Here is a 144179-nt window from a genome sequence, read left to right as displayed (position 1 = left end):
ATGACAACTAACCCCCATGGGAAGTGAATATCAGCCTGAGGATTATCCGCAATGTGGTATATCCGCCCTGTCATAGCTCTTGCTAGAGTGCAATCCAAATATTTACCAGTCGTGGAGGAAAAAAAGTGGCATCTACAGGTCGAGACCCTTAATAGAAGCCCTCTTCCCTTGACAATTTAGAGGGAGAAAATGATCAACAATCTCATAAGCAAACAAAATGTTGCATTTGGGCTAGTAAACCCATTATCCCATTTTCTATGAACATTTTGTCACGGTGACCTAAAACAGTGCTTATCTTTATACGGAAAACCAATCAAGCCTTCAGATATTTGAAATATGTTCTGATCTTCTGCACAAAATGCAACCTTTACGTAGACAATGTGGAGAGTACAGTACATATTTTGTGTGCAGTACTGTTCTTGTGTGTTGTGTTTGGTCAACATATTCATGTACTTCATGTACTCCACTGTAACATTATCTCTGTAACAAAATCAAGCTGGTTATATCATTAGAAAATAATAGTTACTGAAAAATTGAGCACAACAGTGTGTATCTGGTTCAAACAGAGTACAATTTTATGAACATGTGTGTGGCATTTGGTGACAGATTGTATAGTTTTGAACGAAGTGATTCATTTTGCAAAAGATTGGAGGTTTTTTGCTACCTGTGAGTCTGGTTGTGTGAATCATGTGTTGTGTTTTGACAAAGTGAGCCCTGTTTTCAAAATTGTGCTTAAGCAATCGGGAAAAACTGTACTAGCAATTTATAAACATAATGACCAATTTAAAAGTTATTGGCTGAATGTTATCTTTGTTATAAATAAAGTAATTGAGACCAAGTGTTCTCCATCACATAATATAATTTTTCAAAAAGAGTGATGCTGGGAAAATATGATGCCCTCACAAATGATTTAGGTTCTTCCAATTAAGGTGAGTAGTGTATACATGTGTATGAGACTTGCTCCAGTGCCTTTCTCTCACCATTTTCAGCTTTCATTCCTAAAATAGTTTATAACTTCAAATGAATGCCCTCAGGGACTCCCAGATATTGCCAGGATTCTGTAAATAGCATGCGAGTATATGAAAGACTTAATGTCTAAAAATAGTTTGCTTAATGAGGGGCCTGGAGCATTCGTCTTCATCATATTGTCATATTTCTTTCTTCTAATGCATGTTGCTGGACTCATGTCCCTTCATAAGAAAATTCATGTAATTTCTGCGTAAGGTGTCAAGCTAACACAATGTTGATGTATAAACCCACTTAAACGGGTAAGATTCAGGTAAACGAAATCAGTGAAGTAGCCCCAGAAATGCTCTTGGAAACTAGCCTGGTCCTAACCAGACCCTCGTACATTTCATTTGTACTAAGGGTCTGGGATCGCTCCATTGACAAACGTTAACTTCTTTGAAGGCGGGTCCTCTGTTGAAGTTTAAAACTATTGGATCTGCCCAGAGCCACTCTGATTTGCCATAACCAATCGCAAGCGTTCGCCTTAGCCAACTCCTTCACCACTACTGTAACGGAGCTAGCTGCCGTAGCTGGAAAATCAAACTTTTCCCGAACCCCGTGGGGAGGAGGACCACAACATCATGGCCACCAACTAAACTCAGCAAGATGTTTTTTCTCCGGCTTTAACCTATGGATATTCGGCAGCGTTGCCACAACCGCAGAATAGCTTTGCTCGCATCTTTCTCCGCCGCCATTAATGAACTACTTAAACTAGTGCACGACATTAACGTCATCATTCTCAGCCACTCCCTCTGTTCGCTGATTGGACCTACAAAAAATGTGTTTCTGAAAACCGACTTCAAAGTCAAACTCCCAGACCTAGTACAGAAGCAAAATCCAAATTGAGCGGAAGTACGTAGGAGGGCAGAGCCAGGCTACTTGGAAACACCCTTGTGATGTATATATTGTGTACACTTCCCACTAACTATGATAAGGAATGGTAACACTTAAGAGTACTTGGAAGTGGTATACATACAGTAGGCATGTACTATATAAAGGATGTCATAGATCATTCGCAACATCTGTAACTGAATGTTGTCAACATTCAATACAGCTTTTATGTGTTATCCATGTCTAATTAGAGTTCTTCCGGTAGGAGGGAACCTATTGTTTTTGCTAGTATTCTCATTATTAGGGTTCCTCCGGTAGGAGGAGGAATATTTAGGGTTCCTCCGTTAGGAGGAACCTATTGTGTTTGTTGGTATTATTATTATTATTATTATTATTCTAGTAATTTATCTCATGAACACATTGGTAAAAAGTTTTGATATTTGGCATATTGATACAACATGCCACAACTACGGCCCAAACACAGACTGGCCCACATCAGACCATAGGGGGCACCACAGGAAACGCCCAAAAGTCCGATTTTCAAAGTGATAGCATTTCCACCCCATTGCTCCAATTCTTCTGAAACCTGGTGTGCATGTCTTATTTCTCATGGCTACCAAAAAAGCCTCAAGGAACCATAAGGTCCGCCTGATCTATTTTCCTGTACAATGATAATTTGGGAGAACCTTCAAAATACCTCTTCTCTTGAACCAAAGGTCAAATTAACTTGAGATTTTGTACAGATATGTATCATTGACATATTTAAAAACACTACTTATAGCAATTGAATAAAATACAAAATGGCTGAAAGGGGTGTATTTATATAAATGTCCACATTGCCTCAATATGTTTGTGTCACTAAATCAAATGTCATTTTGAATGATGGGTTTTCAAACCTAATAGACTTTAAGGTGACATGCCTCTGAAGAACCATAACAATTTCACCTTGATATGTCAAAATATGACTGAATTACAGCTGTTTGAACTTGGACCAAATCTGACAATGCTCACCATTGGAGAAAAAGGTTTTTTTTTGTACAGTAACTGAACATGACATAGCTCAACGAGCTGGAACGGAGACCTGCAAAGTATAAGGTCGTAGGTTTAAATCCAGCCACACTGAGTCTGTCTTAAATTTGAATATATGTTTAGTTAAACAGGATGACATCGTTTTGAAATACCATGCGCAATTTCACCTTGATATGTCAAAAGATCATTGAATTTGAGCTGTTTAAGCTTTGGCCGAATCGAAACAAGCCATGCTACAGGATATACATCTTTTTTTTTTTTTTACAGAAACTGACCAGAATTTCTCAGCTTTGCGGGTAGCTCAATGGGTTGACATGTTGTACTGCAAAGCATAAGGTCACAGGTTCGAATCCAGGCACAGTCTTTTGGCCTGTCATGATTTTGATTACTTATTTAGTTAAACAGGCAGACATCATTCTGAAATACCATGCACAATTTCATGCAATTTAACCTTGAAATGTCAACCGTTTCTTAATTTTTGTCCCAAAGCTGACAAAAAACGAATACTCATATCACGCAGTCGGAGCACTGCTAGATAATCAGCGTCAGCACCCTTGGGTACCCAGCATGCAGTGCGGCATGTCCAATAACGCAAAGACTTGTGGAAAATAGTTTGGTTACAACAGCCTTGCGAGGGATTTCAGTTGTTGTGTTCGTTCAGTTAGATGTTTGTAATGTTATTGTTGGTTAGTTAATATAATCTTGTTGGTCACCCTGATTGTGCATGTTGTGTAGTTTAATCGGACCAGAGAGTCGGCTGCTAAACCTCACAGGCTTTTCTTGCAAGGAGCTGAATATGAACGCTGCACTAGCCCAGTTGCTCACATGACTTTAGTTTGTTGTGCATTGACTGAGAGTCTGGAATTGTTTTTGGCCAAATATGAAGTCGTTTTGCTCTCTTGTTGTCCAAGCCTCGATCTTCTGCAGTGTACATGTTTATGATATTATGCCGTTTTGCGGAGGAACCCGCATCGCTGCTTGCAGCTATATTGTTATTGTTGGTATTCTTCTTATTATTTTTCTTCTCCTTGCGCCCCAATATCTAAAAAAGTCCCCGGTCATAAATTTTCTTATTTGGCACATTGATACTACATCCAAGTGGGTACCCCCACACCAAATATGGGCCACATTGGACCATAGGGGGCCACGCCCAAAAGTCAAATTTTCAAAGTGATGGCATTTCCACCCCATTAATCCAATTCGTCTGAAACTTGGTGTGCATGCCTCATGTTTCATGAGGAACAAAAAAGCCTCAAGGACCCATAAAGTCCGCCATGATGGATTTTCCTGTACAGTGATAATTTTGGAAAACATTCAAAATTCCTCCTTTTTTGAACCAAAAGTCTAATTGACTTGAGGTTCGGTACAAATATGTATCATTGACGTATCATTTTTTTTTACTTAAGGCAATTAAATCAAATACAAAATGGCTGAAAGGGGTGTATTCAATATGTTTGTGTCACTAAATCAAATGTATTTTTGAAGGATGGTTCAAACCTAATAGGCTTTAAGGTGACATGCCTCTGAAGTACCATGCAAAGTTTCACCTTGATATGTCAAAATATGACTGAATTACAGCTGTTTGAACTTGGACCAAATCTTACAATGCTCGCCATTGGAGAAACAGCTTTTTTTATTATCCAGTTATTAAACTTTGTGTAATCCATCCCTGGGAATGGCTCAATTGGCTGAGATGTTGTGCTGGGAAGTAAAGGGTTGTAGGTTCAAAACCAGTCAGAGGCATAGTTTTTAATTTTTTATTCTGACAAAACGGTTTCTAGTCTTCCGATAAATCCTCCGGTTGTAAAACATAGCAATGCGCGTTTATTTGAGCCCATCACAACACTCTAATCATCTGTTTAGCGAGACTGTGTAAACCACTGCAAAACAAACCAGCTTCACCACAGTAGCTAGCTACTTGTAGTCTACGCATGGTAGAGATAACGCTAATGGTTATCTCTAATGAAGTAAATTGATTGTTCAGGTGGATCCCTTGTCTTTTGCACAAATTCATTTCAGTAACCTAAGCCAGGACACATCCCCACTGATGCTAGGCATGATTTCAAACTCCCTTCCATGACAAGTTATGGCACTCCAAACAACCTTTTAAAAAACTATAAGCAAGTTATTCTTTACAGCAGCAACCCAGTCATGCCGTTGTCCCATTTTCATAGGAAATGTACAAGCAGTTTAAACTTTGGCTGAATCTAACAACGCTAACCAAAGGAGAAACAGCTTACTTTTTAATACAGTTACTGAACATGACACTATTTAACACTGAGAATAGCTCAATGGATGGTGACCTGTAAAGTATAAGGTAGTATGTTGGTATCCAGCCATTATATTTTGGCCTGTCATCATTTTGAATATCTGTTTAGTTAAACAGTATGACATCATTCTGAAATACCATGCACAATTTCATGCAATTTCACCTTGAAATGTCAACCGTTTCTTAACCTTTGTCCCAAAGCTGACCAAAGCTAATACTCTGCCCTTTCTATTCATACAATCTCAACAGTTGGTGTGTAGCAGAGGGGATGGAGAGACTGACTTGTAACCTTATGCTCATGAGTTCAAATCCCCATTCAGCCTGTTGTTGGCCAAACATGAAGTAGTTTTGCTCTTTTGTTTTCCAACTCTCGATCTTCTACTGTGTACATGTTTATAATATTTTGCGGAGGAACCCGCATCGCTGCTTGCAGTTATATTTATTTTTCTTCTCCTTGCGCCCCAATATCTCAAAATATCCCCGGTCATAAATGTTCTAATTTGGCACATTGATACTACATCCAAATGGGTACCCCCACACCAAATATGGGCCACATAGGACCATAGGGGGCACCACAGGCCACGCCCAAAAGTCAAATTTTCAAAATGATGGCATTTCCACCCCATTGCTCCAATTCCTCTGAAACTTGGTGTGCATGCCTCATTTTTCATGAGGAACAAAAAAGCATCAAGGACCCAAAAGGTCCGCCGTGATGGATTTTCCTGTACAGTGATAATTTTGAAAAACCTTAAAAATTCATTTTCTCTTGACCCAAAGGTCTAATTGACTTGAAATTTTGTACAGATATGTATCATTGACGTATTTATGTAAATGTATACATTGCCCCAATGGGTTTGTGTCACTAAATCAAATGTATTTTTGAATGATGGTTTTTCAAACCTAATAGGCTTTAAGGTGACACCCCCCTGAAGTACCATGCACGGTTTCTAGTCTTCCGATCAATCCTCCGGTTGTAAAACAGCAATGCGAGTTTTTTTGAGCCCACACTTCAATCATCTGTTTAGCGAGACTGTGTAAACCACTGCAAAACAAGCCAGGTTCACCACAGTAGCTAGCTACTTGTAGTCTATGCATGGAAGTGTCAGATTCACAACCGAGTAATCTCTAATGAATTAAATGGATGGTTCAGGTGGATCCCTTGCCTGTTGCGCAAATTCATTTCAGTAACCTAACCCAGGACACATCGCCACTGATGCTAGGCATGATTTGAAATTCCCTTCCAAACAACCTTTTTAAAGCACTACGAGTAAGCTATTCTTTAGAGCATTAACCCAGTCATCCCGTTGTCCCGTTTATATAGGAAATGTACAAGACAATATGGTCATTCATAAACTCAACAGTTGATGTGTAGCAGAGGCTGACTTGCAACCTCATGCTCTTGAGTTTGAATCTCCATTCAGCCTGTTGTTGTTGGTCAAACATCAATTAATTTAGCTCTCGTTGTCCAACTCTTGATCTTCTACAATGTACATTTTTATAATATTTTCCCATCTTGCAGAAAAATGTTAATATTGGTTACTTACTGTGGAACAGTAAGTTCATTTGTCACTTTTCAATTGGTACGAAAAAGCTTTATGTACAGTATACTTATGTGCAGCATACCTCTTTCAAATAAAGTGTCACCAAAATAATTATATCTGTGCATGCTGACATGTCATGCCATAAAAGTATCTCACCTAAAATGGCCACCACCTCGTCATCTTGTATGACCTCCAAAGACCCAGAAACCACGAAGCAAAGGCTGTCTACACTTTCACCAGCATGGTAAATCAGGTCTCCTGGGGCGCTGTGGATCGTCTGGAACTCCATGGCCAGAGCCCTGAGGCACCCATCGCTGGCCAGCCGGAAGGCCGGGTGCTCTTTAAATACCTTTCTGTTGAGGTGGACGCAAATATCCGCTCGCATGTCCTTGGGACAGATTTGCAGCACCTGGAGAATCAAAGGTCACAACTGATGTACATAGTAAATCCCAGTCTAGTTAGATGCCATTGGTTTTGCCATTATCTTCTTTTTGTTAGACTGGTTTGCATTGTTATACATTAATACAATAAAACATGTTTGTTGCTTTTTTCTGATTTCTTTGGTGAACAAAGTAATGAAACTTGAAAAAGGTTAGTGCTCACTTAGGCCTTGTTGTATAAAAAAGTATGTAAAATTAAAAAATGACTGGCTGTTTCCATTGATGTTCTGAAGTCTTTGACCCATCAGCATCCCTCAACTCTTGGTATCTTATTAGCTGACACATAAATTGTTGACTTAAATGAGATGTGGTTACTTTTCGATGTGGCTAGTAAATACAGACTGTTCCTTGACTCTAACCACCAATATACTGTAGAACTATGCACTTCTGATGCTTGATCTGATGCTGCAATACATGTACATTGCTTTGGCTAAAAGTGTCTGTTACATAAATAAAATGTAAATGACTGGTATTCATCAAGGGTCTGAGGTTGCATCAAATCATCATGCCCCTGCTACTAAGATTGGCTATAAGTATAGATCAAACACAACGTACCTTATCAGTATCTATGCCTCTGGACATGGACCAAGTGGAGACTATGTAATCCATGACTCGTTCACTGAGGCCCTTGGGCACCTGGTAGAGTTTAAGGAAGTCACGGACACTGTTGAGCATCTCGTGATAGCGGTTGGTGTTGGCGTACATCTGCTGGAAGATGGTGGTGACGTTACCAAAAATAGTGGCATACAAGAGTGCTGGAAAAAGAGAGAGGACAATAAGTAGCCATGAGAACTCAGAAAGTGGCCCGACATTTCTTTTGAATGGTAATGAGACCTTCATTGAGATATAAAATAGGCCTGCAACACCCCTTCCAACAAAAGCCATTTTTGGTATGTCGCTTAGGATTAAAGCATCTGCTAAATAGATTAATATAAAATGTACTCTCTCAAGCAAGTTCAGTGTGCATCATATGTCATACTGGTTTCATCATACAATAATTGAACGTTTTGTTAGTCAGTCACAGACAAAGATGAGAACAGGATTTTACATGTGTCACTACTGAGGACTCCAGCCTCATTGTTAAAAATCTCAAAAGCCCTGATGCGTGGTCTTTCCTGTGGTTATCATGGACTTTGCTAGATGGTCTGTAAAAAAGTATCGCCGGTGCCCTTACACCCCATTGACTGCTGCTCAGCCATCAGCCATCGCTCACTCTCAAAATCACAGCCAGGCCAATCAATACCACAGCCTCTCGTAATTAATCTCAGAGTCAGCACTTTCCCTGAGAAAGTGTCACCCTTTTCCCCTCTAAGTGTACCAACAGGGGTCACAGAAATCAATAGAAGCCTTGTCAACCATTAGTTCCAATACTTTTTTTACAATTGTCTTTGATAAACCACAGCCCTTTTCTTGACAGAAATATAGTACTTGACTGGTTTAGGAGGGATAACCCATAATTCCCGTTGATTGTAACCATCATAATCACAACTAGCAACCGAGAGCAACCTTCCTAAAGGTTATTCAGGGAAGATGATGTGACAGTGTTGATGTAATGGATCTTCCATTGAGGCTGCAAACACAACAGGTAAACAGCCAGGGTAGAGGGCCTGTCACAAACACAATGAGAGGGGTGCGTTCATGACTAACAGCTGTGTCATTTTTCCAGCTCACTAGCGATGACAGCCATGTACCAGAGAGCACCATCTCATCCAAAGTAGCTGATCTATTCAAGGTGCATTCCATCTGCCCAGCTTGAGGATTGTTAAGTATGCAAAATTGTCCGCTTGATGTCCTGATGACCATTACCCTCAAGGTCTATTGTCATACCCAATTTGTCACATAGTTGGAAGAAGTTTTTCAAACGCCAAATAAACAATCATGTACACTAAGCAGAGGCCTAACCAAACAAGGTGTGCTGCTGCCAAACACAACCCCTTGGTTAAAAATTACTGTCAGATTAGGGGAAAAATTGATGTCGTTTTGGTTTTGAAGATTTCTTTTAGACACAACTGTATTTTTTGCACACATAATTTGTTTGTCACCTGATTTTTGTTTTTCAATGCCGGCAGATAACATATTGTAGGGTAAATGGAAATTGTTATCACTGTTCAATTATATTTAATATTTGATTGAACTATGCTCGCCATAAGCAGGTCAATTGCTTTGGGACTTGGATGATTGGTTCTGGGGTAAAATTGCTGTTGCCAGAAGAAATGTTTTGTGCAAATAAACAAATCCTCTGTGCAAATCCATATATAGCCAATTTGACTTTTGTGTTTGTCTTTCTTGGCATAATGGAAACTTTGTTTGGCCGAAACTGAATTGAGGCAGTGAAACTATGTTCCTATTTAGCAGACAAGGTGCTTTCCACAGGAAATGTTTCACAATTGAAGCATTCTTGACCTGGCACCTGACATGCTAAGTTTATGAATGCTGCATAGAATACATTAATAATACAACAAATATTTCCAAAATGTAGTTAATACATAATAAATAATAATTTCCCCGCGAGGCCTTGAAACCCAAGGACAGGAAAACAATGCTGAAAGTCTGAAGCGCATAATAAAACCTGTGTTAACTGACAAAACCACTTAGATCATGTCTAGGCTTTTCTCAGACTGGCTTGCACAGTCATCCCAAGAGTGTAATTATACGAGCCCTAGGGACTCAAACTCTCACTCTATCTCCAGTCTCAACAAGGCCTTAGGGGAAGCTATCAATATTGGCTCTTGCAATCAAGCCCAATGTCTCTTTGTGGTGACACTTTAATTCTGCAAGCTGGGCTTGCTGCAGGTAAGCTAGCTCTCAGCCTGTGTGTGTGGGTCAGCAGCTCTGTCTATCATTTTGTTTGTGTGTCCTGAACACTTTGTTCCAGCAGTTCATGACGCCAAAGTGTTGCTGGTTTGATTTTGTGACATGAGGTTCATAGTTTGTACCTTGTGTTCCACAGAACAATTTCTCTCTGTTCTTCATTTGAAGCATAACCGAGGTACACTAGCTAAACTGACCCAATAGTAGAATTGGTGTAATAGATGAGTAACGGGTTAGGAAGACAAGTAGAACAATTCTCAAACTACTCTGAAGTGACATTGGTCCACAAGACTGAGCTAAAATAACTTCAGCATGTCATTCTCCAAAATAATTAATATATGCCAATTGCGTACGCTTCTACTTAAATGTCAAAAGTATCTTATTTACAAGACTACCATGTCAAGAGGTTCTTTGAAGAGAAACTAATGGGTCACACCTGTTTCTCATGAATCCCACACAGTCACCTAGCGGTTCCATTTATCCTGACATTTTCACACCTGTAATATTCCGCTGATTAGACTTAAGAATTAGTTTTTACTTCACCTCCTCATCCCCCATCTGCTGCTAATTGAAGACCTCATTCGAACCCTGTCAAGCCTCACAATCAGGACTAAGGACTATATGGACTTTAGGAAATAGATGACAACAAACGTCTGCTTCAGGGAAAACATTAAGCCATTCAAAGGTTTGTCACATAATGAGTCAACCACTTTTCAGCACTCAAGTTCGATCTAGCCACTAGTTTGTTCTGAGTTGTGTTTTCTCCCTGTGGGGGTTACTGGGGACGAGAAGGCCCCAGCTGAATGTGCAATCAGTCATGAAAGGAGTATGCTATTAGATACTGTTGACTACTAAGCCCGAGATAACTTTCTAGACCATTCTGAGAAGACTTGCCTTGTCTGCTGTAGCCACCAAAAATCCTGACAGTTAATTGTAAGTTGTCATGCCTTTTTTTTTTTTTACCTTTATTTAGCTAGGTAAGCTAGTTGAGAACAAGTTCTCATTTGCAACTGCGACCTGGCCAAGATACAGCATAGCAATTACATTTTTATTTTTATTACAGCTCTACAAAACATTTTGGATAAAACATTGCAGCTGAACGAAATGTGTAATTTTGACACGGGTAGGTCAGTTGGGGGGAAAAAGCAATTTATCATTGCCATTGTAATATTGTACATAACTTTTTTTCCTTTGCTGTAAATGGGCTAGTTGCAAAATTCCTGCATTAGAAAAATAGCTTGGATCTCTTTGGCCTACTTCAAAAGCAAGAGTGGATTTAAAGAGCCACTGTTCCTATGGAAGTTAGAATTAACATGAATTATGTTTATGTCATTTACATTAAGGTGAGATTATATGCAAAGACCCCAGTTTAAGAATTTGGTAAAATGAAAAAATGAAAGAGCTCAGTAAACATATTTTAAAAGTTAGCTGCGACATAGCATCTTAATCTCCAATCCATCCGTTAGCATTGACTACTATCATGCAACAGTTAAACATGTAAAACCATGATGTTAATCACCATCCACCCACCTATGGAATTGAAAATGTCTCTCTCAATCAACTTTCTGCTGAATAAAACTATAATGAAGATGACCACCGTCTCTTAGCTGATGCAAAGAGACAAGATTTATTAATATATAAATGGTTAACAAGCTTCAGGGGAGTTTTTTCCCCCCATCTGGCTGCCATGGTCATGCTAAGACATACAAAGATGTGACATGGCTGACTGCACAGAGACAAGTCTACAACGACAGCCAAGAAAAACCTGGCCACAGCGTCAGAGAAAGTAGCATGTCATATCTCTGGCTCAAACCCAGTACACACCAGGGCACACTGACCTGACACTGACAAGTATGTTTGCCAGAGTTGTTTTGAGGATGATACGCAGAGACTCAGACTCAGTGTGGCATTGTCCCAATTGCACACATGAATACCTCTGTGCAAGTGATACCCTGACACACACACACACTCACAGAGAAGGAAGTAAACTGCTAGTACATTAAACATTTCTGACATACAGTTCAGTATATTAGAGAAAGCAACACAGGAGGACTGAAACTGAAGCACACAAGTGTTGTGCACATACACTCACACAAGGTAGGTGGGTGTCACTTCTGATAGCATATTGCATGACTAAGCTTTTGTCCAGCTTTCAGGCTGACATTGGCAGATTTTCTCATGGCTGTGGCAGCAGCCTGACTCCACCATCCCTCCCTCCAACCCATCACTCTCCCTTCCTCTGCCAACCCGCATCACCATCACCCCCTGGGCAGTGCCACTATCTTTCCCTGCGGAGTGGCACTGCCCTGAACGAGCTTTAACATGCCGTCTGTACTCTTCCTCGCTCCTGCAAGGCCAGCAAAGAACCGAGCCAGCATCTGTGATGTAATATGCGTTGGAGCACTTCCTCAAGAAGAGGTGCACCTGATGCAGCGTGACCGAGTATACCGGTACCTTGTTCTCTTTTTCATCAACGAAACGTCAGGTGAAATCGTCTGGCAACCATTTGCTTCATGTTTTAGAGGTTGCTGTCAGTTGTACAGTGTTTTCAGTGGTCTGGTGGTGTTACACCCATGACATACACTTCTGGTGTTGGCTAGCAAAGCATTCGGGAATCTGCTTCAGGGAAAACATTAAGCCATTCAAAGGTTTGTCACATAATGAGTCAACCACTTTTCAGCACTCAAGTTCGATCTAGCCACTAGTTTGTTCTGAGTTGTGTTTTCTCCCTGTGGGGGTTACTGGGGACGAGAAGGCCCCAGCTGAATGTGCAATCAGTCATGAAAGGAGTATGCTATTAGATACTGTTGACTACTAAGCCCGAGATAACTTTCTAGACCATTCTGAGAAGACTTGCCTTGTCTGCTGTAGCCACCAAAAATCCTGACAGTTAATTGTAAGTTGTCATGCCTTTTTTTTTTTTTACCTTTATTTAGCTAGGTAAGCTAGTTGAGAACAAGTTCTCATTTGCAACTGCGACCTGGCCAAGATACAGCATAGCAATTACATTTTTATTTTTATTACAGCTCTACAAAACATTTTGGATAAAACATTGCAGCTGAACGAAATGTGTAATTTTGACACGGGTAGGTCAGTTGGGGGGAAAAAGCAATTTATCATTGCCATTGTAATATTGTACATAACTTTTTTTCCTTTGCTGTAAATGGGCTAGTTGCAAAATTCCTGCATTAGAAAAATAGCTTGGATCTCTTTGGCCTACTTCAAAAGCAAGAGTGGATTTAAAGAGCCACTGTTCCTATGGAAGTTAGAATTAACATGAATTATGTTTATGTCATTTACATTAAGGTGAGATTATATGCAAAGACCCCAGTTTAAGAATTTGGTAAAATGAAAAAATGAAAGAGCTCAGTAAACATATTTTAAAAGTTAGCTGCGACATAGCATCTTAATCTCCAATCCATCCGTTAGCATTGACTACTATCATGCAACAGTTAAACATGTAAAACCATGATGTTAATCACCATCCACCCACCTATGGAATTGAAAATGTCTCTCTCAATCAACTTTCTGCTGAATAAAACTATAATGAAGATGACCACCGTCTCTTAGCTGATGCAAAGAGACAAGATTTATTAATATATAAATGGTTAACAAGCTTCAGGGGAGTTTTTTCCCCCCATCTGGCTGCCATGGTCATGCTAAGACATACAAAGATGTGACATGGCTGACTGCACAGAGACAAGTCTACAACGACAGCCAAGAAAAACCTGGCCACAGCGTCAGAGAAAGTAGCATGTCATATCTCTGGCTCAAACCCAGTACACACCAGGGCACACTGACCTGACACTGACAAGTATGTTTGCCAGAGTTGTTTTGAGGATGATACGCAGAGACTCAGACTCAGTGTGGCATTGTCCCAATTGCACACATGAATACCTCTGTGCAAGTGATACCCTGACACACACACACACTCACAGAGAAGGAAGTAAACTGCTAGTACATTAAACATTTCTGACATACAGTTCAGTATATTAGAGAAAGCAACACAGGAGGACTGAAACTGAAGCACACAAGTGTTGTGCACATACACTCACACAAGGTAGGTGGGTGTCACTTCTGATAGCATATTGCATGACTAAGCTTTTGTCCAGCTTTCAGGCTGACATTGGCAGATTTTCTCATGGCTGTGGCAGCAGCCTGACTCCACCATCCCTCCCTCCAACCCATCACTCTCCCTTCCTCTGCCAACCCGCATCACCATCACCCCCTGGGCAGTGCCACTATCTTTCCCTGCGGAGTGGCACTGCCCTGAACGAGCTTTAACATGCCGTCTGTACTCTTCCTCGCTCCTGCAAGGCCAGCAAAGAACCGAGCCAGCATCTGTGATGTAATATGCGTTGGAGCACTTCCTCAAGAAGAGGTGCACCTGATGCAGCGTGACCGAGTATACCGGTACCTTGTTCTCTTTTTCATCAACGAAACGTCAGGTGAAATCGTCTGGCAACCATTTGCTTCATGTTTTAGAGGTTGCTGTCAGTTGTACAGTGTTTTCAGTGGTCTGGTGGTGTTACACCCATGACATACACTTCTGGTGTTGGCTAGCAAAGCATTCGGGAATGTTAACCTTACTGAAAATATTCCCCACTGCTATGTCATGTCATTGTGACATGAGATGCTGAAAGAGTGTAGGTAGCTAAATCTGTGCTGTCATGCTCGCACTCACAAACTGTCAAAATGTCAGCCTCGCATTACAAACAGGTATTCTACATGCCCGGGCTAACTCTTGCTCTAGACTATGTAGACCATCTGAACAGCACATGACCTCTGTATTAAGTAATCCCAACTTTTCTAACTTTCAGGCTTGGTGGCAATTGATAATGCAATTTAGATTATAAATCCAAAATAGGATTCTAGAAAAAGTGTCGACCCAACTCCAGTAAACAGAGTAGTCCTTTCTAAATAAAAAATGTCAAGTAGCCAGCTCCAAAATAGATGAGTGCTTATACATAACAAGTCCTCAGCTGGCAGCAAAACACAATTATACTAAACTATAGTGATTGGCATATTCATAATTATATAATTATAATTCCAAACGTGTTTCATTTAACTTGCTCTGATTTGAGTGTGTAATTTATTTTCACACTTAACTATCAACATTTTGCTCATGGTGTTGGTCAGGCCAAGGCACAGCTGTAATATGAGACATTAGTAGTAACAAGTATTTGAAAAACTGTTTACAATATACTGCTGCAGTACAGAAAAAATAGTCCCTTGTTTCAAACCACTTATCAGTAAATACATATGTGCTTGGATTCAGTTCATTCTGGGTTTTGATGAAAAGGGGCTCATCAATCATACAGTGAAACACCAGTCAACTCACATCCAATCATCATCATCGCCACAGCGAAGATCTTCTCTCCATCTGTGGTAGGAGCGATGTTCCCAAAACCGATACTCGTCAAGCTGGTCATTGTGAAGTAAAGGGACGTTATGTACACCGAGTCCTTGCTGGGCCCGCCTTCCCACCTTCCCAAGCCGGTGGCGTTGAAGCGATACGGCGTCCCCGCAGACTCCCCCAACTGGTAGAGCCAGCTGTCCACCCGCACGCTGTTGGTGTCCTCGTCGATGACCTCGTAGTCTCCGATGCTGTACCAGATGCAGGCCAGCCAGTGGGCCGCCAGGCCGAACACGCAAACCAGCAGGACCAGGACAGCAGCCCCGTACTCAATGTAGTGGTCCAGCTTGCGAGCCACACGGCCCAGCCGCAGCAGTCGGACCACTTTGAGGGAGCTGAAGAGACTGCTGATACCCTGAGAGAGATGGAGAAAGAAGGTTCAGGGTAGGTCAGGGATAGCGGACTGAGATAAGAGGCTGTTGAGTTTGTACTTTCACACAAAGCCATTAGCCAACAGCCTACCTAACCTATTTAAATACTATTATGTACTACATACAATTATAACTCTGGTTTTCCACCAAATGAATAAGACTGATGTTTCCATTCATGTTTATTATTAGTTTTACACTGAATAATCAATAGAAAGCTACAGAACTAGGAAACAATATTGTGTAACTCCTCTTGCATTATAACTCGGTGAAACATGAAAGCTTTCAATCTGAATATGTTAGGAGAAGGCACCCTATCTTAATAGTGCCAGGAATCTCTGTCTGCTTTTTAGAATTTTTTGAATGGGATTTTAGGGCAGCAAGTTTCCCACGATTATCTCCAGAACCAGACACTCTGCAAAGTTCATATATTGTAGGTATCCTTTTTAGAATCCAATGGTGTGTAGTTCCATTGACGTTGTTTGGATAAGCATTTCGACATGCCACAAAAAAAATAATAACGCCAGTTTCGCAATGTATCTTTTTCAGCCATGATTAATCTTAGCCTTACACTAGGCTATATGATTCACAAAGGGCTTGGACTAATGTGCACCAGAAGTAAGAGGCTGTATGATAACTAAAATGAAATTTGTTTCTTTAATGGACTGATGTGATTAACAAAGGCTTTTGCTTTTGCAATTAAATGAAACTAAGTGCTTAATTCACCAGAGTTCGTAGTAAGGAAAACAGGGACATTTTGTTTTGATATTTACAATCAAGTTCACTTTTACAACCAATATGCCCAGGTTAGCAGTGCTGACTTCTAGCATAACATCAGTTGCTTTTTAAAGAGGCTTCTTTATGGATGAAATGCTGGCTAGCTAACAGGATGACAATATAAAGTGGATACTTTCAGTATAGATCAGTGCATTTTGTTACATAAATTCATGTGTTTATGTTAAAACTGCATTCACATTTCAAATGTGCACACCAAATCAACTATGACGTTATAATCACCAGCTGCATCATGGACATGGGCACTATTACTACCACTATAGCCTCCTTGGACAGTTTTGAGGCATGGATATAGGGATCCACAAACGGGGATTTGACAGAAACAATGTTTGTACGAATTTAGTATGCTCGGTCAGTTGTCGTGTCTTTATTTATGCAAATGCCATACAGAAAAGGTTATTTTGAAGAATTGCATAGCACAAAGTAAAAATACAAACGTGAATGTGAACATACATATAATACAGAACAGAAATATAGGTACAAAAGCCACTGAGACGAACTGTCATCACCAGCTGCCTCATGGGTACTACACTATCTATAATTCCAGGAATCTGTGTATGTATGTGCCATCACTGTTATCACAAGCACTGTGCACTATCTATAGTTCAAGTAATCTGTATTTGTGTGTTTCACTGACATCTTAATCACTGACTGCATCACAGGCACTGTGCACTAGTGGTTTAAATTTGGATAAGACCCCCCACCCCCACCCCCATGAGATTCAAAACTCCTTGTTAGCCTTCTACTGTCTGAAATGTCATTCTCTTCAAAGACACAATCACGGCCACACTACTAAACGTGTCCCTCCATTGCAGAATCAACCGCTAGACAAATAAAGGATCTATAAAACATTTACCATTGCGTGTGTGGAACATTCAGAGAGAAAGAGCTTCAATATTCATGTTGCTTCCCCAGAAAGCTAATTTACATTACGAGGTAGACACATGACAGAATGCTGTGTGAATTTAGTATTCTTGCTAGCATCTGTGTGGGATGACTCTTCTCTTTTTAAGTTCATACATCAACCACTGCATTTTTCTCACTTTGCTTTTTGAGTGTTCACTCCACTTGTGACACATCCATAATGGATGTGCATTTTTCTCACCAGTTGGCAAATACAAAGGGCCAAAAGAACTATGAGAACAAGTTCCCTATTTTGGCTCCATGGAATGATGTAATCTTAGACAAATTGTGTTGGAACCAGAGCTTTAAAAAAAAGGAAAAGAAGGAAGGGGAAAAAAAGAAGGAAAAAAGGGAATATACGACAATCTACAGTAAGCTTTCATTCATGGCACTGCCTTGATAGGGTAGTTAAATTGTGTTGACAAATTCGGCCAAGGCACAGCACCCACAGGCTTTGTGGGAGCTCCCTGTGGGGTTGCTATAATCTTTTTCTTGACACACCCTTTTCCTCAGGCCCGGGGACATCATCAGACAAACAACAACAGATCTGGAGAGTATGTATGGCTTCTGAGCTTGCTTTCGTTTTCTTTTGGAAATTACATGAGTTAAAAATACAGTTAACCTTCTACAGCTTTGATTATTCCTTACAATTTGCATTGACCTTAATTTGCTTACCTTACCAGTGCAAAAGCTTTCTTTATATGCTTACTGTGTTTGTGTGTGGGTCTTTGATAGTATCACTTACCATATCTATTGATTTACAGTCCAGTGAGGTTCCAAATAATCTGGACAATCTTCAAAAAGCCCCTTCCAGAATCACTTACAGCCGTACAATGTCACTAAGAGGCTTGCAAAAAGAACCTACAGTAGGATATTTTTTTTTACCTCAAATAATATCTGCATGCTATTATTATTCATATTCACTCCGAATATGTATATGTACTCTCACTGTGTATTTATCATGTAACAAACTATTTGAGGGGGTTTCCTTTAACCTACAAACCTTCACAGTATTTTACAATTTGGCAACCCCACTCTGTCATCCCACCTTTCCACAGTAATCCACTGTTAGGGGATTACTTTTTTCTCCACTCTAGAGAACATATTTGTACCAAGACTATTGTAGTAGCTTGTGATTTTAGTTTGAAGCACAATATGCAGATTCCAAATTCACAGTGTCTAGTTTATGCGTAATTTGGATAGAACACCACAGGCCCACAGCTTTTTATAATGCTTGGTGACCACATCGAGATTCTGATGAGTGCACAGTGGCCATTGTCTTCAAAATTCATGAGACACAATGACAAATAAGCACACACCTAATTTGTGTGCATTTTAATGCATAACAAAGATGCCACATTTACATAGCGAGACATACTGTAGAGTATGCTGCATGACGACCTCTGTAGTCGAGCAGAGCACTCAGTCTCATTATTCAAGTAGCCCAAAAGCATGTCACCCAGTCCCTTCCTCTGAGGAAGACTGAATCCCAGGCATGAGGAATCCCAACTTGCAGATTCAGACCAACTCTCTCGCTTTGCATTTCATAACCATCCCAGATGAAGTATTCCTTCTGCTAAACTGACAGACGAGGAGAGCTGAAAAATAGAGATTACCGCACAAGCTCACTAACTGCCGAACAGCGGCTTGCTTCAGCAGACAAACGCAAAGGAGACACATTTCCAATGACATGATGAGGGGTTGGTATAACGGCTGGCTGATCTTGAACTGAAGAGATTTTCTGCAGTAGCTAATGTTCCTTCTGCTGCATTTCATACGTGTTTGATACATAACAAATGCATTAACTGGTATACAAAGTACTGACATGCTATATACTATATATATAATGATATTGTAGATGACAAAATAATATAAAACCTATGGAATAATCTGTCCAATAATTTATCCAATGTACTGAATATTCATTCACATCTGTGATTGTCCAAGGTTGAATAACATATTACATCTTATAGTCTTCTATCCTACCTTATTGTAATGCACTGTGTAGACCAAAGACTTAAGTCAAGCACTTAGTTTGTGATGAAGAATCAGTGTCAAGTCCCTAGTGCTTTCATGTATCTAATTTGACTAGTGTCTTTGACTGCGGTAGACCCACTTGAGAAAACAAAGCAAGGAGATCTTACCTCATCAACATTCTCAAAGGCATTGATGACGTCATAAGGCAGGCAGGAGAGCAAGTCGATTACGAACCACGTTTTGACATAGTTCATACGAATCAGCTTTGGGTCAGAGATGACTTCTCCCGCCGGCCCCACGAACGTTGTATGGAAATTGAGCACGATATCAACGAGAAAGATGACGTCCACGATGCTGTCCACCACCAGCCACGTAACATTGTTCTGCTTGGTCTTGAAGGAGACGTTGTAGGGCACCATGATGGCGGTGTAGAAGGTGAGGATGAGGATTACCCAGTCCCATGTGGTCTTGAAGAGGCAGTAGTGGAGGATGATGTGGGGAGGGGTCTTTGGGGTTTCCTGCTTGTACTGAGGAAGGATGTCTGAGCCCAGCTGTAGTACCTGGAGGGGGGCAATTTATTGAGATGTCACAAACCAGTTAACCAGTGTGTTTACTCTTAGGTTAGAGCAAACAAAGTCTTCAACACTAATAACCGCTAGGCTGTTTGTTAGATAAATTGACGTTCACTGCTGTCAGTGTGAGAGAGTCATTTTCCATCTATTATGTGACAGTTTGTGTGAGAGGAGCAGCAGGTACATGTTCCCCCAGACATTGCACACAGATAGTCAACTTTATTTGAGCGAAAGGGCTTTGGCATGACGTGCCAATCTGGTTGGTTAACTCTAGAAAAAAAAATTATACTCCCCCCAGCCCACAACGACCAGATAGAGTATCTGGCTCAGAGCCAACACTCGTGTGAGATTTGTAAAGTGTCTGAGATCACTTTATCTCACATACGAATGTGATAACCTCTTTTCTCAAATTTGCCACAGGTCTGTAAATAGATTTTTTTCCCTACTAATTAGCAAATAAACAAAAGGTAGACATTTTGTGTCACATAATACAACAAACACAGCTACCGTTGCTTTGGTAAACAGAGAGCCGAGCTATCAGAGCATCTAAACCTACTGTCCAATTCTCTTTCAGGAAATAGGAAATAACACACTTTCCCTGTGCACACTCAATCAATCAAACATGCTTTATTTTCTGTCAAAAGGAATTTTCCACCACTTTTTAGATGAGACTACTCTTACCAGAAGCGTAGATAAGTAAGGATTTTAGTTTCACTGTACAACTTTTGCACATTTACAGGCGCATAGATATCTGAACCAATGTCTACAGTTGCAGTTACCCAGATGTATAAGGTTTCACTGATGCTTGGAGATAATGAAGAGATACATTACATTTTTGTTCAAGGCAAGAAATTAGTATAGTACTAGCTCGACAACACACACTTCATTCGACTGGAACAGATGTGTCCTGGTTTATGAGACTACCTCCTCCAGTGAGCGGGCTCGCAGACATACTTTATTCTAAGCAGAGTGCTCGTCATTCGATCGAGGGCCAACACCTTACCTCAGCCAGTCGAGAGTGCTTGTGGACATTCTCGCCCTTGTGGACCGTTGGCGCCAGCTGCTGCAGCACTCCTCTGCTGCTCGTCAGCGCTCGTGTCAGGCGAGCAAATTTACCCCACCCTGAATATGAAAAACACACCAAATAGGAAGCATCCTTATAAATGTCAACAAAATTTATGGTTTACTATAACCACAAAAAATTATTTAACGACTGCAATAGCACGTAAATACTTGTACAACGTCTTACACAGGGAGTTGTTTACTCTATTTCCAGAGCATTTCCTTTTTAGCTGCAACCTCATCTCAACAAACCTTTGGAGGAGTCATCCTCAATAGGCTGCTTAAACGCAGTGATGTCACTGAAGGTGCACAGGAACAAAACCACTTTGTCTTGCTCGTTCCTTATTGGAGCGATCTTGACAAAAAACCACACAGGCATACCTGTAACACACAAATACTTAATGCACACCCATTGTACTTCACATCAATATATGTAAATTGGTAATAACCAGCACAGAATATCAACCTTCATCCAGTTAGTGAATTCCAAAGAAATACTTACGATTCTTCTTATACATTAGAATTTCAAAGGAGTTCATCTCATAATTCTCGAAGGTCTGTCGCACCTTCTCACTGGTGTCTTTGTCTGTGAGCTCCCCATACATGAAACTGAATAGAGACAGGGTTACAAATACATTTAGTTTGAGGCTTTAAGATACATTTGTTCTTCTCCTCAACAACAAAAGCCTTCTTTCCAAAAAACACTGGACAGAATTACTGTATAAACAAATGTCACTTTAAATTTGCACTGTACAAAATTTTACGTTCCACATGGGCGCAGAAAGGCTTGGCTGAATTACTTCAGCTACAGAACTGTATGTGAAGATATTCTTGGACCCTTCTAAATTAGTTGACTTCTGAACATGAGCTAATGTGCATTTGAATGAGATGGCAAATATGTCACATTTCTTTGCATATTATTACAAATATATCACATTTATTTGTGATGAAATGAGTGAAATGTTTCCCAAATTTGTATTGAAAAATATATTTGAAGGTTTTTTGCACCCTTGAGAGGTTCATGTCCTTGACCCATAACAGTTGGTGAAAAGCAATGTTATGAATTTAGCTGAATATATTTAGAGTACAGCTCTGAGGTACCTGCAGGTGCAACTCTTCTGCATAACCTCGGCACGATGGTATCCAGACAGCTTACAGAAGCCATCGTTGCTGTACACAATGGGCCAGTCCACAATCTGGGCATTACCAAGAACAAAGTTTGTATCTGGCCAAGAGTGAAAGAAAGTTAATAGCTATTCAGAAATGAACAGACACAAAGTATATTCACACACATCATTAAAATATTGCTACAACTGTACTATGCACCATATAGTGTGTTTTACACGTAGGCTAGTATGAATTCTTCAAACCGAACATATGACATCTTGCTAAACAGGTGTTTAGGAGGACCAAACTGAGTGCTACCATCAGTCAAGGTAAATGTGAGTTTGAAATACAGCATGTATGCGCTATTACGAAAGTGTATCTAAAAAAGCACAATAGAGCTATTGAGTGGAGAAAGGATTAGCGTTTTTTACTTATCAAACATTGTTGAGAACATGGATATTTTGGTTACTTTTGGCTACTGCAGAACTGCACTCATTCATAAAGACACATTCTTAGACATTCTTTGAGTTTGTAAAGTGAAAAAACAAGAAATGCTGAATCATCACACGATATAAACATTGTTTAAGTTGTCCCAATTTAAAAGGAGGCTATTAACTCAGAATAATTCAATATTTAAATTATTTAAAGGCATTTTATTGTATTTATTAATAATCATAAATAATCTGGTTTACGTAACAAGTAGTAGGTTTCACTAGATCCCTCTGCAACTAAATTATATTATTAAATAAATTAGGCTGCTAGATGTGTTGTCCATATTTGGTTCACATACCTAAAAAGGATAAAGGCCACGGGGGTAATAGCCAATTAATTTTGTACCTTCAATATAGTTTAGGTATTAACCTAAAGTATAGTAGATTTTTTATTCCATAGCCCCCTTCCAATCTTCCTCAAAAAGCTTCTGCATTTTGCCTGGCCATCTTTGTAAATAAGAATTTTGTTCTTAATGATTCTGCCGGGTTAAATAAAGGTTAAATAAAATAGTTTAATATTATACAGTGCCCTCCAAAAGTATTGGAACAGTGAGGCCAATTCCTTTATTTTTGCTGTAGACTGAAAACATTTGGGCTTGACATCAAACGATGAATGTGAAACCAGAGATCAACGTTTCAGCTTTTATTTCCAGGTATTTACATCAGGATCTGATGCACAAATTAGAAAATATCACCTTTTTGTTCGAACCCACCCATTTGTCACGTGAGCAAAAGTATTGGAACATATGACTGACAGGTGTGTTTTGTTGCCCAGGTGTGTCCTATTACATACATTATTCAATCAATAAATACCACTGAATGTCTACACTCAGGTTCAGATTGGGTAAGATAGGTTTTGTCTATGCAGACTGTATTCAGAGGTGAAAACAACATGAAAACCGGAGCGCTGTCTTTGGGTGAAAAACAAGCAATTGTGAGTCTTAGAGAAGATGGAAAATCAATCAGAGCCATTGCAGAAACATTGGCCATAGCCAGTACAACCATTTGGAATGTCCTGAAGAAGAAGAAAACTACTGGTGTACTAAGTAACAGACGTCGAACAGGTAGACCAAGGAAAACATCAGCAGTTGATGACAGAAACATTGTGAGAGCTGTAAAGAAAGACCCTAAAACAACTGTTAGTGAGATCAGCAACAACCTCCAGATGGCAGGAGTGAAGGTATCACTATCTACTGTTCGCAGAAGACTTCATGAACAAAAGTACAAGGGCTACACCAGAAGATGCAAACCACTCATTAGCAAGAAGAATAGGAAGGCCAGGCTGGAATTTGCCAAAAAGTACAGAGATGAACCTCAAAAATTCTGGGACAAAGTTTTATGGACTGATGAGACAAAGATTAACTTTTACCAAAGTGATGGAAAGGCTAAAGTTTGGAGAAAGAAAGGAACTGCTCATGATCCCAAACACACAAGCTCATCTGTGAAACACGGTGGAGGTAATGTCATGGCTTGGGCTTGCATGGCTTCTTCTAGGACGGGCTCATTAATCTTCATTGAGGATGTAACACATGACGGCAGCAGCAAAATGAACTCGGAAGTCTACAGAAACATTTTGTCTGCCAATTTAAGGAAAGATGCAACCAAACTGATTGGCAGAGCCTTCATCATGCAGCAAGATAACGACCCAAAACACACTGCCAAAACAACAAAGGAGTTCATCAGGGGCAAGAAATGGAAGGTATTAGACTGGCCAAGTCAATCTCCAGACTTAAACCCTATAGAGCATGCATTTTACCTGCTTAAGAGGAGACTGAAGGGAGGAACCCCACAAAACAAACAACAACTGAAAGAGGCTGCAGTGAAAGCCTGGGAAAGCATCAAAAAGGAAGAATGCAAAAGTTTGGTGACGTCAATGGGTCACAGACTTGCTGCAGTTATTGAAAGCAAAGGATTTGCAACTAAATATTAAGTCTTATTCACTTAAATATGTTTTAAGTATATCTGTTCCAATACTTTTGCTCACATGACAAATGGGTGGATTCAAACAAAATGTGATATTTTCTTAGTTGTGCATCAGATCCTGATGTAAATACCTGGAAATAAAAGCTGAAACGTTGATCTCTGGTCTCACGTTCATTATTTGATGTCAAGCCCAAATGTTTTTAGTCTACAGCAAAAATAAAGGAATTCGCCTCACTGTTCCAATACTTTTGGAGGGCACTGTATCTTTCATCCACTGAGTCATACTCATCTCCTCCACCTGAGCTATTGTGTTAGACATTGAAAATACTAACTAACAGTATAAGCCCATTACGCTATTGTCACAGTTAAAATTGATATAAATGTCACATCTCACACAGTTATACTCAACTGGGATGGAGAGAGTAAACAACACAGACCAACATGGCACCACTGCAGTCAATGGGAATTTGGGTCAATACTGTACAGTGCATAATGCTTCACAAGACCAACATCATGACTTAATAATATGTAATACTGTTGTGGGGAAACTGGGTGTTTATCACTAACAAACACAACACAAGACGGGTTAATTCCTATACTTGGCAACAGATACTACAACAGATACAAAATTACAATGGCAAGCTACACAACACTACATTCATTTTTGATGGCTAGAATGGTTATTTTCTGTGACATTCAATATGTATAGAATATAGTGTAAAGGTTTGCATTGTTGATCTCAGCTTGTTTACAAATGGCATTATATATCAACAGAGTAATACATGAATGGAAAAGGCAGCTAATGGAGTTGAAGAATTTCAAAATGAAAGGCTCTTAACTACACTGTTTAGACTAAGATAAGAGAAGATAAATGTAATTCAGACACAGGGAATGGGAGTCAAACACAAACAAGTCCAGGGTGGTGGGTAAGGATCATGGAAGGGACACGACACCACTTTAAAATATTGTTTATACCTGTCTGTCTATGTGATAATGTCCAAACTGAAAAGTTGAAAAGAAATGTGGTTAAAGCCAAGGGAGCCAAAAGACAGCGTTGACAGATTTATCTATCCACCTAAAACCACATGTGTCCTAGTAGTCACTTTAATGTAGTCAACATCACAAAATACTGGGCAATGTTCAGTGTCTGACAAGCCCCCAAACGGTATTGTGCTGTATTTTAACTAATGTAGCCTATAATATGAAGTCATTATCATTTTAATATGGACCAAGCAGGAACTGCAGTGGTACATCTGTAGAGGGAGTTATATATTGTGGCATAGCTTACTATGACACATACAGCTAGGTTTACACGAGTTGTTTGATAAACATGTCCGTGAGGTGGGAAATAAACGTCACGAGTCATCAACTCAAGAAATGCACTCTCTCGAAAATATTGATTCCTCATTGTTTGGTATTATTCTGTAGTATATTTAAATAGGCGGTTTAGCATCTGTCGAGCAGGTGTCCCTGTTGGTCTGGTGACAATGTGTGTTCAAATTATCGGCATCTTCCACATTGTCTGACAAAAATTGGTTTATGTATATCCTTACCGTTAGACCGTCTAACAATATTTTCGAGAAAAGTGTTTTGAGGGGCCACAAGTCCTCGCCGTCCACCTGCCATCCCGACTCGTCATTCAACGCCGGCCAGACAACGTTTAGAGTATGAGAATGCCAGAAGTATCCACAGGACGATACCTCTTTTCAGATCTCTTGACTGCTGCTTTCATGGTCTTCTTTCGACTTGGATATGAGAGACGAATCTCTTACCTCGCGTCGCCCTAGGCTCATTTCGTGACGATGCTCCCCCTTTGAAGGTGGGAAGTATGCTTAGCCAGTATCACCTGAGTGTCTCGCATCCTTGGTCATCATGGGTACCTCGTACCCTCCCTTCCCTCGCTATTTTCCCACGGCTAGTTTCAGCATCCATCTGGTGGCGACTAAGGGAGGTACACTAATGAGATATGAGTAGGCTACTTAGCCTGTAACTATTGCCTTACTGTCCACTGTGATCGGTTTGCAAAAAATGCACACTTGAATCGCGATATTTCGTAGTTACTGTGCCTTAATATGATTTGGGGGTCAGAAGATTTTTTTACGTTGAACGTTGATGATCACTGTAAAAATAATATTTACTGCATGATTTCCAATATCAAGGGCATTTTATATTATCAGAAGGGCAAGCAATGCGCGCGCACATATTATGCGGGGAAAAAAAAGGCGTACACGTGGGTTTTGGATTTACGAACATGGCTATGAGGAATTCCACAAAGATTTCAACTCTCGTCTCTACTTCTAACAAATAACTCAGCTTTGCATTGACTATTAGAACAGTATTGAATCTGTAATTATCCTAAAAAATAAATTATGCTCGCATAATATTCAAACTATGAATGAACCCCATCAAACTATGTGACATACAGCATAAAAACCTTAATAGTTATTTATATTGGATAATTAGTTGATGTTGGACTTATAATATAGTTGCACTCAGTGTATATGTTGCCACAAATTTTACAACTATTTATTTGATTTGATACTATGCTGCAGCAGATCGTAGCCCATCTGATTGTGGGCTACGTGTGCGTGCTGTGGAAGTCACATCATAAACAATACAAATTATTTGTCACAACTTTGAAAACATCTTCTAAACTTGCGCATACCAATAAACATGTATTTTTATGACGATTCAACATCATTCACTGCTAAATTAATATGCCGGTCTACCGTGCAATCAATGGCACACTTTGACAAAAAATAAATAAGTAAATAAGACACTTGACCTCTCTCTGCACTAAGGTCTGACATTTGATTGTGGTGTTTGTCTCCATCTGCTGGCAAACTAAATATAGTAAACCGTCTGAAAGTCTACAAGACAATTTTTTTTTGGGGGGGGGGGGGGGGGGGAATATATAGGCTCTGATGCTATGTAGCCAAAACCGTATTAGAGAAAATACAATCAACATGTCAGATGTGTTACATTTCAGTAAAATTTATAAGCAAATGTTGCCAATGAAAGGTCTGTTAAAAGCCCCAAATAAGACACAATTGAATGAACGTTATATTAGAACGATATATTTAAGGAAAGTTCATTTTCACTGTGTTCTATTGCACATCACAGCCAAATGTTAACCAATAATTGTTACAACTCATATTTCTGCCGGAACGAGCGTAAACAAACTCCATTTTCAGAGGCGCACGAAGGAGTCGCTGTGGTTTCACTGGAGCTAGTGCGTAAAGTTCTTCCGCTAGAACAACTAGGTCCCCAGGAAAATGAAACAACTATTTCTGCAAAGTTGTAAGGACATTTTTATTAATTACAGTATTCAATATGACGCATTTGAGAGTGATGAATACTAAGGTTTTAAAATGTACGCGTAAAATATACTGCTAAAACATGGTGGATTAATACAGGACCGTGGCACAGTGACACAGCTGCGTAGGGAGTTATAGGAAAAAGGCAGACTGAAAATTGGACATTGCATGCATATGTTTATACTACAGTTTAAGAGACGCTCAAAATATTTAGAAAAATGCCAGGAATGATGGATAAAGGGTCGGAATACTTGGGCAAAGGTCGCTCGAATGGAACGAAAAGTCCGTCGAATGCATCGAATGGGCATTTTTCTGATGAGAGTGGCAGTGACGACGAGCACGGTATAGCCTCGAACACTTTCCCATTGTAGATGTATATTTTTGTACTGGAAATGGTTTATATTTAGTATTACATTGTTGAATTCATATCCACCTCAACAGATGTCGGAATGCGTGTGGGAACCGATTATCAAGCCAATATTCCAGAATATGATCCAGGTGAGGTTACGCTTGATCTACTGACTGTAGCTGTGGTAGCCTCGGTACAGTATTTTACGAAATGGTTATTATAACGTATTTCATTTTTTGTAGCTTATGTCAGATCATGTTTTCATTAGGATAATAAACCACATCATATTATTATGTAGTGATAGCAAATTCTAAAAACAATCGACGCGTTCAATGATTGGCTTATGTAGGCTACCTGTACCGAGGCTATAGTGGCCACTTTATTGACATGACTGTAGCTCGACTTCCCCTCCCTGCGGCAGACTACAGTATACCCGACAATTTTTGCGCGCTCAATTAAAACAGTTCTATATTATGTGAAGTTACTGTTGCTCTTTGACCTATAATATTATACAAAATCATTTATTCTTAGATTTTTGTCCTATTTTTGATAATGATATACATTTTACTGTAGGTTCTACAAAGTACACTGATAAAGATAACGGGGGAATGCTGGTATGGTCTCCATATCATGCAATTGTGGACTCCAAATGTAAGTATATACAAAGAACAGTGAATTATTCTATTATCCTACACTAATTTGGTTTGAAGAAATGCATACAAGTAATCTCTCTTTAACAGTGGATGAATATATTGCCATTGCAAAAGAGAAGCATGGATATAATGTTGAGCAGGTATGTCAGATTGTGTATTTTTGATGTTTGCTACGAACATTTAATATTAGAATACACATTAAAATTGCAATATTATAATTCACATTGTTTGTACAGCATAGATTTAGAAAAAATATGTACTTGTTCCAAAAACTAATTGCAAAGCTTTTGCATCTTTATACACAGGCACTTGGGATGCTGTTCTGGCATAAGCACAATATTGAAAAGTCTCTTGCAGACTTGCCCAATTTCACCCCCTTCCCCGATGAGTGGACAGTTGAAGATAAAGTTCTGTTCGAGCAAGCCTTTAGCTTCCACGGAAAAAGTTTTCATAGGATTCAACAAATGGTAACTTACTGTACCCACACAACAGTCTATTGACACAATTTTGACCAAAGAATGACAAGTACATTCGTTTGTTGGAGTAGCTGTAGTTGCCAAAAGCAAATTTAAGAACCCATGAGCATGAGATGACCATGTATTTTCTTAATGAATATATCATTGCAATATTGGTTTGAAAAGCATGCAAATCGTTATTATCAATGCTCCTTACATCAACAATTACTTAGAAAAACTGTGAATATACTAAGCTGTAATTCTAACACACTAAACGTTTGACAGTAAGTCTTTCATTTGTTGCAGTTACCGGACAAATCCATATCCAGTCTTGTGAAGTATTACTACTCTTGGAAGAAGACCCGGTCCAGGACCAGCTTAATGGATCGCCAGGCAAGAAAGCTAGCAAACAGAAACAACCAAGATGAGAGGTACAGTTAGTTAGCATGTGTATGTATATATTTTTTAAATAATTGTGTAGTTTTACATATAATGATAGTCCCACCTGAATTAATCATTGGTGTCACATAATGTTTATATTTAGTGATGAGGAGATGGAGGAAGCCAACCCTGTGGAAGCAAATGATAGCGATTATGACCCAACTAAAGAAACAAAGAAAGAGGTAAATACTTGTTTTTTTAAAGGTCACAATTGGCTTGTTAATAGGGAGATACCTGCATAGTTGTGATGTTAGCTTACTATTATAGCTTTATATACTATGACATTATACCAAGGCATATGAAAGACAACTTTCCAATGATGGCTGAAGAAGTACAGTATGCACAGTACTGAGTATTGAGTCTCAAGTACCCTCCTTGGGACACTATTTCAATACTCTCAACTTTCAACATGGTCAATTCACAACTGCAATAGAACATCTAATGCCATATGTCAATGCATGCTCATGAACTTGTAACCCGCCCCCCCCACACACACACACACACACCACCACCACCACCAGAGCCACTCGGAGCCCCAGACGCTGAGTTCCAAAATAGGGATTGGCCGGCGGGAGCACCAAACTTTGCAGCACCGCCACCACTCACAACGGTCCAAGTGCCGCCCGCCCAAAGGCATGTACCTGACCCAGGAGGACGTGGTGGCTGTGTCCTGCAGCTCCAGTGCTGCCAACACGGTCCTCCGGCAGCTAGACATGGAGCTGGTGTCACTTAAGAGACAGGTGAGGGCATTGGATTCATACCAATGTTTTTTCCCCCATTATTATTATGTTTTATATATCTGACTAAATCTATTGTTATATGTCTTAAGTGTTGTACATACATAAAATGCTGTGAAGTTGTGATGCTGGATATGTTTTATGTCTGTTAAGGACTATAGTGTAAAACTCTAGACGTTTATCCATGTATGACTGTTTGTGGCTCCCACAGGTTCAAAATGCAAAGCAGCTGAACAGTGGTCTGAAACAAAGGATGGAGGCAGGTATTGTTGACCTCAGGTTGCCAGAGGTAAGTCAAAGTGGGCTGCGTTCTACTGCATATTTGAATACTAAAAGCAGCAGTAGATATGGGTAATACTTATCCTGTCACATTGGCCTACCACAAGAGCTCAACATTGCTGTTACTTAGAGAACTGCTACAGAATTTAGCTCATACTCATTCCAGGAGTCATACTCATTCCAGGAGAAAGGTGCCACTGTACTGTGCATCAAAAACACTCATGGACATTGTTTCACATGCTACCTTGTAAACTGCACATTCGCCAACTACTCTAAACGTCAAATAACTTTTCTCTTGTTCTAGTGCAATCAGAAAGTCAACGCCCGCTGGACAACTGATGAACAGCTTTTGGCTGTTCAAGGTAAATGCAGCTATCAGTAGTCTAACCTAGGCTTCATTCTGATTCATATTTATGTCCTAATTCAACAGTAAGGTGTCAAGCAATTGTAGTTACTTGTAAGCCTTGTAAGCTGTGCTTCTAGAGAGGGATATGTATAACGCATAGGAACAGTACCTATGCAGTCATAGATAAGATATTACTTCAATGTGGATAAAAAAACATGCTGGATTTTCTAGGCAATGTATAAGACTACAGTCAATTACGGCCATATGTTCAGTATGTAATACCACTTCCACCAGGGGTTCGGAAATACGGCAAAGACTTCCAGGCCATTGCAGACGTTATCGGTAATAAGACCGTGGGCCAGGTGAAGAACTTCTTTGTAAACTACCGTCGTCGCTTTAACCTGGAGGAAGTGCTGCAAGAGTGGGAGGCGGAGCAGGGAACTCGTCCTCCCAATGGCGATGCTGCCACATCTGGCGAGGAGGGGAAGACCAGCTCCAACACTCCTTCTGGGAAGAGTACGGATGAAGAAGAGGAGGAGGTGATTAAGTGTTCTCTTTTTAATGTTACAAATAACTAACTTTTACTGTGTCAGTGTACTTTGCTCTCCTGAGTTGGCCCACAAGGTATTTTTCTCCAAGTCCAAACAGTAGTAATTCAGTCAAGACATTCGCTTGATTAGACTTGAACATTTATTGATATCCATATATATGGAAATATGTTCGACTTTTGCGGAGTTGATGAATCTAGGGGAAGCACTCTCTGCCTCTAGCATTAGCGAGAAACATACACAGAATATAAGCAAATCGAGAAATAATCCCCCCTGATGGATAGTAACATACAGACAACACAGAGGAGATGGGGATGGTGGAGGGTTGCAGCAGCACAATAATACAACAATCGGGGGTGAGTGTAGGAGTATCCTTGCGGCATTATAATTCCACCTCATCGGACGTGGCCCAATGGGTTTGAAGCAGGCTGACACAGGTGTAGTTAATGAGTGTAATGAGGACACTGCCCAAGTGCAATGCCTGAATCAGGCTTTGCTCATCAGGTTACAGGGCCAAGTTAAACCCTCCTCTTGTCATAAATCATATTTCAACAAAAGAGAATAATGTAAAACATTCATCTAAGTACATGGATCTAAGTACTATTATTCATTTGAATGTGTGTATGTTTGGATTATATGGCTGTTGGAAAGAGCAGTGACTCAAAGATTTTGTAACAAACCAAACCAAAATATCCCACCCCCTCCCTTCAAAGACACTCCTCCAAAACACCTGCATGTGCTCCCTGACTACTTCCAGAAGGTTGGTAGGCAGACAGACAAGTAGTCCGTCCAATCATTGCACTCGGTCTGAATGCCGTCCAATCATTAGTGCCAGTCCGACCTTAATGATTGGTCGTGTTAATTACAGTCCTGCGATGCCCACAGATATATATTTTAACCTAAAGCAAAATTAATACTAGTCAGTTTTCACGGAGACTGACACAGGGAACGCCCTCTCCGATGTGGAACGCCCTCTCCGAGCCCCTCGGAGAGCTCGTCGTGCACCTCCTGATTTTCCTGACTATCGTCCGAATTTTATGGATACCTCTTAGCTGTGATTGGTCCGCTAACTCCATCATTTCCGAACTCCATCATTTCCATTTCATTCACAATACCGCCATTTTAAAAACCCAAACACAATCAAAGAAGATGGAGAACAGCATTTAAGAGCGCCTGGTTGAAGAGGTCCGGAGGTATTAGAACCTCTACAACCCATCTATGAGGGCTTATGAATGTGTTGATGAACAATTGACGACTTCCACACACAAAGACGTCATGGGGCAGGCTTCTCTAAGGTTCAAAAACGTTGCTCCACCTACTGCTCTGGCGGTGAACTGTTTTCTGCACCCACAGACTTAGGAGTACTATAAATTTAAAAGAGTAAATCGAATCCGTTTGTCTGTCTGTCCGTATCGGAGTCGGAATAGTATAAATGTCGCTTTACTTGCGTTGTACCCAATCTGTTACACTCTCCTAAGAATAATCACAATTTGTGTTGTCTTCTTAAATTTACATGTATGTGTAACTATGTATTTATTATGTGAATTAGTATGTGTATTAAAGTATTGATTAAAACTGCAAATACAAACATTATCAAATTGTTTGCAGTTTTAAGAGCATGGTTTTCTAAACCATATCTAGGATTACTAGATTGCTATGCAATTTCACGTGTTCATAGGGTGAAGCCAGAGTTTGTATACTGTGAACATTAAACTATGACCAGATATGAGTTTTAACTTGATAACATTTTAAGACAGATGGTGAATTGCACATCCTCTCTCTTCCAGGGTCAAGTGATGCCCTCTTCAGGCCCCTCCCCTGTAGCCCCATCAGCAGTGACAACTCCGACCCTGGTGACCTCCACAGCCTCACTCAACCAGCCCCCGCCTCTCCTACGTCCCTCACTTCCGGCAACTCCAGCCCTCCACAGGCAGCCCCCACCTCTCCAGCAGCAGGCCCGCTTCCTCCAGCCCAGGCCCACCCTCAATCAGCCTCCCCCCCTTATCCGGCCCTCCAACCCCTTGCCCCCACGCCTTAACCCACGACCGGCAGCACCGGCACCCCCTACCACATTAGTGGGAACAAGCCCAGGCTCCGCCCAACAGCTGCCTAATTTGGTGGGTATCCAGTCGGAGGCCACCTCCTCGTCATCGCTTCACTGAGCATGCTGTAGATTTTTCAAGTAAAGAGTGTGAAGTCACCCGTCATAGTTTTTTGGGGGGAGGCCAATGATTTGTTATGCTTGCAGCGGCCAGGGGCGGACTGGGGTAAAAAAGTGGCCCGGAAATTACTGTCACTGACCAGCCCACTCAGTACACGGCGCACGACCGACTCAATACACGGCGCATTGCCCACTCAATACATCGCACGTATGGACCAGTCATTGGCCTACTTGAAAAAATACCCATACACTTACCATTATTTTGGATGATTACAAATAAATTACATCATATATGTTTAATTTCCGAAGTCCGTAAGAACACATTTCAGAAGACACTTCAGAAATATTTCCAAAAACAGGCACCATGAGTGTTGAATACAGATCGCGAGGAGGAGTATAAAGCTCCGTCAGCGATGGTGTACTATTAAGGTCTTAGAGCAATTTATAAGTAGGAGGTGCTGTCGATGTCAGAGGGAAGGCCGGTTAGTGATGGCAGTGGGCTGGTATTTGGGACCATCCCAACCACGTCGGCCCACCGGGGATTCTCCCGGTATCCCCGATGGCCAGTCCGCCCCTGGCAGCGGCTATAAGGAGAATATTAAGGTGAATATTAATGAGATGTAAAAACCTTGTGGGATAATTATGTATAGTAGGATAGCCATCCTGTCTCTGCAATGTTTTATTTATTAAAAAATTATGTGTTTGCATGTATAGTAAGACATTTAAGAGTTGAATTGTACAACGCTGACTAAACTTAATGGATTTGCAAATTGCAAATGGAAAATACATTAAATATATAATTGAAAGCACTAAGAAGGTGTAAGTATCACAAACAAATGTTCTCAACTGTCGATAGTGTCAACACTCTTGCGCTTGTTTCTTTTATTATTACACTGATACATTTTTTTAAAACTAATTTTGTGTCTTATCCCATTATTTATTTTTCTACTTGGTGCTATGAACTCCACTGGTTCTTGCCTGTGTTCAGTGTAATAAACCTGTGTAAGTGCTCTTATGCTTACTTCTCTTGTGAGAAAACAGTGTTATTACATGAATTAAAACTCAATGAAACATGGATTAAAAACCACAACGTTACTTTACTTAAGATGTTTTATATTGATGTATTAATAAGCTATGATGTCACTGTCACTATTGTCTGTCTTTCTCAACAGTGAGACACATTTTCCAGGAATTAGATTAAATATGATATTCAATTAAACAGTCAAGATTGTATGCAGACATTGTAGATTGCAAGTTGTTAGCAAATGTGTATTATTTTGTCAATACATGTTGTCCCCCATGTTCTTATGTGTGACAAGATAAATGGCAACTTAGGTTGATACTTTTTGAGCCACCTGTTTTATTAATTGTAGAAGGAATACTTTTCTTTTACAAGGAACCGGGATTTCTTTTTTTATTCTTTACCATGTAGTTAATAGTGTAATGCATTAGGCATATATATTCCTTTAGACATTTTTAAGGAACATGAAGTTTCATAACAATCTGTACACGATAACTCAGGTGGCTTATGACATTTAGTCAGTCCATGATCAGTAACCAAATGACAGAGCTAATATTAATAATTGTTCATGACCATCTTATTTATTTTTTACTGATTACATAAAGCTACCTGATGTGATCTTTGAAAGTCTACGCTAAAACACTATAATATTCCCCAAAAGAAATATGCTGATGTGGTTCAATACAATTTACAGTATACTCAAATATTTTGATCAAGCATTAATTTTGATTTTTTAAAGTCATTAAACAAAACCGCAATCTAATTCTGTCAGCATTTTTGCATTGATATCTGGATGGCATTGAAATAACTCACTTTTGCCTGATATTTTTGTTTGTCATCATCACTTTATCCTAAATGTCTTGCATGTAACAGGCCTACAATTATCAGGTAAATCACCATGTCCAAAAATAGATGGTAGATTGTCATTTTCTTGTGTTCTCATATTGATCCATAACTGCAATCCCTGAATAAAATATATTGTAGAACTATATGGAAGCTACAGTAGAATCTAATATCGCTACAGCCTACACAGAAGTCTTTCTTTTCTAACACAGTATCTTTAATCTTTGACAAAATTAACCATGGCCAAGAGTGAAAATATTCAATGAACAATATACAGAGTCAACAATTTCATATAAGCCTTCTTGCAAATATATAGTTTTGATTAAGAATGTGGCAATGGAAATAATGGTGGTGGATATAAAGTAGCCTATAAGCTGTGGCTATCAATTAAACCGATTTCAAATTACAAATCAACGGTGTACAGGACGAAACCCTACAATTGCTTATTGTGTCATAATCAAATGCTTATAAAATGCATGTAGGATACTCTAGGCCTTCAATTCAATGGTATTGAACCATCCTGGTTTGCAGACTGAAATCGTTGGCAGACGTCACACGCAGAGCACGCGTCAGTAGTTAACGGGCTGTAAGCTACCTAAGTTTTAATTGGTGTAAACTTCACCCACAATTTCAACTTCCTGAAACTTTTTCCGCTCAAATACAGACACTGGCGTTATGCCGAGCTGTGATGCTGGACAAAATAAGGACCCACAAAATTAAGGACCCACAAATATGTTCTGGCCATTAATTTACATTATTAGTGATCTGTGAAATATTTTAGCAAAGAGCACACACGGGAATTCCGCGTACTGAAACAAGGTAAGAATGTAAGAATGTAATCTGCAGACAGCAGCGTGCCTCACGTTGTATGTAAAGCGAAAGCAAATAGAATAGCCTGAAGATTGACATTGGATTTATTGAATTTTCTCCTGAGATACGTACTCGGTTGTTTTAACTTTTCATTAAAAAAGGTGTGATATTGGTAGGCTATTTAAATCAAGATATTCATCTAATGCAATCGTTTCATTGCCTGCAGCAAGCACCCTACTGCAATGGGGATTCCCCGGCGTAAGGACGCAACACACTCTTGAGCTTAAACAATGTTCACAGCACAAACATTGTTAAAAGTCTTCATGTCTACATGTGTCCGATAGTAAAACCCGAGTACAATTGTGGGCATTGTCACAATTCAAGTGCCGCTTTTCCTTAATTTACAATGACAATAAATGTGTGTAAGGGTTGCCCCTTGTTGACCACTGCATTGCAGTAGCACAGGGGGATTTCTGAAAAGGCATATTGTACAGTACGTTGAACGGTACTACAGCGGACTACAGCGTAAAATAATCGAGAAGCTTCACTTCTGTCGGTATTTGATGGATTCAAATGTAAATTGGTAATTCGATTTTACAGTTTGGCTCCACTTAATGTTTTGTGGTCCACATCTGGGGGCTTGGGGAGGTTTGACCCCGCTGATTAAGACTTGGATCCCCCCCCAAAAGAGGTAAAAAGGTCGGGGGTCGATACATTTATATATTGTTCTTACCTGTAATCGTAAATATTACTTAACAACCTGGAAAATAAGTTGTCATTGTATAATTCGCACTCTGTCAAGCGAATGGGGCCCATGCATTCCACCAACTTGTTATCTTGTCAGTCTGTCTAGATTGAACATAGAAAATGACCACAGAGGAAAGTGATTGCTGCGGCCTATGGGAACTCTCCCGGCAGAATTCCGGAGCGACAGGGTCCTGGGAATCTGACCTGGGTCCAGTTCAGCACACTTTGAAATTTGTGAAGAACCTGGAGGAGCAGTATGTGTGTCCTGTCTGCAAGGGTGTAGTCTTCAACCCGCATCAGTCTGGCTGTGGTCACATCTTCTGCCACCACTGCATTCAAGGGATACTGTAAGGTTCAACTCTTCATTAAATGAATACCTAATCAGGTGCTTGCTCTCCGCAAGGCACACTATTGTTAACTAATGTATATCTTTCTATATTTCTTACCATTATTATTTAAAATATATTGTACCCTCTCTAGTTACTCTGTAATTGCTGTTAGAGTAGGGCATAAATGGCATTAGTTAGTGTTGTTGGTCAATATACTTAATGTTGGCTGAATTCTAGCACTGAACTAGGAATATACTGTTTTTGTTTTCAGGGAGGGTTCTGGAATGAATCCAGTCTGCCCTTTGGATGGAGGTTTGATTAAATCTAATGAGGTGAGAAATTGAAAGTATTAAGCAATGTAAAAGGGTAGTCAGATATATTGAATAAAATGTTATTCAACATGTGATGGCATTGTTTTTTATGTATTGCTGTCTGTATAGGTTTTCCAAGACAATTGCTGCAAAAGGGAAATATCAAATTTAGAAGTCTACTGCACAAACTCTCCTAACTGCTCTTGTAGAATTACCTTATGTCGATTGCAAGTAAGTCCTCATACACTGGGATTTTGTTAGCTATATTTAAAATATCTATTTCATTCTAGAGCATTCTTGTCATGCCAAATGAATACATGGCAAAGGCAGCCTAAAGAGTGACAATATAAAAGTGAGCCAAAGTCACACTCTATATGACTTCCTCTCATACTTGTATTTCCCGCAGGAACACCTCAAAGCTTGTCAGTACGAGTTGCTGCAATGTTCCAATACAGGTTGCTCTGAGGTCATGCAGCGGCGGGACCTCCAAGAACACCTTAGGATCAGCTGCACACATCGCATGGAATCTTGTCAACACTGCAAAAAGCCATACATGTTCTGTCAACTCAAGGTGAGAACTAGAGAATTGGGTAGAAAGCCTCAATGGAGGTATTGACATTATCAATAATCCATAAAGTATGCTTTGTAATAACAAAGATTGTGGCAATTATCCATTCAATATCAATGATTGTTTCATCTTAAAGTAGTTCTAGCTGTGTTTAAGAGCAAGATACACATACTCCAATAGACATGAATAGAAAATGTCCAGCCAGTCTACTGCTTTTACATTATGTAAAATACCTCTATGTAGACTCCTCCAGTGCTATTTTGAAGAAAGTGGCCTCTTCTTACTTTTTCTACTAATAATTAAACAGGACCATGAGATGACCACGTGCCTGGAGGTAGAAATTGAGTGTCCCAACAAATGCTACCAGAAGATTAAAAGATGCAAGGTAAGTAATAGGCAATCGGGCTATTAATCAGAAGGTTTACGGCTCGATTCCTGGCCGTGAAAAATTACGTTGTGTCCTTGGGCAAGGCACTCACCCTACTTGCCTCAGCGGAATGCCCTGTACTTACTGTAAGTCGCTCTGGATAAGAGCGTCTGCTAAATGACAAAGAAGTAAAATCATTACATTTACATTTAGTCATTTTAGCAGACGCTCTTATCCAGAGCGACTTACAGTAAGTACAGGGACATTCCCCCTGAGGTAAGTAGGGTTAAGTGCCTTGCCCACACAACATCATGTGGCACGGCAGGGAATCGATTCGGCAACCTTCTGATTACTAGCCTGACTCCCTCACCGCTCAGCCATCTGACTCCCTGTACACATACAGTATTAAGAGTTACTGCGTCTGACGCAAGATGTCTGTACTATCCTATAAAACTCCAATATAAAACTCCTGTTACATTTAAAACTGTTTTAAATGGCAAATTAACTTGAAACTTAACCTTGAGTAAAGCAATACTCAACAAAAGTGAAGTGGACAGGTCCACTTAGAGCCAACCATGTACCTTATTGTACATTGTTTTAGCAACTTTTGTTATCTCTCAACTGTTATTTTCTTATTATCCTATTATCTAATCATTTGAATCTTATTTTGTTTTATTTGAAAGGTCACAGAGCACATTGATGAGTGTCCAGAGGTGGAGACAGACTGTGTTTATGCAAAATTTGGCTGCTCAGTTCGGGTTGGTTGACATAAGATACATTATTTATTGTAGATTGAAATAACTTATATAATAAACACAAAAATAACTTGTTGATCTTACAACAGTAAAGTAAAATGTTATCCTTGTACTGTATAACAATTATTGTGACATTAGGGTATTGTAGATAAAACAGAAAATGCCTCTGTGTGTGTGCAGGACAAGAGAGCTGAAGTTCGAGTCCATGAGGAAACGGCCCGTAATCACCATGTGCTTCTCGTTTTGGAAAGCAATACCAAATTAGAAAAAAAAGTAAGATTCCAGTTTTATTGCAAGGGAAGGAATTTCAAGGCCTACAGCGCTAGTATAATTTACCAATCAACAAAGTAACCAAGATGTTTAGAAACCATACAGCCGAGTATACCAATTGTAACATATATTTGAGGGACATTCAAGTTCTTGTTTTAATGTTGCATTGTGACAATACTACCTGGTAAAGAACCAATGTTACAGGATGAAATCCAGGAAATACCGTATTTTTCGAAAATATAGCCGCGGCTTGTACCCTGATTTTACAGTTTTCTTGTGGTTGTATGGCTTATATTTAGAAGCGACTTATAGCCTGGTTTTAGAACAAAAAAGTGGCTTTGTCACAAAGACTTCTACAGACCGTGCAGCTAATTTAGTGCTCATCACTTGAACGGGGGCTTATAACTTGAAAGATAAATTATTTACTGTGTCGTCTCAGTTACACTATCAGGGCTTGGAAATACAGTGACTTACTAAAGTAGGCAAATGGATAGTAGAACATAACCTTTGATAATAATTCCAGTAAATCAAACAGCTTCAAGACCCAAAAAATTCTAAATAATAAATTGTTTATGGTCACATATTAACATAAGAAAATTAAGACACTTTTCAGTCCTCCTCATATATTCAACAAAGGCGGCAAAGTGCTCACATTGTTGCCAGATTGGAAATGGTATCATACCAAAGGCTCACAATCACCGTATTTGGAGGATAATTATTGTGCATCTGGCAACACTGAAAAGGCGGTTGACTAATGACAGTTCTCTCTACGGTCAGAGCTCGCGCAAGAAGGTGGAACGTAAGGGAGATACCCTTCCAAAACTTGTAAGGCCGGGCGTAATAATTAGTTTGTGAAAGACCCAAACACAAATATCCAACGAGGCAAAATCCCGGCCGATTTTGGAATCCCTGCCGGACAAAATTTTTAGGTCTCAAAAAGAGGACTTGTCCGGGTAAAAGAGGACGTCTGGTCACCCTAGCTATACAGCCTACAGCTAGCAAACTAACGTTAGCTAGCATCGCTAGCGACATTGGCTAATTCAACTTCAGTAGGCTATTCTCAGGATTTGCAAGCTAGCTAAACTTACTTTACTATATATACTATATCTAAAATAATTTTGTAGACATAACAATGGTTTTTGCCACTAAATGAGTGACTTGGCTTTATTTTTGGACATATTAGCACAACCGAAGTGTGTTACGATGCTGTAAGATCACCTATACTCATGCATTGCTTGGTAACATTGTTCCGTATCAAGTGCAGCATATATTCCAGTGCGGTTTATACTCCGATTTACAAAAACAAAGCTCCCATTCGGGTGGGGTGCGGTTTATAGAAAATGCGGCTTATTTTCTGATAAATACGGTATAAAGGATACTGACGGAACTAAGAAATGCTCTTAGAATGGACGTTTGAAAAATCTGGTAGTGTTTTCTAATGTGTTTCAGAAATGTAAACACTCTAATTGATTGCCCAGCACCATGGGTTTTATATATATTTGATCTCAAATTTGATTTCCTCTATCGGAATGACCTTTTCTCTCCATGCAAGATGGAAGTCGTCCAACAGGAGGTGCTGTTTAGAAACCAGGTGCTCCAGGAGAACAGCCAGATTGTCAGCAGTCTGGAAAAAGAGGTTAGGCCTCTGGCCCAGCATGTTAGCAGGTGCGACCAGACCCTAACTGCAGTGCAGGTAAGAATCTAACCCATCACTTCCGCAATACAAAACCAAATGGTCTATTAATGCTTTGTATGGAAAAAAAGCTCAAAAACAAAAGCCCTCACGCAGTGGAAAAATTAACCTTTCAAAAAAAAATTCCTTCAGAGATCTCTGAACGAGCAAAGGGACCAAATCTCCAGTGTCAGACTCCAGCTTCAGGAGCTGTCCAGGATGTTCAGCCCTGGCATGGCCCAGGAGGGCCTGAGTTATCTGAAAACCTCTCTGGACTCACTGAAACAGCAGGTGTCCACCACCGAAGGCCTCAAAGACCACCTGGGTAAGTTGAGATAGTAGTCCTCCCGTTCACGCACAAAGGCATGGGGGTTTTGGGAGAAGAGGCCTAGTGGTTTTATGGCACCAAAAAATATCAAAATGAATGATCCCAACAAGAATTAGCCATCTTATAGTCAGCAGCTAAACTCAATGACAATTGGTGATTGATATACCGTAACAAGCAGATGGCAAGGTTGCAAATGGAAATGGCTACTGCTGGATGACTTGTTTAACTAAAACATGACTATCATGACAATAAGAGTCTTAACCTTAAGTTAAGTCTTAATTACCAGTATCTGCTCTCATACAGTGGCTCTGGAGGAGAACTACAAGCGTCATTCTCGCCTCCTGGACATTCACACAGCTCAGCTTGAACGCAATGAAGAACGCTTCAAGGAGCTCGAGTCCACCTCATACGACGGGAAACTCATCTGGAAGATCCGTGACTTCCGCAAGAAAAAGTCTGGAGTCCAGGGCCTCCAACCATGCTTTTGTAGTGTGCCGTTCCATACTGGCCGTTGTGGATACAAAATGGCTGTCAAAGCCTACCTGAATGGGGATGGGGATGGTAAAGGCAGTCATTTGTCCCTCTATGTGGTCCTCATGCGGAGCGACTTTGACCCACTCCTTCAATGGCCCTTCCGACAGACCGTTTCCCTTTCGGTCTTGGACCAGAGTGGGGCCAACAACCACTACACCCACAATTTACGTCCTGACCCAGCCTGTAACAGCTTCCAGCGCCCCAGCTCAGATGTCGCTGCCAACGTTGCCTCAGGCTTCCCGCGCTTTATCTCACACGCCCAGCTGGAGGCACCCAAAACCGCAGTCTACATCAGAGAAGACACACTCTTTGTAAAGGTCAAAGTTGATACAACAGGTTTAGATGACTTGTAGATCTGTTTGGTCAGACCTACTTCATCTTGCTCAATTATGCTTTTTCTGGGGGCAAACTAACTGTGTGAAGAATCTTAAAAAGGGAATTACTGATGTGTGTACATGTTTTTATTTAGTAATTTTGTGAACTTAGCTATTTATCCTGTCAGCCAGACTGAAGATTTTAAAGGAACATGCATGTTATTTGACAGGATAACTCAGGGATTTGAATGTTAAGTATTAAAAAACTGAATTGAGTTTATAAAACTTTTTTTTCTTTCTCAAATGTAGTAAATGCTAAACTTCCTGCTACTCTTAATTTTCATTAAGAGAGAATACGTTCGTCCCCTCAATGCTTTAAAGATCACAAAACTTTGGTTTACTTGTTTTCTTAGTGATATGAAGCTTATGCTGCTGCTTTTGCAGTTGCTCCTCACAGGATGAATGTGTAACAGTTATAAGTGTTTACCTTTTCCACTGGTCTGGTGACTTGTTCACTGGCTGCTCTAGCTTGAAAAACAATATTACTTTCTCCAAAGGTAATTTCAGCTGAAACAAGTCATATACATTAGTCAAGTGTGACATATTTTTTTTTGTGATGAACATGATTTTTAAGCAATGTTTTTCTTTAGCAATAAAAATACAGATTTAGTAAAGTGTTTTTTTGTTGTTGTCAAAACTCATAATCCAATTGAAAATATGCATTCCTATACACCATCATACACCTTTTTAAGTAGCAAAATCCTATCAAAACGAATACATATTTTTTTTTAAACAAATATCACCTATTTACCTGAGAGACTTATGACACTTCATGACATCCGTGCACTGCAACACTTCAATAATACAAGATACAGTATAGAAAAATCAGATGTTTAAATTTTTAAATACCAGTCTTTGAATATCACACTAGTTTTCATAGATATCTGAATGGAAATGATGTCCCTTCAGTCAAGTTTGCTAAGTCTATCTAAGTAGTGTAGTGAGCAGATCCTCACCTCAGAACATTAGTTCTCCTCAGATCCAGCTCTAGCAGGTGGGAGAGGTTTAATCTAGTGGCTGAGGACAAAGAAGAACATCCTATCTCTTTGATAATTAATTTAAATAATCTGTAATCGTGTGACCGGCTGTTATTATACTGCCACTGAACATAGCAGTGAGAATCCACATTCATTTTCATACACTCCAGGTGTGACTAAAAGTTGAAGGGCCATATCATACCCAAAGCCATCATCAAAAACTAATTTGTAGATGAGCTCTTGTGGTCCACCCTTTTCACTGGCACTTGTGCCCACCCTGCTCCTTAGCATGAACTTTACCTTGGAAGTGTATATTGTTTGTTGTGTTTGCAGTACAACTAATTGTATTGAATTCATTGCATGTGATATTGAGGTTATAATCATACACATTGTATGTCCCGTTTAGTTTGACATGCATTTTGAGGACTATCATTAGGAATGTGTATAACTCTTAGAGGATTACCTCAGTGTCTCCAGTTAACAGTGAAGATCTCCCAGTCCAGCAGAGAGCAGCCTAACTCCATAATCATGCCATTGTTTAAAGGTCCCATGGCATGCTGTTTTTGGATGCTTTTATATAGGCCTTAGTGGTCCCCTAATACTGTACCTGAAGTCTCTTTCCCGAAATTCAGCCTTGGTGCAGAATTACAGCCACTACGAGCAGTCCCACAATGAGTTTTCCTTAGGATGTGCCATTTCTGTGTCTGTAGCTTTAAATGCTATGAGGAGGAGAGAGGCGGGACTAGGGAACCAAAGGCAGGCTAGGGGAACTCATATTAATGTTAAATAATCTCATAAAGTGAAATTTTCATGCCATGGGACCTTTAAAGCTCAGGTCCAACTCGTTTAGGCTTGGCAAGGAGTTGGAACTGAGTCCAGTCTTGCACCATTTCCCTGCAAGATTACTGCATTTAGAACAGCAAAAAGCCACCAAAAAACATGAAATTATAACTGCTATTTTGTTAGTTAAAAGCTTCAACTAAACCAAATAAATACAAAATATTTTTGTACTACTTACACAAGGTTTTACAGTCTGCAAAGAGGGTTTTGCAAAACAAGACAACGTCTTTCTCTTCCAGTCCTCTGAATTGTTTGAAATTAGGTCCAACTTTCTCAAGTGTGAGGGATTCAACATCATAGCAGAACCCAGTGAGGCACAACCATCCTCCCTGATGTTACAGCATGACCGGCTGTAGAAAGAGTAGTCTGTCATTTTATGGGGAGTATACACACTACTCAGTACACTACATATGAGTAGAAATATTGAGAGTAAAACCAACTATTTCTAGGGGGCTTTTTCAGCTGCGATCACATACACTGTCAACTCCGTGACGCCAAACATGGAAGACAGTGGAGTGTTAGACTTCAAGTATTTGGGGTGTCTGTATATGCAAAACTTGTGTGAATGTACTTCATTACAGCTCAAACCGAGCTCCCTTAAGTGGGATCATGGATTTAATGAGAGCCCTAGCCAGACAGGACAGTTTTAATCTCGCCCAAAAACCTTGAACTACAACCTTTTTCCAGGACACCACATTTTTCAGCCTAGAGATGAAGGGGGCAAAACTATTTAAGTTCGATGGATACTGAACAGAAGGTGGATAAACAAATGCAAATCTTACATTTGGACTGTGCCATGATATTTTATCATAAACATAACAAACCATTCGTGCACTCCTTTAATATGGTGACAGCTTTCATCTGCTTCAATGAACATTGTGGCACATATAAATCAAATAACACACTGCCACACAATTACAATGACATTATCACACTGGCTTGAACACACACTTAAGGACATACATTTAATTTCTTACCTTAGTGTCTCTAGTTTACAGAGGAGATGACTTAGTCCAGTTGCAAGCAGTGTTAAACATATATCCAGTGGTGTATTGATGCTCAGGTCCTGCCCTATCAAGCTACAGGTGTTTTGAGTGTAGAGTTGAGGCCAGAGGCTCGCAACACATCTCAGTGAGGTCACAATCAGTCCATCTGGGACAATATACTCACTAATGAGATCTACATGACTCAATAACAGACATGAACCCAAGCACATACATGCACAGCTGTACTGTATGACAGTATAGCTATTAAAACAGTGACACTCTGTGCAGGTATTGAGTTGAAATATAGGTATCTACCAAATTTTAAGTTGCAAATATGAAGCAAATATTCACAGAGCTGTTCTGGAAGCCTCGACCACAGGCAGCAGCACTCACAGATCCTCATCTGATTCAGAGTATTTCCTCAAGTCAAATGCAACAAGTCCTTGTTTCTTCCCAATCATCTTGTGGATGTACTTGATTGGTTTCTGGGACATCTGAAACCCCTGCTTCAGCAGACCATTAAGAAGAGTCGAATTGTTCCTCTGTGAAAACCCCAGAAGTAAAGCCGTATTCACTGCACTCTAATATAAAAAGATGATAGGGAATGATTCTGGCTAGATGTTTACATCATTGTGAAGTAATTTTTTTTTAATCATTACTATAGGTCAGGAACACATAGAATACGGTGAGGTACTCTAAACAGTCCGTTTGAAAAGCTGATGAAAACTGCCTAGTACACTAAGGCATCTTCCACATCAACACCACATTCTGTCAGGTGTTCCTTGTAGAAAATCAGTTTGCCCTTTTCCATCTCCAGGCTAATGTCCCCAATTTCATAATTACTGTGTCAGTTTCACTTAACATGATTATTTATAACTTTTTAACTCTAAATGATCAGGACGTGTGCATACATGCAACTCATTTGACATGTATATAATGTACTGAGAAGCTTATCATGGAATTTGCTTTACAGCATCTTTAATGATTTGTCGTGGTAAGGGTGGGTGTCAACCTGGCCCCACCTCTCAATGCTAAAGTCTGGAATTTCTGGACGGACTCTACTTGATGGCACTCACACCCCATTGTGTAACTTATAGTAGCCTTGTTAGTCATATGTTGATAAGTAAGGGTCAATAAGTGGTCTGATTAGGCAAATATGACAAAAAAAGCTTTTAAACAACATTGCCCACACCATTTTTAAGTAAAAAAAGATTTATTATTTTCATTTTGGTTTCATTTTGAGTGGTCACCATCATAATGTCCAATCCATTTTTTTCTCAGTGATTCTGTATGGTGTACATTACCAAAGTCTTCCTGTGTCTTTGCAAACCCACCCACTCACAGTGCTAATTTACATTGAGTTATAAAAAGATTTGACATTGTTAGGGCCAGGCAATATGACACCGGCAACTGCCACCCCACTTTGTAGAGATGAACGGGTCAGGTGGGAGTTGGACAGTGAACTCCGGATGACGAGAGGAGTTGGCGAGACTCCACGGCTATTATTAGCTCTTTTGTTGGATGTTGAGAGAAAAACCTGAAGCTGTTGAACTCTCACCAACGCCTCACAGGGCCCCACGACAGATCCCACAAGCCACCAAAACGTTTGACTCTAAAAGATGTGGAAAATCAAACGTAAGTACTGGCTGTTTTAAGGCATGAATGCTGTCTCAATGTTAACATTAAAGTACGACATAACTTCTCTGGACAACTTAACAATTGGACAAAAATCTAACAGTGTATTTCTATCTTAATTTTTGTTTGTTTAAACTGTAATCATTTAACTAATAATGAAACATGACAGTAGTACTGAGCATCCCTGATGTTAAACCTCTTATTACAGCCCCCATCGTATTCCCTCAGGAAGCTAAATACAGGCCGGTTCTCGAGGTAATGCTTTTAAGACAGTATGATTTTATGATTACATCTAACACAGTAGTGCATGTATACTGCCTTAAAGGGATTCATAGTCTGTTCCGATTGAGCAGAGCGACAGCAGGGAACTAAGCTATGTGGATTGAACAAATGCAGCCTTGGGATTCTTTGTGTGTTTTCAAACAGCTGTGCCAACAACCAGGCAAAGAGTCGTCATGTGGCCAACAATAAACTCTATATTCATTTGTGTCAATCAGTAAAGTGAATGGGGATTCCAGTGGAACTAATTGCATTTAAAACATGCAACATTTTCTAGGGTTTGAAACTTTATTTTGTCCATCTAAGTTTAATTGTAATAACACTTGCTGTGCACCCGATAGACACAATCATGTTCCTAATTCCTACACTGCATCTGTAGTATGGGCAAAAACTAGCCTGCAAAAAATGTATCATCAATATAGCTGCTCTGGAAAGCATGGCTTTTATATTGTAGGAAAGTAGAGCTGTAAGGTTGACTTTCAAATATACATGTTCTACACTTGGAAGATGATGCCAAGTACTGTCAGATCATTTTCCAAATATGAACAAAATATCATTCAGGACACAAGCATAACATATTTCCTATTTGATGGCTTCCTGCACAACCAGAGCCTGGTCCCCACAGATCCCATGTCCCTTTTCAACCTGAAGAGGGGTTCCCCCGAAGAGGAGTTCCCCTACCTAAGGGGGAACCATACGTTCATGGGACGCTTCCTGACATTAAAGATGTATACCCGCCAGTACCACCGTGCCACTCAGAGCGGGGTCATCTTTGATGATATCATACGGCCAGGCCTTGAAGAGCCAGGTGATGTAATCTGTAGAAAACACTTTGTTGCTAAATTCCTGTGGAGCGAGGGAGCTAGAATGGGGTGAGGGTCCCAGTGGAGATAGTATCTACTTCCAATCCAAGAGTGAATTATGAGTCCTATGTGAAGTTTATTTCAAACATAGTGGAATGTATAACATTACCATATTTCAGGTACTAATAATACTGACCTAAATTTAAAGTCAACTATTTAGACTGTTCTTTAAAGACAGTCATAGCATTTAAATGTAACTTTCTTCTCATATTTGGACTTGAATTTTAGGATTTTACTTTTGTTTTTTGGAGGGCAGTTGACACACAGATGGCGAATTTTGAAAAGTGAAAGGCTCTTTGTTTTAAAGTGGTTGGAAACTGGGGACAATTCTGTTACATCCGCATTGCTGCAGTTCTCTTCCAGATCCTATTGAAAACCTGGTTGGACACCAGCATTCACACATCTTGGTTCCAAGACTTTAGGTTAAAGCCAGATGTTGAATTGGTTCAGTGATTCAGCAGAACACGTCCTACAGTAGGCAACATTGTGTGAATACACACATGGGCTCACCACGGCTGCGAATGAGCCTCCTGTGGTTAGATGAATTTCAGAAACTAAATCCACACTCAGCTATTCTTAGTAGCATCATAAAAACAGGTGACAACAATGGCTGCTTGTTGGAACTATTTCCGAAATACACCCAGACACAACTGTAATCTACTGTGATTATCACAACTGCCCTATCATTTTTGATGTCCACAGCCACTTAACATAGAGGAATAAGGAGGCATGTTAGGGGGTCAGATGGCTGAGCGGTTAGGGAATTGGGCTATTAATCTGAAGGTTGCTGGTTTGATTCCCTGCCGTGTCAAACAACGTTGTGTCCTTGGGCAAGGCAATTCACCCTACTTGCCTCGGGGGGTATGTCCCTGTACTTACTGTAAGTCGCTCTGGATAAGAGCATCTGCTAAATGTAAATGTAATGTAAATGTAATGTAAATGTAATGTAAATGTAATGTAAATGTTATGTTTGTTATAACATTTGTGTGTGTGTTTTTGTCCTACAGATGACTTAACAGGTCCTAAATCGGTTGGATGTCTGGCTGGGGACGCACAGTCCTACATTCTCTTCTGTGACTTTTTTGACCGCATCATTGAAGCCTACCACGACCACAAGATGAGCAAGTCACAGGAGAGTGACTTTAATCACGACAATTTAAAGGTAGACTGGTCAGTCTTACATCTCCATCAGATAATCTGCAATTCTTCACATCTCTACTGCACTAATAGAACATGATGTAAACATGCTTTATAAACATTGCAAGAGTGTGCACTAGATGTTTATTATTCACTGAATATTACCAAATAACAACCTGAAAGTTGCCAATTGTACCATCTCACCCAAGTCACTTGACCATGCTTATTTCACTGCTCACTTGTGACAATGACCTTATAGCAGTACAAACAACAGATACATTTGTATTTGTCTAGGGAGGTGACGATTTTGATGGAGACTACGCTATAAGCTGCGAGGTGTCTGTGGCACGCTGTGTGGACGACTTCTGCTTCCCTACACACTGCAGTCGTGGAGAACGAAGAAAGCTCCTCACACTGGCGAAAAAAGGTACTGCATAATCTTGTGCCAATAACCTTTGCTTAGGACAGTAGTTCTCGACCATAGTCCTCAGGGACCCCCTCTGCCATGCATGTTTTAGATGTCGACCATTAATTTGAATCAAATGTGATTGAGCAGGGAAACATGAAACATGCAGGACAGGGGGTCCCTGAAGACCAGGGTTGAGAACCACTGGCTTAGGCAAAAGGTAAAGCCATTCTAATGTAGGAACTATGGGAGTGTCTGTCAATGACAGCTAACTTGCAAAAAAAATAGCTTTCAGATTAAATCTACTTAAATCAAATCTAACACAAGGTGGGATAAAAATGTCTTGTATCATTTAGTTTTAGTCAACTTTTCTTCCTCCAGCTTTAGAACAACTATCAGAAGAATTCCCAGGGAAGCTGTATTCAATGGAGAAACTGACAGAGGATCAAGAGGAAATGGGACTGATTGTAGACGCCCCCTCTTCGTCCCAGTTCAGGACTGGTGTGGCCCGTGACTGGCCAGACTCTAGAGCCGTCTGGTCAGTTTTGAGTGTTGTGGACCTAAATCTAATAGTCACATGTTGTTTTTGCTTTCACAACAAATATCTGTATTTACATTCATTCAGACACTGAAAAACTGCTACAGGTGTATTTTTTCTAGCTTCCAACAGTGATTATTTACCAATCCCTTATCAACATTACATACTGTATAGGCATACATACATGTACACATCAACTTAACTACCCCAAATGTCCAAATTGACTATACAACAGATATTCTACTGGTATATGCACTCAGGATTTATATATTACTTAGGGTTTGGAGGAATCAATAGGACCCTAAACAATGAATCCCATACTGACCCAACACTACTAAAAGTTAGATAACCATTGTAACCAGAGTGATTTCAGAATATTTTGCTGAATTTGTATGCATTCCACTTTCTATTTACTGTTCCGTTTCAATCCTGAGAGGTGTCAATGAATTGTCCGAATGATGGTTGTATTTACACAGGGTCAGTAAAGACTGTAGTCTGGGCATATGGATTAACATGGAAGAGCACATCAAGTTAGTGACCATGCGGAGTGATGCCAACATCGCAGAAGCATTCAAATGCATTTGCATCAACACCCTAAAGGTTGGTACCCTGAGTGGTTAGTAGCCGCTCTCTCAACCATAGAGCGAATGAACTCTCTCTAGTTCTGAAACTACTGAAAGTTCACGTAGTTTGGATATAATGCTGTGACGCGGGCCCCTAAGTTGTTTCCTGGGCTGTGACTTCCCTTGGTTCTCCAGCTTGAAGCGTTGTACAAGAAGCTGAGGCACCCGTTCATCTGGAAACAGCACCTGGGCTGGGTGGTCAGCTCCCCGGCCGATGTGGGGACTGGGCTGAGGGCCAGCGTCCGTGTGCGGCTACCCCACCTCTTCACGCACAACCGTCTACAGGATGTCCTCAAGAGACTGCGCCTCCGTATGGAGAACACAGGTAACCCAGCCATACAGGCACATACTGTAACCAATATCTGGTATGGAAATCGTGCAGATATTTCCTGGTTCAGAATGACTGATGAATGAGGTCATGGTTGGCCCGTTTTCCTAATAGAAAGGTTTTTGTTTGTTTTCAATGATTGAGTCCTTTTTTCATTCATATATTTCTAGATTAACTTTGACACATTGGCAGTGGCATTTCCTAGGGTCACTCAAGCAACCAGCCTTCTTATTTGTAGCTAAAGGTCGAACTGACATTTGAGTTGCATTATGCTAGTTTCCACGGATCTTCTAATCAATACTTCAGATTGATATAAGAAATGTCCTGCCTGCATTAAATCTCATGCCAATTCCATAAATCTATGAATTAACATTATACAGTAGATTACATTTTTAACAGGTCAGCAAAAGGTGTGCATCTTTAAGCATGATTTCACAACATGACAATTATGTGTGCTTCTAATAACGTACTGTATGCGCATAACACCAAGTGACCGTATGACACCCAACGCTCCTCAACACAAGTGTTTCACCTCTTCCCCTCAGACGAGCTGGATGTGTATAACGTGAGCAACGTGCCTACCATCGGGTTCAATGAGGTGAGCCTCACACAGTTGGTGGTGGACGGGGTCAAGCTACTCATTGTCATGGAGAAGAGCCTGGAGAACGGCCAGAGCATTGACGAGCTGGTGCCTATGCAAAAGTAGAGTGAGGGAAAAAAAGGGCAGACACTGTTGGCACCCCATGGAACATATGAGACTACTGTATTTCAAAAAGTATGATGTAAAGATCAATCTGTAAGTACCTACTTTAGGACTGCAATGACTTTGCTGTTTCAAGGAAAGAACAATGTAACATGCAGTAAGTTGTCTATTTATAGCTGTATATAAAAACAATTAGAATCATTTGTTTTATTCAGGTACCCATAGCTTTTTTAAATGTTTAAGCACCACTGTAATTCGAGGGCAATATCGATTTCCCCATGGAATTTATTTTTAAAAGATTTGTATCAGAATTACCATAAAATGTATTTCTGGAATGTCCGCTGGGTACTTTCTGAAAGACTCTACAGCTCTTCTGTATTACCAAAGATTTGATCAAACATCTACACAGACAGGAATAAATGACAGCAGACATTTGGCTCGAGACTCCTTTCAAGTAAGCTTTAATATTGTGCACCAGTGAGACTGAATCTAGATGACTCATCAAGCTTTTCCTCGAATGTATGTTGGAGTGGATGAGGTGTAAGTGAGGTGAGGGGGGTGGAGGAGGGGGAGGTTTAAGTGAGGGGGATGGACTGTGGAGGGGAGGGGGGGGGAACGGTGGAAGAGGGGGAGGGTGCATTTATAGAGGTGGGGGGGTTATCATTTACATTTCATCAACCCTTTCTGATCCTCTGCTCCTTCAGCTAAGGCAACATGACAAGTCTCCCTATGATGTGTACCATAGAAAAATGGGAACCTGCATCGACAACGGCCGTGCCACGCACCACTGTACAGGGACGACCCTCCAGCTCTCACATGCGCACTTGTCTAGATAGGTAAAGAGGGATTGGCACAAGTATGAGCAAAATGGATTCAAAAGCCACCGAGCCTAGCAAAGAGCAAGGTTGGAGAGACTTCCATGTTGCTTATACCTATCTAACCCTTGAGTGACGCATGGCGAGGCTTAAATTGTCGTTTCTGGACAGCAACGATAAAATAACGCCACCCTCTCCAACTCTCCCAGACGTTAATCTCCCAAAATGTCTCATAGACAAATAGAGACGTGACACTTCAGCTTGCAAAAATGGTTCAAAGGGTTTGTCACAGCTTTTCACCTTGTTTTCAGACCCCCACATCCTCCTTAATTTCCAAAAAAGGACATCCGGCGTTTTCCCTTCTCTGTCACTTTTTAAGGGTGTGGTCTAACACCGGCTGCTCTTTACAGTAATACAACATGGAATACCATTGCACAGTTAACCCTCATGACTTAAGTACAAAATAACGAGAAGAAATGTACCAGCACTAGTGGTTCTTTTGACATACTGTCATCGCAATCACTAATTAAAAAGTGGGGGAGAAAACAAATGTTTAAACAATCTAAAAAAATAAACGTTAAATCCTATTTTCCTCTCGTACAGGTGAATGCCTCAGAAATATCAAGCAGCACATTAAAAAGGCATAATGTGGTGGAATAAATACAATTGCAAGAAGAACAAATAAAATGAAAATAAAGCATAAACCATCAATCAATGACCTGTGCTAGGGCCTCTGATAAAGTCCCATTAAAGAGACAATAAGCTTTGTTTTAACACTGAGTATCAAGCTTTGTGCGGTCTTAAGCAAAACATGACAGAAAGCACTCATAACTAAACTCTTGGCCTGTCATTGGACAGCATTTGATTACATTTACATAATTTATGGTTATGTTTTGTTAAATAATTTGCTTATTCCTAAGAATATGACTACGCAATTCATGTCAAGCTAAAGACTGCATACATAAGGCTTACCGTGTGGACAAATCATGGTCCTTTCAATAATGTTTAACATTGTAGTCCCATTAAGTGTAAAGGCAGGATTTGCCCAGGTCCAAGTTTGCCTTCTTAAAGATCCCTAATGCAAGTCAATGCAATAAAAAGAACATTGTCAACTGTAGTGCTAAAATAACCATTCGGCACTGCTTCATGATAAACAACATGAAAGTGGCCAAAATAGTGCATTAAGAGGAATGACTTAGGGCTTTGGGATGTACGTATGTATGCAATTTCCTTTTTTTCAGTCAAGTCATTCAATAATTATGTATACGGGAGGAAAAAAATTTAAGAAAAAAAAGGAAATAAGCCGTTTTTTTGTTCCTTGTGAGAATAAAAAAATAAACTTAAAATTTCAGTGGAGGCAAACAATCTACACATTATGTTGACAATACAAGGAAAGATAATTCCAACCCCCCCAAAATTACAGTATGACACAATAAACATACACTTTCTGTACAGAAACCAAGACTATACAATACCTGCAGACGTTATGCTGAAGAGACTTGTTTTATACAACTCTATGTAACTCGACAAAACACATTCTCAATTTTTGTAACTGTACATGTGGAAAAATTTGCGATGCAGTCTTTATTTCAACCCCCCTGCGCAAATGTAAATGAAATGAGCAAGCCATCAGTGTGAACAGTCTCATATTATTGCAATGATGGGTTTCTTTTCTTTTCTACCTTATCGGTTCTCAAAACTTGTTAATTCTGATTCTGGGTACACACATGTGCCTTGGGAAGGATAAATGGGAGTGTATTTTCTTTATGATTTGTTTCACCACACAATACAGCAGTAGTCTGGAATAGCGGTATTCTCAATATGGCGGCATAGCGTGTCAATGTTTAGGTGAACTTGAGGAGACTCGAGACCCCTCACCCTCAGATCCCCACCCATTTACCGGATTTCAACATTGTACATTAATAGTCTTTAGTTTGTTTGCTTGTTGAAAAAAAAAAAAAATATATATTTAAAACGTTCACAGCTTGAGCTCGTCGGCCACTTTGGACGCGATGTTCTTGAAGGCGATGGACGTCCCCGAGATCCGCTTGAAGCGCACACCGTTGAGCGAGAGGCGGGGCAACTTGCATACCTCCATCTCCCATTGGACCAGGCTCTCCTGGCGGGCGTCACCGTGGACGCAGAAGAGCAGGAAGCGCTCGCGCTGCTCGTAGTCGCAGTTGTTGGCGTCCAGGACCTTGCGGATCTCCCTCATCATGTCGCCGGGCTCCATGGACGACGTGGTCTTCATGCTCCAGGTGAAACGAAGCGAGCGCGGCTTCGAGTCCCGGCCATCTTCCCTGGGTTCCCCGGATGCGCTCCTGTGGAGATGAGATAAGGACAGGAGAACGTCAAGCCCAACGGGCGTGTTGCTTTAGACCTTTGATCAGAGATCGATTTGGTCCTGTCCAAAAACCTCCAAAATAAGTAGGCCTGGGCCAAGGAAAGGAAAGAGTACTACAAAGGAAAATGCTGTTTTGTTAACAGAGTATTCCAGGTACACAGAGATAGTATAGCAGGATTAAATATTGGTAAAATAAAGATAAATAGCCCCCACTTTATCATATAACTCAACTTGACAAACATGCACAAAACAACAACACAACCTCACACGCCACAACTACTGCAGATGAAAACAGTATTTACACACTACAAACACAAACAAACATGGGTCAGGACGGTCTTTCTTTTAAACCGCGATTCAATGAAGTCTCTAAGAAACTTAAGACTAAGTATTCATAGCTATAGATTCATTCATGCTTTCTTCAAAACACAACACACGCTACAAGTTCTGTCAAGTGAACTAGTACCTTTCACTTATTTGCAGGTGTCAGACATAGAAACAGGCATGGGTTCAGATTCCTTTTGCCAAACTGGGAAGTCATGGATGATGGGATGACTTTTGTTTTACACAGTATGAAACAAGACATGGAGATGGAAAAGGGAACGTTTTGGAGTGTGGGGGCTTTTCGCTGGCGGCTGTACCTCACCTTGGGGTGTCTGTCCGGCCACTGGCCTCTCCTTCACTCGGGGCCCTTGGAAAATCAATCACAAAAGTTCATCAGTGTTCAACAGGCTGACAAAAGAAGATGCATGAGTTGAGTGTTTGAGCACACATACACAGAACGAGGGATGTGTGAGGTAGGATGCTAGAGAGTAGACATTGTGCTAAAAGAGATCTACAAACTCAAACCAAGGATAAGACAAGAGCAGGTAAGACAGGACAGGTAATTGCACATTCCAGGCACCGCAGTGTCATCAAGGTTGTTACAAGTGCAAGGGCCAATAGTGAGTAGGGTTTCACAGGTTTCATGGTAGCCACACACAGCAGGGGGCTCTGTACCCAAGGGTGTGAGAGGTAGCCTGTACTTTTAGGGGGAGGTGGGGGTCTAAAGGTTGTTAGGGAAAGCAGGAGAATTGGGGATGGTGGTGTTTAGGGTTGTAACCATGGTAACCACTCCTACCTCTGGTAAGCCCTGAAAGACATGGTTCTAAAATAAAAAGCAAAAGAAGAAAAGAGAAAAAGTGGGTAGGGTGTTTTTACATGAAAAGGACTGAGAGAAGAGTTATGAACAGACAAGAAGGGGGAGATAGTGATAGTGGCATATCTTGCAGGGTGAAATTGTGGTCAGTATCTTGCCAAAGCTCACCTTTATTGCACCGTAATCAAACAACATGTGAAAGGTTCAAATGAAATCAACTAAACTGTATTATCAACAACCTATTGAAACCACACAGCAACATTCTCCACATCCATGATGCCAAGAAGCCAATTCCTGGTCTCTAACACTCATTAAAGGAGTAGTGCAAATAGTGTATATTCTGGGCGCTTTGAGCACCAGGGGTGTTCAATACTGGTCCTCAGGGGCCGCTGTCCTGTTTGTCTTAGATGTTTCTAAGGATAGGCGCGCTCTGCTTCCAAAATAAATAAAAGGAGATTTCGGGTGCGAGTGAAAAAAGACTAGTAACTTAAAGTAGAAAAAAATACACTCTCAAGCTTGCTCGTTGCTTCTTCTGACCAGTTTATTAGGATGACAGACGCGTTTCGGCCTAAGCCATCGTCAGTGTGTCGCTACAGTGTCTTAAATGTTTCCCTGCTCCAACACACCTGATTCAAATGAATGGTCGTAATCAGGCTTCCACAGAGCTTAATAACAACCCATTCATTAATCAGGTGTGTTGGATCAAAGCAAAGTTCATAGTTTGCATACGACCACTATAACCCAAAGGAGTGCAGTGCCGGGATTGGCGTTGTTTGGATAAGCATTTCGTCATCAAATAATGAAGCTTGGCTTGCTCTCTTCGCGTCACAGCCTCTTCACTCTGATTGGTCCTCAAGCTTGATCCATGTCCTTCTACTTTTACTGTCTAAAAAGTGTAACCCCCTCACCAACACATCACACATCACACATGGACTGCCACAAAGGGCTTCTACTGACTTGTTATCGACTGACCTGCGAACAAACTTGGAGGTGATCTTGCTGATGATGCCTGTGGACGTGCCCCTGCGTGCCTGCGCCAAGGCCCCGGTGTCGTGTGACAGTGTGGGCGAAGCCGGTGGCCCATTGTAGGTGGCCGAGCGGCGGTCGCGGAGCTGGGCGCCGTGGAAGGTGGAGCGGCTGGAGCTGCCGCGGGGGAAGCGCGTGCGGTCGGGCGTGGCACTGCTGCTGCTGCTGATGCTGTGCGCCGAGGGCGAGGCGGCGGGGGGCCGCTGGGTAGTGCTGGAACCACACAGAGAAAGGGGCGGGGGGGGTGAGCTTATGGAGCGCGTACGGCATTTTTGAATCAAGATTGTTTTTGTTAAGGAGTGTCACGAAGAGATGGAAGAGGACGGTTGGGGGGTGGGAGGATGGAAGAGGGAGGTGAAAGAATGTAGGGAACTAAAACTAAAAATGGAAATGGGGTTAGATGGTCGGTAAAAGAGAGAGAAACATAGGAAAGAGGGTGGAGATAAAGGACAAGTGACCGAAGGTATGATGTGAAAACAGTAAAGGCAGAAAAGAAAACCCTTGTCCTTTATAAAAACCCACATGCGATCAAACAAAAATACATCGATAAAATGGGTGATACAATGGCAAAGCCACAGACAGCTCCAGCCACAGGCCTGACCTTTTGTACTCTGCGTTGTCGTCTATAGGGGGCAGTGGAGACTTGATGGGGTGGCCTGAGGCTGACATGGACTTTACATGGCGGGGTCGTGCTGAGGTGGCAGCCGAAGTCACCCCGGACGATGGTGAGGAGCATTCAGCTGCTGCTGACACCTCCGTCAGACTGAGGGAGAAAGAGAGAGAGGAAATGGAAAGACCAAAAATAGGAGAAAAGAAGGGAGGGAATTACAGGAGACGGTTAGAGAATATGACGTCAGAAGAGAATGTGATGTCATTCAGTGATGATTACATACAAAAAAAAAAAAAAAAAAACTGCAGTGACAACCTTTGCCTTTATCCACATCAACAGCTTTCACGTTCGTTTTTTTCAGTGTCGGTCTGGCTCACCTGCTGTCCTTGCCGTTGGGGATGGCCGAGTAGCGGTCGGTGCTGGTGCGCTCACACACGTACGTGTTCCTTCGCATCATAGCACCGCTGTTCTATGGGACACCGACACACATGTACACAAGACACACACTTTCAAATCTCCAACAGTTGGTTTATTCATGTGAGAGCAATTTTATGTAAATATTAGTGCTATCAGTTTAACGCGTTATTAACTGAGTTCATGGAAACCCATTTTAACAGCGTACATTTTTTTACTGCGCGATTGACGTTCTTTTTGGCCAAGCAAACTTTTATGTTTTTTTTCACATGCTGTTGCAGCAACTACTGACGTTTGAAAAATTACTACACAACACCGGATCTAGCTAGACCGGAAACAATTTTACAATGGCATGGAACGCGATATAGACAATCACAAGCAAGTATGGGAACAACCAGTTTTAGAAAATAAACCAAATGTTTACTCTTCGACAGGTCAGCAAACGCTTTGTCGCCTCGATTTGTTAAAATGGTTGATAACCGAGACCGTAGGTCGAGTTTTACAAACAAATCGTTTTAACAAATCTCTGCTTTCAAAGGCGTTTGCAGACCTGTCGAGGAGTAAACATTTGCAGTTTATTACTGCAATTTTTGGAAAATAAAATACAGCTTTGGGTAACCAACTTTTATACCAATTCTACTGTAGCCTATTGCTTCTTAATGGAAATAAAATACTATTTTACTAACCAGGTAAATAAATGAACAGCTATTTCTTCTAAAAAACTAAATCTATATAGTCTTTCTATAAATGTTTAATAAGGCATAGATAGTTCACACTTTAGATTAGGTCACGCAAAAGCCTTAACTAACAGTTAGTAAATGCTTTATAACTTGCATTACTAATCAGAAGTTGCATCATTAGTACGTCTTTATAAAATAGTTGTTAAGATATCTGCAAAGTATTCGTGTAGGCCCTACATCATGTATTCAACTTGGCATACATTAATTAAAGACATAAGTACATATGTTGTTAGTTATTTACTCATACTTTGTAAAGGTAATGTGAATGGTTTGTTCACCATTTGTTAATGTTTTCTATACCAGCTCATGTACCATTAACACCTTTTAAACTACTGGTTTGCAACTATAGTAGCAAGCTGTCTATAAACTATGATAATGAAGTTGTCAAACATCTTATGAATTGTATTATGAATAAAATCCATAATTTTTTACAATGTTTATTAATGATCAACATAGTGTTTAATAATAGGCATATTAACTATTTATTCTAAAACTGGTTGTTCCCATCCTTGATTGTGATTGGCTATATCGCATTCCATGCCGTTGTAAAATCCAGCATAACCTCACAGGTTGTCCTCATAACATTCTTTAACATTCCATATTACTGCGCATTGAATATTTCAAATTGAAAAAGACAGCAAAGATGTCCATCTGGCTGTTGCGTGGCAACGATTTATGTAGGAACTATACTTTGTAGTAGACGGTTTATTATTAAACTATTTTGTTTGTAATTGTTTTTATTTATGAAACCATATCAAATATTTGTAGTAACAGTTTTAGAAAAGCAATAAGCCCCGCGAGTCCGGGGTTTACGCTGATTTTAGAACAGGTAAGGGGGTTTTCGGCACTCTGCTTCGCGTCGTGCCTAACAACTCCCCTTACCTGTTCTAAAATCAGCGTAAACCACGGCCTCTTGGGGCTTATTGCTTAAATAATGTATTGTTAATGTTTCAAAATGTTTTATAAAAGATTAACTAACTGTTAGTTAACACTTTGTAAATGCCAAAAAGCGTTGACTTATTATAAAGTGTTACCAACATTTGAATTAAGCAATCCGATCCACTTTTCCAAGAGCATCAAAATGAGAAAAAAATTATGGGACAAAAAGAAAATCAATGGACATTTAGAATAGATAAAAATGTGCGATTAATTGTGATTAATCGCGAGTTAACTATGACATTAATGCGATTAATCGCGATAAAATATTTTTATCGTTTGACAGCACCAGTAAATATGCAACAAATATGAATCTACCAATATTCTTGTGGATTTTCTTTGAGGTTCGTATAAAGAAGACATGCTTTAGACATTGTTTATAAAGTTTATAGCAGAAGTAAAGGAGTAAACTGCAAGTCGCTCTGGATAAGAGCGTCTGCTAAATGACTAAATGTAAAGGGTTGACAAAAGGGGGCCCCCCCTCCTGTTTAACGAGAATTCACAGAGCTGACACAATTTAATTGCTGAAAGATACAAAAGGAGAATATTTCACCCACCCCCAAAACAGAAAGGCTATAGGGTCTAGTAGGGTCTGTTATATACCCATTGTCAAACACTGGAAAGCATAAACTGCAAAAGTTTGCTGCAACAACGAATCGATTACATCGATTAAAATAGATTATTAAAAGCTTTGGCAGCGAATTTTATTATCGATTCGTTGTGTCGTACCATACCACTATTACGCCACTCAATAATTTGCGGAGATGTTTGAGTATTTAAAAAAAGTTTAGTTGAGCGCGGAGCAGAGCGAAGGAAGAGGAAAGACCATCGGAGAGACTTTGTTGAGTAACGTTGTTCTGAAACACCTGGCGAAGGCATAGTAATCAGTACGACTTACGTCATCCAAAGTGTGCGAGCATTTCACACTAAATACGTGTGTTAAATGACCGAGGAGAAGTTTGCTTCATATTCGACATACGTCTCACATTCGGAAGATGCTACTTTGCAGCATGGCGTTAGGGACCGGGTGAAAACTACACATACCATTTTGAAAAATAGACTTTTATAATATTTTTATTAGTGCTGTCAGTTTAACGCGTTATTAACGGCGTTAACGCAAACCCAAATTAACGGCGTCAATTTGTTTATCGCACGATTAACGCTCTTTTTGGCCTAGCAAACTTTGTAGTTTTTTTCACATGATGTTGCAACAATTACCGACGTTAGAAAGACTACAACACCACTGCGGATCTAGCTAGACCGGAAATAAAACAACAGGCACGCTACACACACTTGTTTGGCTTGCGAGCCGGCTAAAGAGTAGTAGCAGAGCCCGTTTATGGATATTAGACATTCTCTGGTAGTAGGCTAACGTTACGTTTTGAGTGGATGGCGAGCGCGAGACGCCGAAATGGATGCCAATAAGATTCTGAATGGAAAGTTTACTTTTAAAAAGTTGCCAAATGGTTCCATTGACAAGACCAAAGTGATCTGTGTGTTTTGTCGTTGTTAACTGAGCTATCATCGCAGCACGTCCAGTCTGAAATACCACTTGATGGCCAAGCACACAGCTGATGCGATTCATGCGAATTCTCCGCCCCCTCGCCAAAGCCAGGCGATTGCAATGTTGTTTTTAATTAAAAAAATATTTGCACGAAGCAATCCGAACCACTTTTCCATGTTGATAAGAGCTTTAAAATTTGAAAAAAGAATGGGACAAAAAGAAATCAAGGGACATTTAGAATAGATAAAAATGTGCGATTAATTGATTAATCGCGAGTTAACTATGACATTAATGCGATTAATCGCGATTTAATATTTTAATCGTTTGACAGCACTAATTTTTATGAATATAAAACCTCCAAAAGACACCAGAGTATCTTAACAATGTCTGGTATACTTCCACAGCCTTAAGGTTTTCAGTAAAGTTTCAAATAAAATGATAGAAATCACAAATCTTTGAACATAGCTTAATCCTCGCAAATCGGGGAGTCAGATGGCTGAACGGTGAGGGAGTTGGGCTAGTAATCCGAAAGTTGCCAGATCGATTCCCCGCTGTGCCAAATGACGTTGTGTCCTTGGGCAAGGCACTTCACCCTTCTTGTCTCGGGGGGGATTGTCCCTGTACTTACTGTAAGTCGCTCTGGATAAGAGCGTCTGCTAAATGACTAAAATGTAAAATGTAAATGTAAATCGTAACTTTTTTCCAAAAAAATTAATATACACCAGATTATTCAAATAAAGTCTGGCCTACTTCCACAACCTTTCAATTTACAATAAAGGTTTAAACAAAACTCAAATTAATTGCTTATCTTGGAAAATAGCATTAAATCCACTCTAATTTTTAACAACTTTTTCAAAATTGTGTGCTTGTTTGTCTACATTCTGAAGATTTTTTGCACTGTGAATCCCCACTGTCAGTTCTGTTTTTGAATAAAAGTTTGGAAATTAATGCTTTTTTCCCCCCGACTCATCGATTAATCGAGAAAAGAATCGACAGATTAATCGATTATTAAAATAATCGTTAGTTGCAGCCCTAGTTTTCTCCTCGACAGGTTTGCAAACGCCTTTGTAAACCGAGATTTGGTCAAACGTTTGTTAACCCAGAACGTAGGTCGAGGTTTACAAACAAATCGAGGCGACAAAGCGTTTGCTGACCTGTCGAGGAGTAAACATTTGGTTTCTTATATACTACAACAATAAGTTGAAAGATCCCAAATCAAACACGGCGAGCAGGCACCATGATGTCAGAGCAATAAGCTGCACTTGCACTGGTGACGTCACTACATCTCCACTTTCTTTCAACCAGAATTCATTTTCTATCTGCTTCAGATACTTATTTAAAACGGGAAGCGATTGCGGGGCGTTTGCGGACCTATGCAAAAACCATATTTGTTTTTTTAAAGTTTTTTGGGGCAATTTAGGCTACATTGTTGCCGAGCAGATGCCACGTCGTTAAGGTCAATTGCTAGATCTACGAGGCAACCGCTTGTTGCTAGGTCCGTAAAAACGTTTATTTACCTCTGCGAACTTTCAGGAGGTAAATAAACATATTTATTAACTTTTGAGAACATCTTCTGGACCAATAGGAACAGCGTATTGGTCCAATTATTACACTAGTATATAAGAAACCGTAATACGCTTTAGGTTTGATATACAACCCGGTGGACTGGTTGACACAATGGATGGTTGGTTGACTCTTCGACCCTGCAATGAGTCCTCATGTCAGAACCTTAAAAACCCTGTGCTGACCCAACATGCCCTTCTGCGCCGCCCTCTTACCCCTGAGGCTGTGGAGGACTTCTTCCTTGTCTCCTGTGCCACCAGAGGCGAGGCAGGCATGTCACCCTTAGAGCCAGTGGTGCCCAGTTTACGTGTGGCGTCCCAGTCCTCCTTCTTGTCGCTTTCCACACTGTTGGCCTGCATCCGCTTGGTGTACGACACCGTTGGGGGGATAGAGGGTGCAACTGAAGCGGGGAAAATATCAATATTAGAACTAGAATTCTGACATTTTCAGAACATTGACAACTCTAGGGTGTAGATTAGACCACATTTCTGTGGCCGTGATGGGCATTCTGCACTTACCATGGTCGCTGAAGCGCCGCTGTTTCTGATTGGCAGATATGCTGCGCGTGACCTTGGAGTGGGCGGGTGACTGGCTCGAGCTATTGTTGAGGTCACTGCTTGGTCGTGACCTTTGACACAGGTTACTGTTGGACAGGGACTCGCTGCCCTCAAACTGTCAGGGATGAGAGGTACAGTAGATGGAGTACGGTTGGAGTTTTTGTTGGAACACAAACACTTTATAGTCATGTCTGAAGCATGGAGGGAATGTATTTTTCCAGGTATACTATATATTCCGTTAATTTAACCAAAACCATTTCTGGTTTTTGCCCACACAACACAGTCACAACCTCAGTAAGTCGCTTCTTTAGATAACTAATGACAAATCTGACCAACAACACCGTTTGTGAGAAGAGCATTTAAACTTGGACCCAGCTCTTTCTGGGACCTACCTCTACAGGTTTCCTTCCCAGCAGGAGGTACGTGGCCATAACCTCATCGTACTTCTGTCCCACCAACGCCTCAGAGATCTCGTCTTTGGAGAAGCCCATGGTGACCATCAGTTCTGAGGGGGGGAGAGAGGAAAGTGGGGGTGGGCAATGTGTGAGTGACGAAGCCACATTGCACTCACTCATCACTATGGAGGTAACACCCTCTTCAGCAAGCCTGCAATTTTCTGTGTGTATGTGCTCTTGTTGGACCAAATGTCATCACACATTTAGTAAAGAAACTTTACTATATTTGACCTTGTGGGGCCTTTAAGTATGTGTTCAGTCACTGACCTATCCGTTTGATGTCACTGATGTCCACCTCAGGCTCCGTGTAGGGTTTAAGCTCCTCCTCCTCGTGGCCCACATTCATCCAGCGGTCTCTCATGATTTGCTGACGAGGTAGTCAAATGAGACATGAGTGTGACTCACACCCACACTCAAAACCATCAAATCAAAAAACAACATCCATCTCCCCCACCCCAAGGACAAATCTTGGGTGTTTCGATCTAGAAGTGTGTTTCCTTAAATTTTACCTCCCTCTCACAAGAGAGTGACAGGACTAAATCTGGATAATAGTCTGGGAATGAGAAGGAATTATTCTTGCACATAGGGCCGGCCGGTATGGCCAAAAATGTATATCATGGTATAATTCTGAAGCACGGACGGTAACGGTATATATCACAATATATTTGTTTTTCTTAATTTCATGACAATGCGATCCGAACCACTGTGGCTAATCAAGACTACCGTCCTCAGACGGATTAGGATGGCGTACGGCAGGTGTGTCGCATGGGTAAAATGTTTCCAACTTTTGCAGTGCTTTGCCATGTAAGACGAGCTAAATGTAGCTTTAAACAGTATGTTTATGGGATCACAAGAAAACTTTTTTACAATACTTGTAGTGAGCTATAAAAAAATATTACATGGCTGAATTATCGATTATGTTGGCCTACAATAAACATTTCGCAATTCTAACCAACGTGGCATCATTGCTTGGATGGCTACACTCTTCCATGCTGCATGTTTGACTTTTAAGTCTCTGTAAACGTCGGAAGTTGTCATATAAAACCAAAAGATAAAGCCTGAAAGCAATGCTCTACTCCAAATGTGCATACTTATTATGAGGATGGGGAAGTTTGCTTGCGATGTTTGTGTAGATTGATTGCGATATTTGCGTTAAAGTTCCATACGGTAATTTCATCCCGTGCCTGGTGTGAATGGGACAAATCAGATTTCTGGAAAGCTGGTAACATGGTATAACATGGTTATGGTGTAACATGGTATAGTCAAATACCATATTGTAGGCCAAATTCATACCGGTATATTTCTATACAGTTCATACCGTCCTCCCCTACATGGACATGTCCTAAACCTGCAAATGTTGAAAACTCTCATGGAAGAAAACAACTTTCTAAGATGGATATCAATCCTGAAACATGAGCCCTGAGTCACATTGAGAGTGTGTGTGTTTGTGTCCTACCTCCAGACTTCCACGTTTGCCTGGGTTGAGCACCAGCAATTTCTTGAGCAAGTTTTCACAGTCTGTAGACATGTAGAAAGGGATGCGATACTTTCCCCTAAGGACTCGCTCTCTCAACTCCTAAACAAACACACACACCAAGGCAGATTAAACAACTTCTTGAGAAACTATACACTTAAAAGGCAACTGGAAAACCCAATTTTTTCACACGCACCTTTAGATTCTGCCCGTCAAAGGGTAGTGAGCCGCTGACCAGCGTGTAGAGGATGACCCCCAGGCTCCATACGTCCACCTCAGGCCCGTCATACTTCTTCCCCTGGAAGAGCTCCGGGGCGGCGTAGGGAGGAGAGCCGCAGAAGGTGTCCAGCTTGCTGCCCAGCGTGAACTCGTTGCTGAAGCCGAAGTCAGCGATCTTGATGTTCATGTCGGCATCCAGAAGCAGGTTCTCTGCCTGTTTAGGAGCGAGGGTGGATAAGAGATGGGCAAGGAAGAGAAGGATGAGAGGCAGTGTGTGTGTGTTTCACTCACCTTTAGATCCCTGTGAACAATCCTCTTCTGATGGCAATATTGCACTGCAGAGACAATCTGATGGAGAGAGTGAGACAAAGAGAATCAGTTTCATACATTTTCAGAGGCAATTCTTAAACATCTAAACATGCCCAATACCACTTTCAATTCTGATATTTTGAAATAGCAATACAGTATTTATTTTCTTTATCAGAGTTCAAGAAACTCTCAATAAAGAGTTGCCTGTCCGCATCGGAATGCGGTACGACCTTCTGTCTGTTAATGTTGCTAACGGGGACTCATTAATCACTATAACAACGTTAGCTGCCGCGCTAATGAAACCCAAAGCAGCGCAACCATTTTTGATAGTCACTAATGCGAGCTAATTAATTAGTCAGTCAGTGAATAAAACGATGCTCTCAACGGAGGCTGCATTTGAGTCCTGCGATAAGAATAATTGAATTAAGAATGAGAGTCCCGAGTCGAACACTGTGAAAATGCATCCTTCCTTCCTAGTTTCAACTGCTGTAGATTTTAGAGATTCACTCTCATTGATTTTCCGGTCACAGACTGAGCCCCATCCCTACCAAATCAATAGTGAAATAAATATTAATTTTCCATCGTTTGTGTTCAGCCAACCATCCTACTGTAAGTGTTATAATTTGGTGTTTCTCATTCACTTTTGCCATGCATGTAAAAAGAAAATATAGTTCAAGTTGTTGGTGCAGTAATTTTTTTACTGCACCCCCCCCCCCCCCCCCCCCCCCCCCCCCCCCCCCCCCCCCCCCCAAGAACCACCCCTGCTAATAATCATGAATAAGATGAAGATAGGGAAATGTCACATGAATGACAAAGACTCGAGAATTAGACCGCAGCCATGTCACATTAAAACAGTGGCAAGAGCCTTCATTCCTACAAGGTTAAGAGTTGAGGCTAAAGTTCCAAACTACAGCCACTTGAGGGCAGCATGGCTTGTGATTTGTGTGTATTACACTGGGAAGTGATAAACTACTTCCATGTCCTGTCTTTCTACTTAGTGATTTAGTAGGACATTGGCTCCAGTGCTGATTAATAGATATATGAATGGCATTCTCTGGCACTGGACTGTACAGGAATTTTATAAACACAAAACACATTCTGTTGCTGGCTTGTATACACACATGCATGAACACACACAATGTGTCCACATATTAGTGTTAATAAACAAACACACTTGCAGTCTCTGACTTGCAGACATTCATACCTTTGGCTTAACACAGAGATACACACCAACATTGTGGTTAATACATCCTCACCAGCTGTCAGAACACACACAATCTCACTATCTCTCTCTCTCTCTCTCACACACACACACACACACACACACACTCCCTGAGAGACTATTAGCTTGTCTCCTTATTCAGAGCACAAACCCATCTCCTGTAGTGCCTGTAGCAGGGAAATGCACTCCTGAGCTACAGTACTCTCCATCTCTCCCTCTCACTCCATCACCCTGTCAACCTTTTTCCTCTCCCCCCCCTCTCTCTCTGTCTCTCTCTCTCACACACTTTCCATCTTCTCTCTTCTCCCCTCTCCCTAGAACCCCTTGTTTTCCTCTTTCCTCCCTCTCCCTCTCCTCTATCGCACTTCTCATCTCTCTCCCTCTCTTCCCCTCTCTCTATAACCCTTTGTCTCCCCCTTTCCTCCTTCTCTCTCCCCTTCTCTATCACATTTTCCATCTTTCTCCCTCTCCCTCTGCTCCCTCCATCTCTTGAACACCAATAATCGTCCATCCCTTTTTTCACTCCCTCCCTGTCCCTCCCACTGATCTCTCTCTTGCTCTGCTCCATGACTGTTCTGGCCTCTCCTGCCCAGCATCTCTCACTCTCACTCCCCATCCCCTCTTCCTCTCCCTTTCGCCTTCATCAGTGCCACCCCCCCTCCTCCCTTGCCATTTCTCTCGGTCCCCGCCCTCTTACATCTTCACTGTAGCCCTTCCCATCTTCCACCTCTCTATTGCAACAACCTTACTTTACCTCCTAGATCCCTTTGCCACCTCATCCTCCCCTCCCTACATTCTCTCTTTCACCCCTGCATTCTCTCATCTCGGGGTAGATTTGTGTCTGCAAACATGACCGACAACATGGGAGATTCACAAGGACGGCAGGCCGCACCTTGCTCCAGTTTCAGATTTTGCTGTCCGTGTGTGTGTTTCTCGGTGTGTTTCTCTGTGTGTGTTTCTCTGTGTGTGTCTGACAGACACACTCACCTGACGAAACTTGGCCCGTGCCTCTTTCTCCTTCATCCGTCCATGTGCAACTAAGTAGTCAAACACTTCACCTGGGAGACACATACACAAACAAAAAAGTCATATCAGGAGTCCATGAGCCTGCCTGAAGCTAGACCAACTATGTGACACCAGGATTACATTTTTTTTAAGTAAATAGAGTGTAAATGATCATGGGAAACATCATTTCTAACAAGTTCTATTTGAAGAAGAGACAATATAAATGACCCCCGCTCACGCACGGACCCCAGTCAGAGTTATATGCCGCCGTGGCCTTCATATCTGCTGGTTGCTAACCCATGAAAAGAATACTGTAAAGGCCAGGCTAAGATGCTGTGGCAAGGTCAGCAGGACCTGGACTGCTGACCAATGCTGCTCACCTCCACTGGCGTACTCCATTATCAAATAGAGTGTCTTCTCTGTTTCGATGACTTCAAATAATTTAACTTGCGGAAAAAAGGAGACAGAGAAAACATTAGTTGGGAAGTGAATGTGCGTGTGTGTGTGTGTGTGTAGAGTTTGGAGGCCTGGGGTATTGGTACCCGTCTTGTCTAGTGAGTAAATCCTACTGTTAATATGACTAGGGATTAGTGAGAAAAGATCAGCTTGCTTGTATTTGTTATGAACTACGCATGACCTCTCTATGCATGACCTCTCTGTCACAAGACACAAGAACATTCATTCTACAATCAAACATTGCAGAATTAAATCCAGAGAACAAATTGGTTAAGAGGTCCAAATATAAAGCCTTGTCTGAAACACACACAACCGCTTACACACAGGCTAACGCGCGGCAACGTGTTTCCTAATTTACTCCACGCTAATTGAGGAAGAATGACACCCTTCCTGTCACACTCATTTCATTATTATGAACAGAGGAAGAGAGAGAGATATTTAGAAAAAGAGAGATATAGAAAGAGAGAAGGAAAGTCTTGAGAGGCGGCAATGAACAAGGACTAGAGATCCGATCACAAAAACCTGATGAAGAGCTTCTACCACAGGTGGACCAGAACAGTGGTTCTGGTTTGTGCTAACAATTAACAAACATGGGCATGGGGTGTGGATTCAGGAACGACCAATAAATTGCTCAATTTTTGGAAAACTGACAACCTATACACTTAATACTTCCTACCATTTAATAATTTGGAAATTCCTATGTACACTAAGTCAAATGTTTACATTGGGTATTGCAATTTAATTAAAAGGTAGTTAATGTAACAATGTTGTTGCCAAACTTGTTTTCCCACTGAGGATGAGAACTGAATGACATTGTCTGACTCATAAATTTACTCAAGCTGGTTTTGATAACCGTTATGCTACATGTAAACTCCTTTAAAAAAAAGTTTGGAAACGTTATTTCGGTCGATTATTCCTCCCGTTTAATAATACCAATTGGTATTGTATGTTATATCGTTGGAAAGCCTGATTAGTCTCCTTTACAACGAGGTACAACTTGAAAGGATCGTCCATTCGTGGAATGAGCAACACAGCTAAGCGTGTGGGTAGCGGGCAATCTTTTTTTGCCAAAGTCCCCTGCAATATTCTTCGGTTGGTATTCACTCTCGTTTTGAGCTTTAAGTGGGATCAGCTTGGGCGGGCTGTACGTGCCAAATTGACCAACACAAACATGTTGGCTGACTTGTAACAAATCCTGGTTGAGGAATGGGATGCCATCCCACAGCAGTTTGTGACCAGGCTGATGACCAGCATAAAGAGGAGGTGCCAAGCTGTTGTGGCTGCGTATGGATCTTCCACAGGCTTCTGAGGTCCCTGACAGTGTAAAATGAATAAAGTGTAAAAATGGCCAATATGTGTTGTGTTTTCCTTATTACTGTGGGAGAGTGCAATCATTCAATCCACCAAGCAACTAAAAACGAGAGTGAATACCAACAGAAGAATATTGCAGGGGATTTTGGCACAGCCACACGGTTAGCTGTGTTGCTCATTCCACGAATGCACAATCCACGAATCCAAGTTGTTCCTCCTTGTAAAGGTGACTAATCAGGCTTTCCAATGATATAAAATAATCGGGAGGAATAATCGACCAAAATAACGTTTCCGAACATTTTGCCACAACACAATTTTGCAACATTTGGGGGGGGGGGGGGGGGGGGGGGGGGGGGAGATCAGCGGTGTTGCATTTTTTTTTTAGTATTTGCATAATATTATGGTATTTTACTGTAAATACTAGAGTTTGTTTTAACTGAACTTCTGTCTCACTACATTAGGTGTTCTAAAATGAATACCCAGCATAGTAACTATGGCAAGAAAGACAGTAGATGATGACTAACTGATCTTTCATGTTTTAATCTCTTAGTCAAAATAATATGATACAATAAAACGACCCACAATAACTATTCCTAGAAAGGATGCCATATATATTTGCAGCATACACGCTGCAAATAAATATTTGCAGCGTGTATGAGTGTGCATCTCTGAGTGTGAGTCTGTGTGTGTGTGTACAATAACTCCTCATCTCTAAGGTCCCAATGACTCCATCAGACAGCGTTAAATGGAAACCATGTTTGATGGGTGTAATTTGGACTGGCTCACTCGGAGGAATGGACCAACACAGGAGCATCTCAAAGTCAAACAGGGCGGACCGCCAGGAAAAAATTATCACAACCTCCGGCTTCCTCCACCATCCCTCATGGCCCAACAATGCCATTTCAATTCCAGAGTGCAGCTTTCCATCAACTTGTTGTGTACTGAATACCGGCGGTGCCTCTCATCATATCGACCGTAGCAGACTAGGCACACTACATTAAAAATTATGGGTGAAAGCTGTCGACTAAGCAGGCAATGGCCCGTCACAAATTCTCAGGTTTTGAATGCAGTCTCATTTTACACGGATGCAAAATGTTTTGGTTGTCAAAAGACAGATAACAATAGATGCAGTACTGAATTAGAAAGAAAAAAAAACATCAACAAGAGTTCTTGCAATTTGGTAATCACATGCTTGGCAATGTGGGAGTGTGATATCACCTACCTAAATGCATGAACTGTTAACTTTACATAATCAGGCTCCATTTCTGCCAATGGATGAAACAAATGAACAAAAGCTTACCTATGTTGGGGTGATTCAAGATCTTCATAATCCTTACTTCGCGAAAGAGCTGTGAAAGAGAAAGGAAAAGAGAAGATTTTATCTCAATGTAAATTTAAATCTTTTTACTGATGGCTTTCTTGCTCTCAGACAAGTGTAATGATTCTGAAACATGCAAAAGGGATTAATAATAAATCAAATAGAAAATTGGGTGACATCGTGTGACATTCTAGAGATATGTCATGCTGTAGAACACCAAAGGATAAAAGAGAGGACAGTATCTGTCTGTTTAGCAGAATAATTGTGTCAGTCTAAGTGACTGAATATGCCAGCATCTGATCATAGCATGTCTACCACAAAACAAGTAGACTCATAAACAACACCAGAGTTTAAGTCTCACTTGTACCATCCAAAGTTGCTGACAATTTCAAGCACCTTTTTAAAAACCAATTACAATGTCCCCTACAATGTAAAGTGTAATGTAAATTGTCATCTACTTTGCAATTCTGTCAAAGTCACATTGACTGTGTCTCGGAACTTGCTTAACAGACTTGCTTCCAGCCAAGGATTAATTACTACATGTAACACAATTAGGAAGAACTCCTCCCATTCTTGACATCACATAATCAAAGTCTACAACCATTATAAGTTTAAATTCATGGGTTTTCCAGTAGCTAGAACTCAATATTCCCCTCAGTTATCCTAAGGTATTATTGGCATGCTTGTTGAAGCAACGTTAAAAGGCAATATTTAGCCTATTCATCTTTGATTGCTCAAGTGTGCAGTGATTTTGTCAGAGACAGATCACTAGCTGGAGTGTGTATGTTTGAGTTTTATGCGTTTTGTGAATATTTTGTGTGTGTTTGTGTGTGAGAGTAGTATGTGTGTGTCGGTGTGTGTGTATGCTTGGCTCTTGACAACATTTCCATAATGCTTGAGTGATGGCCCCGATGTTGCCTTGGTAGTGCCGTTACCCGGGTGATTAGGCAGCGTCACTCAAACTGTGAGAGAGCCTCTCTGACACGTGTCAAGTGTCTTTCCTCCCCTCTCTCTGCACCAGCTTCCAGATGGTGAAGCTGTCTTGCAGCTCAAAAACATCCCATTTACACCTCCCTGTCACTCCCTCCACCCATCTTCTGGCTCCACCAGTTGAGAATTTTTCCAAGGGTCCTTCAAGGTGAAGAAAATAAACAGAAAAATAATATATATATACCCAAATGTTCACAGCACCTAGTTGTGTCATTTTATCACAGGCTGGCCAAAACATGTCTTTAAGGGCTTTGATTTGTGGAACACTAAAATGAGTGGGAGTAGTCAGTCGGGATTAACGATCAACAGGAGTACAGTCTAGTTTCAAGTCAAAGGAATTTGCTTATTTTATTAAAACCAGACCATCGGTGTTATCAGATTTAATCAATAGGAGACAGGCCATAGATGACATTCTATGGCCTCTAAAGGGGGCGTGCGCAAATGTAATAACTTGAACGCAGCATGTAAACTCCAATGTGTCCACTACATTTAAATAAACCTGTTGTTATCGTCATCTGATCCTGTTCTTGCATTTTTTTTTTATATAGCAAGAGAAATCAAGGATAGTGAAAATTCTATTTTGGAGACCCCTTACCCAGACACAAAGGGGAAACTCTAATGACACACACACATGATGTGATGCATCAAATGCCTAAGGGGGGCGGGGTAACACAGTGCTATATTTAGTCACTGCTAACAATCAGAGCTATAAATAGCTACGCCCTTGGATACAGGAGAACCCCCTTAGTCAGGATGAGCCTTGCTGATTTATTTCCATAGCATCTTGAACAAGATTGGTTGGTTCCCAAAGACAAGCTTAATAGGGCGGGGAAGGGAATGGGTATGCAAAGTCAATCACTTTTGCACGTGTGTGAGTGCAGTCAACCCTAATATTCAATGCATGTCCCCCGTTCAATATGCAGGCAGAAATACTGTGCACATGAACGTTTCCACAAGGGGCACCAGACATGTTGTCAACAGCTAGATAGAGGGGGGGACGGACAAAAATTGTATTTGTCTCCCAGGCGTAGCCACGCATTCCTGCATAGACTGTGTTCGTTTATTAATGGATTGCGTCATTCGGCGTCTCACACGGACACACTCCACTCGTAGCCGAACGTCAGCAAACGCACTTATCTGGCACCTATGCGTGCATGTGCACATGCCCACACCTCTCAATGAACTGCAGCAAAACTGCAGCCAGCCACTACCCCTGCCTCCTCCCCTTCACGACCACCCCCGCCCCCTCCTCTTCGGTCTCAAATCCTGATGGCTGACTGGCTGATGTGGAGTGACGGGCGCACACGTGGCCACGACTCCCAACGGCGCTGGCACAGGGGACGCAACAGCACTCCGTTACACACACACCAACACACACACACAGACACACACCTCGTAATTAACATGGAGACTGTGGGGAGAGAGGCTAAAACAATGTTAGACAGCGCCGGGGGGTGCTGGTTTCCTCTGTGGTTTGAAAAAGGTGTGCCACACCATTCCAACATTTGATACTCACTAATACCACTAACCATAGTTTAGTGTTAGCATACTTAAAGCTTAAGGTTTAAGTAACATGTTTTTTTCTACATGGTTAGAAAATATTTAACCAAATATATAATCCTACTGCTTTTTCACATTAGTAGAACTTAGTAGAGTTTGACAAAGGAAAATACAGCATTCTGTCTGCATCCATATTCTACATGAAGGCTCTGTCCTTCATTTTCTTCATTTTTCTGTTGAACTCAAGACAGCTGGAAGCCCTCAAGGCAACCCCTTTTTACTTTCAATGCCTAACATCTTGACACTGCAAAGTCTTACATTACCTTTAATTCACTTAGCATTTTAGACGCTTTTATCCAAAAGTGGTCAACGCAATGGGGAAAAAAAAAATAGTCTTCATAAGAATGACACAGTGAGTCAGCTTGTTCTGAAATCTGCCTCATTGTAGACATTTCCGGATCACCTCAGTGCATCACTTTGATAAATCAGTAAAAATAATAGTAATGACTAAATCAAACACACTCACGAGAAGAGACAGTGCTAAAAAAAGGAACAGATGAGTGGGTTGAAAGGAACAGTGACGTTAGCCACAAAGTGCTGTGCATTGTGTTTGATCAGTGCTTGGTGAACAGATCCTTGTCATACTTGTGAAACATGAACGTGGTGCCCCTCTCTCACGCGCGCACACACACACACACCATCGATAAAGATAAACAGAGATGGGAAAAGCATGTCTTGACTCATTTAAACAGCGTGGACTACAACAATGACATTTCACACACACACACACGCACCACACACACACACACAATGGCGTGTGGAGAACGGAGGGCAGTGGAAGGTCACCTACCTGCTTAGAATGCAAGATGCGAAACTAAAGAGATGGAGAGGGGAGGAAAAGAGAGGAAAAGAGAAAGAGAGAGGCAAAATGCTAAATGGTAGAGTGAGTGCGAGGGGGGAGGTACGCGAGGAAGAGGGAGGGGACTTCGTCCCCACCACCCACCGAAGGCAAAAAAAACAAAACAATACAGGGTGACAGATCGGTTCATCACATTCCGACGCTATCCCGGCAACCCTTTGTTCCCCTGGCTCCCCCTGTCCTCAAGCGCTCCACATTTTTAGGGGCCTTCTCTTTTTGGGGGGGGGAGGGCGAGGGGGGGGGAGATCAAGAGTCATGTAAGACCAGACACAAAGCACAAGAACACAGAGCAGAGGAAGAAGAGAGGTACATATGTATAGAATTTTACTTATATTTGCAGTATTTGGAGAAGTATTCAGCAAGTTAGTTATATATTGAATGAATGATGTTAGGTGACTCAGTATGGTGTTCACAGAGGGGTGACAGAATAGGCTCTTCTTGACTATAAGTTCAAGCATTGTCAGGGTATAGGCCTTTCTACGGTTCACCTCAGTAAAAAGAGAAAAAAAACATGATAAACTACAGATTGAATTACCACTGTCCCACATACATTTGGCGCATGCTCAAATCATAGCCTTCCGTTACATCAAATTATCTTTTACACAGGCAGATCATTCTTTTCACAGAATCTTGTTATGGGAAGATCCTTCTTTTTTCTCCCCCATCAAATATGTGATTTGTAATGCATTCCTGCACACCAAGTCCTCCATCTGACAACTGGGGGAGGCTGTTTTTAGTCAAATATTTCTAAACACCACAATGGTATCCAAACTGATGCTAACAAGTGTAAGACTTCTTGAGATGGAATTATTTGATGGTGTTCTGGATGTGGGGTGAGTCCATCTATCTGACTTGATGGCTTCCTCTGAAAAGGGTTCACAAACCAGCTGTCTTGCAAAGACAGAAATGTGCACAAACAAACACATAAAAGCACATACACCCTTGCCCCGTGTGCTCCCCCTACAGAAAAACACACATGCATGTACACACACATCTGGTCCACCCCATGTCATACACTCGTCCTCAGCTGGGACTCACATTTTATTTGAGAAGACAAGAAATGGTTGCTTGTGCGCACACACAGACAGACAAAAGACAATGACGTACACGGTGAAACACTTTCCCCTGTTAGACAAAAGTGAGGCATGTTAATTGCTTCCAGAAGGTGCCATGGTTGTGATCTAGGAATTCAGCTTGACTGTTAATTTCTTAATGTCTGACATAGCATAATGTGTCACACAGTCAAACTTATGATACGACAGAAAGAATTGTGGAGGGTATGAACTTTATACGAGTTGATTAGAGCCTGTGTCTTGCAAATGAGCTGCCGATTAATACAGTACCAATATTTTTCATTCAACCAATACAGAATTTTACAGATTCGTTAACATTATTTGCAACTCCCAAAAGAACAATTTGCCTGCTACCGTGTCGTAACGATCCCAGCTATCGTTTTGGGTTTAAAGTTCAACACGTCTGTCAAGCTGGCCTGTTTGCATTAAGTCTGTACTCATCTGTGTCTGGTCTTCTGGTTCAGTAAGGCTGGGTCAAGACATCCGTGTTTGAACATGTGTGAATCTTGCTTGGCTTTGAGTGAAAACTTCAGTAGGGAGACGCTTTAAGGTGTCTTGTGTGAGGTAAAGATATATATTTGTAAGGCATAAATGGGAAGAAGGGTGGCTTCCAAAGCATCATGAAGCCATTAATCACTACCTTGTCAGGAAAGGGTTCATGTGTGTGTATGCATACTGCATATATATATATATATATATATATATATATATATATATATAACCATTTGTTCCAGTCCCTAATCAAATGAAAGTCTTGTGCGTGCCTTTTCATAACCTTCATGGAATTTTATGGATTAGAAGAAACTGTTTGCAAGTACTAGCTGAGAGTAAGACTTATATTTGATTAGGGACTAGAACAAATAGTTTATAACGCAATTTCAGTTCAGCCTCCCTCAACTACTCATTACTGGCAAAGTACCACGTGAAACAAGTGATTTGTGGATGATTTCAGGGATTTACAAGTCAGACTCAAATAGACATTACAATTCAAAAGCCCAATCGCCTATTGGTTCACCTTTCATCTGCAAAGGGCCAACAGAGATGGTGTGTCTTTGTTAAGAGTCATGTAGGAAGCTCTCTCCTATCATTAATCAGAAAACAGGCGGAATTCCTTCCGAGGTACAAGGCATGGTCAAGTAATTGACTTGCAGACAGAGGCCTCTTTCAGCTTTTCCGACCACATAGAAAACACAGCGGCTGGCAGGGAAAGGGGCCCTAAGCTTACGCTCCAAGTGGAGCTATGCTCATATCCTATCTGTCTGCTTTTGTTTCCTTTTGGTGTCTTCTTCCATCATCTGCTTTGTAAACACATAGGACAAGCTAACCCATCGATATGTCGGACGCCTTTCTTGGGTTCCCCTTTCATAGTGAAGTTCATCGTATCAGTACTAAGGGGATAGAGGGGGGAAGGAGGCATCTTTTGCCTATTGATGTGCACCAGAGGACGATTGCTGGGGGAAGGTGGGCCCAGTTCAAACATGCAGTGCCCCTCACCTTCACCAAACAAATGGGGCTAATGCCAGCTCTGAAACGATTACTATTGATCCACTGTTATACAATAGCACGGCTGTCCCTAGCAGCAGCGCAGAACAATGATTGATGGATTATTTTGTCCAATGGTGGACAGAACCTTGTAAATTATTGCATCTAAATGTAGATTTTTGCTATATTTAAATGGTGGTTTGGTATTTATCAGTGTGTCTTTTACCATCACATCTATTAATCTAGTTTGTATTCACTCACAGTCTACATTCCTAAGTCTACATCCAAGCTTTGAAGTGAATCAATTCCCTCTCCTAACAGGATTACAATCAGCACATGGTGATCTCTCTAATGACAGCGACAAGCAATACCAATGCTGAGCAAAGGTTTTAGGGTTAATAATATGCCTTTGTACTTTGTAAGTTGAACAAGTTCAAGGGGTCAGATGGCTGAGCGGTTAGGGAGTCGGGCTATTAATCAGAAGGTTGTTCTTTCGATTCCCGGCCGAGCCAAATTACGTTGTGTCCTTGGGCAAGGCACTTCACCCTACTTTCCTCAGGGGAATGTCCCTGTACTTACTGTAAGTCGCTCTGGATAAGAGCGTCTGCTAAAATGACTAAAATGTAAATGTAAGTTACCCAGTGCCAAGCTGAAATTGGACTCTGTGGCTACCTAGGGTGACGTTAATTATGTTGTCCACGCTCTTAATGACAACCCAGAAATCATTAACAAACGGGGAAGAGAGCTCCCAAGTGCGTTGTGTGCGATGCAACCACCATGACAGAAAAAAGCCTTTCATACTAAATAACCGTTAGTAATAATGCTAACAGGTGGTGTTGCATCCACCCAGCTTTTTCCTTAGGCTGTCATTTATATAAACTCACTATTGCTGACAGGCAAAAGTAAATTTTCCCTCTCTCACCAAGTGACAGCACATTGACGCTTGGATTGCTGAAAAGCTGATTGGAAGGATTTTCAGCTACTGTTACTGAATGAAATCTATGATATACAGCAATATCTGTTATACTTTTCCTCATCCATAAGGTAACAACTCATTTAAAAACACACAGTGCAAACTCGGTGGTGAAAGCATCAGCACGTAAACTTCTGTATTCATGCTTTGGGTGATTTATCTGCTAGCATGTGCAGTCCTGCACTGTGTTATCCCCCCCAAAATATTGATATTTGTTTGTGTTGCTAGGAACATTTTCCTGACAACCTATAATAGTGGTATTCTAATGATGGACTTCTCATTCCCAATGTTCACCAGATGAAACGCCCTGCCAAAGCCATTTATGAGGATTTCAGTTTGAGTTTCTACGTCAAAAATGGACTTCGGCATCTCAAATTTCAAGTTCTTATTTTGAGTTTCCTGAACAAACTTTTCCTTTGTTTTGATCTCATACTTTTAAGTGTGTAGTTCATGTCACTGTTTTGATAGCGGTGTCAACTTTATACACCCTTTTCATAAACTAACAGTGGATACCACAGGTAAAAACAAACAAAAGTATTCATTACTACCAGGTTGTTTCATCCACAAAAGTCATTCTCATCCAAATGAATTAAGACATACGCAATCCATAACAACATAACCTAAAACTACTATTTGATATTGTGTGCAAGTACATCTCTCTAATTATGACAGGGATCTCTCTCTCTGTGTGTGTACAAATTAGAATGGGATTAGTTTCCAAAGATCATCTAAAGAACCGGGCACTTTGCCAAGTTCATATTTTACAGACGTCCTTTTTATAATCCAACTGAGTGCAGTGCCACAATTGAAGTTGTATGGATAAGCATTTAGACATTTTCAAAAGATTATTTGCCACCAGTTTGGCTTGCTCTCTTTACTTTGGACTTAGCCTTCTTGAGTTGTCTGAGCTGAACTAAGATAGTTCTAGCGAGCCAAAACAATATTGATAACGAGCCGAAAACAGGCATAAGACATGAACAATATTATATATGTCAGTGTCATACAGAACATCCTAGACTATTCCACTGATGAAAGACTGGTTAGCTATGGATGGCTTATTTCAGTAGGTGTAGCTTGAAGGTTATTAGCTACAATTGTTGCTGTGTGGACTATGGCTCTGGATTACACAAAGTCACAATGGTTTAGCCTAGAAAGACAACACAGATTTGATTTTCATTGCTTTAGGCATCAGTTTCTGGACAACCTTTCAATAAGCAATTCACAAATATGTTTTTGGGTACCCTAAAGCCTACTGTTATTTTGAAGCAAATTAACTTTTATAACCGATATGGCCAGGTTAGCAGTGCGGAATTCTGGCATATAAATCAAATGCTTTCAAAGGGTTTTCTTTATGGATGAAATGCTGGCTAGCTAACTGAACGACAATATAAAATGGATACTTTCAGTATAGATCAGTGAAGTTTGTTACATAAATGAATGCGTTTACTTATGTCAAAACTGCCTGCACATTGCAAATAATCACTAGCTGCATCATGGACATGGGCACTATTCTACCATACTACCACTTTGGGCTCCTTGGTTGTTTTGTTGAGGCATGGATGTTGCAATTGTGCATGTAGTGACTTCTGTTACAAAATATATGTTATAGATGTTTGTGGTGGTAAGACAATTTAACAGAGAACCAATATAATAAATGTTTTATCACCATAACATAAGCAATTGATAATGTAGAAAACAAACTGCAGACAAATGAAGGCTACATTATCATTTGCATGAATGTACTAGAGCATTGGCAATTTGTTTAAAATAATTCGAAATTGCTTTTATAATGTGCATAAGTGACTAAAATAGATGATGTGGAGGTTGAATGAAGTACTTCAGAGATGATAGATAATTTCAATTGTGATCTGAGAAATATAGGTACCAAATCCACTGAGAAGAACTGTCATCACCAGCTGTATCACAGACACTGCAAAATAAATCTATAATTATATAAATCTGTGTGTGTCACCGACATCATTGCGAGCTGTGCCCCATCTATAATTCCAGAAATCATCTGTGTGTGTTTGGGCCACCACTTTTATCACGGGCACTGTGCATTACCTATTAATCAAATAATCTGTATTTGTGTGTTTCACTGACACGTTAAGCACCAACTGCATCACGGGCATTGTGCACTAGTCCAATTAATGTCATAACAGGACTTCAGCCTTCCCTAAAAATGACCCAGTAAGGAATAATCTGGCACAAAGACAGCAAGTCAACCAAACCCTAAAATAACCTGATCAGACTCAGAAATAACTAATATTCAGTCTAACTTTAGAGGGTCCCCAGCTGCAATATCCTAAAATGTATCAAAAAGCCAGGCAAGGTTCCTGGTGTTATAGTCAAAGGAAATCAGCATTAGGTAATCAGCATTAATCCAGTGACATACCTAAACCATGTTTTGTGACTTGAGAAATAATTCTGGGGATTAAATTGACACACTCCAACACTATAAGTACAATTCAACTCAAAACTACATTGAAATACAAAAATAAGGTTGTATAGACTCAATAGTCTATCTTGAAACTTTTGTCACGTTATTATGGAAAAGAAGGATGGAAAGAGAGAAAGAAAAGAGAAGGGGTGGATTGATTAAGGTAAGGTCTTACCTTCTGTAGACTAGTGGGGTTCAATTGAGTTTTGTCTATTATCTTCACGGCGACCTAGAGAGGTCAAGACAAACATACAATTAAACACCAAACAAAAGTAAACCATTTACCTATTTTGTGCTGGTCACAAAAAAGTCTGGTCTCTGAGAGACCCCCAGAGAGAAAGAAAGTTTGGATTATTAGTAATAATAATTTGATATCACTGTGTGCTCTATGTGAGGTGTGCCTTTCTCAGAAGCAAGAGGGATGAAGTCACCAGCATGCCCGTGTATACAGCCTTGGGGTTGGTAATTTGAGCTGAACATTGAAAATCTATTCAGGCCCTGATTCCTGCTGTCTGGTTTATCTTTAAACTGTGGTTGCATATACACAAACTGACATCTGTGGCCATTTTAACAACAGTAGATGTGTAGCTACGGTACAAATATATACCAACATGTAAAAAGTTAAATAATACACAACGTCACAGAGATGTGGTAATACATTCAGACAAAATCAGTTTTACCAGAAAAGGTCCCACAACCTCTAGTGAGGTTGTGGGACACCAAAAGAGGTTCTGTTGGCTTCTTGCATAGTCGTAAGTGGAAATATATGGTGACCCAAGGCCAAGAACACAAGGATATAAAAACGGTAGGTCCAAATATGACATCATCCCTACAGTACGTGCCCAAAGTGGACACTGAGAGTAGTGATAGTATGTGAGCTCTGTGCTGGTTTACAAACTCAGTAAAATCAGTCTGGAGATGAAAATGTAATTGTGTTAGTCCCTTCAAAGACTTTTGTAATGTAATGTTGGAGCCTTTACTGAATGAGGTTGCGCAATGGGACAGAATATATTAAGCAATTTTTCATTGTGATTAACAACTAAACATCTCATGGATGGATCGGTTCTGATCTCTCATGACCTTTTTGTTAAGTATATGATTAAATAAAGGCATTTTGGTGAATTACAGGGAAGGTATCTCAGTGGTAAGAGGATTCTTCATTTGCAAGATGCACCAACCTCTCGTCTTCCTCTGAAAAACATTTATATTAAGAAAAGCTCCAGGCACAAGAGCTAGCATCTAGTGTTCTCAACTTAACTCCAATTTTTGAAGTACGAATACCAGAATGTTTGATGGCATACGCAGCCTCTCACTCAAGGGTTCTAGTGTGAGAGTAAGAGTGCTGACGTACATTGCATTAATAATTTAACCCATGGATAAAACTGGGTAAGTGCGTCCAGCTGATGTTGTTACCACTTCAAAGGGCACATTTCTTTAACCTGCCTGACTTTTTGCACAGTGGCGATATGATAAAACAGAATTGTAGAGTTAAACAGGTCAACGGCTGGTTAGGAGAACCAGTTAATCTACAAATTTGACAGACAAAAAAAGCCTTGTAGTTTACTGTTAGAGTTTAAATTAATGAAAAGTACTTGGTATCTAACCACATGTTAAAGTGAATGAGTAAGTGAGAGGTTTTGAACTTGTTCTCTGCTCTGATGGTTGGAAAGCTGAGGAAGACTAAAAATTGGCTTCTGGTGCCCATTGATGTTTAAGAAACTTAAATCAACGTGACCTCTAAAATATTTAAGGCTGTGGTGTCAATGGGATCTGTTTTTTATTCTTTATTTTTTTAACTTGGGAGCACCATCAACTAAAATCATCTCCACCGATATGGATACTGCATCCCCGCAAAGAAACTGAACAAAAAGCATAAAAAGTTACTCACCTCTCTACCCGTCAGGATATGCCGGGCTAACTTGACCTTAGCGAAGTTGCCTTTGCCGATAGTCTTGAGCAGCCGGTAGTTCCCAATGTGTGGCTGCTCCTCGGCTGTCGAAGCCACAGAGTTCCGATATCGAGGCAAGTTATGCCGACTCCCAGACTTGGCAGGGGGGGCTGGGGGCTCTGTGTATCCTTCCACGGATGTGTGCTGAAAGAAAGCCACGTGGGGGGAGATGAGCAACATGCTTCTTTGACAGAGTTGTTGAGCAAAGACCTATATCTAGTAGGATGTGTGAGGCAGAGGTCACAACCCCTTTAGAAAATCAGACTGCTTGACTTCCCATCCAGGCATGCATTGTTGCCTTGCGAAACAAATTTTACAAAGTTCAATATAATCTTATCTAACAGCGTCAATTGTACCACTGGCAAGCGTGCGACAGCCAAGGTTGTCATCATGTTGAATCCTTGTTTGGTTCCCATGGCTTCTAGCTTTGTCAGGATTGCAGGGCACTGACAATGACTAAAAACCATCAAAGTAGCACTGCTCATGCTTCCAAAACATCCTCAAATCTGAGCCAAATCAATACGACAAAATTGAGATTAGTGTAACGTTCTGTTTTCTTTACATTTAGAAACCACGGATACCTAATGCTGTTTGCTTTTCTTATTCATTTTAACAGACGTTAGTCTCCCCTTCACCACCACGGGTCTTTTCACCAATATTAGATGTGCTGATGCACCATGTGACTGTTCAGCTAAATGTGTCTTGGTAAATGTCTTGACAACCCCCTAGAAAACACATTGACATGGTCCCAAGCCTTTTTCTAGAAGGCATCTTTAATTTTATGTAGGGCATTGATGACTAATACACTATCGCATCGTGATATTACATGGCCAAGTGTCATAACCTCTTATCACCCACAATTATGTAAAAGAGTGATCTGTGCGAAAGGCATAAATACATGGAGTAATAAAACCATGGCTATTGGAATACAATGTTAGGCCAACAATTTTCCAACGATTCCAACAAAGTTCTGCAGAAGGATGTGGAGACCTAGCCTGTCGCCTAAAGCCACATTTGGGACTAAGGAACACGTAGGGGTAAATCTTTGTAAAACATGGCGTCTTTTGGGGGGGACCGGGTGCCCCCTTGCTTCAAACACTCAGTAGTAACCGGATTAAATGTGTATTATGAGCCAGAAAGGAAAAGTGAGGAGGATAACACTAGCTGTTAGCCATAAGCTGGTAGCATTTGCCTTGACATCGTTAGCATGTAGCTGATGGAGCGAACTGTTATGGGCAGAGCTCACAGGTTGCTTGGCAGATTGTTAAATCTATTTTCTTTTTGAACGGCCTTAAGAGAAGTTTAAAAGAGACCTTTTTTTTTTTTTTTCAAACTAGAAAACTAAATTAAAAGATGTGGGCACACCATTTAATTACAATAACATCTTAGCTGCCCATTTTAATTTTCCCACCATGGTGACTCCCTTGACATTTGGCACCAAGAAATGCCCCACTCAGCAAAATTCCTTCAGCATCCTCCACCTACAGCAGCCAAGCGCTGTCATTGCATCATGTTGTTCACAATCTTCCATGCAGGTTGCTATAATGCAGATACTTCTTGATCTACAAAATACAGTCTTGGTCACAAGTGTTAAGGGACATTGTTGAGTGACATAAATGACTACCCATTGTTTTATTACAATTGCAAGTGTGTACAATTAACAGAATTCCAAATCATGAATTCTTACTACACTGTTTGATTTTAGTACACAGTAAAACCAACCATGACCAAGAAAATGTTTTACCCCATTACATGGTATCACTTTGCGACGTCTCTTTCCAAGTAAATAAAACACAGATGTTCAATGGAGACCTGAACAATCCATTAAGAGTGTACTAGCACACATTCAGGATGCACTGTACCCATGTTTCCATCCTGATAACGCAGACCTTCTTCACAGCAGTTGGATTTGGTCTGTGTTTGCCAGTGCTTTTAGCCATTCCCCATTTATTTCTGCTCAAGTTGCTTGCTTGCTCACACTTGCATGGCCCCTTAAGCCGTAGCAACGGTGTCCTGTGTTTCTCAACAGAAGTCTTTTTTTAAGTTTCTCGTCTGCCACTCAACTGTCTGCCTTAATCCCTCAATGCGAAATAAATCTCTAAAGTGCTACCGCTTTGACCACTCCTAAACCTTCGACTTGCCTTATTTGATTTCAAACCTGTACAGCCTGAGAACCAGTTGGCTAGTATTCAATTAGCTGAGGCTTTGTCTTAACTTAAATGTGAATTTATACATAGCTACAATGACATCATTCAAGTTCTAAAACGTAGGATCCATCTGCAGCTTCATTTAACATAATAAACATCTGTATTTAATAATAAACATACTGACAGATCAGCCAAATCTGTCACCGTCACTAAACTGCAGTCACAGGGTGGTGTCAAGCACATGTTCAGGCTTGTTTTGAATATGACACATTGACACAATATTCTCATTTTCCCTGAACCAAGATTGACCTGCGTCTATGCTACAGCAATAAACTAAGTGTCTGTGTGTGTGTCTGTGTTTAAGCAAAAGGTGGGGAGTGGTGAAGGTAAGTCATTGAGAGAACAATGTCTGAATGAATGAACCAATGGCATGGACTATCTCTAGCAGTGGAGCCCACTTCCCTTTCACTGTCAGTATTGGTCCAGCACAAAGCATACGACAAAGAACGGTTTGAATGTTAAGGAATTACCTCATAAATTCAACATCCATCTGCAGGGACTTGTCTACGGGAGCAGACAGAAGGTCATTTTGAGGCCACAGTCCAGGAGTAGTTTATCTAAGCTAGAACTAGAGAAATGTGGGGGATGCATTTGAGTGGTACTTCATACATGGTTTTCTTATGGTATAATTTTACTGCATGCTTCCTGATCAGAAAGAGATCCCCTCTAGTCTGTCAACAATACTCCCTCTGCTTCAAATCTGAACAGAAACTGAATTCAGAAAAAGGGGAAGTTAGAGAGGCAACAAAGGTCGAGTTAAATGCTATGAAAACCAAGCAAAATTATTTCACCACTGCTCTAAGTAACAGATACTTAAAATAGAAAATCATTTGAGATTTCTTCCAACGATTTGAAACAAGAGCCCCTTTCAAACCTGTCAAGGTTACTTTTTTTTATGGAATGTACAGAACCAATATTCTGAGGGGCAAAATTATTCCCATAAACATTGTTATGTGTACACCAAAAAAATCTCTTCTATGTGGATTGAACCCCATGGAGTAAAATGTTCAGGGAACTCGGTCAACTGCAATGCACTTGAAGGCAAACCTCCGCTTGCAAAATGCTGTAGGTGCCAACAGGGGTGAGGATGTCACAAAAGCATGCCCGGTGGTGTCTGGCTTTGTGGTCCCACTGGTTAACTGTAAGGAAATACCGAAAACTGGTATGCATTATCTGCTCTTGGGCAGTGGCTGCAACAGCTGCATTCTGTTACTGCCTTAAGTATCAGGCCACTGGTCAGTGCTATGGAACACTTATCACACATGGTATGCATTGGGGAACAAGCAAAACAAATGTACCCCAAGAGGAGAATCCTTGGTGTATTAGATGTTGTGGTTATTGCAGTGCACAGAACAGGGTAGAGGATATCTGGATCCCTCTCAATAACAATCTACGGGACTTTAAATGCAATTCTCAAGTCTGGGTTTTTGCACAAATTATAAATAAATAATTTAACCTGCACCGTTTTGGGAATATTTAGCACCATGAAAAAGGGTATAACAGGCAATGAGGTACTGAGATGTATGAGGTGATTTGCTTCAATTAAGGTCAGCACTGGTAATACATTGTGCTGTTTCTGAAATAAGCCTTAGTTCTACCACTCTAATGACTCTTCCAAGTCTAATGGCTTTTTTTTCCCTCTCCATGTGTAGACGATTGGGATAAAAAGGTACAGATTTTAAGTCAACCTTTTCTCCATTACAGGAAAAGGGGGTACTAAGATATGTTTTGCCTCCCAAACACTGAGGTGGGGGCTGATGTGTTCGTTTTAAGAAATGCATTGTGTTGCATTTGTAGCGATGTCACCTTTTAATGATTAATTCATTCTAAGGGGCCTGTTCTGTGTAAGCCACACTGTCTGAGTGTAATTCAATATAAAGGACCTGTAGGAAAACTAACAAGTCACAAACAGCCAAGGTTAGAAAATCAAGTTGGACACACTGAAGGAACTTTTCACTTCAGCTCTATCTGCACGCTGCCTGAGGGAGATTGCTAAAACCCTTATAATACTGAGTCACTGTGCTCAGCTTGGGAAACTGGTAAAGTAGTAGACGGTGGCTAAGGCAGCACACACAAAAGTTTGGCTTTCCCAACTCGATTGTGCTACTCCTGGACAAAAACTCTGTATGTAAACAATGAAATGACAAACCTTCACCTTCGGAGTGCATTTATCATTTACATACCGCTTGGTGACACCAGTGACAATTATTCTGGAAGGTGTCATGCCTGGTCCTGTGAGCAAAAGTGTATTTGGTTTGCTATTTATTGGAGGAAGCATCAGGCACTATATATTATGAACAGCGAAGATGCACCACTAGCATTCCCACGTTAGTATGACAATGAGCATACTGCTAGGACACAGCATTCCAGAAAGGTACATAAGCCCACCCCCCTAGTCTGCCTCTTCAAAAGCCTCACTCCTTTCTCAGACCCCTTGATGCTGTTACGCAATTGTTTGGGCCGGTGAAAGGCCAAGCAGTGATATGGTAGGCTTGAGTGGGCTCCTCCCCCCCCCCCCCCCCTCTCTTTCTGTGTGTTTAGCCAGTCATTCTCTTTCACTCTCAGTTTCTTTTATGGCAGATAGCTAACTGCTGGTTGCTTGCAGCCCCGAGGCTCTTATAGTGCACTGCCTGTGGCAACAATGGCCAGGCTTGCGTCAGCAGAGACCAAGATTGGCGCTCTTAGACCACAAAATACACGCTGCCATCCACATGCCAAAATGATGGTAAAATACAACCTGTTCTCCCTGAGGGTAACACTTTTCTTGTCGATTATCACAGTGTCTGGTGAGATCAAAGCTTACATTCATGCACACAGTGCAAAATTTTGCCACATTCATGAAATTGTGATGCACCCCACAACGATGAGCACCTGCTCTTTCAGACACATACATCAACTCTGAGTGATGATGTTTTTCTTTTGGTACATATTTTATGAGGTTTTTTCCTTCACAAGCACATTATAGTTTTTGAAATGTGGTGCTGGATATAAACTTGGCAAAAGCAAACAAGCTGAAACTGTTTGATTAAATATAGTACCCCTAGAATATATTTAAGCCTAGGACTTTGCCAAAGCCAGTTACAATGTTTAGGAACATATTACTCAGAGCTACAGCATTTCCTTGAATTCCAGTTCACACTAATGTCCCCTTAATGAGAAGATCCCAACTTTCCTGCGTACCCTCACCTGTGAATCCAATTGCCCATTGTGACAGCACACAGCAAATTGGCCTGATTTGTCCAATAAAAACTGGAATAATTAGCTTGACATTGTATTGCTAAACTTAATACCAGAGTCAATGATTAACAGTTTCTTGTTCAGCATTCACTTAACTGGATTGTAATAGAATTCATCCATTCACTGTTAGATAAGAGTAGAGGACCCAGTTATGTCAATTTGCATTGTCTTAAAATAACCTTAGGCAATATTTTAGTTCCGTAAAACAGCCAAAACGAACTCACTCTTCTGAAACCAAAACAAAAAACGTCAGATTCTGGCCAGAAAATTAACTTCCAGTTGAACATGAATGACAGAGCACCATCACTTAGCCTACAGTATCACCAACGAATAGGCCTGGTAGGCCTACTTAGTGATACCTACTTGTGTGAATAGAGCAATGTTGTGTTACTAACAGTTTAACCATCTGTCAGTAAATTGAAAAAACACTATAGCATGCATCTCCTTAGGTTAATAACACCGCGGGAGCTGGAGTTTAGTAGGCCTACCCATGGTCAACTGACTCTTTACAATGGTTCACTCTACACTGTCATCCTTTAGATGATAATCGTGCCAGGCATGATGAGAAAGCTCACTGAGTTTGATTTCTTCCCGCACGTACCATGATCTCAAAGTTGAGTCACAGCTTCTAAACTCTGCGTGGAATAGGGCAGCACATTGACCTAAAAGACGCCGTTAACCGCAGCAATATATTGCGCTCAATATAAAATGTAACTAGTTACTGGTATTTTTAACTTGACATGACATGATACATTGATACGATTAACTTCTGCGCAGCGGAGCCACCTAGCCTATCTGAATTAGAACATAGTTTCTGATTCGGCTATCGTTTCCATAAATGGATGCCGACAGCATCAAAAGGCAACACAAGCTCTCATTCAAGGCCTATCCCCGTACAAATCGTACTTATATTGACAACTCATACATGTGTGTATGCATTTTTTTGTGTGTTCACCATTGTATATAGATTGGCGAATTATAGTGTAGCAACAAAGGGTAGGCTATAATAGGTTTCAACAGCTATCAAGCTAATTCCACATCGCACCGGTAGATCGCTGGTTATTGGAAGCCGATGGTGCAGGCTTTTTCTTGGTAACTCGAACGTCAATACAAACACAAGTGAAACAAAACACCTTGTCGTTCTTTTAAATGATAACAGTCGATAAGTAACAATACAATCGAGTAGTTTACTTACATTCTCTGTATCGCGCTCATTCACAGTGGGCAATGGCGTTCGGGTCGACATTTTGTGTTTACAGGCCGCTAAGCAAAGCACCGAGCTTACCACTCAGACCAGCGCAATGAGAGGAGATATTAATTTCCGTCCTAATTACACCACCTGCATTTCCAACCAGACTGTCCAAACCGTTGCATTCCAGACTAGAACATATTCGCATCCAGTCCCCCTTGGAGCCAACGAAAGGCGCCTATGCTGGTTGATGCGCCCCCGGGTGTGAGGCAAGCGAGTGTAGCTGACTGAGAGAAAGGAGAGGAGTATGCATGAAGCAGAGAATCCAGCATTGATCCACCCCAGATAGACAGAGACTAGGACTTCGAAAGGTGTAGTAAAAGCATAATTTCGACAGGAGCATCCGTTGTCTCAACAGAGCACACATATGGCTGTGCAATGCCTAAAGTGCGAGTTTATTTCAAATTCGTGAAAGATTCAAATGTATATTTCTCCGCAATGCTTTAAGGCTGGGCAACGATTAACAACGCCAGGTGGCGAGAGAGGGAGCAAGCAAACAAGATCAAGGGGAGGGTTTTTCCCAATTAAGTATTTAAGAATTGTTATGATGTCTTTGTAGTGGTAGGCCTTTTAGAATGTGCCTTCATGTGTTAGGTTTATGTAATAAACATTGTCTGGAGTATCACGATGAATATTAAAAAATAGCCTAAATATTCCAGGTTGGCAACTTCACAAAAAAAAAAAATCTTAACTGATATCCTTACCCAGAATTGCTTATATTTACACAAAAGTGCTAATATTTAATTGCCAATAGAAACCAAGTCCTGAGCTTGTAGGTTATGTAAGACAGACAACCGCCTGGTGGTCCCACCGCTCAAGACTGCCCGGTCCCAACACAAGCGCTTCTCCTGCCTGGCCCCCTAGTGGTGGAATCAACTCTCCACCTCCATCATTTACATTAACATTTAGTCATTAGTCATGAGTCATTAGCCATCAGAGACACAGACTGTCTTTCCACCTTCAAGAGAAGGCTCAAGACACACTTGTTCAGGGAGTACAACGGTACTTAGGAATGGTTTGCTGAACCCAATGCTAGTTTCCTCAAGGATCACAATGACTTACTTAGAGACTTGTTGCTCTTGTTGGTTAGTGGTAGCTGATTTAAACTGTTGTATTCTATTTTTTAGTTAATCTTATTTATTTTTTTTACTGTTGCTCGTTTTTTCTACAGATACACTTGCACTTACAGATTCATGTTGTTTTATTTGTAACTTGCTAACTACACGCTCTTATGGTTTTTCCCTTTGGCACTTATTTTTGTTGTTGTTCACAATGTGTGCTTGTTTTGGCTACCCGCAATGCTCTGGGGCTATCTTGTTGTTATTTTCAGTGACCTATGCACTTTGTAAAGCTCTCTCTTGGAAGTCGCTTTGGATAAAAGCGTCTGCTAAATGAATAAATGTAAATGTAAAATTACAAATGGCGTTAATGTTAACATATAGCCTATGTTAGGCCACCATCTAGCGTTTAAAAATGTATATTTGGCTACATAGGCCTATACAGTTTGGAAACCAGTCATCACTATTGAATTGATTTGGATCATTACATGTTACAAACACCATCAAACATTCACAAATGACTTTATTTTTTATCTGTTTAGTATATCATTTGCATCCAGAAAGCATTAAAAAATGTATGTCATAACTTTCTGAAACAACAAAACATTATTCAATTCATTGTGAAGGTGGGTATTTGCCTTTATAGACTTGAGAGAAAACCAAAATAATAAAAGTAAACTTAAAAAGACATCCACCAAAATACCACACTATATTGACCATGACCAATAGTGAGCAAATTATTACACTTGGTTGACTAACTGTACTAACAAAGTCCATTAATACTCAAACTACATTTGTTTGACACTGGTTTGTCTCAAATGTTAACAATGTTATTTAAATGTATTTAATATACCCAAGAGCGTTTAAGCCATGAAACACTGTAATCAAGTGGACATAATTATTGCTACTCAAGTATTAAATGTAAACTGATGGATTTGTGTTTATTTATTCATATTTCCTCATGCAAACAAGCTTGTAGGTTGTGCAAAGAAAATTGAGCATTCAATTATAATTCTACAATATTTTCAATTTCCATATCCCTTGTGACAAAAACATTATAAAACACTTTGTGAATCAACATCAAACACTTTTTGCATAGCCAACAGTTTATCCAATTCATTAGCAGACACACCGAGTTCCCTTGGTACTGTTAACATGGACAACTATATTATACATGTCCAGATACATACATGGATTATACATTTTAACTTCCATTTTGTACGAAGATCCCCAATGGTGGGCCAATATTAAGTATACAGTATGTGTATTATGTTTTCAAGGGAGAAGGCGTCGTAATCAACATACCCTAAGGCTGCCATTCCAGGACTCCCTGGAAGGAAACATTGTTGAGTAGACTAATCTGGTAATTTCGATTTTAACTTGAGTTTCAAGATCTTTGAGAGAAAGCCACCCAGGGAAAACACTGTATCCAAGGTGAAAATCACGGTCATTCCAAGACATTGGAGAGCCTGTAGCTCTTTCAGGATGTCAAATGAGGGGTGGTTGAGGTGCTGCTGCCTCTTTCTAACATCTGAGGTCAAAAGGCGGATCGCTGGTTGTCCAAAATCCTCCAAAGGAATCAGACAGTATAGCGGTACAAGGAAAAATATTAATTTTTCGTCCACACTAACATTCCCACCCATGTCTCTGGCTCTCTTCAACTTTCCAATAGCCTCATTTATGTTATCTTTCAAACACTCAAGCACTTGCTGCCTGGTTCTTAACTGTTTGTCGAGCCTAGTGTTAGTAACAGTAAGTGGGGTTGTAGTCGCCAATTTTGAGTAAAAAATAGTGTTCACAATCAGATTTTGGTAAAACTGTAGTGACTCCACAGCATTTTCCAGGTCGTCCAAAGCACCAGTGATGTAGTTGCTGTCTTTTCTCTTCAAAGTATTAAGGGCACGGTTGTACAGAGCAATAGCTACCCAGCATCGGTCTTCTTGCGTGGCTTTGGTGTATGAATCTGTACTTTCTGAAAGGTTATCACTGCTACGGAGAGCATTTCCAAACAAAACATAATGGTGAGTGATTGATGTCGGGGCCAGTCTGTTGTCTAGTCTTTGCCTAGCTTTTTGTATGTCTGTTTGCAACTTTGTCTTTAAATCTTCAGTTGAATCTCTTTCATTAAAGCTCATCAACAACCACATCCCCCATGTCTCATTCAGTGAGGACACCAGTGATCCATACAATTTAGAATCTTTGTAATTGGTGTGTACATCTTCTAGCAGTTTGACATACTCAAAAAATAGCTCTTCCTTCTTTAGAAGTTTTGGGACATGATTGTTCAAGTACTGAGATAATTTATTTGACACCACAATATCTCTGGACATTTTTGCCATGTCTATCTGGAAAGTCCCAACTCTGGTCGAATTGTATTGCATGATGTGATCCTCTTCCTCCTTTTGAATTAAGGAACACAGTTGGGTCATTATGTTTTTCAGGGTTTCTGACATATGATTGGTACAGATGATGAGTTGTGAGGAACCAGGATTTCCCTGCCTCCCAGTGCGACCAAAAGCCTGTTTCTCTACTCTAGCATTTTCTGGCAGGAAAGTTTGTAATACGAACATACCTCCAGCATTGTTCACGTCATAACTAACCTTTAGGTCAGTACCACGACCAGCCAGATTTGTTGCTACAATTACATCCCCAGCTTTCAAGTTTTGTTTAGTGACTGATGTATTGTCCTTGTTGTTGTTAGTGTAGGGCTTTATATTTGGGACATTGGGACCAAGTGCCGCGCACAAAGCTTCGGCTCTGTTGATGGTCTCACAGATGACCAAAACAGCTCTGGGACTCCTGTAAGATGTTGGAATGATTTGTGACTCAACAACTGTGCAGATCTTTTGTTTCCATTCCTGCTCTTCACCAGTGATCAGTCCCTCAATTTCGAAGAGCTTTTGTCGTTTGAAAGTTGGGATTTCACAGGTTTTTATGCCAGTGTAGAGTTTCTGTAAGGTATCAATCTCCAATTGGTTTCCCAAAGTGCCTGTGATTCCATACAGCTGACCTTGGTACTTCTGGAACAAACCTACATTGGACATGAAGTTTGTGATAATAGACATGTTGCTTATCTTGGTCTCATGTTTCAGTTCCAGAAACTGCTGAACTCCATCGGACCATTTCATGTTGTTCTCGACCACACCAGTGCAACTGTAGTCCACAGGAACTATTTCATCTCCCTCCAGGATGTACTCATGGCCCAGTGTCATTGTTTTGGCATTAAATGCATTTTCAATCCATACCCTTAGTTTCCTGTTGATTAGTTCTTGAAGGAACCCAGGAATATAGCAGGTTGGGTTATCATGGCTTATGTTACATGGTGTGAATGTCAAGTTTGCTTTGATCCTCTCCTCTGCAGTGATGAAGACAGTTTCCATGTTAGAATGCATATAACCACAGAATCCTGAATTTACATATAGAAATGGAACTCTTTGTTTGTTGTTTTCACCACCTTGCTCTCTTGTGTTTAATTCTTCTAATTCCCCTTTATCATTCTTGATATGCAGCGCAAAGTGACAAGATGGGAATGTGTTCTCCACTGTTTCCATGAACTTTGCCAACTGTTGGGCATCAACATTTTTTATTTTTGTAAGTAAAACATTGTCATCTGAATTTCTCCTTAGGTCCGCGACAGATCCTTTTGGAATTGTACCCATGTCTTCCGCCATCTGGAATATGGTGGACTTGTCAAAATCTCCATCAACATGAATGTGCTTAAGAATGACATGAAAGAATGTGGTGAAGGGCCCTACTGTCTCTGAGCCCTCCTGACGGTACTGATTCACTATGGACCATATCAATGCCCATAGAGAATTAAGATGTTGCATTGCAGGCATTTCACTGCTTAGGTATACCATCTGAAGGCCCTTGTCTAACATTAAGGAGTCCACCTCATCCACGATTGCACAATCAAAATGCCTTTCACCTCTCACCCCCTCCCTCTGGAAGCCATGCCTCAAGTAGTCTCCAGCAAAACTCTGGGCAGAGCCATAGACAACTTTACTCTTGTAACATTTCTTCATGGCGTCAGGTTCAACCTTTTTGGTGTTGCAGTCCACTGTTATTTTGAGCTTTTCATAAAAGTGAAGCCAGTCCTCCATGTCACGCTCTGCGAGCACTGATGAACTAGACAGAATGTCTACATTGTGTCCTTTTCTGGCTCGATAAGCAGCAAACATAGCTACAATGCATGACTTTCCTTCTCCAGTGCCAACTTGGATTAGCCAACCAGATTCAGACAAAGCCAGTAGACACCAGCTAACCATCTGAGTTAGACGAGGTTCCCATTTTTTTGTTGTTTTCACAGCTATGTACAGGTCAGACAATACCTTTTTAAGGCCATGTGGGTCTGGCCCATTGGGTTTTGAGGGGCATTTGTGGACAGATGACACTATGTCTTTTACGTTGTTTAAAACACTTTCATCCGTTTGATTTAAAGGTTGCTGACTAATTTCCTCAAGGATTTCTTCAATATCTTTTTCTATTAGTGATAAACTTTCGAGAGCTAAGCTGATGTCATTATCAGATTTGCTTTGGTCATCAATCAGATCAGTGATTGTCTTTTCTCCCTCAACTTTCAGTTGTGGAGTAACATAGTTTATCTGAATGGAATGCAGTACTGTTTTCATCCACAACTGGGCATTTACTCTGTCTTCTTTCTTCTCTATTCGCTTAAAAAGCCCCTTTAACAGACAAGTTGCATTTTCTGTACTCCACTGGTTATTTCTGACCAAAGTTTTCAACAGTTCATGGATATCCCCGTCATTTTCAAATGAACAGGCGTTTAATGCTAGATCCAAAGGGTTTTGGGAAGGAATATCTATTATGACCGATGCCATATTTCAGGTCAAGTCTAAAATAGAAAACAAAATGGAAAAGTGATAATTGAGCATGTTTTAAAAATGCATGTCCATGCAACAATCGCATCAATAATGACATATACACAAGCCATGAATTACTGATCAAAGTATGCAGGCTCAAGTGTGTCGGAAATGAAACCTTTACTATAAAAATAATAATGTATTCTGAGTAAATGAAGGCTACTCTCTCCTCACAAGAGAGAAGCATTGTCAAAAAACCTCTCAATGATGAAAGCTCTTGAGGACAGCACACACCATGAAGTGTGTACTGAAGTGTATGTACTCTACATTATGGTCTGTTCACTTGCCATAATTCTGTGATATAAATATATTACCAGTTGAGTCTTAGTATAAAGAAACACATTTAATTATCCAAAATAATGTAGTTTCGGCACAAGGCAAACATTTAGAATAGATGAATAAAGATAAAAATGATAAGTTTACAAGGCAATTCGTTTTCCAAAAGCTTAATCAAATATGGTCCTAATCATACTTACTTCATAGATAAGCAAGAAGAGACCAAGTGTTGGAGAGGAGTGTGCAAAGCAAGCTTGACAGGTACAATGGCAACATGCAGGCTAGTTGTCTTCTTTATTAAGAGGGTAAACATTGTCATGGAATTCTTTTGTTATCTGCAAACATTTTCACTTTTGTTTTTCCTCTTCTTGTAAATGTCAGTTTAAAAGTTTGCAGGACTGGTTCAATTCCAAAAGTGAATGTATAAAAAAATTACATTATTCATCCATTTCATTATTGTTATTTGGATCACTATCAACTGTTGAACAATAACAGTCTATATATATATATATATTTGTATGCACATATATTGTGCATACAAATCACAACTCAAAAACTCCGAAACTGGGGTGACAGGTCATCAACTCATGTATACATGTTTCAGAGTGTACAAAACATTTAAACTCATACAACTCATTAAATGAAAACCCATAACTTCTAGCTGTCTCAAGCCTTGTTTGCACATATGAGTAATAAAAACAAATAATGCATTGAGGTGTGTCCAATGTTGTCTTAGGACATGTCCTCGTTCAGTGTTGGTAAATTCCCCAGCCAACTGTGTTTTTCCATACTTGAGCATGTATCACATTTTTAACACTGCCTGTCCAAGATAACAGTGGAAGTGAAACCTTGAATTAGTGGTATTATGGGCAACACTATTACCTACCATGTAACTACATATCAATGACCTGTAGTAAAAAACATGTCAGTAAATAGGAATTGCTATATTATTAAATGGTATTAAGTGATAGCAGTATAGATTACAACAAAAGTATAAACAGGCACAGCATGGGGTATTGATGTACAGGGTAGGTGGTGGTTGTTGCAAATAGGCAGCTGAAGGGTATCAATATTAACATCCACTTACCCTTGAAAGACCTTCGACATACCAATTTTCACTTGTAAAAACTTGAACAGCAACTACACTGCAGTCCCTGTGCAACTACAATGTTGTTTCTAGGTATTGCCATGTCGTTGCATCTCAGTTATTGTAAAATCTTTGCTAAGTGTTCCCGTATTTTGAGCTGATATTAACTAAAGGTGAATACAATGCTGTTTTAAATAAAACAAACTTCCATCAAATTTTTGGGGGGCAATGTAGCGCTTGTAGTCCATGGTACTGGAGTTTGCTACTAGCGTTACAGGTGTCACGTGTCGGTGTTGTCTCCCCTTTCCTGGGTTCAATTTCTAGTCCCTCTGATCTACTAGCCACTAGTTATGCCACCAAAAAGCTTATATTACAATAATCTATTACACCTCAAATAAACTATCACACACCACACTGTGTTCATACAAAAATGACATTTATTAGCCAGACCATGGCAACAATATTTGTTTTTATAAACATACTTAAAATAGAACCAATACAAATGTTTCTTAAAATGTTGTTGAGCCAATTTAAGTAAGATGAATAGCATATATTAAAACAGAAACCTAATGTAAATGTACTGTATGAAAATGCTATTCAAGTTAAAACAATTTAATATAAAAAACAGCAACAAATTTTATATAAAGTCCTTCATTGACCAGGCACTTGAACAAAACTTCCAAAATGTCACCTCAGGTTAATTTTACTAAAATGTCTTGCCACTTATGTTAGCCACATTTCCTGTTGTCTCATAAAAAGTGTATAAAATACCTAGCACATGGAAAATGTATGTCAAAGAAACATGGTACCTTTATGTACAGTAAATATAAAGTATAAAAAACTGAACCTTGAACATAAATTAGCAGGTTCTTGATATAATCCTTCTACATCACAAACATTTTAGTTTAGTCAGTGCATGCTTTAAGCATGAGTACATTGGAAAATAGATAAGGTGTATAACTTTGGCCTCTAGATGTAGAGGACTGGGTGTCTCCCAGTTTACATTGGCACATATTCTGATGTTCTCAGCTCACATTCAGTTTCACTTTACCAATCTGTCTGGCTTTTCTCCTTCAGCCAAATGTCCCTTGCACTTGTGTGGTTTTATGACAATTTTGTTTTTCTTTTCTGATGGTCCAACACTGAAACCGAAAGAAACATTATTTCTGTGACCACGCGCATTGACGGACACCATTTTCAGAGGAAGGCTTGCCTTACTAAGTAAAGTGAAGATAAAGGGTGAGCGTAGCAATCAGACTGGTTTGCCAGGTCACAGTTGATGGAAGCCTGGAATTCTTTTTTTTTTTAATGAAAAAAAGATAAGGCATTGTAACTTTCTCAAAACGGTGGCTAAGATTGTAAGACAAAAGGAAAGAAGTGATATTCACACATTATAGGAGTGTAACAAAACGTGTTTCTGAGTAGGTTGACTTACCTACAATATTTAACAAACAAAGCAACAAACATGTATTAAGTACCTGGGCCCCAAAACAGTACTTCTGGTTGGTTCATATACATCTTTATTCACTCACCGATCCGGCTGACAAGACAGGTAGCAGGTGCGTTCAAACAATTCACTGACTTATGGTATATTATTTTAAACAGGTTACAGATCATCTCCCTCCCAGCCCCAATTTACAGGTTTAAATGTTTTGGAAATACTGTTTTGATGCATGTAGAACAGGGTCTGTGAAAAGTTTTAATAAAATTCAGCTGGTTGTTTCCTGGTCCCCAAAAATCTTAGTGGGCGATGATGCATTTCTCCAGCAAGAGGTAGTACCTTCACGGCACAGACTGGGTTGATTGAATCCTCCACGGCCCCGTGAGTTGCACACACATTTTTACTGCTGCCAAATATGTTTTATTGCCCAGATTACCTCAGCTATTGAATAAAATGTACTGTATAAGGCAATAAGGCTTCAGAAATCAATCATCAATAAACTCTGAGTCACCCAATTAAAATTCAGATATCGTCTGGAAAAGCCTTGAATGAAAGTCCATGAGTGTGTAGCGAGATAAGTAGTCACAGAAACACACACACTCAAATACACAAACATACAAGCAGACGTTCATTACAGACACACTGATGCACACTAACGCCACACGCAGAACATCACGCGTCTAGTACTTTAGTCCACACTCAGGCCGCTTCCGCAATCACAGATAAACATATCAGACATAAACTACATAAACAAAAATTGTATGTAAAACATTACCTTTCACACAGGTGTCCCTATTAGGAAATGAATACATTTGTAGGAACACACCAACTCTCTGTCTCTCTCACACACACACACTGTCAGACTCTGGATTTCCCGGGGGTGTATCCCATGTCACACCTTGCTCTCGGAGGGCAGCTCGCAGAGGGTTCCCACGATGTCGCTGAAGCAGGGCCGGTCCTTGGGGCTGGGCGCCCAGCAGCGTACCATGAGCTTGTACACTCGGGAGGGGCAGCCCTGAGGCAGGGGCAGCTTCCCTTTGGCCTCCCTCAGCTCTGGAGGAATGGGGAGAGGGGGGATGGGTAAAAGGAGCGAGGGAGTATCGCAGCAGGGTGGAGAAAGAGAGAGAGAAAGAGACGGACAGAGAGGCGACAGATAAAGAGAAAATAAGGTGAAAAGAGAGCGAGAGAGAGACAAAGAGAGAGACAGAGTGACATGGACAGAGAGGGGGAGATGTGAGCACACACACAATACAAATTCTTAAGAAATACAATTCACATAAAAAGAAGCATAATACACATTCATATCAAACCCCAGTCGTCCTTGGGTCACCCCCAAGTCCATTTGTAACAGAAAAGCACATCCATGGCCTCCACGCTCACCTTCGAGGACCTTGTCGTCAGCCAGCACGGCGTGGGGCATCTCCCCCAGGCTAAACACCTCCCACATGAGCACGCCGAAGGACCACACGTCTGTCTTGGTGGAGTAGTCGTCCTCGAAGACTGCTTCGGCCGGAAGCCAGCGCAGCGGGATCCAGGCCTGGCGGTAGTGATAGTACTCGCTGTGGAAGAAGGAAAAAAAGGACACACACACATACACACACACAAAAGGACTATTACGACAAGTTTGTGTACTAAGACACATCCACATGTAGGACAAGCAAAACACCTTCCTCTATGCAAGCAATCTTCGATATCTTTGCAATCCATAGCAACACATCTGCAACTGGTACCATTCAATAGGCATGTGGTCAACTTGCCAATAGGTGCCCAGCAATGTTTTTCAGACCATGGGCCTGTTCCATAGAGTACGCTCAAAAAAGCTCTGATTAAAGTCCCACACCTGACTTGAATTAACCTAACAAGTCAGCCAGGGCTAAAGCGGTGCCATGAAGGCCAATTCTAGTTAACGTCATCCTATTTATTCTAGTCAGATTCAAGAAGTCAAGATAATTGCGGATGCACCGTATTCTTAAGCAGCCCGAGAATTCGAACATCGATCATATTGATCCACCACAGAAAAACGCAATGTTCACGACCACCTGACTTCTTCCTGAAAGAACGCTCTCTTTAAGCTGCGTACTTTGACAGCTGAGTCATCCACCAGTTCATCAAAATTAAATGACATGTCATGAACATGCCATGATTGACATGAACGATTGGCTACTTAGGTCGAGGTCCTTTTTCTCGATAGACCTTTACTTCATTGATAGCAAAAAAACATACACCCTCTAAACACATCAAAATTGACTTTTTGACATTGTTTTAAATACTTACTAACCAACACATTATACAGTAGCCTTTGAATGCATTTTTTGTTGTTGTTAGATTCGTTTTGCAATTGAAGGCTACTGTTAACTATTATGTAGCTATGATAATTATACTGGGATCATTTAGATTGAGACATATGTAGAATCAGCCTAAACTTTTGATATCGCAAACTACCATATAGCCATAAGTTTAAAGTAGGCTATTTAGGTTTGTTAATCATCGTTTAAAGCATACATTATTTATTTATTTATTTGGGGGGGGGTTCTATAAATGTACATATTGGACTGATAGTGGAAAAGAAAGTCAGAAAGTTTAATGTCTGGTTAAACAACAACACGCGCTAAGCCTGACAGTTATCATGCCCTGGACCAGGTGAGTTTTGCATTTGACATAGTAGCAGAGTTTGAACTACGTTGAGCTGGCTTTATGGAACCGAATGAGTTGGAAATGAGTCAGACTAACTGACATAAGCCTGGCTTATTTGGTAAACTTGCATTATGGAACAGGGCCCAGGTCTACATACCAAGACACTGTCCACTCAGGGTTTTTTTCTTATCTGCTGCACTTAATATATACACTTTTGTTTGTGGCTTTCAATAAATTCATAAATACATTGGGATATTTAGGGAACGCACTTGTTGTAGACGTCCTTGCTGAGTCCCAGGGCAGACACTTTGACGTGTCTCTTGGCGCTGATCAGGCAGTTGCGCGTGGCCAGGTCTTTGTGAACAAAGCGCTGATTGGACAAGTGCTCCATCCCCCGGGCAACCTGGAGACAGACTCCCACCTGGGAGAACAGGAGAGAAGGATTATGAAGAGAGGGACAGTCAACTGGGTGAGACTGGGTGCAGGTTAAGATCAAGATAAGGAGTGTGTTGACAAACAGTATGTGTACAGTATGACAGTATGACAGGTATGTCTTTTGTTTTGTGATGTTTGTGGATGTTGTGTGTGGTCAAGCATCGGGTAGTATATACAGTGGCTTCAGACAGTATTCTGAGACCTACGTTTCGCATATTTTATTGTATAAAAAAGTCTAAAGGGACATGAATTGGATTGGAATTATTTTACCCATTAATCTACACAATTACTCATAATGGCAAACGTGTTTTTAGACATTTTTGCAAATGTAAACCTGTTTTTAAACTTAAATCTGTCATTTAGATAAGTATTCAAACAGAATACTTTGCTTAATACTTTGCTGTGGCACTTCAAACTGTACATATGTGCAACACATACACATATCACAGTACAGACATATTGGTGGCCTACATGGGCTAGGTGTAAATACTCACTTTCTGCTTGGTGCTGAGGTGATGGGACTTGGGCTTCTCCTCCTTGGCTTTTGCCAGCTTGAGGTACTGCTTCAGATCACCCTGGAAACATAAAACCCATAGACAGAGGTTCATAACGATATTATAACTGATGTGTTTAATGTGTCTAGCCATCATTTCTAATCTGCATGACACAGCGATTTGTAAGACTTCACTTACTCGATCCTGCAGCCAGGTCATGTTTCATCATGCTATGTGCCTTACTACACATGGCCAACAGGTGGAGTAGATGAGTATATGGAGTTATGGACGGAACTGCAGTGTGTGTGTGCGTGTGTGTGTGTACAGTAAATATGTACATATTCATGAGAGAATGTGTGTGTGTACTACTGTGTTCATGAATGCATGTCTGTATGCATCATGTTTGCATGTGCTATGTGTGAGTGACGTGATATGTCTGTGTATGAGCGATGTGGGTGTGTGTGTGCTGAATACAATACATACATACAATACACAACTGATGTATGTGTGTGTGAGTGATGTGTGTGTCTCTGACAAACACACACGTGTGTTGTTGCTCACCATGTCGGCGTACTCCAGGACCAGGTAATGGGGCTCGGCCTCTCTGCACATGGCCAGCAGGCGAGCCAGGTTGGGGTGGCTTGTCTTGCCCAGCATCTCGGCCTCGCGCCGGAACTCCAGCTGAGCCGCCTCGTCCCGCGTCTGCAGGCTCTTCACCAGGACAACCGTCTCCTCCTCGTCCTCACTCGCTTTTCCTCCCCCTCCCCCCAGGCCCTTAGCTTTGGCTAGGAAGACCTCCCCAAACTCACCTTTACCTGTGTGGAGGAGGAGTGTTACTTACAGGGATTCCTCAATTCAAGATTTTCAAATGCTTTATTGTCCATTTTATTGGAAACATTTAAACAAAAAAGAAAGAAAGAAAGTCTGGCTTCTATGGCTTCGATGTGTGTTTGTATGTTTCTTTGTTATGCTCCATTGGCCACACAATGTGGCCCCCGTGAACTAGTGTGTATATGTGCGCATTGGAGCATGTCAATGCAAGTGTGTATGCACGTGTGCGAGTGTGTGTGTGTATAACAGTGTGAATGCCTCCGCCCATACCTAGGGTGGTGATGGTGGTCAGGTTGCTTCGGGGGTACAGCAGCTTCTCAGGGTTCTGGCTGCTGTGTCGTTTGTTGTTGCCGCTGGCACCACCGCCCATGTTGGTGAGAGCCAACTCCTCCTGGACCTCCGCTGTGGCCTGCCCATTGGGCTGTGCACTGCCCCCTGTGGTGGGCGCACACACACAACAGCATGGTTCCTTCACAAAATTCCTCGAGTTTCCAAATGCTGGCAACTCAGGGCTTCAGAAAACACGTGTTAAAAAATTACAACTATTTTTCAGCTTGAGCCAGCTGGATATATGTATAAGTAAAACCCTTGGTAGTATGCTACCTGGTGTCATATTCTGAATCAATTAGAAAATCCAAGGATGGGTTATGTAAGATGACACACACACCAACTGGAGACTGACCGTTGAGGTGTTCTGCCTCCTCTCCCTCCGGCCCCTTGTCGAGCCTTTTGGCGTTGCGTCTCTTCTTGCAGTAGAACATCAGCCCGAGCACAACGATGATGTAGGCGACGGCAGCGCCCACCGATAGTCCAACAGTCTGGATCATTTTGTAGGGCGCCCTTTCCTCCTCCTCCAGAGAGTGGTGCACTGGCTTCTCTGTGGTGTTGCGCACGCACACACAAACAACGGTAAACAAGCTTTTCTTTCTTTTTCTTTTTACACAGCAACATTAGTAAATGAAATTTAAGGGAATAAATGTGAAAGAAACTAAAATACACAGGTTTTCAAATTACAGCCACAAGCGTTGTCACCCGTTAAATGGTAAAGTGGTGCTGAACACAGTGCTTTTGATCGTCCCCCCAGAGCCTCACAGTCAGGTGACAGTGCTGTGGGGTAGTACATTTTCAGACAGAAGGCTGATTGAGTTAAGTCTTGTTAAAATAACCCTCACCAGCTGAGATGTCATACCAGCATCTCAAGATGGCTCTACAATATGCAACTCAACAATACAGAAACCCAAAATGACTGGCATTTTGACTTGGAACCCTCCAGATATCAACCATTTCCAGAACTCTTGTTCCTGTGGGGTTTATGTGCACCGTCAAATACACAGGGTTTCTGCAGGTTTCAGTAAGTCATATTTAAGACCTTTTTAAGACATTTTAAGACCATAAAGCCTGAAATTTAAGACTTACACGATGCATTACCCAAAGAATATTCAAATCAAAGAAATTCTGAAAAAATCCTTATATTTCAATTAATTCAGTCATTGAAAATCCATTAATTTAATTTACAGATAAAGCAATCACATTAGTAACCTTCCACACACAATGTGCCAAATGCCCAAAACCTTACCCCCAAAATGAAAATAGGCTAAAACAAACTTTGCATGAAATAGAGAGAAAAGTGAGTGTGTGTAGCTTGTGTTTCTCCGTTCTGGCGTGTGACTCCAGCGCTTTCACAGCCAGAGTCCTTAATTGAATATTTTTGTTTTGGCTTAATGTTTTGGCTGCTTGCAATGTTTGGGACTACCTCGTTGTTATGATCATTGACCTATGCTCTTTTGTATAGCTCTCTCTTGGAAGTCGCTTTGGATAAAAGCGTCTGCTAAATGCATAAATGTAAATGTAGTTGATCTGTCTCGCTGAAAGTACACTTTCCCATTTTCCGAACTATAACAAACTTTGAGACGCTGACGTATTTCGCGGGCAGGTATTGCATTTATCACGGGATTTGTAGTTTTATCACGCATACGTACCACCAATATCCACCAGAAAGAACTACAACACACCGAACCAACGTTCTAATGGCAGCGTTCTGATGGTTTTGTAGCAAAGACTTTAAAGCTCTGCTTTGTAGGCTACGACTCAATACGTAAAACCTTTTTTAGACCTGATTAAATGACATTTTAGACCGCGGATGAAAATCTGTCCGTTTTGAAGACGTTTTAAGACCTTAAATTTGAAGTTCAGAATTTTAGACTTTTTAAGACTTAAGAACCCGCGGAAACCCTGATACAATGTTTCTCAGTAATGAAATATTTAAACAAAAAAATACCTATACTGCCTCCATAGAATTTGGGATAACTTTAGTTCACATCAAGAGCAACAAATGGCTCCTCAGTCATTGTTGTATCATCTATTACATCCCTGGTTTGGGGGATGCCTGTGAGACATTGAATTTTACATTTACATTTAGTTATTTAGCAGACGCTCTAATCCAGAGCGATTTACAGTAAGTACAGGGACATTCCCCCCGAGGCAAGTAGGGTGAAGTGCCTTGCCCAAGAACACAACGTCATTTTGGCACGGCGGGAAATCAATCCGTCAGCCATCTGACTCATAGACAGTGGGTTTCTATTTCCAGAGCTTTGAGGAATAAAGATTAGTGATGTTTTGCTTCCTCTTACCTACGACGTAGAGCTGGGCAGAGGTGTGACGAATGTTGCAGCTGTTGCCTGCAATGCAAGTGTAGCTCCCCGTGTCCTCCATGCTTACATCGTGAATGACCAGAGAGCCATTGGGCATCTTCTGGAACCTGGTGGGGCAACAGCAGCAACTTTAAGAGGTGGCCCTGGGTGCCCTAGATATTTCGGCATATATCAATTACTGTACATGGAACATTAACTGAAATCAAATGCTCTCTCTCTATATCAGTAGCCCTTTTTAACAAGTTATTTCACACAAATTACACTGGTAACAAAACCACATAGAACACTGAGGAATCTCCTCCTCCAGAGATAGTTGGCACATTAACATTAATAATTTATTTAATTAAAATTCCTTACGGACGTACTGAATGTTAGGATTTTACTTCATTAGCATTTATTACTATTATAATGGATTATAATGGATTTTTCTAACGGAGGCTTTTAATTCGTTATTAGTTTGTCGGGGCTGATCTGTGTTGGAACTCATGTATATTTTGTCTGTGCCTGTCAATGCAGCTGTAACATTTCCATTTCCTGGATCACTAAAGTACTTCCCTATCCTTTACTTAACAGTACCTGCTCTTGCTGGGTTCAAGGAACTTGTCCTTCTTCTTCCACTGGATGAAGGGAGCAGGGTCGCCTGTGGCCTGGCAGTGGAGAATGGCTGTGTGGCCCTGGTACACTGTTGTGTTCTCTGGCTCCAGCTTGAACACTATGTAGACTGGGAGGGAGGACGGGGGAAGGGTGTTAGAGGACATAAAGAAGAGGAACCGGGGAGCCAGTGTGAGAGAGAGATGGAAGATGGGAGTGAAAGAGTGGGGAAGGGGAAAAGAGTAGGCGGTATAGGAGGAAGAGAAAATGTGAGAGAAGAGGAACCGGGGAGCCAGTGTGAGAGAGAGATGGAAGATGGGAGTGAAAGAGTGGGGAAGGGGAAAAGAGTAGGCGGTATAGGAGGAAGAGAAAATGTGAGAGAAAGAATGGGAAAAATACAAAACGGGGGAAAAAGAGAAAGTGGTAGAGAGAGTGTGGGGGGAGACAGAAAGAGGAGAGAGAAAGAGTTTGGGAGAGAGAAAGAGAGTGTGAAACTTGCAAGCTATGGTTGTTGCTATTAACGAGGCAGGTTTCCTACCTGCCACTGTGAGCTGCACGGCTGCTTTGATCTGGCCCTGCAGGTGGTTGGTGGCCGTGCACGTGTAGTTGCCACTGTCAGCCCGCGTCACTGTGGTGAAGTGGAGAGCGCCGCCATTCTGGAACACATGGGCAGGCAGTTCGCTGCCGTCTTTGGAGAGACCGAGGGGGCATCAATAATGAGACAAAAGGAGATCATTATAGTTTGTTTGATTGATACAATTGATATGTAAAGTTTAGTTCTTGAGAAATTTGAAATCACATATGTATAATGAATACATTTTAAGGGGTCTGTACATCATACAATCTATAACAGGGTGCACACACACACCTGCTAGAGCCCAGAGGATGGTGGGGTTTTCGCGGCCCTTGGCAGAGCACTGCACCGTGCTCTCCGTGTCCAGCTCCAGACACTGAGAGGGCTGGGGGGTCGGGGTGAACTTCAGCTTCTCTGAAAACACAACAGGAGGTCAGTCGTGTCTGACATTGGAGGTGGGGGGAGAATATACCCCACAGACTAAAGGTCAAGAAAATCTAAACACACTCATCTATCAGTCTTACCCAGTACCAAGACCCGGGCTCTGGCCTCCAGTCTGCCCCCTTCTGTCTGGCTCTGGCATGTGTACATGTGACTGTCATAGACCTCCACCGTGTTGATCCTCAGGGTCCCATTGGGAAACAGCTTATAACGAACGTCCTGTAAACAAAGTTGATTAAATTCATGAAGAAAAAAAAGTTACTGATATGCGAGTACGTTTTCATATATCCTAGTGGATCTTTTTTCATAGTGTTCAATCTTAGCAAATTTTAAGCATTTTGCAGACAGAATGTTCAGGTGTGAAATCCATTCCTACTCATCAATGCGACATGATACACTTTAGGGAAAGTTTAGGGGTAGTTATCCCTTTTATTAGGATCTACAGCAAATTGCAAACAGTGTGGGGTGATAAAAACTGACCTCGGCACTGAGGGGGGCAAAGTTGCGGTACCAGGTGACCTGGGGCTGAGGTGTGGCCTGGGTGTGGCAGTGCAGGTAGCCCGGTTGGCCTTCTTGCATCTCGGTGTCCACAGGCTTCTCCACCCACTCTGGAGCAGCTAGTTAGGAAGGCAAGTTAGCATTTGAATTACGTAGCATATTTTTTTTAATTCATTTGCATTATTGCTGACGGAATAGTTAGACACTCCCTGTGTCTTAACTGCATACTTTTTATTTTAATACTGCAGCTCCCAGGGGCTAAGCGCAGCGGACATAGTACAGTCAGGTGCTGGTGGCTACTGTGTGTGATAGAGTGGGGAATGTGAACGTTGACTTAGCACGCATTAGCAACATTTTGAATTAGGTGGATTATTTAGTTTCTCATATGTTTTCTTTGGAAGAGAAATTGGAAGTAAAGCGACTTGGGACACAATGTCCAAACGTTCAAATAACCTAAAAGGACAAACAACAAAATCGTACTCTGTGTAAGTTGACGTAAAGATGCTGTAAAGCTGAACTGAAAATGAGCTAATTTCATCACACCACAGAAGAATGTGTTGTTAACTACCCATCCAAATTCGATGAAAAAAAAAACACACAAGTATGTTAAATTAGGCTTTGAAATTGTGAATATCAGAACAGACCAACCTGCAGTCTCTGAGTGTTTTATGTGTTAATTACTTTGGTTTTGCATCGTACCAGCTGAGTAACAGAATGCAAGTTCCTGCCTAAGAAAACATTCTCAACATTCCATATGCTGTTGAAATATGATATTAACATGCATATTCATATATTCTTTATGAATGTTCATATTAAATCATACTTAACTGTTTATACCATATTGAAGAGGAGAACTAGGGTTTTTTTATGATATGAATAAATATATGATTACTTAAAGGCAAATCATCCTTTATCAAGGTGATTTCAGGCAGCCATTTAAAAACAAATCTTCTCCATCCACCATAACTCATCAAACAACTGAATTATATAACCACTTTCATAACAAGATGGAGGAAAACTTTGAGTGGATGGAATATCCACAAATCTGTGGGCAATTTAGAACAGAAGATAGATTAGAAATATCATATTTTGATTAAAGGTTATGACCATTCTATTGATTAGTGGAACATTTGGAAAAAACGACTTTCTTCCACAATAGACCGAATTGGCCAAACAAGGCATGTACACTACATTTAGCTTAAAGTGTACATAATCTAGCCAGTTAATGTTGTTTTTCCAAGTTTCACAGAAATCTGCTAAAATCGAGGCTAAACAGTGCTACTACCGTCACAGCTGCCTGTGTCACAAACAGCCAAACCGGTCACGTAATTCTTTCCTGAAAAACTCCCAGAAACAAATTCTTCGTTTAGACTTTTAATTGACAACACATATTAATAAACTTGTCTTTATGGCTGCCGTTGCTGACGATATATTTATTTTTTAATGGCAGTAACCCATTAACCAATGATATGTGCTTTGAGCTTGAGTTGTCATGAGTATCTGGCAGTTTTCAGAAATACAATCGGTGATTGGACGGCGAAGATACTAAGGCGGAAACTATGAGAATTTTATTTCCCATATTTGAATGGTCCAGCAGGAAAGGGTTAAATAAACCGTCTTCGATCTGACGTAGATAGGTGGCTCTGACATAGATAAGTTGGGTTTTGCTCCGCCTAAACAAAACCTGAGCTGAAAACGGGTGAGAAACTGTTCAACGGTCTAACTCCACATTTCAGTGGGACAAAGTTCTTGAGCTTTGCACAACAACTAATTTCACAAGTATATAATGTACTGAGAAGCAAGTCATGGAATTTGCTTTACAGCATTTTTTAAAGAAAGGACTGGCTAAAGGCAAGTGTAGCTAAGAATGCGATTTTTTGCTGTTGTAACTTGGTATCTCAGATGCAATTATGTATTTCCTGCTGCGTGAACTATAGATGAAGGTAGCCTATAATAGCCTACACTTTTTTAGCCCACCCACCCAATATCACCACCAGCCGTCACTGGCAGCTGCCCTATGGCGTGAAATTAGTGCCAGGAGAGCGAGCTCTGTAAAAACGATTTGTAACTTGCAAAAAAGATTTGTGTCTCTGTAGAAAATGATTTGTGTACTTGCAAAAAAAAAGTTGTGTCTCCGTAGAAGAAAAAGATTTGTGTACTTGTAAAAAAGAAGTTTTGTGTCTCCGTAGAAGAAGGCGGGAACACTGCTCCCAAAACCATCTAAGCCAATCAAATATAGCCATTTCTGTGTCTAGTATCATTGGACATTTTCGTCTGTCTATCAAAGAACGTCAGCGAATAAGAACAAAACTAGAATGCTGATGATTTCAATGGCGAGTCATTTGGTAACGTTTAGTAGTTCAAAATATCCATCCATATCTTTAATGCAACATTTAAAGATTATTCAGTTAACACACTCTTAATAGTATAACTAATGGATAAGGGTTGTAGTAAGTTGAATAATTGTGTGTCCAATGAACAATTTAACCATTTTTGACCTAACAACTGTGTCAACCTTAAATACCTTTCACGTTATTTATATTATATTGTCCTCCAGAAGCATTCACTACATGTTACCTTTCAGAAAAGCCTCCGTTGCTATGAGGAATTAAATGCTGCGCTACAGCTACTGAGCAGGTACACATTTGAACAGCAGGTGACGTAGTTCTGCCAATTTAGTGGAATTTAATCTGAACCCAGATAACTATATTACACTGGCAGTAAATAATACATTTCGAATGAAAACCACTATACTTTGCGCCAGTTCCCTGCCATTTAGCTGCACACTGTCCAACTAATGGTAGGTTTAATGACTGGTTGTCTAATTAAATATCCGTATACATATTTACATTAAAAAACTATTAAATTACTACGACCTAGGTCATGTGTGATAGACAGACGAAAATGTCCAATGATACTAGACACAGAAATGGCTATATTTGATTGTCTTAGATGGTTTTGGGAGCAGTGTTCCCGCCTTCTTCTACGGAGACACAAAACTTTTTTTTACAAGTACACAAATCTTTTTCTACAGAGACGCAAATCTTTTTTGCAAGTTACAAATTGTTTTTACAGAGCTCGCTCTCCTGGCACTAATTTCACGCCATACTGCCCTTACAAAGTACATACTACGGAGAGCTTGTCCACTCCCTATTTAGCCCCATTGTACCAAATTTGGTTGCAGTTCCACCAGAGTTCCACTGGGGGTGATCGCCGGCATGAGGCAATGAGTGCAAAATGAATGGGTCTATGGAGCTACACGGCTAAATTTGTCTCACCTGATTGTCGTTGAGAAAACTCAGCTATATCAGCGAGCCTTCAGCATTAGTGCCGTAGCTAAAAGTCGAGGAAAGTTGAGGCTACTTTTCGCTAGGTACCTTACTCACATTTACATTTAGTCATTTAGCAGACGCTCTTATCCAGAGCGACTTACAGTACTCGAAGTTTCCCCTTTGTTCTTTTGGTGAGAAGTCTCAATAGCTAGCTACTTACTCGGCGTCATGGAGCCGACCAGTTAAATAGTTGTTTAGCACTAGCGTTGCTACATGCATAATGCAGAAATGATGTTAGTTGTTGTTAATTTGTGAAGGTGTGAATCATTTTGGATTAATATTTAATGTACCAAATTATTAACAAATTAACTGTGTAACAAATTATTAACTAAGGAATTATTACGACCCCCCCCCCCCCCCCCGGTCTGACAACCCCCACCCCTCCCTGCCACAATTAGATTTATAATCTGTGGGAAACACTGCACGTCTTCCATCTTTATACAGTTTATGATTGGGACATTTTGTACTTTGAACCTCTTGCTCATACATTTTTGACAGTTTGTAACACAAAATGACAAATGTAAATGTAAAATGTCAATATTGTTGATAAAATGGTTGGTGCTACATATTTACAGAGGAGCTGACCAGAAACGTGCATCCTGTGGGAGGGCAGCCAGAGCTCTACTCTTGTGAGTTTGTCATGTCTGTAGTTCAGAATGTTGTTGTGATGTATCTTTCTGAGGGTTGTGGGTCAGAATAGCCAGAAAAGCATGTTGGCTTACATTCTACAAAATGCACCTGAATGCAATAAGGACATCCTGGTATTTTTGGTATACTTAATATACTATGTATTGGGACATACAAAATCTTTATCTGGCATACTAAATGGTATTGGATTTTGAAACACAAGGACTGTTAGTGCAAATGCTTATGCTTTATGCAAAACACTAATGCTAAGCACAAATGCTAATGCTAAGCACAAATGCTAATGCTAAGCACTATTGCTAACGATAATGCTAGGCACTAATGCTATTTCTAAGCAGTCCTGCTAAAGCTAATGCTATTGCTAAGCAATAATGCCATGCACCCCTTTTGACAGGCTTTCTTTTACTTACTGGCCACAGTGATGGTCAGCTCCCGCCTCTTGGTCCCAGCCTTGTTCTGTGCCACACAGCTGTAGGTGCCCGAGTCCTCCCTCAAGATAGGGTTGAAGACCAGGGACAGGCCGCTTTGGTGCACCCGGCCCTCGTCGGCGACCTTCTTCCCGTCACGCTCCCACCACACATCGGGTTCCGGGTAGCCGCGAGGGGACCGGCAGGGGATGCGCTGTGGGGTGTCGTCGGTGAAGACATGGCTTATACCAGAGCCCATGTCCTCAATTTCTGTTTGTGGGTGATGAGGGGGGGGGGGGGGGGGGTAGAAGAGAGGGAGAAAGAGAGAGGAGAATGCATTTCAAGGCATATTACCAAAGGCTAATGTGAATTAATTGAGCTCAACTGGCATACGTGAATGGGCTAGATAGATTTAGATTATGTTAGATTATAGTTAGATAAACCTCTTTTGATGTGTATGTGGACCGTGTGTGCATCAGCATAAGTGTTTTTACCTGCTAACCGAACAGTGGCCTTCAGAGTAACAGCGGGACCACTAAGGCCTTTGGCAACACACTTGTAGAGACCAATGTTCCGAGGCTTCACTTGGGTGATCAGCAGAGAGCCATTGGCCAATAAAACCAAGCTAGGGAGAGACCAGGTGTGACAAGCAAAGAGCTAGAATAAATCTAATGATTCCAACAGCATGTGTGTCAATACTATCAAACTCACTGTCATGGTTCTGCAAGTCTACTCTATATCAGGCAAACAAGTCGTCACAATGAAGTGCATGTGAACCAACACAACCACACACACACACACACACACACACAACAATTGCCCCCCCACACACACACACAAACACACCGTGACTTGTTGGCGACAAGCTCGTCCTCGTGGTACCACTCCATCGTGGGTGGGGGCTCCGCAGAGAACTGGCAGCGCAGGAGAGCCTCCTCGTTCCTCAGGACCACCACGTCCTCTGGGGAGACCACGGGCTGAGGGTAGCTCTTATCTATGAGGAGAGAGAACCGCCATTTTTGTTACTTAGGTATGAACAAAGGCAAACAAATACATTTAGTTATTATTTCCTTAAAGCAGAAAAAAATAATTGTTTTATATTTATTTTTATGAATCTCATATGGATTCCAGTGTGAGAGTTACTCAGTAAAATACAAAGACAATTCACATGATAATTCAAACCTTTTGTATCACTTTCAGACTAAGCCCATATGTTATTATTGCCTATAACTTGCGAAAATGTACTTTTTTTTGTCCAAAGAATCTGTTCCTGGCCCACCTATGATGTTGAGGGTGAAGTTGGCGTTGCTGCAGACATGGCCAGCGGCGTTCTTGGCGCAGCAGTAGTACAGGCCATTGTTTTCGGGGTTGGCACTGGGTAGTGTGAGGGTGCGCTCCTTGTTGTTGATCTGGTGTGTCCTCTCTGGCAGACGTATGCCATCTCTGTACCAATGGCACGTTGGCCTGGGGGGTAGAGGAACAAAAGGACAACATAAAGATGTAGTATATGACCCCTTGTGTGTTGACACATTTAGACCATGTTTCAATCACACAATGTATGTAAACAATGCAATGGTGGAAGATAAGCTGTCTCCACACACACACACACACACATCTTATCTTCCACCACTGTATCGTTTCAGAAACAATTCTATATTTTACTTAGCTTTTAGTAGATGAAGCACATTAATTTGACACAGAAGCAGGGTGTTTTGACCATCTCTATAGTTATGCTGACAGTATGAAGAACTCTGGACTACTTTGGTTAAGTGAGCGATTTCCTTGTGAAAAAGCGGAATTGTTTTGCGTGAATAACAAAGTGGTCGGTATTCCAAGATGTGTAAATAAAAAAAAATGTATACGGTGTATTGGGCGTCCTCACCTTGGGTGCCCATCAATGTTGCACCTGAGCATGACGGGGGCAGAGCTCTGAATCTCCTGCTCAGTCGCAGGCTCCTTCAGGGTCACATCCCCGCTCTCTAACCCTGGGGGAGGGGGGGGGGGTGAGAGAGAGAGAAGGGAAGAGAGAGAGAGAGGGCAAAAGAGAAAGGAAAAAGAAAGGGTCAAACCCCTCTCGCTCCTCATTAACAAAAACAGACCAGTCCATTCACACCGTCTGGTTGGCAAGTTTGCACCGGCAACAAAAACAGGCCGCTCTTTTCAGCCCAACACTCTGCGCTCGATGACACGACAGGGCCAGACCTCGCATCACAAGCGATTCATCTTGGCAGAGGCATAAAGACAGCTTTGTCCGGCTGTGTCCGAAAACTCAAAATAACTTTCTCTCATGCGGGCCCGCCTTACGTTTTTTTTTTTTCCCCATTTGCGGAAATGAGTAGCAGGGAAAGAAAAGCCCTGGCTCATAGTGGGGTCTGTTGAATAAGTAAGGGGCAGCAGTTATTTCTTAAGGAGGCGCTAAAAAAAACAAAAAAGAAAAGGAAGCTGGTGAATGTGGGATGCGTTTGGAAACATGCATCCTCTGAGCAAGGCGTGTTATACACGGCAAATGTATGTGATTTACTTAAGTGTAATGCAACCAATGGGGTCATGTCAAATGCACTCAAGTATTTAAAATAATGAACTGGGTGATTTAATAAAGTAATACTCACAAATTATACAAACTATAGTAAAGCACCGTTAATAGTAAGTAAAATACTGACAAGTTGGATTTATACAGATAATTTGATGGATGATGATAAATTCCACAGGAGGTGAAAAAATTGAAAGCTTCAGACTCAGTCAAACCACACAAACTCACATTTAATATTGAACGATGCATTTGTAGAGCGCTCCTCTTCACCAGTGGAATTCCTGTGTGCCAGGCACTGGAAGTTTCCAGCATCCAATGTCCGATCCACAGCGGTGAACTTGAGGTTGGGGCCTTCCTGAAAACGCCGTTCCGAGTCATCCACTGCCTGGCCATTCTGAAGCCAGCTATAGCTCATGTCTTCTGACTCGCTGACCTCGCAGCGCAGCATGGCACTACGCCCGTGCAGTGCATCCTGGGACTTTGGTTCCTTGGTGAAGTGAAAGGAGACCCCATGCACTGCAAGAACTGAGGACATTGAGGAGACAAGAAATGACAAAAGATGTGAGAAGGGATTTTACGGAGAAATGTTATACACACTGTTGTACCCAAAAACAAAATCAACAACATTTCATGTTACTTTTTTCATAAGCACTTTATTAACTTTGTAAATATATTCAATGAATTAATCATTCAACCCAGGCATCTTCCAAAATTGATGACTCCTTTATGAAAGGGCCTCATATCCCCCCCTCCCCCCCTCCCTCTCCCCTCAGCTACTTTGTTCACTGCCAGCTGGACCCAGATGTCCAGGTGTGCTGCAGACAGACCATGGCTCCTTGTCAGCTATTGTGAACCCCATGACTTCCAACCCCACTCACTGAGTGAAGCACAGGTATGCATTCTGTCATCCATTCCAGACATAAGCCATATTATCTCTGGGAGACGGGCTGTCTCGACGTAGGGGAGGGATTTATTTTATGAGGTTGGAGGAACACCTCTGAAGCCCTAGCTGTAGTCTATAGTATACTGGGATATTTTATACCTATGTCACAAATATAGTCAAATTCCACGGTCCTAACAGGCAGAAAACAATCTATTGAGTAATAATGAGCTTTGGTATTTATTCAAATGTTAAATGAATGACTATAAACACACATTTTACCATGCATCAATCAAGGCTCTTAATGCTATCAAGTAAAACTCTGGGCCAAGGGCTTGTGTCATATGCTGTTGTGTCATATGCTGTTGTCATCAATTGAACAAGACTATTTTGTATGAATTACCCATCTATTGAATTGAATATGTATTGTATATGTGAATGATATACCTGTATTGTGTACTGATTGATGTTTATGTTTTTTAACGGAATAAACTGCAGCATGGAGTTCGAGGCAGATGTCCTTTCAGGGCCATTAAAGTTTTATCTTAAATTCTCTTATGTCGTCTCCCAATTATTCGGAACTCAAATTAAGTAACATTTGCATATTAATAGGATATTATTTTTTTGCAGATGTTGAATGGAGCCCCAGTGATGGTAAAATGATTGACAGGGCTTGTCTGAGGTGTGGGTCAGAGTAGCCCATTCCTCCAGGCAGGGGTATAGTCTGCCTGTCTGTCTCGCTCCAGTGACTAGGGACCCCGTCCAAAGTGAAGCCCATGCTGGGCCTGGACCAGTCTGGGACTGGAGACTGGGAAATGAAGTATCTGCTTCCCATGGAGTTGGAGAAGAGTGTGAGAGTGTGTGTGGTAGGCGAGTTGTAATGCGCTAAAGGATGAATGAATGGTTTAGCCAAATGTAGCATTTTTTCAGTCCAGTTGCTGATGTGGCATCCTGCCACTGACCGGCACACACACTCAAGACTCACAAACAGATTTAATATGGCCTCTGTTGGTTTTGAGTGTTCATCAAATTGTTCCTGCAATACCTCATTTACCTTGCATTAGTCCTTTCCTGGCATAACACCAAACTTCTTCCACCCTCCTACACAACAGTGGTCGAGTGGCATTTTGTAGTTCTCGCATTGCTTTAATCTATTAAAAGACTCCAGGAAGGAGAGGAGTGTACTTCATATCCAAAAACAATGCCCTCAAGGCTCATCTCTTTGACCCCGCACCTATTCTCCCACATCCTCTAGCACCCTCCTTCACGCTGTTCAGCGGTGGTCACATTCCTTGCCTAGTCGAATTAGATCTTCTGTCAGCTGTTAACTATCCGCCAAAAAACAAATTAATATACACAAATAAATGTTTTGTTATTTGCATAAAATCAATCAATTAATCTAGTTATCTGTTAAGGTCACAGGTCATCAGCGAGTGCATGACTGCTTACAGACATCTGGCTTGCCGAGAGGGTACCCAGCACCGAGACAGAATGAAAAGGGGATTTGAAGATAGAATTGCATAACACACCCACCATTTGTGTGCTGAACAGACATCCTTTATGGAAATTAAAGTAAAAGGAAACATTACAGGAGAGTCTGGTTGATGAGTGGTTGCTGGTATAAGGAAGAGAAACTAAGACATAAAAGAAAGGAACCGGCCCCAAAAAAGAGTAAAACTCAGATCTCACAGAAACAAAAAGAAAACCTAAAGGTCCTTTCATCCTCTGCAGTGACAAGAACAAGCGACCACAAAGCTGTACCCCACTATGGCTCCTAACCACCAAGTAAATCATGTCAACTGCTCTAATTCTTGAACACAGACCAGAGACAATGCAGGAAGACAGACCATGCACGTGGTTCCACAAACAAACCCTTTTTGCCCCCAGCCCCCCCACTCCTCCCCATGAAACATTGTGGTCAGTTCAGAAGGTTCTCTCTTCCAGAGGAAAATAAACCGGTTTGATATTGCGTGGCTTCGGGCAGAAGATTTTGTTCATAGTCCCGACGTCTTCTCTGGCTGGAAATGGAGGATATACATTTGCCGGACAAAAATGAAATAAGCTACTCATGTTTGGTGTCTGTCATGTGGTTGCAACCCATCATTTGAATGTAGATATTGTTTCTGGAAATGTTAAGGTCCACTTATTCCCATTGTTGGTATAAACGTACATTGTCCATGTTCAATGAACAGGACTAAAGCGATATTAAGTTTAAATTCAAACTGTCATCTGGCGCTAGGTTCAGCAATGCCTTTAATTGAGCAAAGCATAACTTTCCACATTTACAGAATAACCTCTCATAAGATTTATGTCAAGAAATAAAACAAACATTTCGCATGTAAAGCATACTTCAGCCATTTTACAGATCTTTTGGAAGAGAAATGCCATGCCTTAGCAAAAACACATTTTTGGAACGTTCCCAAACCTCTTCCTGAATTCCAGGGCAGGAATTTGTAGTTTGAGGGCGACAAAGGTGGTATTCATGCCTGTAGGTGCAGAGGGGCTGGACTGGCACCATGTAAGCAAAGCCAATGACACCAACTGCAGCTGAAACATGTTGCTGCATGAATCACAGCTATTAAAGTGTGATATTCAGTCCATAGAACACCAAAACAACACAAAGTCCATGACCCTACTATTATCCAAGTAAATTACTGGATAGGCTGACACGTGCATGCAGATACAAAATGTACAATTTAATATAAAGGCATTTTAATTTCACCATTCTGAGTGAAAATAAATGAAGTATAAGTTCATAATTATTACAGGATATTTTAAGTGCATCTAGACATAGTTTCACTACTTGTTACCTTAGGGATGCAGACTCATAAAAATCATCTCACCTCATTAGAGTGCAGTCTACCCAATAGCTCAAGTTTGTTCTGTAGGAGTAAAATATATATATATAAATAAATAAAAGAAAATACGGTGGTTTCTCCTCTTCCCACACAGCCAGCTAGTCTACAAAGACGGGCTTTGACAGAGAGTGGTAAACTACCCTCTAGGTTACGATATGTGGGTCTGTGACTTGTTTCAGGTTTACTTCCATTCAGAATACCTAGTAGGTCTCATTAACAGATGCATAGACCACCCTATGCGTGCTGACGGGTACGGGCAGGGGAGCCAGGCAAGTAGAGGAACGGTTCCATGTCCATGCCACCGTAGCAAAAGACAGAGGCCCCCTTCGAAAGGGAAGATGACCACAAGGATAAACTTTAGAACCACGGCAGGAGCAAACTATAGAGTATCCACTACGGTACCTATAGAATGACAAGGGGGGGGGGGGGAGATATTCAATGGGACCGTGATCTTCCCCCTTGTGTAACATTATACTTAGCCAATTGCTCTACCATATTGTGATTGCGGCAGAGACAGTTCGGATGACTCCATGCGTCCAAGGATGTGTACAGGCGAGTATTCAACAACCGCCCCAGGCTTGATTTGGACCACCTGTCCTCTTAAGGAACCAAGCAGTAAAATTGCTCCAAGCTCGGGGTTAAAACAAAGCCAGCTTGTGAAATATGACCAGGGTTGGTTTGACCCGTTGGACACAGTCTGGGAGGGGGCAAGGGGGTTTCAAAAAACGACTCATGACTGCCTTATGAGGACATGTGAGCTCCAAGCAATTATGTGCAAGCAGGCATACATGACCACTGTCTATCAGGCGAACTTAACTTGAGATGAGACATATTATATGACATGGCTATATATAATTGCATCTTGGTGGCTTTGTAAAGCAGTCATATAATTTCAGTAAAATATTGAAAGTAGGCTACATGTGATCCCACCTCCTTACATCAATTGACTCAGTTTGACACAGTCTATGCGAGTATACATCAACATAGTGTATTACATTTTTTTGTGTGCAAATAACGGGTATGCACATTGAGAAGCCTTTTTCTTATATTTAAACACCCATGGGGTGTTAGATGAAGGACTTCAGGATAGTAATAAACAAAGTCTTCCATTGACATTGTATCATCACATGGCAGGACCAAGACCTGCAACAATAAAGTCACCCTGCTATATGGCTGTTGAATAGTATTATATTAGAGCACCCAATGGATAACTGCTGCCAATTTCCCTGTGGAATCCCTCAGGCTCTTAGAGGCTGTGAAAGTAAGACCCGGGATTGTGACAGTACTTCAGCTGCGAGTCCTCTTACAGTCACTTCTGAGATGGAAGCTGAGGGGGTCCGAGCGGGAGTCAGAGGAAGGGGGGTTCACAAGGCCAAGCGGAGGGACCGGAGGAAGTGGGGTGTTTGTGCAGCTGCTACCTCAGCAAGGGCAGTCATGTCAGGCTAGACGTCATCAAACAGGTGCCCCAACTGATACAACCCCCCCTCAAAACTAAACAGTGTCTTGGGCTGGGGTTTCGAGGCCCAATCAACAGCAGTACTGTAAGAGCAAAGGTCTGGGGAACCACTCACTCCTACACGCAACCTGGGCTGAAAGAAAAGCAGGGACTGAACGCCAGACTGATTCAGACTGAACGTCTGGGAGATTAGGGGGGAAACATTAGATAACTGCAATGCTGTTTTGTGGGACAGATAGCAAATGGAAAGGGATGACACTGGAACAAGCTAAGCAGGCATAACATTGTAATTGTGATCTCATTCAGTATCTATATTTCTGAAACTGGGATTAATAGTTCCTGGATAAAGCCCAAAGAACACCTGATTCAATCAAATACTGACTGGACATTATCAAAATAATTGTGTCTTCTCTCTTTGAATAAAAAATAAATACAGAAACATTTTACAGTGCCCTTTTCTATTCACGGAAATCAATTACCCTAAAAGAGGCCGATAATTTATAACTCATTCTGCTCAAAAAATAAGGGAACAAAAAGTAAACTTCAGTGATGTGTGCATCCAATAAAGGGAAGGAATCTCTTTGCTTTGAGTCTGCAGCTGTTCTGCACTTTGCTGTCATCACACTCAGCATGACTAGAGATTGCATCGCAGTTCGATAATGAGCCTTTAGCTCAAGTGAACTTCTGTACCACATCCTGGGCACAGCTGTTGGCTGTGGATCACTATCTCCTCCCTAAACATCCCGACAACCCCCTCCCTGGGGTTTCACCATCTTAACGCTGCTTGGAAATATGACAGGGAATTTTAGGCTAAAATTGAGTTTGAAGGGATTTTCACTGACTAAGCAACATACTTTTTTAATTAATTTTTTTCAGACCTCCACCAACTGTAAATGAATAACATCATCTTGAACTTACTAGTAGGTGGGGACTTCTGGGTAGATTAACCTCTTTATTAAAAGCCTGAATATTTACCTGGGTCTCAGCAGGAAAAAATGGGCCTACCTTAATCAAGTCTATGGGTGGTGGGGATACTGTCAAAAAGAAGGGAAGAGTCTAGAAGGCTAAAGGCAACATCTGGGACAATACTTTGAGTTAACTACTGTGTGGAAAAGATGTTCATTCACTGTTTAAGCCACCTCCACAACCCCCACCCAAGCTCCCTAATTGTCCCTCAGTGGACAAGTATGTTGATTTACAACATCCCCCAAAGCATGGCTCGATCCATAATGGGGGGGGGGGGGGGGGGGGGGGGGGGGGGGGGGTAGGCATTCATTCACAAAACCAGAAATCCAACACTTGGGGGCATTGGAGAAATTAAGGGATTTGTCTGCTAGAAAAAAAGAGAAGCTTGCTTTTTGTGCCTCTGTGAGTTATTGAAGGGGCATTCAGAGAGGCCACCGCCTGTTGAGGTAGTTAGGGTTCAGGTCAGGGCCAAGTTTACATCTCTGAGTCAAGGGTTCCCACTTCTCACCAATGTGAACCATCAGTATTTATGCACGTTGAGCTAGCATACAAGTGATTAAATATCGTCTGGCTTTGGGATACAATAACAAGTAGCCTAGTATATTTTACGTTTTATCAATAAAACCTGAAAAGGGCATTGGGCAAAAAGTGGCAGCCAAACACTCTGTTACTCTTGGGTGTTTTATCATGTTTTACTGAATCAGAAAACGAGTTTCAACCTCATCTAAATGTATTATGGTTTAGTCAGGTTTATTCCACCACTAAACTTGGCAGAACTCATAACAATTCAGACAGGTCACTGTAGACCATATGTATAAAAGAGAACCCAATGCAGTTCGGATTGACATTCCCTTGTCCAACATTTCATGACCTGGCATCTGCTGTTGCTCAGACTTGGCAGTTCCATCCAGGGGTGTGTTGTTTCTCTGTGTGAGATTTGGAATGCAAAGCAATTAGCTGTTCCCTGTGGGGGGGGCACAGCTTGGGGTGGGATTCCTCCCCCCTCCCCCAATCTGACCCCCTACCCTACACCCATCATAACGCCTCCTGAGCCTGTTGGCGGAATGGACCTCACGCTACGAGCAATGTGGGTGACTGCTGTGTACCGCAGACAGTGTGGAGCCCCTGACAAACAAACAGACCCTACGGCACACAGGGAGGGACAAAATTCTATAAACGTTCAGGGAGGCCGACAGCAGAGATCATTGAACGAATGGAAAATGGTCATAGGATGGTGTGAGAAGCCTCACTGAGACAAAACTCCGGAAAACTCTTCTTACAGGCTTGTCAGACAACTAAAATTTCCTAATTTAAATGATCTAGAACTTAAAAGGGAAACATACATAATGAGGTTCAAACTATCAAACATTAAATTCCACAGGACTCTACTTTTATATTGCATCAAATCTTGAAAGCCTTTGATGCTTCAGAAATGCTGTGGGAATTCTAAATACAGCCCTGGAAAAGAGAGAGTCTAATGAAAAGCATGTGGACTTCAATTTAATTACACCCAAATCTCGATCTTATAACAAGAACCACTTGTTGTCTGCATGGAGCTCAGGAGTTTACCATGTAGCCTTTCAAGGTTTCAGACAGACAAGAAATCGATCTAAAATATATGCTTCTTCAGAAACGTCTTTTGAAGCTTGAACAAAAGCTACAAAATCGAGCACAAAATTGATTACAGGAGGGAAAAAAGTTAAGCTTTCCTGCAAGCTCTTCAAAAACTTTGGTTCTTGGGTGGCAAACTTTGGTTTTGAAATTCCAATCTCCAGTGCTGTGCTAATGTAACATTTGACCTCTGCACTCTTGTGAATCTCTATAGATTTCCCCATGATGCTTGTGGCTTTTCAGCAGCTTTGGCTTTGCCCCATATACAACCAGAGGGGGGTGTTTTGATTGGCTCTCTCGTGTCTGGGTTTCGTGTAATCTTGTGGCTTTCCTTTCAATTTCACATCGCATTGCCGCTGAACTGGGCAAATGAGCAAACAGGACTGTCGAAGTAAGAAAGTTAGTGTGGTCAGAGGCAACCTTTTCCAAAATGATGTCTGTGCATCTGAAAGGACAAGAAATGTGGCCAGTAAAAAGGTTGAGCACAATAGGTGAGATGTTTTATATTTACTAACTAACTATGAAAGTGAAATATTAAATCAATGGCCCACAAAGAGTAGATAATGCCTTTTTACCCATCAGAATAAGCAAACAGGGCATATGAGTTTGCTCCTGGATGAGCTCATCTCACATACTGGAACCTATAGGGAGCAGCCTGAATGCTTATTCTGCGAGGCTAGTTATGCAAATTTAACTTAATTCAGTCTATATTTCAACAGGGGCAACACTTGAATAGTTTAAGGCCTCCTTGTGAAATTTCAACATACTTTACAAATAGGAGAGAAGCCTGTCATCTTCATCAGCACAACTCTGGTAAGTACAAAAGCCTGTGGTTTTCTGGCAAATATCAAATATCTTGCTCATTTTTGTTTAAAAGGGCAAGCCCATCATTGTAGAATGGTGACACTGAAAGTAGGGAATGATGATGTTGGGTGACATTATCATCTTTTTTTTTTTACAAACTAAGATCTTCTTTCAGAGTGGGTTTAGTATGCATACAAGTGTTTTGCTGAATGAAAGCAAAAAATAAAATGCCTGTTAATAGTGTAGGCTAAGGCTTAACTGTTGCTAACAACCCATGTGTCAGATCTGTTCAAAGGAAATGCTCAGAAGACTCCCAAGACCCTCTTGAAGAAATGAAAGTTAAATATAACTAAGCCAGTAAACCCACACATGGTTGAAAATGGGAGAAATAAATTCTAAGGCACCCAATTATGCCTCAGTATGAGATACTTGCCGATGTTGTTTTTTAAATGACATACCAAAAGACTGCCTCATTAATTAATGAACTGCGTTCATTACAAAACGTGCTCTGAAAAGTTTACTAAAACATGCTAGTATACTTGGGCTGTTCATGTGGGTTCAGTAGAAGATCAATGAACTCATAATACCCCGACAGACCAGTTTCTCCATTGTGTGGCATTAGTGGGTGACACCCCATATGAGGTTACTTGACATTTGATGATTCAACTCTCCAATGCCTTGCAAGGTCCCTGACATTTCACTGCCAACAAGCCATGGCGGACGACATGGCATTCACGGATACATTGGAATCCAAAATAACTTAGCATAATGTAAAAAAAGGTACACAGTGGATTGTATACCAACAATGACAGGCCTACATCTTGACTATCATTTACACACAAACACTTTTCAACACATCCACCAGGCTATGGTTCAAGAGCTCTTTAAGGTTACGATCAAACATTTGGCGCAGCTGCGTTCTTGCACAAAGTTAGCTGACAGTTGAGTTGCATATTTTAGTTACGAAATACTTTTGCATTTGTTTAGACTAAGTGAAATGTATTCTTTCAAGTCAAATAAAATGTCAGTTGAGGTAATCATGCATGCTTGCTCAGCACAACCCTGTGTTATAGCTGTGGTGGTCTTTAACCAATAGCATGACAATGGTGTCACATACCAATAGGGAACGGTTAACAATTGGTGGTAAATAAAACAGATATTAATATTTTCAGAGGGATACTGACCTTTTCTGAGAAGACAACATAAACAATGTATGTCAAACCCCATAATTGGTACCAATAGACAAGAAAGGGACCCAATGTTAAAGTCTTGTAAATGATTGTTGAACAAGGATTTGCCCCTATCTAGCTGTTTAGACTACAACACAAACACTCTTCTGTCTATAATCAAAGCCAAGCTGCCAGATGCATGTCAAAAGAGAACAATGGTTTCCCCTAACATATAACTATGGCTTGTTCCAAATCCCTTTGAGATCTCAAAGGAGCTAAGAAGGGGCACAAACGTGCTATCATGCATAATCCTGAACGTGTTTCAAGAACATTGGAGGTGCAGGCCAAGCTTCTTTGGGACTGCAATTGAAACAAATTAGTACTTTAAAGTCAAAATGTTCTATTGGAGCACTTTAGCAATCAAGGCCTTTCATCAAGAGCAAAACTGTGAAAGGTAATCCACATTTGTCCAATTGTAAAAACTCTGTATTACTTCACAAAATTCAATGTGTTAGCATTGTAAACAATCCACCCATAACACACGCTGTAGGACTGGGTGCAGTGTCCATGTAGTGTTATACAGATCAAATCTAGAAGGCACATCTTAACAGTCTAGTTTAAAAGCCCAAAACACACAAAAATGTGAGGCATGAGAAACGTTTTTTTTTTTGTGTGAAATGACACTGGTTCTGACTTTGCAATTACAACAAGGGTCTCAAAGTCTGCTTCTCAGACCAATGGCGATTTCCATGACAAAGGAAGGAGATGGGCCCACCTTGAGTTCTAAAGATCAAGCAGGGCTCCTCAACTACCTGTGAATTGTCTCTGACCATGCTCCTTTTATCTCTACTACTTCCATTCAAATGTTGTGCAATTTCCTCCACAGACCTTGAGGGCAACTGAAAACCCCCAACCAACCACACACTTTTCTCCCTGTCTCCAAAACACTAATCCATTGTCTCTCTCTTTTTTTTTTTTTTACATTTTATTTCTACATTCAAGATGAATGTTTCCATTGCCACAAGACCGTTGTGAAAAAACAAGGTAAATGAGCTCAAGTGATATCCATTTAGCTTAACTTGGAACCTTTCTTCTAGCCTGCAATAGATTAAATGTACCATAGCTAACATGCACTGATTAAAATGGAGATAATGCTTCAAAGATGCAATAAGCCTTTATGGCCCAAAAGGACAAACTGGCACCTAATTTGCGCCACAGAAATGATCAAACCAGTACATTCAACCAGTACAATTAATAAATAAAAAAGAATTACAAATAAAAAAACATTTAAGTTACTATATGGGTGGCATGTATTTCTTTCACAAGCAGTGTCATAATAAATATTTTAAAGACATTTATAACAAAATTAATGACTCAGACAATATGAAGATTGTACAGGACAAGAGTGTTCTTATACAGAAGGCTGCAACATACCATGCTTCCCAGTGGCCCTATATTTTATTCATATTCTTGGCTATTGTACTGGTTGGGATGGAGTGGTGACGCTAGCCTTATATTTAACACCATCCCCAAATAATGTGTTGCGTTCTATTATTGAGACAATTGGAATTCACAAATGCGTTTTTTTTCTTCTTGCTGAACTCTTATCTTAACGCACAAAGAGAACACATTCACATCAACAGTTTGCCGTTGTCGTGCCAAGCAAGATGGGCATCTCAAGCTTCATACATAGCCTAAAGATAATGTTACGGGGTGGATTCAAGGTAGGCGTCTCATCTCGAGTGGTGAACATAACATTCATCTAAATAGATACAGAAACACATTCACATTAAGAGCGTCCAACATATCAGTTCGTAGCCCCCAAGGTCTTACCTTGAATGAAGAATATAATAGTGAACATAGTCGCGGTAGTCATTGTCGGCGGCATTTCTTGCTTAACTTTGCTCCTCGAGTTCATGTAGGTCTCCATTCAGTAGGCTATTTCTATTCCATAGACACGAATCCAAAGCTTTCTCCAACGAGTAAATTCTGACCCATTCAAATAATTTGGGCGAGCAAATAAGCTCCCAAATAAGGGGTACTAAAGCCCAAAAAGTCTAAATGTGTTTCCCTTAAACTCGACTAGCCCCCAGACTGGAGCAAGAAAAAAGATGACTGCTTTGTTTTGTTGTAGTAGTAGTCCACTGATGATGATGCCTTAACATTTCGAGAAGATTACAATTTTAAATTAAAAAAAACTATAATGTCAAGCAAATACATCTCAAAAACGATTGCACCGCATGTGATTCATTTCAGTGTCCACACGCTAAATGAACAAGTAAACTATTCAATGAAAGCTAAGTTCTCTTCAGCGCTTTCCTTGGCTCCCACTTTGGATCCGGAGCTTCCGGTGTGAGGGGAAGGGGAGGAAGAAAGGGGGTGTAGGGGATGGGAGGCACTATAAAGGTAAACATTTACCTTTTTATTTTAAGTTTCTTTTATATATGTCCGATTAAGAAAATCAGCATATAACCTATCTTATATAGGATATCTATCCAATATAGCACACGATATAGGCTAGGCCAACCAAGTCGTGTTCAAAACGTTTAAACAAGCTCAAAATGTTCTAAACGTTTTAGAACGTTTTAGAACCCCCCGGCGGCAACTGAACATGTAGAGTGAGCTGAACAAAGTGGGCTCTGGAAACACTGAAGATCCATACCAGACAGCTTCTGCATTGTGAGAAATTGATTGACTTGAGTTTGCAAATTTGTTTCTATAGTAGTTAGTGATAGGAGCAGTGATTTTAAAGAGTGTGTGAGGATGGGGTTATACCATCCATAAAGATTATAATGTAGAGTAAATGTTATGAAATTTACACTTTAAGACTTATTATCATACAACTCAAAAGTGAGAAATTATACGTCATGAAAAATTCTTGCCGTGATAGATGAAAGTACATCAATTTATAGTTACCTTAGTACCTTTTTTAAGTTATGTTTGATCACTACAAAACATTGAATGTCAACCCCAAGGTTGCAGCATAATTGTTCAGTATTCTAAACAAAAATCCACTTCATGGATAACTTACTTTCTCCCTGAAAGATGTAGTTCAAACTCCCAGATTGCTAAATGTGCATTTTAGTTAGTATTCGTACTAAAGAAGAACCTAAATTCAATGAATATGAATTAGATAAATGCTAAGGTTGGTTTCTACCAATCATGGTCATTTAGATCTTTTTTTATATCAGTATACTAAAATGATACGTTCCTATAAAAATATTCTGCAACATTTCAAAATACACAAACCCAACAGATAGACGTCAACTCTGGGCCTCTGTTGGTTCCATGTGGACACCTCGTCAGCCAATGTTGAGGACGGGAAAAGTCTGACTTACTTTCTGACAGATTCAACAAAGGGTGCTTGTTCACAACAATCCAAAGCTTTATTTTGAGTTCACTTAAACAAGGCATTGAAAGCAAGCAGAATTGTCATTCATGTTGAAGAATAAAACCAAAGTTAGCTTTACAACTATATTTTTCTCTTTCAGATGTTCCCAATAATATTTTATACATAAAGCCACAAATAAAATAATAAACTTTTACAAAAATACAATGCATAATAGCAAAAAGCGATGTTTTCCCCTAAATACAACACATATTTATTTATTTAACATGATTGAATATGACCATCACAAAGGCCCAGTAGAAGTTCTGTCTTGATTTGGGCTTCCATAGAAACCTAATAGAGTGATTAATAAATTATTTCTTTCTTTACAGTTACTTTCCTGATATACTATACACCCTTTTAGAAAGATAAGTATAACAGACCCAATATATACTTTTTCCTTATGAATCTAAACTCTCCTATACTAGGCTGCCTTCTAGGAATTATCTTCTGACAGGGGTTGGTAGGAGTGGGGTACGTAGGGGACAAACAATAGAGGAGAGGGGACTTGTTCAGGACAATTTCAGGGTTCTTGACGAATAAACCAGATCTCGTTCCTGCGGCAGGTCACCCCCGGGTTCTCATAGACGGCCACCATGTAGGAGTCTCGGTGCACGTCGTCTGTGGCGCCCAGTATCTCCCACAGCATGTTGATCTGCTGTGTGATGGTCTCCTCTGTGGTTGTGCCATAGAAAGTCCTGGGGAAGCAAGTCATTTGTTATACACCTTTCACAAAGAGAAAGCTCTTTCCCTTGTGTATTTGAGTTGAACCCATCTCAAACCCATTCATATGTGTAGGTTCTGACAATAACTGTCAAAAGACTTTTTTTGGCATTTCTTTCTATGTACGGGGGAGTCAGATGGCTGAGCGCTGAGGGAGTCAGGCTAGTAATCAGAAGGTCGCCGGATCGATTCCCCGCCGTGCCAAAAAAAAATGATGTTGTGTCCTTGGGCAAGGCACTTCACCCTACTTGCCTCGGGGGAATGTCCCTGTACTTACTGTAAGTCGCTCTGGATAAGAGCGTCTGCTAAATGACTAAAATGACTAAAATGTACACAGGACCATTGTATGAGGCTGATGTAGGGATTCCACCCACATCTTTCAGGTCTAATTGTCCCATACAACTATCAATCAAAGTACACCAAAGTGTACTATACAGAACCCTTTTGTAACAAGAGACAACCAATAGTTGAAATAGTTTTATGTCAAACACTGTACTAACCTTTTTTTTTTTTTTTTTAGAAATCAAAATAGTTCTTTCTGACCCCAAATGAATTATACAGTATATGCTACACAACTAAAAAGTAACATTTTTGTAATGTGTATATATTTTTTATATAGCACAGTTTAGCTGGGCCACAGACTTGAGTGGTTGGTATGCATGGCAATTAATTAGCCTTACCGGGTTATGACTCGAAAAGCCTCCCTGCGGACAATGATAATGTCCGGATCAGAAGGCTGGACTGGGTTGGCTTGGAACTCTGCAGGAAGGTAGTATGCTGTCAAGATGTCCTTCTTAAAAGTAAACCCATCCTCTGTGATATGGATATTATTTACAATAGGCACCGTCATTCCAAGGTAGCATCCTGTTTATATGAGAAAATGGGTTAAAAAAGAGTCTTTGTGAAAACTGTCTTAAAATGACTGATCGTGTAAGAAATCGGACGAATTCCAGCTGAACATGTCTTTCTACTTCTATATTTTGAACATGTAGAACTTGAAATATTGGGGCCTCTATTAGCCTTTTTGAAATTGTGCTAAACAATAAATATACAATACACACCTGCCGAGTTCTCTTTGCAAATGAAGCGCATTAGTTTCATGAAACCCATGGAAATGCTTTGCTCATACAGTTTCTCCCCTTTGGTGATGCAGGCCCAGTGTCCGGCAGGGTACATTCTTTCCTCATACACCACCTCGCCAAGCTGCAGTGGAAATGACACATATGCACAAATACGTTTTCCAAAAGTAGATATTTCCAACGTCTTCTCAAAGAAAACACACAGCCGGTAAGACCTTTGTTTGCTTTGCATTTAGAGGCTAACACCAAAATGCAATTCAAATCCACTGAAAAATACACACTACCCACCCATAGCTTGGAGAAATGTCTCTCTCTCCCATGCACTGTGCACACGAGAACAATTAAATCTTGGCTTTTGAACATAATGGCTTTTGAACTGTAAATCAGATAAGCTGTACCTTTTCATGTCGAGAAATGGTGACAGATGGCACCGGTTCCCTCTCTTGGTTCCGCCTCGTCATTTCCTGTATTGGTCCGGTCATTTCTAAGGAACAAGGTTAAATATATTGTCTCTTTGAGGACGAAATTAGTGATCAAATATCAATTGGTAACTTCAGTTGAAGGCTAGTATCTTAATTTTGAGTCCTACTCTCAAAATGTTCTACATTCTGTAAGCAATATATTTTACAGAAGTTGAAATGCAACATTGGCATGCGTGGAAAACAGACCACAAGCCCATAGAAAGTGTTTACAATAAAAACTATGGAGAAAAAAAAGCTGGTTGGGTTTCAAATAGGTTCCTTTTATGAGGGACATACATCCTTTCAGGATATGTATAGATGTTAAGACAAAAAAACAATGTGAACATCTTCACCTCGAGGGACAGAGACCTGATGTGTGCTGGCGACTGCCTGCCAGTGGCTGTATAATCTTTCCTGTTCCTCATCACCCACTGGCTCGGGATTGTCTGTGATGTCATCATCCAGCTGTTCCTCATCAAATCCTTCAAGATCATCCAGGGAGATGAGAGCCATTGCTGATGACTAGCATGAAAGTGTGCAATCTAAAAAGAAAGACAAATTTGAAGTTACAGACAAGTGTTATGCACATCAACTATGATGATTTTCATAGTTTCATAGTAGTCATGGCATATTGGGATTTATGGCAATTATGTATATTGCAACAATGAGTAGGCAAAATAAAAATTGTATAGAAATACAAGGAACAACCATTCGTAGAGCAACATAGGTGTAACAATACATATATTTTATAGTTTTGAGTACATTTTAGTGAAGTAGGCCTATTAGTATTTTTTAGCCTTCTGTGACTGCATTTTTGCACTTATGCAAACTAAGCTCATTTGTTGTTATACTGGTTCACATTTTATTTTGCACCACTTTATTATAGGCTGACACCTTATTACATACTAATTAATTCTACTGATAGCCTATACAAGACCCTCATGGAACAAAAAACACAAGAATAACAATGGTAAACAAGTTGAACAGTTTCACGCTGTCGGTGTCCAATTATTTTATCGTATTGATTACACATGTTTTTCCATGCTCTTTGTGTGTCGCCGAAAATGTCAGGGTTTTCAACATCATATCCTCAGGAGTCTCCTTAGGTGACAAAGTAGAACTCGATAGCACCAAATTTCTAAAATGTATTCACATCCAGAGGTTGCAAGAATAAACAAGGTAAGGCAAGGATGTACATTATTTAAAATATTTGAGGCAATTTATGAAATTTGATAAGGCATCTGTTGAACTCAATGAACCCAGCTAACCAGATCACCTGAATACAGTAGGCTACACAAATCATACTCAAACCCCACGGAACTAAATCGGTTCACTTTATAACAAAATACATCAATGACACCGTAATTTACGATAAATTATTAGAATGATTTACCGAGTAATCGAGCAGGCTCATTCCGACTAGTACACAGCACCATAACAAAGAAAAGTAGGTCAACTCAGGAACAAGGCACTTTATGCAAGGCACACACTAACGAAGCTTACTTATAGTGCTAGCTGAGGGAGTGGGGATTTACAGTGTTGCCTGAAAACTGCCCAGTCCATTAAACTTCAATAATTAAAAAACGAAAATGTTTCCAAATCGTTGTTTGTTGATAATATTTTGTAAATAACGTAACGTGTTATGCCAGACAACCTGTTAATAATATGGCCGATATAAGGCTACTCCCCCCAAAATATGAGCAAGCACAGTTTGCCTTAAATACTTCTTAATTCGCATAAGTATTACTAAACTAAGTCTTGTTAACGCCGCGGTATTCTTACCTGTTAAATAAATAGACGAGTTCTAGACAACATCTCTGACCTACAATCAAAACAGGAACAAAAGGGTACACAGCGCTGCACCATGCAGCTGCGCAGTACGAAACTAGTAGTGTCACGTGGTACAATAAAGGGATTTTTTTCCTTTTTTCCACAGCTAAAGCCAACTTAATAGACCAATTATTTGTTTGTTGTTCGGGATGCGCGCGCACTGTGGCTGCAGAAAACCGGGAAAGGATAGCATTTTAAACGGCAAAAGGACCACATGGATCATACAAATAGTTAGATTTAAAAAGACCAAAAGCGTCGAGGAGGACATGCCTATCGGAGAGAAAGCGATTACCCAATGATCTTTTGCATCAGAATTTGGATTTGGGTCACGAAAGTCTTGAAATTTGAGTGAGAATGTCGCCCGGTACAGACCGCATAGTCAAGCGGCAACCATGTCTTCATGTCATGTCACAAAGTTCATAATTGTACACTTTTACAGTCAATTCTACATTTAAAAAGTCGAGCAGGGCAGTTTTCAAGAGATATTGGAATTCTGCTTTTAGTCAGCTGGTCCGATAATTTTTCTGATTTGTTTAAACTGGCAATCTGAGTGAGACTACATCCCAGTTACACTGTTTTGAAGTTAGCCTCAGTCAGACTCGCTCATTGGCAGTGTGCACAATGTTGTATCTCACTCCATTCTACACCAGAAACGTCAGGGAGGACTGCCTTATGTAGATACGAGTCTGGTGAAGATAGCCAGAATCTCGGATTTCTTTAACCTGTCTGTTTTATTCCTCATTTGCCTGAGAAAGCGACCTCCGTTAGCCAGGCTAGTTTTGCCCAATCACTTGGACAGGCTATTTAAGGGCATCGGGGTCAAGTGACTTTTGTGCATAGACAAGTGAACGTAAATGTATTGGTCCAAAGGCTAAGAGCCTCAAAAAGTTAATATCAAGCCCTGCAATCCAGTGGCCAGAGATATATGATGACCTGAATGACACTCCAAGAGTAATAGAACGGGGAGAAGTTCGTCTTTTGCAACCCACATGCGCAGTTGAGCCTGCTTGACAGTTGTGTGATAATTGGTCTATTCACTGTCCAGTTTGAGGTGTATACAATGAGGTATACCCTTCTACCGGTTTGGGCCACCTTGGTAAATTGAACTGTCTATCATGTTCATTGAACCATGGGACATTATTATACGTACTTTATGCTTGGTGTACTGACTCAACATCTTTCTGGAAGTATCCATGAGAGGCATGGTAACTGTTTTGAGCCCTTTTTTGGCACTTACCTCAATGTTGCATATTTTACGGTTTAAAATGTTTTAGAATGCCTGAAAGGGATGGGTAGATTGGGTTAAAGAAGTGTCAGCTCATCCCAAATGAACAGCTCTGATGCATGGGGGGGGGGGGGGGGGGGGGGGGGGGGGGGGGGGGGGGGGGGGGGGGGGGATCAGAAATGGCATAAGGCATAAAACAAGACAAAAGCAGGGCAAGAAAGAAAATAAAAATAATTTAGGATTGATGGGATTGATGTAAGATTAATAGCATTAGCCAATTTCAGTGTCTGTGTCAATTCAAATTAATTCACTTTAATCCAAAGTGCAGATAAGTAGGAAGTGGTCTTTTTACAAACCTTTCATTCCACATGCCTTTGAGCCCATTCAAATAATTGTAAATGTACTTAGCATATATGTTTAGAAGTGTAAGATAAACATATTACTGCGCTGACAACAACTATAAAACGATTTCTGGTTCGTAAAAAAGTATAATAGGTACACCATTAGTGCTACAAAACAGGAGAAAAACTATAAATGTAATTTCAATGTAAGACTTATTACCATATACCATATATATATATATATATATATATATATATATATATATATATATATATATATAGCCATTATACACACAATGGCTATGTTACACCAACATTTTATAAGATAATCCTATACTGAAACATTCTATTTGGAGATAGATGGGAGACCTTTATTAAAAATGTACCAGTATGAAGGACAAGCAACTCATAATCTACCAGGGTAGTAAGGACCTCATATGAGGCCAATGAAGTATGTACTGATCTGAAATTGTTTATCTGCACTGACGCACGTAAAGACTATGACATGGAACATTGGAACCCTCCTTTTGGGGAAATGTGGTGTGTTTAAACCCTGCAAAGTTTGGGTTAAACCCCGACTGTTTACAACGTCAGGCTCCGGCCCTGCCCTGGTGAGTAGGGGCCAGAAGACCCTCAAACCCCCTGTATGATACACACAGGGCCTTGTTAAACAGTGGGTATGTGTTCAGCAGGATATTTAATTGAAATTATGCCATATCAAATCATTTGCATATCAAATGAATTTCAGTCTTTCTTTTTACAGATATACAGTATCTTATGTGCGTTTGTATTCGTCAGAAACCATATGCATAGGATTTGTTTGCTACTTGGTTGGACTATTTAGTTGCCTCTTCATAGACACAGTCTACACTCTTTTGATGCTGGTGAATGAGAAAACATTCTCACAATGACCATACCAGGATTTTCTTTGACATCTTGAATTGAACTTTTGCAGGCACAGAAAAAAAACTAGATACTTCAGTAAAATTATTGTTATGCATACTGTCTGATATGGTGTGGAATGCTGCAATAAAGTGGACTATTTACCATTCTTAGAGTTTATGTTGTTATTCAGTTTCATTGATGTCTTTTTACATTCAACCTTTTACAGTTTTTTACAATCGCTATGACACTTTTTTCAATACTTCTAGTTTCCTAAACTCTTAACGCGCCAACACACCTACGACACACAATTGGCAAAACAGTTAATTTCATGCTCAAAATCACACAATGTAAACTAAACTCAAACACTAATTGTCATAACACAAAAATACACTTAACATTACACCATGTCTACCAAAACACTAACACACATTCTTTTTCAACAGGAACATTTAATCATTCATAGCACAATGTCATAAAAAAACACTAACATCAGATGGTATTACGCAAACTGCATTCTTTTATATGTGTCAGGTCTCACAGTATATAGATTATAGATTGTGTTTGCAATGCAGTTTCTTTTGAAGCCTCTACATTTTTGTTTTGTTGGGTTTAGTAAATGCATGCATTTTGTTTCTTTTGCTGAAGAAATTCAGAAGAAAAAAGAATGACCCATCTCAGAGTAGCATTATAGAATGTATAGTTTCTGTATTCAAAAAAAGAAGACAGAAACATAATTGCTGCAATAAAGTCTTCATTTGCAACAGGACATTACTACGAGAAATGGGCAATATCGCCGCCATTTACAGTTTTACCCTGGCTCTGGCCCTTCTCTGAGTGCCACCACACATTCTAACTCCTCTGCCTCTCCCTTGTCCTGGTACTTGTCTCCCTCGTGCAGCATTACTGTATTTTTACTTTCTTCATGTTGCTCTATGTAGTTCATTTTCCACACAAGATCAGCCCAAAGAACCTAAACACATGAGTGTTACCTAGTTGGGAATCAGCTGTGATAGAGTATTTGCATAACTTTAGCTGTTTCTCAGATGCAATGGATTAAAATACAGGGGATGTATTTGTGTTTCATTACAAAATATAAACAGCTGTTAACTTTGACTTTAGCCAATAATTTAGGTTTTGAACATGCTATCCGTTTTGCTGACAGTCGATTGTTTTGGTCTTGGTTGAGCTTGTGTGTAAAAGAAGTTCAAGCATTTAACATTTGTGCTTACCCTATGCATATAGGGTAAAAGCAAGAAAAAATGTGTTAATTGTACAGCCTACACAAATGGATGTTATGCTAACTGTTAAGAGTTTAGGAGACTTGTTAATATACTTTACGGTGTTACAAACGGACATACTACACTTTAGAGTAGGTGGGTGGCTCTTAATAGAGCCTTCGGGATTTGACAGTTGTAGCCTAAATTACTTCGTTTTGACGGCTTTCTCGGTTTTCTTTGGCAGAAGCACTGCCTGGATGTTGGGCAAAACTCCACCCTGAGCGATAGTGACTCCTCCGAGAAGCTTGTTCAACTCTTCGTCGTTCCGGACGGCCAGCTGCAGGTGACGAGGGATGATACGAGTCTTCTTGTTGTCACGGGCAGCATTACCAGCCAACTCAAGGATTTCAGCAGTCAAGTACTCGAGAACTGCGGCCAAGTAGACCGGTGCACCAGCTCCAACACGTTGAGCATAGTTGCATTTGCGGAGAAGTCTATGCACTCGACCCACGGGAAACTGAAGCCCGGCGCGTGATGACCTGGTTTAAGCTTTCGCTCTGGCTTTACCTCAGGTTTTACCTCTTCCACTCATAATACACTATGATTCAAATCAAATTGTAACTGAAAAACCCGCACCAATACATATATATATATACTCCCCCTGAACTGAATTTCATTGGCCATTAGGTCGGTGCTGTCCTATCCAATCGGAGAAAGGACTTTCCTTCCTTTTCTCCCGGTGGCTATGCGCGCGCATATCCATGAGCCAGCTTGTCACCGACTTCCCTTTCCTCTGCTCCGCTCTTATGCTTGAGGACTTGATTTGAGGATTTTCAAATTTTAACCGTTTTAAAGGGACTCCACTCTGCTGTAGTGTATTACAGAGGTCCAGTCGGATGGTAAATGACCGACCAGGTAAGGGAAGTTGAGGAGGCGGGAGGTGAAACGTCCGAGCGTTTACATTACATAGCTGGTAAAGAAAGAGATCCCGCCTCAACGTTGTGAAGAGCGGGAGTCGTGCCTTACACATTTGCATCCCTCCCTTAACATACACTGAGAACTGAGCGTCAATATCGGTGTTGCCAATTTAGCGACTTTGTCGCTAGATCTGGCGACTTTCCAAACTCTCCTGGCGACTTTTATTGTCAAAAGCGACTAGCGACATATCTAGCAAATTATTCTGGTGTAGTCGGAGACTTGCTGGTATTTCGGAGACTGACGTGAAAGCACGGATAGTTTTGCAGTATCGCCTCAACGACCAGCGGGTGCTGCCGTGAGCTCCTTCCCAAAGCACTCACAGGCGGCCAGCAATAGCCTCGCGCAGCAGGCAGCAGCAGACCCACTCACTCCACATACAGACTGCAAATGAATCACGCATGCGCTAAGCCACCGTTGTTCCCGCCCTGGCCTACAGAGCAAAATAAATACTGTACATAAGCAGCTGTTTATCAATCCACGTTTTTTTCCGTTCTTGTGTTCTTGCGAACTCGTTTGACGTCATCTTTAATTGCCCAAGTACGGTTCCAATCCAAAGAACACAAGTCACCAAGAACGCCGAAAATACCCAGAAATGTTCCTGATCCGCCCCTTTTATCGAGGATGCATCGGATGGTGACTTGACCAGAGCCTGTTTAAGGAGAGCCTGCCCACTCCCTATTAAGCCCCATTGTACCGAATTTTGTAGCAGTTCCACCAGAGTTCCACTGGGAGTGATCGCGGTCGAGTGCAAAATGAATGGGAGTCTATGGAGCTATACGGCTAAATTTGTCTCTTTCGCCGGATTGTTGTTGATAAATCTCAGATTTGATTGTAGTTTTTGCATGTTCAACATAGATTACAGGTCAAAAGTTGAATGAACGAGTACTTATGTCCTTTCGATTTCTTACATGGTAAGTCGTTGTGGCCCATAACACTAGCATTCTGCTAACGAATGCTGATTGGTTAGTGAAGGACTGACTACGACCAGAGATCCCGTTTGATGGCATCCTAAGCAGAACCAGAATGTCAGAGCATTAGCAACATTAGCAACAACATTAGCAAGCCAAAACTCTTTCTAGCATGTGTATTGACAGGGAGAGCCTAACCTGTCAGCTGTGTTGACGATGCCTCGAGAGTAAAGTGGAAGTAACCAGAGCTTGCCGTCAAGCAGTAGCTCTGGTCGTACGATGTGTGTGACGTCAATGCCATTTTCAAAGGCTGAACAGAAAGGCGACTTTAAAAAAAATCCAACACGCCGTGGTGTGTATTTTTTTTGCCTCCCCTTTCGATTTCAGAATTCAAATTACTAGACAAAAAATTATATCCTGAGAAAAGTGGATTTTGAGGGGTATAGCTCCATAGACCTCCATTCATTCTGCACTCGACCGTTAGCGCCCTCATATGGAGCTTGAGTGGAACTGCAACCAGTTCAGAACCCGGAAGTTTCCCGAGAGTGGGAGTTCTCTCTTTATTAGACATTCTCTGGTGGGAGTTCTCTCTTTATTAGACATCAGTGTTTCCCCTATGTTGATTTTAACGTGGCGGCCCGCCACGGTTAAATTTCTGCCGCCACGTTATCAGAATTAGAGCTGTACAAAATTTTAGGCCGTCTATCAGCCGTGATTGTTAGAGTGCATGTCGGAGAATAGCACAGACGCGCTTCACAGCGCAGTTGAGATTGCGCGTGTGCATCCTTGAGAACTGAAAGTCGTATAATTTATGTTGTCAGTTCATTTAAGCCTGTTAATGTATTAGTCTATAGTTCTTGCAAATTTAAATTAAGTTAACTGGTGATTTTCGTTGTTCGTATTCTTCCCCTGCTAGCGAAATTGCACGTCTGTTGATTCGATAGCGATTGCTGCCCTTGCTCACGTTTGTATTTTAGGTGCATTATTATGCTTAAGTAGCCAAGTTTTAATGAATAAATAGTGGGTATATTGTTATTATTTGCTACAGAATGCTTAGCCTATCAAGATCAAATGAAGCAGACAGTGTACATGCTTCCGAGTGGCCTACCTTAATCTGTAGGCTAGGCCACTGCATTTACAATAAATTGTTACGTCAATTATTAATTGGCAGCATTTATGCCATTTAGAACATACTGTAAGGTGTCTTTAAGTATGCTAATTTTATATATTTAGGGGAAATAGGACGAAAATATGTGCAATATTACATTAGCTATTAGACTATTAGATTAAGATGCTCCGAAATATAGGGTTAGCACTTTGTTTTGGCCGGGAGGGGGGGGGGGGGGGGGGGGGGGGGGGTTAGACCTGACCTGCCCCCACTGCTAAAAAAAATCCTAGTGGAAACACGTGGACATTCTCTGACTTGACCAGCGAGAACGCTTCTGATTTCCCAGAAGTCATTGCAAGATGTCAAGCGAGGCGGACAAACCTCAAAACTGTAATTTTTTACTTTTCATATTTCAGCTAAACGGTACGTGTAAATCAGCATCTGAATTAAAATGTGGCGAGAAATTGGCAGTTCAGTGGCTGAAAATGTTCTTATTTTATTGATGAAACGGCTCATTTGTAAATTTGCTCCGACTTGTCGATAACCTAGCTAGCATCTCAGGGCAGTGCAGACCCTAGTTAACATTAGGTACTGTAAGTTAACAAGGGCTACAGAAAACGTAAAATTACAGGTAGACGGACCATTTTTTAGCTTTGTTATCTACTTTTTGTAGTTAGTCAGTGTTATCATAATGCTGCGAGTCCAGGAAAACCGTAACCATCTCAATTCATTCTCCGTCCTTGCGTCCTTGCAAGACCATTCTCGCCAGCACGTTCTTCAAAAGAATGTACTTGCGTTCTCAGCGTTCTTCGGATTGATAAACAGCCAATGTCTAATATACAGAACTGCCACTCTAGGGAAACTTCCGGGTTCTGAACTGGTTAAGTTCCACGTGAGGGCGCCAACGAGCGAGTGCAGAATGAATGGAGGTCTATGGAGTGGTACTGTCAGGCCAAACAGTGTCCTAGGGCCAAATAGTGTCCTACCTGACGTCACAATGCCGTTCCGAAGCAAGGACGCGAAGCAATATCTCAGGAATTTAAGGTCGGCATAGCAACGGAAGCGTCCTTGCTTCGGAACGGCATTGTGACGTCAGGTAGGACACTATTTGCCCCTAGGACACTATTTGGCCTGACAGTACCCCTCAAAATCCACTTTTCTCAGGATATAATTTTTTTCTAGTAATTTGAATTCTGAATTCGAAAGGGGAGGCCAAAAAAATACACAATGTTAGATTGTATTAAAGTTGCCTTTCTGTTCTAAAAAGCTTTTGAAAATGTCATTGACGTCATACACATCGTACGACCAGAGCTACTGCTTTACGGCAAACTCTGGTCACTTACTTTTTTCTCTCAGGGCATCGATAACACAGCTGACAGGTTAGGCTCTCCCTGTCAATACACATGCTAGAAAGAGTTTTGGCGTGCTAATGTTGTTGCTAATGTTGCTAATGCTCTGACATTCTGATTCCGCTTCGGATGCCATCAAGCGGGAGCTCTGGTCGTATCAGTCCTTCACTAACCAATCAGCATTCATTAGCAGAATGCTAGCGTGTTATGGGCAACAACGACTCACCCTGTAAGAAATCAAAAGGACATAAGTACTCGTTCATTCAACTTTCAACGTATAATCCATGTTGAACATGCAAAAACTACAATCAAATCGGAGATTTCTCAATGACAATCAGGCGAAAGAGACAAATTTAGCCGTTTAGCTCCATAGACTCCCATTCAACATGCACTCCCTCGCGATTACCCCCAGTGGAACTCTGGTGGAACTGCAGCCAAATTCGGTACAATGGGGCTTAATAGGGAGTGGCAAGGCTCTCCTTAAATAGGCTCTGACATAAGTATAAATGTGAACGTTTCTTCACTGTCACACTGAGATAGATCAACACATTTTACCTCACACAGCGTCAGTCACTTACTCACTTCCTCGTGAAACCCTTGCTAGCTAGTTATGTCGTCGAGGTCAAAACTGTACTCGCAAAATTACAGAAAGGAGTGGGAATCAAACACTGAGTTTAAAGGCTGGTTGAAGCCGTTTATTGGTGATTATACACGGTTAACTGTCTGTATTGTAAGGCTGAGTTATACGCCCAACTTTAAGACATTAAAAAGCACTTGGCAACTATTTTAAATATATTCATATCTTTATAATCAAATTCTATTCAAGTTTTCCTTGTTTCTTGCCTCTCAAACCATTCAAATAGCCTATCTTGTTGCGATTTAGTGACACTCAAAAGTATATTTCGTCATCAGAAGCTCTCCTCCGGCTCTGCAGGTAGCCTAGATACCAGATCTAGTTTAAGGAGAGCCTGCCCACTCCCTATCAAGCCCCATTGTACCGAATTTTGTTGCAGTTCCACCAGCGCTCCACTGGGAGTGATCGCGGTCGAGTGCAAAATGAATGGGAGTCTATGGAGCTAAACGGCTAAATTGGTCTCTTTCGTCTGATTGTCGTTGATAAATCTCAGATTTTATTGTAGTTTTTGCATGTTCAACATGGATTACAGGTCAAAAGTTGAATGAACGAGTACTTATGTCCTTTCGATTTCTTACAGGGTAAGTCGTTGTTGCCCATAACACGCTAGCATTCGGGTAACGAATGCTAATTGCTTAGTGAAGACTGACTACGACCAGAGATCCCGCTTGATGGCATCCGAAGCAGAATCAGAATGTCAGAGCATTAGCAACATTAGCAACAACATTAGCAAGCCAAAACTCTTTCTAGCATGTGTATTGACAGGTAGGGCCTAACCTGTCAGCTGTATTGTCGATGCTTTGAGAGAAAGTAACCAGAGCTTGCCGTCAAGCAGTAGCTCTGGTTGTACGATGTGTATGACGTCAATGACATTTTCAAAGGCTTTTTAGAACGGAAAGGCGACTTTCTCCCAGTGGTGTGTATTTTTTTTGCCTCCCCTTTCGAATTCAGAATTCAAATTACTAGAAAAAAATTATATCCTGAGAAAAGTGGATTTTGAAGGTACCACTCCATAGACCTCCATTCATTCTGCACTCGACCGTTAGCGCCCTCATATGGAACTTGAGTGGAACTGCAACCAGTTCAGAACCTGGAAGTTTCCCGAAAGTGGGAGTTCTCCCTTTATTATTCTCTGTAAATACTATTGCTCACAGCAGCCATTACAAATATGCAAATTAGGCGATTACATCATTTAGCGACTTTTAGAGAAGGGTCCAATTGCAGTGCTCCCTCCTCAGGCCCCTCTAAACCGGAACTCTCTCCTCAGGCCCCTGAAGCCGGAACACTCCTCAGGCCCCTTTTTTCATGTGTAACCGAGGGATTAGCGCCACTGCTGGTCGGAGGATACTGTAGGCTATAATAGGCTAACATACATTGAACTTCGTTTTAGCATAAGTCAATAGTGTTTAACAAAGCGGAAATTAGATTTTTTTTTCTATGGCTCTGATATTAACCAACTGATATGACGTGCTTTGCTGCGCAGTAGCTGCAATCGATGGAATAGTCCACAGTAGTATCGAGTGGAAGGGGAAGCCTTTGTTGACACATAGAATAAACGCTCGGTTGGTGTCTTTATTGATACCTTTTGGGACTTTTAATCGATTTGTATTATTATTATAGTTATTATTGATCATATAGTATTTTTATGGAGTTTTTCAAGGGCCCCCCCGGGCAGCTGGGGGCCCCAGGTTTTACACATTTATGCAAGTCTGCGTCTGACTCCAGAGGCTATATACGGCAAGCTCAGAAGAGCGCGCTGACATGGAATTCTGCCGGCATAGGTTTGTGTTTTCGGTTAAACTGCTTTGATTTTACAAGCATTGATTAGGATACTGCATTTATTTTTTCAAACTTTAGATTTTACTGGGGCACAGCAGATTTATACTGGGGGCACGTGCCCCAGTAAAAAGGGTCTAACGACGACCCTGGAAGCACCAGTTCCAGTGTACGAATTATACAAAGAAAATCGGTGGGGTCAACTTCTTCTCCTGGGCGTAAAGGGAACCCAGTAGGCCCTATCAGTAACATTCTTGTAAATATTCTATAGCTAATTGCCATTTCAAATAAAATATTACAAAAATATTACAGATTTAAATTATTTAAGTATTTTTTGGGGGGGGTGTTAGGTAGCTAACTTACCTTTCTTGCACTTTCTCACTACTCGGTACTCTCTGAGTCTGAGGCCACGTTTACACATAGCTGGGTATTTACAGAAACGAATATTTCTGCCCCTCCGTTTTCTAAAATAACGTCGTACACACAAGTACGTTTTCAAAAATGTTTCTGTTTACATGAACCCGCATATTTGCCCCCGAGCGCCATCATAACTATGCCAAACCTGTAGGCGGCAGTGTAATGTGAAGGATAAAGCCATGCAAACCAATCACAATTTTCAAAATCAACAACTACGAATAACACGACCGACTTCCTTTACCTTTCAGGCGCGAGGTTCATTTGTTTGAATGATTCACAAATGCGATGCACAAATGTATTTCGGGATTCAGAAATGTAACGCAATTCACAAATAAATGACCCTTATGCTAGTTGTGTTCGACTTCATGCACCATCGGCGGTGCCGACAGCCGGCTGCGTTGAAGCTGAGAAAGCCATTGGCTGCTTCAAGTCAGCCGGGCTGCAGGCGACGCCGGCGCTGCATGAAGTCGAACGCACGTGTTACTATAAACAGGACGCTCTCATGACGTGATGCATTTTTAGTCCCATACTGTGAACTTTGAGAACCCAAAACTCAGTTTAAGATAGTGCACACGCAAACACAAAAACTGAGTTTTCAGAAATCTCCACTTTGGCCAGAGTTTTTAGAAATGATCGTTTTCCGTGATAAAACCTCAGTTTTCGTGTAAATGAAAGGCCAAACCGCATGAAAATATATACGTTTTTCTTCCGTGTAAACGGGGCCTGAGGTGATTCAAAGAGTGTTTCTTGAGTTGTATTGTGCACTTGTCACTCGCGCGCTGTGTCTGTGTGTGAGATATTCTCTGCCATAAAGTCAACTGTATAGATGTAACCCACCCAAAATCTGAGGTTGTGTTTTCATTTATCAGACACAAGGAGCTCAGGTTATGTGACTTTGCCTAATTGAGTTATTTTTTGCAACACTTTTCAACAGTTTTTCAACAACACTTTGCGGTAGTGACCACTAGGTGGCAGCTGCGCAAGGCAGGTGTTGTCTACTTTTTTTTCTGAACGTGCTGCAGAGAGAGAAGCGGGGGGCTTTTAGATCTCAGAGAAAAGAAACTAAAGATTTAAATATCCTGTGGATAAGTGTTTGATTTTTCTTTTGATTTTGTGGTGTCACAAAACCATCTGTTGTTATAGTGTGCCTGTGTGGTGGACTGTAAGAGAGAGATGGTGCGGTTGCGACGGAGGAGCGGTGTGTTCCAGTCGGCCAGCGGTGTGGGGAGTGAGCGTGGTGGACAGCGGACTGGATTCTGAACTTCAGGCCTGAGTTCGGATTTCCATTTCATTGTGTCACCAGTAAGATCTTTCCTCTCTGTGGATTCGGAGGATCGTCGGTTACCTATTTATAATTTTTTTTATAGACTGAGCTCAAAACAGGTACTGGGTTGTGTACAATTAAAAATTCAAACTGACTATTGCTGCAGCAAAACTTAAAAGGTAGTTTTCTGGCCAGAATTTTATTTCTTTGTGTTTTAATATGTGAAATGTGACATGCATTGTTGAACAAAATTTCCATAATACAAATTTTCTCTTGAAGAGAGTTACCATATGTTTGTTGTCATTCTCTGTGTGAAATCAATCATCTACAGCCAAAGACAAATTTGTTATTCAATATATTTTATCTTTCTCTCGAACCAGGACATTACTACAGGTATTTAAGTAGTGATCCTAGACCTTGAGCTATTTTTGCAAGTAATTTATGGAGGCTGATTAGAACCTGGTTACATATCGCCAACTTGTTATTGAATGAATATGGTAAATATATTGTAATATTTACGATTACAGGTAAGAACGA

At 40.8% G+C, this 144179-nt stretch overlaps 8 protein-coding genes, 1 long non-coding RNA gene and 1 pseudogene across 16 annotated transcripts in view; 4 read left to right on the top strand and 6 right to left on the bottom strand.

Moving 5' to 3' along the window:
• Positions 1-26463, bottom strand: part of LOC124483310 (potassium voltage-gated channel subfamily H member 1-like) — a 56277-nt gene extending 29814 nt beyond the window's left edge. Inside the window, exons 1-9 of one of the 2 annotated variants that reach the window (XM_047043704.1) lie at positions 26097-26463; positions 22124-22247; positions 21525-21631; positions 21275-21403; positions 20964-21082; positions 19556-19948; positions 15271-15700; positions 7674-7873; positions 6835-7087 (exon numbers count right to left, since the gene is read on the bottom strand). In XM_047043704.1, coding sequence (XP_046899660.1) covers positions 6835-7087; positions 7674-7873; positions 15271-15700; positions 19556-19948; positions 20964-21082; positions 21275-21403; positions 21525-21631; positions 22124-22247; positions 26097-26169 — 1828 coding nt within the window. In that variant the 5' untranslated portion in view covers positions 26170-26463. The remainder of the gene's footprint in view (positions 1-6834; positions 7088-7673; positions 7874-15270; positions 15701-19555; positions 19949-20963; positions 21083-21274; positions 21404-21524; positions 21632-22123; positions 22248-26096) is intronic. The other variant, XM_047043705.1, reaches the window with a different exon arrangement.
• Positions 26464-27764: 1301 nt separating this feature from the next.
• Positions 27765-34929, top strand: rcor3 (REST corepressor 3). Its single transcript, XM_047044124.1, has 12 exons — positions 27765-28202; positions 28302-28358; positions 28783-28860; positions 28950-29002; positions 29168-29329; positions 29624-29748; positions 29862-29940; positions 30280-30498; positions 30707-30784; positions 31079-31136; positions 31415-31659; positions 33456-34929. Exons 1-12 carry the CDS (start codon positions 28079-28081, stop codon positions 33828-33830), a joined length of 1653 nt encoding a protein of 550 aa, XP_046900080.1. The 5' UTR covers positions 27765-28078; the 3' UTR covers positions 33831-34929.
• Positions 34930-36319: 1390 nt separating this feature from the next.
• Positions 36320-43361, top strand: traf5 (Tnf receptor-associated factor 5). Of its 6 annotated transcripts, none has more exons than XM_047044162.1 (12): positions 36320-36512; positions 37104-37194; positions 37348-37597; positions 37851-37911; positions 38020-38121; positions 38297-38461; positions 38766-38843; positions 39509-39583; positions 39761-39853; positions 41403-41543; positions 41676-41847; positions 42154-43361. In XM_047044162.1, the coding sequence occupies exons 3-12, from the start codon at positions 37371-37373 to the stop codon at positions 42735-42737; spliced, it is 1698 nt and encodes a 565-aa protein (XP_046900118.1). In that variant the 5' UTR covers positions 36320-36512; positions 37104-37194; positions 37348-37370; the 3' UTR covers positions 42738-43361. The 6 variants fall into 6 exon arrangements, with proteins under 6 accessions (XP_046900118.1, XP_046900122.1, XP_046900119.1 ...); XM_047044166.1 differs by having other exon boundaries at positions 37104-37202; XM_047044163.1 differs by lacking the exon at positions 37104-37194.
• Positions 43362-47044: 3683 nt separating this feature from the next.
• On the top strand, positions 47045-52509 carry zgc:172076. The gene is made up of 9 exons (XM_047043725.1): positions 47045-47196; positions 47405-47451; positions 48085-48283; positions 49346-49500; positions 49770-49902; positions 50263-50419; positions 50896-51019; positions 51178-51367; positions 51916-52509. The coding sequence occupies exons 1-9, from the start codon at positions 47181-47183 to the stop codon at positions 52074-52076; spliced, it is 1182 nt and encodes a 393-aa protein (XP_046899681.1). The 5' UTR covers positions 47045-47180; the 3' UTR covers positions 52077-52509.
• Positions 52506-89988, bottom strand: mark1 (MAP/microtubule affinity-regulating kinase 1). The gene is made up of 18 exons (XM_047043724.1): positions 89454-89988; positions 82755-82958; positions 81042-81095; positions 71472-71520; positions 68785-68850; positions 68387-68457; positions 66160-66216; positions 65846-66082; positions 65632-65751; positions 64443-64542; positions 64113-64225; positions 63682-63835; positions 63379-63563; positions 58384-58475; positions 57998-58159; positions 57343-57609; positions 55879-55923; positions 52506-55209 (listed from the first exon to the last, which is right to left on the bottom strand). The coding sequence occupies exons 1-18, from the start codon at positions 89502-89504 to the stop codon at positions 54867-54869; spliced, it is 2370 nt and encodes a 789-aa protein (XP_046899680.1). The 5' UTR covers positions 89505-89988; the 3' UTR covers positions 52506-54866.
• A 1083-nt stretch (positions 89989-91071) lies between these two features.
• LOC124483327 (protein translocase subunit SecA-like) lies at positions 91072-96031 on the bottom strand. Its single transcript, XM_047043731.1, has 2 exons — positions 95925-96031; positions 91072-95420 (listed from the first exon to the last, which is right to left on the bottom strand). Exon 2 carries the CDS (start codon positions 95404-95406, stop codon positions 91921-91923), a length of 3486 nt encoding a protein of 1161 aa, XP_046899687.1. The 5' UTR covers positions 95407-95420; positions 95925-96031; the 3' UTR covers positions 91072-91920.
• A 1199-nt stretch (positions 96032-97230) lies between these two features.
• ptk7a (protein tyrosine kinase 7a) lies at positions 97231-126407 on the bottom strand. The gene is made up of 20 exons (XM_047043980.1): positions 125893-126407; positions 114544-114840; positions 113668-113770; positions 113065-113249; positions 112632-112779; positions 112280-112410; positions 111789-112055; positions 107384-107520; positions 106987-107122; positions 106757-106876; positions 106427-106576; positions 105874-106018; positions 105277-105404; positions 103329-103523; positions 102917-103081; positions 102377-102630; positions 101816-101896; positions 101156-101307; positions 99633-99811; positions 97231-99305 (listed from the first exon to the last, which is right to left on the bottom strand). The coding sequence occupies exons 1-20, from the start codon at positions 125987-125989 to the stop codon at positions 99145-99147; spliced, it is 3231 nt and encodes a 1076-aa protein (XP_046899936.1). The 5' UTR covers positions 125990-126407; the 3' UTR covers positions 97231-99144.
• On the top strand, positions 122203-123735 carry LOC124483499. The gene is made up of 3 exons (XR_006957846.1): positions 122203-122577; positions 122806-122899; positions 123186-123735. It is a non-coding gene; the product is annotated as an uncharacterized LOC124483499 (long non-coding RNA).
• A 1013-nt stretch (positions 126408-127420) lies between the features above and the next one.
• On the bottom strand, positions 127421-131593 carry soul4 (heme-binding protein soul4). Of its 2 annotated transcripts, none has more exons than XM_047044214.1 (6): positions 131493-131593; positions 130064-130252; positions 129648-129733; positions 129232-129373; positions 128851-129034; positions 127421-128145 (listed from the first exon to the last, which is right to left on the bottom strand). In XM_047044214.1, exons 2-6 carry the CDS (start codon positions 130221-130223, stop codon positions 127971-127973), a joined length of 747 nt encoding a protein of 248 aa, XP_046900170.1. In that variant the 5' UTR covers positions 130224-130252; positions 131493-131593; the 3' UTR covers positions 127421-127970. The 2 variants fall into 2 exon arrangements, with proteins under 2 accessions (XP_046900170.1, XP_046900171.1); XM_047044215.1 differs by lacking the exon at positions 131493-131593 and adding an exon at positions 131104-131192.
• Positions 131594-134399: 2806 nt separating this feature from the next.
• LOC124483636 lies at positions 134400-135800 on the bottom strand (annotated as a pseudogene).
• Positions 135801-144179: the final 8379 nt, after the last annotated feature.

This window comes from Hypomesus transpacificus, chromosome 21 (genome assembly GCF_021917145.1).
Source record: "Hypomesus transpacificus isolate Combined female chromosome 21, fHypTra1, whole genome shotgun sequence".
Lineage (NCBI taxonomy): Eukaryota > Metazoa > Chordata > Actinopteri > Osmeriformes > Osmeridae > Hypomesus > Hypomesus transpacificus.
Note: the sequence above shows the minus strand (reverse complement) of the source record. Positions and strands in the feature narration are given on the sequence as shown.

Coding starts and splice junctions, on each gene's coding strand:
- rcor3 (XM_047044124.1), top strand. CDS start 28,079: ATGCCAGGAATGATGGATAAAGGGTCGGAATACTTGGGCAAAGGTCGC. Junction 29,003..29,167: donor ATGGATATAATGTTGAGCAG/GTATGTCAGATT, acceptor CTTTATACACAG/GCACTTGGGATGCTGTTCTG. Junction 29,330..29,623: donor TTCATAGGATTCAACAAATG/GTAACTTACTGT, acceptor CATTTGTTGCAG/TTACCGGACAAATCCATATC.
- traf5 (XM_047044163.1), top strand. CDS start 37,371: ATGACCACAGAGGAAAGTGATTGCTGCGGCCTATGGGAACTCTCCCGG. Junction 38,462..38,765: donor ACATGTTCTGTCAACTCAAG/GTGAGAACTAGA, acceptor ATAATTAAACAG/GACCATGAGATGACCACGTG. Junction 39,854..41,402: donor ATACCAAATTAGAAAAAAAA/GTAAGATTCCAG, acceptor TCTCCATGCAAG/ATGGAAGTCGTCCAACAGGA.
- zgc:172076 (XM_047043725.1), top strand. Junction 51,020..51,177: donor TTTGCATCAACACCCTAAAG/GTTGGTACCCTG, acceptor TTGGTTCTCCAG/CTTGAAGCGTTGTACAAGAA. Junction 51,368..51,915: donor CCTCCGTATGGAGAACACAG/GTAACCCAGCCA, acceptor TCTTCCCCTCAG/ACGAGCTGGATGTGTATAAC.
- mark1 (XM_047043724.1), bottom strand. CDS start 89,504: ATGTCGACCCGAACGCCATTGCCCACTGTGAATGAGCGCGATACAGAG. Junction 63,836..64,112: donor TGGGAAGGAAACCTGTAGAG/GTAGGTCCCAGA, acceptor CATCCCTGACAG/TTTGAGGGCAGCGAGTCCCT. Junction 55,210..55,878: donor GGCCGGACAGACACCCCAAG/GTGAGGTACAGC, acceptor TCATCTCCACAG/GAGCGCATCCGGGGAACCCA.
- LOC124483327 (XM_047043731.1), bottom strand. CDS start 95,406: ATGGCATCGGTCATAATAGATATTCCTTCCCAAAACCCTTTGGATCTA.
- ptk7a (XM_047043980.1), bottom strand. CDS start 125,989: ATGGAGACCTACATGAACTCGAGGAGCAAAGTTAAGCAAGAAATGCCG. Junction 106,877..106,986: donor AGCCCGGGTCTTGGTACTGG/GTAAGACTGATA, acceptor TTGTGTTTTCAG/AGAAGCTGAAGTTCACCCCG. Junction 99,812..101,155: donor AGCAAGGACGTCTACAACAA/GTGCGTTCCCTA, acceptor CTTCTTCCACAG/CGAGTACTATCACTACCGCC.
- soul4 (XM_047044214.1), bottom strand. CDS start 130,223: ATGGCTCTCATCTCCCTGGATGATCTTGAAGGATTTGATGAGGAACAG. Junction 129,035..129,231: donor TTGCAAAGAGAACTCGGCAG/GTGTGTATTGTA, acceptor TCATATAAACAG/GATGCTACCTTGGAATGACG. Junction 128,146..128,850: donor GCTTTTCGAGTCATAACCCG/GTAAGGCTAATT, acceptor TTGCTTCCCCAG/GACTTTCTATGGCACAACCA.